Source organism: Schistocerca gregaria, chromosome 4 (genome assembly GCF_023897955.1).
Source record: "Schistocerca gregaria isolate iqSchGreg1 chromosome 4, iqSchGreg1.2, whole genome shotgun sequence".
NCBI classification, from domain to species: Eukaryota; Metazoa; Arthropoda; class Insecta; order Orthoptera; family Acrididae; genus Schistocerca; species Schistocerca gregaria.
Window position 1 is genome coordinate 615,510,904 of NC_064923.1, and position 144,179 is coordinate 615,655,082.

Genomic DNA, 144,179 nt, shown 5'->3' on the forward strand with positions numbered 1-144,179 from the left:
TATTATAGTATGCTGTTGATAGTAGGAAAATTTCTCCGTAATTCCTGCACTTTCGTGTATCTCCTTTCTTATGTATAGGGAGGGTGCTTTATTCCCCCCACTCATCTTTTTTTTCGATATAGACATTTTTTAGGATTAAGATGAAACAATTTCTCGTGAAATTTGTGACCACCACATGCCTGCAATTCCACTGATATTCCGACAGTCCAGCTGCTTGGTGGTTTTAGCAATTTTTTTTTCAAATTGCTGTTTTAGTTTCGTATGTTGGGTCATTTACTAGAGGGTCACCTATTGGAATGCAAATTTTCTCCACTTTGTTTTCCGTTTCAGGGTAGTTCAATAAGTAGTCAAAATATTCTTTCGAAGCATGTTAAATGATAATGTATCGTACTTCATGGGTAGCGGCTAGAAGGAAATCACGACTACAAATAAAATAAAACGCATTCTGATATCACGATTTCACACTGAGACAAGCCCCATAGCAAGGGATTTAAGGAATTTAATAGATTTATACGCTGCTGCACACCACTGAAACATACAAAATGGATCGAGTTCGTCTCACCATTTCAGTAAATCATTAATGCCTTGTCATATACTTCGACAGATTTTATACCAACTGATTTAATGTTAAAGAAACCTGAAATGAATGAGTGGGAAAAAACTTCTATCTAAAGTAACCAAGGAAGATACGTAACTTGAAAAAAAAAAAAAAAAACCGCCAGGCCTTGGTTAATCTAGAAGGAAGAGTAGAGCGGATAAAAAAATCTTATGACAAAAGATTAGGGTGCACTGTACAGTTCCATACAGGACAAGAAGTACTACTGCGAATGCACCCGAAGCCTACCAAACACGTAAAACTTAACCGCAAATGGCAACTCTTATACATTGGCCCATTTGTAATTACTCGAGTCCCTCATCCAGGATCTCATAGATAAGCTTATCCTGTAAATGAAAAGGACAAGAGTTTTTCTCCACACAATAATCTAAAGCAATATGTACACTAAATGGTTCTGACAAAAGGTTAAACCAACTCATGAAGTTATTGTGCTTAAAGATAGTGACAATATTTCACTATAAACTATGATAGACGTTCACTTAGTTTTAGGATAAGTTCTCTCTTGTGTAAACAGAAATAAGGTAAGTAATTAGTTATTTAAGGCTGTATTCACTGACTAAAGGATATTGTGAAACAAGTAATAAGCTGAATTTAATAGCCACGATGCCAATTCACTATTAAAATACACACACCCTTCAACCACAAATTGATAAATGTAGTGGGGAGAAATAAATGATGTAGCATAACAGTGATAGGCAATGCACAAGCAGAGCAGAAATTTGCATCACAGGACAGTGACCTCGGTGTATGCACAAAGACAAAATGAGTCCAACATATTGCTTGAGATGCTAGATGCATTAATATCTGTACACCAAGTTCAATATATCTGAAAGATTATGAATATAAATTGGTTACTAAAATAAATCCTGTGGTCTACACTACAAGAATAAAATTAATACAAGAAAAGAAAACTAAGATAAGAAAATATTTAAATGGAAAGAAAGAAAATGAACTAACTATGGGAAGATATCTACTCACTAGGTTACTATTTACAGTATACACACAATAATCTACATTATGGCAATATGCTAAATAAAGTAAGCACTGTAGTACAGGAAATCTGTACAGAACATGAAAGAATGAATAATTCTGGGGATACGATCGCACTCTGAATAAGGTATGAGAGAGGGTACTGACACTGTGCCTCGTGTAGGAGGATATGTATTAATTTTATGTGCACTCATTGTACGAATATGGGAAGGGGAGTGAAAGCAATGACATACTGTGGATGTGTGAGCGCTCACAAATGAGGATTGAATTCTGGGAATCAGAAAATAATGAACTAAAAACATTTGCGTACTGAATGAGAATATATATGCTATAAGTGCGAATGGTACATTGATTTGCCTCAGAGCAACTACATACTCAGTTTATAGGTTAATATTAAGTTTTTTCTTTTTTACAGGGAACAATGCAATGACACATCCCAGTAATGAGAAGAAAGAGAATTTAGGTACCTGGTACCAAAAGAAGTGGGCCACATCACAACACGAATAGTTATATATATGCATATCAACGTGGTAATTTCTATATTATGAGTGAATATGAAGATGTTATAGCATGTAAAATTATGTGAAATGAAGGCAAAGTCCAGTAATACCAAAGGATTATATATTTTTTCTGTTATTGTGTTATGTGTAAACGATGGATTGCAACAGAGGATGATAACTGCTTCATTCCATACCTTATCATAATTCCCTTGGGATTCATAGACCACCTCTTGGTAGAACTGAGAGAGGTGTGACTAAGTATAATTATGTTTGCTCGTGTTGAAAATCTGAGAGTGAAGTTTTTTATTCCTTTCATCAGCAATCTGGAATAACAAACGCTTCAGTTAAATGAGATGATGGTAGTAGTTCAAGCTTATTATTAGGTTGCGTATATGTATATTGTTTTTTCAGTCCTCACATGTAACATGTTTTGCAAATTATTCATCTAAACAAAGATTACATCATCAGTTTAAAAATTAAAGGGAGTGCTAGCTTATCATAAAAGTTGTAAACATAAATTATTTATTAATGATGAGAATCAATATGAAATAAGTTTCATGAAACTTTATTGACTTTGAACGTGAAAACGACTTCTTAAATGTTATTCAATTGTACTTAAATATTAATATGCATTATGTGACTAATTCATGTATAAACTTGTATATAAGTGAAATGTATTAGACCCCTTGTGTCGGGCAATATTAAAATGATATTTATGTGTAACTATAAGGAGCAAATTTACATCATGCTTTATTTCTTTATGTAAGTCATGTAAAATTTTACGCTCTTTTACAAAGACATGTAAGGAAAACTTATAAGAAAAGGATGTTTAACATATATGCAATGAAAAAAGACTTCAAGAAAATCTGTCCACAAATCGTATGTTTAGTGTTTGTTGAATGAGGAATGCACACTCGTGTGAAGCATTAATCAAACTTGCATGTGCCCACAACGATCAAAACGTTCTTTGTAGTGGCGCTGGACACCGAACTTTACTATGCAGGAGGGATTAAAGCAAGTAATTTATGGACATACCTGGAACATGATAAGCTCTCGACATGATGCCAATGATATGGGATGGATGACATAGTCGATGTAAACATGTTTGGAACTTTATGGCTTCACCATATTGGCACTGAACTCTTTAACCAAACACACATCAACTCGAATTTACACCTCTGGCCATTAAAATTGCAACACCACGAAGATGAAGTGCTACTGACGTGAAATTGAACCAACAGGCAGAAGATGCTGTGATATTCAAATGATTAGTTTTTCAGAGGTTTCACACATGGTTGGTGACGGTGGCGACACCTACAACGTGCTGATATGAGGAAAGTTTCCAACCCATTTCTCATACACAAACAGCAGTTGATGGACGTTGCCTGGTGAAACGTTGTTGTGATGCCTCGTGTAAGGAGGAGAAATGAGTACCAGTACGTTTCCGACTTTAATAAAGGTCGGATTGTAGCCTATCGCTATTGCGGTTTATCGTATCGTGACGTTGCTGCTCGCTTTAGTCGAAATCCAATGACTGTTAGTAGAATATGTAATCGGTGGGCTCAGGAGGGTAATAAGGATGCCGTGCTGGATCCCACTGGCCTCGTATCACTAGCAGTTGAGATGACAGGCATCTTACCCGCATGGCTGTAACGGATAGTGCAGCCACGTCTCAATCCCTGAGTCAACAGATTGGGACCTTTGCAAGACAACAACCATTTGCACGAAAAGTTCGACGACGTTTGCAGCAGCATAGACTATCAGCTCGGAGACCATGGCTGCGGTTACCCTTGACGCTGCATCACAGACAGGAGCGCCTGCGATGGTGTACTCAACAACAAACCTGGGTGCACGAATGGCAAAACGTCATTTTTTCGGATGAATCCAGGTTCTGTTTACAGCATCACCATGGTCACACCCGTGTTTGGCGACATCGCGGTGAACGCACATTGGAAGCGTGTATTCGTCATCGCCATACTGGCGTATCAACCTGCGTGATGGTATGGGGTGCCATTGGTTACACGTCTCGGTCACCTATTGTTCGCGATGACGGCACTTTGAACAGTGGACGTTACATTTCAGATGTGTTGCGACCTGTGGCTCTACCCTTCATTCAGTCCCTGCGAAACCCTACATTTCAGCAGGATAATGCACGACCGCAGGTCCTGTACAGGCCTTCCTGGATACAGAAAATGTTCGACTGCTGCCCTGGCCAGCACGTTCTACAGATCTCTCACCAACTGAAAACGTCTGGTCAATGGTGGCCGAGCAACTGGCTCGTCACAATAAGCCAGCCACTACTCTTGATGAACTGTGGTATCGTGTTGAAGCTGCATGGGCAGCTGTACCTGTACACGCCATCCAAGCTCTGTTTGACTCAATGCCCAGGCGTATCAAGGCCATTATTACGGCCAGAGGTGGTTGTTCTGGGTACTGATTTCCAATGGCGTAGCGTGAGGGGAGACTTTGAGACTTAGTCTCCCCTGTATTCCTGCTTAAAAAAGCTGCAATAGTAATTCATAACAAAAATATAAACAGCTTTCTACTAAGGGCACTAAATGTGCGAAGACATCTGTTTTGTATCCCGCGCCGCCGCACCCTGAGTATAGATGTATCTGCCTGCTTTCAGACTCGACTGCTCTCAGTCTCCGCCTCCCTTCCCTTACCTGGCTGTGTGCGCCTGAGCGTTCTCGGCTCCCCTCCACTTTCCCTCTTGCATGGAGGCCGGTGCGAAGCACTTGCTAGCAGGTATCGAGACTAGTCTCTGCCGCTTCCATGCTGGTTTTTAACACAGAAATGAACAGTCGCGCGGTTTGTTTTCGTAGTCATTCTTGTGTAATTTTTGTGCAAATTTTCGTTGTGTCATCAACGTGAGTGATCCATCAACTGGACACCTTATAGAATTTTTATTAAAAACGCCTTTTTCTACATTAACGTACGAAGAAAAGTACGAATTGAAGGACAAACGACCTACTACTACACTCAGTGTAGTTTTACGTGAAGCCAAACAAAAACACACTTTTCAGAGAGCCTGGTACGAAAAGTTGCTTTGCTGACCGCGAATGCAGATAATAACAGATTATATCGTTATATACGTTTTCTGTTCGGTGGTGAAAAGGAATGATGCAATGAGCGCATTTGTACAACAAAGAACTTTGACAGGAAAGCACAAGAAGCATCGGATATCAAAACGTCACCTCCAGAACAAAGAATCATTTCAGTTATAGGGCAAAAGTAGAATTGAGCACGCCCTTTCTGAAGCCACTCGTCTGACAGCAATAAAATACAACAAACAAGTTGCATCCAGCAGGTGGGTATTGGCTCGTCTTATTCAGGCAATTGCATTTATTTGTAAACAAGAACTAGCATTTCGCTGCCATCCAGAAGACGAATCCTCCAGCAACAAAGGTAACTATCTGGAATTGTTGGATTTACTAGCTCAAGGAGATCAGTTAATCCGAGACCATCTGTCATTATCTTCATACATTAAAGGAACTTCTCCAGATATACAGAATGATGTAATAGAAATGATAACTCTGGTAGTTAATGAGAAAATAAAATCTGAAATTCAGAAATGCAATTTCATTTCGATTCAGGCAGATGAGACATTAGACGTGTCGTGCAAGAGTCAAAAGAATATAATATTCAGGTACTGTACTGCAGACAAAACTAAGGAAAGATTAGTTGGATTTTACGATGTTTCTGGAGATACAACTCCTGAAAGTTTGTCAAACATTATTCATGCAGTGTTGAAAGAATGGAGTGCGGAAGGAAAAGTGGTTAACCAAACATATGATGGCGCTTCAGTAATGGCGGGCAGAGAAAGAGGACTCCAACAACTGGTGAAGCAGGTCTGTCCATATGCGCTGTTTACTCATTGTTACGCACACCAACTGAATTTGGTACTGTTACACGGATGTTTGTAAGTGATCTTACTGCCTTCCATTCGTTTTTCAGCAAATCATCAAAACGAACTGTATTGCTAACTGGGAAAGGATTTAAATTGTCACATGCAAGCAACACTAGCTGGAACTTTCGTTCCACGGCTGTTTCAAAAACATCTAGTCATTTCTCAGGGCTTTATAGTGTTTTTAATTATATATTTGATGATACAGACTCTCAGTGGGATCCAGAATCTTTGAGCTGTGCTGTGGGAATGAAACGACAGATGGATTATCCTACGTTTGTCTACTTGCTTTGCTTCTACCGAGGGTGCTTTGATCATCTCTTTAATGTTCTTCAGTTAAAATCTGTCAGTATAACTGCTTGCTGCGACGAAATAAGAACTGTTTTGAGAAACTTACGACAATTAAGAACGGAAACATTCGTTGATGAATGCATTAAATGCAGCTTGTGTTTGAATGGTAACTTATCATTCTGTGACAGTCAAAAGACATCTCTCAGCGCACTAACTTACGAGATATTGGATTTGCAAATTGTTCATATGGAAAGAAGGTTTCAAGACTTTCCCCAAATTCAGTTTGTTGAACTTTTGAACGAAAACTGTTTCCCGAACTATCAAAAAGAATTCCCCAAGTTTAAACTGCTTCAATTATCAGAACAGTACCCTTTTTTTCAAACAAGAACAACTTGAAAATGAACTGTGCAACATAAACGCAGATGAAAAAAAAACTTATCTCCAAGACTCCTCTTAAAGTACATTGTCAACAATGATTTGGACTCCGTTTATGAAGAAACAACGAAGTTTCTGCGTTTTGTTTTGACCCTATCCGCAAATACAGCAAGCAGTCAACGAAACATGAGTGCTCTTAAACGAGTGAAGAATTATTTAAGGAATTCAATGTCCAACATCCGGCTGTCGTGTTTGAGCACGTTAGCAATGGAAAAGACACTGCTTGGAGAGCTATCCAGTGATCAGACTTTTGAAGATCGAGTTACAGACTTATTCGTGGAAAGAAAAGACAGGTGCATTGCACTTGTGTACAAGAAAATATACTCTTCTCTTGCTGCCGGAATTCTACAAATTTGTCATCGTTTCTTGAACAAGTTAGTTATTATTATTATTATTATTATTATTATTATTATTATTATTATTATTTGGTAGTAGTAGCTGTTGTTGTTTTATTTGATGCATTTTGCTTCGTTTGTTTAAATTATTGTTTATTGTACTATTTTGTCTCCCTTTAATAACTGCAGAGTCTCCCCAACCTTTACAACCACGCTACGCCAGTGCTGATTTCTCAGCATGTATGCACCCAAATTGCATGAAAATGTAATCACATGTCAGTTCTAGTATAATATATTTGTCCAATGAATACCCGTTTATCATCTGCATTTCTTCTTGGTGTAGCAATTTTAATGGCCAGTAGTGTATATTATAGAACTACCCTCTGGACACTATAACAATGTGCAGTTTGTTGTCATCAACAAAATTATAGGCCTGGGGCTGTACTGTTCTCCATAGTTGTATCGATGGTACCACAAGGCATGTGTACAACAAACACCACCTAACGTGTGAAGATGTGGCTGCACAAACTATGGATGGCAGTTAAACCTCAATAACAGAGGAAAAGACTCTAATTAAAACATGCCCTGTGTCAAGTCATGGTCGCTCAGAAACTGAAATCTAAACATTTTGTAAATTTCATGTAAACTGATTGTAATAAATCTGACACTTGCAGAAGAAAAATAAGGTATAAATTTAGCCACAAATAAAGGGATTTGATCCCTAGCCAGGTCAAAAAGCAGTGTAAGTGGTACTTTCATTTGAAATTTGATCATTAATGTTATTTACATTTGTAAATGTGCACTACTGTATAATATAGTCTTGCAAACATGGACAGCGCCAGTATATAGTAGGGGGGCAGTTGTGATAGATCTTATTTTAGTTTATTCATAAATTACATGTCATTTAGTCAGTACTGGAACTCTTTGTGGGGCAAAGATGTATAATAACATGCCTGCACCAAAAAGAAATATGTACCAAAAGAAAGATGAACATGTATCTGTATTCTAATCTTTCCTTAAGCCAATATCAAATTTTTCACTCTTCAATTATCTGTCTCTTTCTGCACATGATTCTGCATGATCGCATTGCGTGTATGTCAGAAACATTTCTAAATTGCTCATCCCGAAAATGATATCTAGATACATCGTAACCTGCTGTCTCCGGATATAGGATAGAACGGTGACATTATTTATTATAATGCGTTCTTTATCACAGAGATAGACAGAGCATCCTTTTCTTCGAGAAAGAAGAGGTAAATATCACTCTGTTAAAAGGAGATTTAATATATCAATCAATTTAGACTATTAAAGTGGTAAACATAGCAAGAGACTGAGGTGCGAACGTAGACGCGAGAATTGTTGCTGGTGAAAGTATCCACCATATACACACCTCAAAATAATGCACATTATTCATACCTCCTTACGGCGCTAGTACTTAAACGTCAGTATACCCTTGACATTAAAAGAAAGGTGGGGGGGGGGGGGGGGGCGGTCTGCTACATTAAATAACGTACTAAATCAAAACTATGAGCAATCTACAACAGGAGTAGCTTCCCAAAGTAATTAAAAAATCTTTTCCAAGTTTAAAAACACATTACAGTGTTGAAAAAGGGGCACCAAACTGGCATAGAATAACTGGTCGTTTAGAATCTCACATTGAGGGAAACAGCAGTTACAATTACTTATGTTAGCGAATGGCTACCTTCACCGACCGCGCCTATATAATGAAGAAGACAAATTACAGGTAACAGTTAATAGATTAAAATTACGTAACTTGGTGAGCAGTGACCTCCTTGGCATTATTAAGAGATGGGGCCCCTCCACGCCCACACGACGTGGTGACGAAACCAAAAGCTCTACTGTCATCTCCGTAAACATGTTAGTTGTCTAGTAAGTGGATCACAGGATGGTGGGCTGTGATGTTGTCCGTGTGTCTGGGTACGACTACGCGTTAACACGGTCCTTCAGTTGATAGATAGTGGACGAAACCCGAGTGAGGGTAGCGATTTGAAGAGCAGAGGGAAAAAAGTGCCATGGCTCGTGCCGTGGGAAAAATACCTCTGCGAAAGTAGGATGGGTAGTAAGAGCAGTAGTGGCTTACTAGCTGCGATAGTTCATGCAAGGTTGGATTTGTTAGTATAGGTATCATGCATCATTACCGTGACAAGCGATGGCGGTGTGTCCCAGTTGCTGCTGCTGCTACATTCCTGGAGCAATCAAGATCGTTATACAGTAGTGGGAGATCGGCCATAGATCATCTCACTGTGTGGGGGATGTGTGGAGCTTGTCTGCATGCAGTGTACGGTACAGCGTCCCTGTGTGGTGCCAGTTATTTGGCAGTGCGTTTCAGCTGGATATCCAGTAATGGCGTCTAATTACTAGGGGCCTGCCTGTACCGTTATGTTAAGGTGGTGCAGGTCAGTGTCGCATGTATTGTAGAAGCACAGCTGTGAAGACTCTACAGTCCAAGAGTCCCATAAGGTGGCATAAAACACTGCCTGTGATGCTGGAACAGGCTAAAGGTGCGTCTAAGATGGAGCCACCACTGCAAGCTCAACATTGCCAGAAAGAAGAGGCAGCATCATGGTACACACTTGCTGTGGGTGTCACAAAACATAGTAGAATAGAAAAAAATAATCCCAGATGTAATGCCTTGCATAGACTAAAAACCTTAACATCCAGAAATCTGCAACTCAACTCAACTTGGCTCCTCTTCAATTGACAAAGGTACTAGTAACGAGACAAGGTTTGGGGGGGGGGGGGGGGGAGGGGGCATGAGACTCTTACATAGTTGAAACAATCACGCTCACTTGTAATAGTGCAATCTAACCCTTCAGACAAGAAGTGGGTTTTTCTCTAAGCCAGAATTCACATTTGGCAAATAAGCAACAAGGGGGCTTAATTCTGTGGCCATGAATCAGTTATCATGTGCAGCTAGATTACCATGCAGCAAATTAATCCAGTCTGGAAAATTTAGGTGAGCTCTTTACTGAGAAAGCCACTGTACACCAATAAACTTCCCAATGCCAAAAGTCAGTCTGCTTCACCACAAATTCGAGCCATGTTACCCTTTGACCCAGAGATAGGAGGACATCGCTGTGCAAGCACCACTGGTTCCAATTCACTACTCCACACGACAATGCCTCACTTCCCCGATCTTGACACAACCATCACACTCCATAGATAAACAGTGCACTCTATATTGCGGCTGCAAGCTCATGCGGATGAGCCAGGCAGTTTGCAAAAGGAAACGGAGCCAATGTAGCTCAGTTACCATCTGCCAAACCAGGTGGTACATAAAGTACCAGCATGTGCAAGATACAGTTTTACGTAAGTAAAGCAGGTCAGGACTGCCTTTGTGATGTACTTGAGCCGCAATGCTACAGTACCAAAGTTGTAGTAACAAACTGCTACAAACAAGGTAAGCTCAGGAGAGCTGATCGTTTGGAGTGGAATAATTATTAATGGAACATATTATAGTACACCTATCAGCTTATGTTATGAGGGAAACCAAATAGAACATTACGCAGCCACAGTTATACTTTCCAGAGGAGCCACTAACGATTCTTCCTGTGAGCAATCTGACCTATCTGAATGAAACACTGAATCCTAACCTAATCCTGTCCCTGAAACGAGTTGTAGAAACGCAAGAAGGACGTGTCTCAGTGGAGAAAATGCTTTCACATGTTCAGTAATATCGGGAGAAGCAGCAGCACATGATCCTTCCGCCACACACCGTCAGGTGGCTTGCGGAGTATGGATGTAGATGTAGATCAAGACCATAAACATCACACCTGGAAGCACCACCTTATTTTTTACTCTGTTTTATGCAACCTTCATCTTCTTTAGGCAGACGGCCACACGACATTGCGATCCCCCAGTATATCTGATACGTGTGGACTAGTTAATCACTTGTACACGATAATTAGTGGTGAGCACAAAAACTAGATACAGTAATAAGAGAGAGTTATTGCAAGCTGTAGTTAATTATGATAAGAAAGACAGGAATCCGTAAGGGCGCGATAAGAGAATATTTATGCAAATCGTTTCTTAATGGTTAAAGCGTAACTAAGGTGTAAACGGAGATTATTTGTAGTAGCATAAGGACCAAAGGAACCAGTGGGCTGAGAACTATAAGGGAAATTTGCCCTACTTTCGGAGTTTGTTGTTTGGCGTATGAGGAAGAACTGTAAATAATCTATGTCATAACTTCGTGGTGAAGTATTGTTTTGCAGACTGGTCACGGGTTTAGACCTGGAGCCCAGTTGTTCCCAATAAAGGGGGGAGGTATGTAATCTTCGCTCAATTTTGGGAGTTAGTAAACTGAAGCAGCGCCATGGCAGCCATGTGTGAGAGAAGAAGGCAAGCACAGAGGTGCCTGATACTTAATTGCTCAAGGGAGCCTGTTTGTACATTGCGAGGCGGCCAGGTGAAGTCGTGCAATCATGGTGACATTGCACATGGGCTCTGCAATGATGGACCAGCTTTTAGTACATTTCCACACTGTTTAGGACACCAAGGTTTTGATCTGTACATGCCTGGAAGCAGTGTAATGGCACAACAAGTGTGCTACAAATCGCTATAAACACCCTCTGATTCTAGCACAGTTATGTGCAGTTTGGCAGCCCTTTCACGACATCAGATTCCCGTCAGTTTCCCACATGATATGGGCCGGTCAGTAACTGAAGCTAGATCCACCAGACATGCTCGCAATTCTAAATCCACTACTGTTAGGTGACAATGGGGAGTCATTCCTCAGGGACCATGGCAACACCGAATTTGCGCCTTGGGGCGCAGCAGTTCACAGCCAAGGCGGTACCACTGCCATCCCTCCACACCACGACAGGTTCCTAACCCAGTAGTCATGGCTTCTTCCAGAGATTCAGAGGACATAAAAATCACTGGCACTGCTCATAGTGCTAACTTAGGCACATGCAACTGAGTGAGGTAAACAGTACACGAAAATCAATCCTCCATCACACCGCCATGGCTTTCTGACGTCATTGGCTTTCCCCGTGGACCATGAGCCAGCAGTAGACATTTCCAGGGGCGTCAAAACACTCAGCATTTTAATCCAATACGATTAAAGTGTGTTGTATTTCGCAGCGGACTTTTCCTACCCGCCCTCGACCAACAATTCCGCCTCCACAATCCGACACTCCTCCATCTCTGCACTGTAGTGGCGACATTCAACCGTGAGTCGATATAATAGTCTTTGCGCGATGGAAATTAGACATTCACATGGCATCTGTAGGTCTGTCTTCGAGCCAATCTTGGGTTTTTTGTATCTGTGTCAAGTTCCTTATAATCGTCCTTTACTGACTCAAAAATGATTGTGAATTCGTCATTCTTTCTCTCTGTTTTGGCTAGCAAGTCAGTATTGTCGTATCTGCACTATAAGTGGGGACATTTATCAGTATGCTGGAGTTTCTACATCTGCATCTACATCTACATAATTACTCTGCAATTCACATTTAAGTGCTTGGCAGGGGGTTCATCGAACCACAATATACTACCTCTCTATCATTCCACTCCCGAACAGCGCGAGGGGAAAACCAACATCTAAACCTTTCTGTTCGAGCTCTGATTTCTCTTATTTTATTTTGATGATCATTCCTACCTATGTAGATTGGGCTCAACTAAATATTTTCGCATTCGGAAGAGAAAGTTGGTGACTGAAATTTCGTAAATAGATCTCGCCACGACGGAAAACGTCTTTGGTTTAATGACTTCCATCCCAACTCGCGTATCATATCTGCCACACTCTCTCCCCTATTACGTGATAATACAAAACGAGCTGCCCTTTTTTGTACCCTTTCGATGTCCTCCGTCAGTCCCACCTGGTAAGGATCCCACACCGCGCAGCAATATTCTAACAGCGAACGAACGAGTGTAGTGTAAGCTGTCTCTTTAGTGGACTTGTTACATCTTCTAAGTGTCATGCCAATGAAACGCAACCTTTGGCTCGCCTTCCCCACAATATTATCTATGTTGTCTTTCCAACTGAAGTTGTTCGTAATTTTAACACACAGGTACTTAGTTGAATTGAGAGCCTTGAGAATTTTACTATTTATCGAGTAATTCCAACGGATTTCTTTTGGAACTCATGTGGATCACCTCACACTTTTTGTTATTCAGCTTCAACTGCCACCTGCCACACCATACAGCAATCTTTTCTAAATCGCTTTGCAACTGATACTGGTCTTCGGATGACCTTACTAGACGGTAAATTACAGCATCATCTGCGAACAACTAAGAGAACTGCTTAGATTGTCACCCAGGTCATTTATATAGATCAGGAACAGCAGAGGCCCCAGGACGCTTCCCTGGGGAACACCTGATATCACTTCAGTTTTACTCAATGATTTGCTGTCTATTACTACGAACTGCGACCTTCCTGACAGAAAATCACGAATCCAGTCGCACAACTGAGACGATACCCCATAGGCCCGCAGCTTGATTAGAAGTCGCTTGTGAGGAACGGTGTCAAAAGCTTTCCGGAAATCTAGAAATACGGAATTAACTTGAGATCCCCTGTCGATAGCGGCCATTACTTCATGCGAATAAAGAGCTAGCTGCGTTGCACAAGAACGATGTTTTCTGAAACCATGCTGTTTACGTATCAATAGATCGTTCCCTTCGAGATGATTCATAATGTTTGAATACAGTATAACCTCCAACACCCTACTGCAAACCGACGTCAGTGATATAGGCCTGTAGTTCGATGGATTACTCCTACTACCCTTCTTAAACACTGGTGCGACCTGCGCAATTTTCCAATCTGTAGGTACAGATCTATCGGTGAGCGAGCGGTTGTATATGATTGCCAAGTAGGGAGCTATTGTATCAGCGTAACCTGAAAGGACCTAATCGGTGTACAATCTGGGCCTGAAGATTTGCCCGTATCAAGCGATTTGAGTTGCTTCGCAACCCCTAAGGTATCTACTTCTAAGGATCTCATGCTAGCAGCTGTTCGCGTTTCAAATTCTGGAATATTCCGTTCGTCTTCCCAGGTGAAGGAATTTCGGAAAACTGCGTTCAATAACTCCGCTTTAGCGGCACAGTCGTCGGTAACAGTACCATCAGCACTGCGCACTGAAGGTATTGACTGCGTCTTGCCGCTTGTGTACTTTACATACGACCAGAATTTCTTCGGATTTTCTACCAAATCTCGATACAATGTTTCGTTGTGGAACCTATTAAAGGCATCTCGCATTGAAGTCCGTGCCAAATTTCGCGCGTCTGTAAATTTTAGCCAATCTTCGGGATTTCGCGTTCTTCTGAACTTCGCAAGCTTTTTTCGCTGCCTCTTCAACAGCGTTCGGACCTGTTTTGTGTACTATGGTGGATCAGTTCCATCTCTTACCAATTTATGAGGTATGAATCTCTCAATTGCTGTTGCTACTATATATTTGAATTTGAGCCACATCTCGTCTACATTTGCATAGTCAGTTCGGAAGGAATGGAGATTGTCTCTTAGGAAGGCTTCTAGTAACACTTTATCCGCTTTTTTAAATAAAATTATTTTGCGTTTGTTTCTGGTGGATTTGGAAGAAACGGTATTGAGCCTAGCTACAACGACCTTGTGTTCACTAATCCCTGTACCAGTCATGATGCTCTCTATTAGCTCTGGATTGTTTGTGGCTAAGAGGTCAAGTGTTGTTCACTATTAGTTCTAGACATGAGGATTTTATTGATATAGTTTATAGATAAATAATAAATGTAATTGATTTTTTTTTTTTGGTAGCTAGTTGAGTGGCATGTGATACAGAGTCTTCATTGTTTTCACTGTTATTTGATAGGCGACTGAGACTATCCTTCGTTACCAAGTCGCTTTCTTCTAATACCATGTCTGATGTTAAGGTATTGTTTTCCTACGTTGTACATTTTCTCTTAAGGGGCTAATAACTTCTTTTATTGTTCTGACAGTATTAAGAATTTCCTGGACACTGTTAAATTCACTGACAACTAAGTTTAGTCTATGTGATGCATAGTGGAAACGAACAGCTGAAAGACAACGTTCTCTTATTCTAGATTGCACCCCATTTGCATGGCCTGTCATTGGTCAGTATCCATCAAAGCCCAAGTCAATCAACATATTCATATCAAGGTCCAAATTTTCAACAAATTTGAAAATAAATAAAAAATTCCCTCGGTATACAATGTACTTAGCTGTTCTTCTGTTACTGTAAAGCCTAGTTTCCCCTCTACAAATTGTGCTCCCAATGACAGTTGTTCTTTCCTACTAATGTGAGCCGCTTCATCAGCCAGTAACGGAAAGGCTGTTGACCTGTTTATCTCATGAACAATCTTGTTGTAACACAGAACAACATATACTTATTAAGTTGTTTTGAAATCAGAGTGAGGTATTGTCACATGCACTTAGTCTAAACAAAAGTAAATCTTGAATATTTCCTTCACTCGAAAACTGTCCTCTAAATACAACATATTAAAGTAGCAAGAACTGATTACAGTTTTTTCTATTGGTATTTACAAGCACTGTGATACCATTGCCTAACCGTTCAATCACGTTTTACTTTCTCACTTCTTAGAACTCACAAAAACTTTTGGTCTTATTTGTAGGTTAAAGATACCAACTGCTCTTTTCATGGCCACAAGCATATTCATGAAAGTGTTCGTAGGCACAGTGAGGCTTTATCACAAAATCACCAATTATTCCTCTTTTTAAAACGGGTTGAGAAGTGTATAGAAATTACAGAGCACTCCCTTCGATCTGGACAAATATACCAACCATGGTTGCTTTTATAGCCAAGTTTTTTGAAAAGGCCTTTTTATAGTTTTCTCTCATCAGTGTCCTTTATGAAATCACGGAGCCAATTTTGAGCAAATACGTTTGTTAGTAACTGAATGGTTTATGCATTCGCCTATGTCAATGCTTTTGTTAACTGCTACTGAATGTAGTTCATCCAACTTGTTGAAGTTGATGGGTTGACGTCATTCCACTCAGCAGCATCAGGAGTAGTGATATCAGCAGACTCAGTACTAATGGTGGAAGGACATTATGGCAATAACACGTCTCATGACTGACAATGGTTCTGCTCAACAGATAACGTGAAATTACAAGCTTGTGTTGTGAATAAACTGGAAGTTGTGGGATGCAGTTTTGTAGGTTTTGGACCTGTAATTTTAATGAGTCACGCAAGTTCCTTTCTGTGTAGCAGGAAAGCCTTTTTGTCCAAAGAACCTCCTGGTATCCATTTCTGAAATAAATACAAAGAAACTTAACTTCAGAATATTTAAAAGACGTTCCCTTACGAATTGCCACTGTAAACTGGCTTAAGAATGTTGTTTCTTTTTTTAATTAGAAACAATAATATTCACTGTTTATAAAGGTGCATGCTCACCTAGAAAACAGTAAATATTATGATCCGATGCAACAAGAAAGGAAAACCAAGGAACATTATAGTTTGACAACTATGTTTTTTGATGTTTACAGTTTTCATCTATTTATTTGCACTTATTTCGAAGTTGTTTACACTGACTGACTACACTAAACAAAGTCCAGATCACATGTAGGAAACCATATACCTACATAGGCAATCTCTGTTTTGAGATGTTAATAGTGAAGAGGACTGCACGAAATTACAGGAAAATGTGAAATAGATAAAAGATAACACCTCCGAGCCTCTGAAAAAGCGCAGGACCCTACTTGTTATACAGAGTGTTTGTTTTAACTTGAGATAACGGAATATTTTGAAAACGACGTATCGTATGACACAAATGTCTTGGTGGAAAGTTGATATTAATAAAGGGGACATCTGTCTGTGACGCAACTGGCCAACGCCTAACCACCCCTCCTTCGTGGGTGGGGTTAGCTTTGTAGTTTCAAATGAGAACCTCAATTTCACGGCACATTCGGATGCTACAGCAAAAAATACGCAACGTTTACCAAATCACGGTTTTCCATTTGTGGTCGATAGCGCTATAATTCACAAATACAATTGTGCCTGTTTTTGCAATTAGGAACCAACACATTTGATTCCACATTTCGTTTATGGTGTATATGTATACTTTTGTGTTCTAACGGTTGATATTTATGTCCGAAATAAACTTAAGTATTGAAATTTGATTGAACAGGACAATATGGTTAGCTGTAGAAACTATGTATAACTTGCTCAAGGAACAACAAAGTGATTTAATAGTTTTCTGTTCCCACTGGGATGCCTGATTTTGGTGAGTCCCCTTACCTCTCACCGTTGGGGTGCTTCAGTTCGGCACATATCCACGGCAGGTGCGCCTGTCACTATCACTTCATGGACATTTACCTTATTACAATGGCTATGGTTTGAATTTAGCTGGTAACCATGTAGCATCCAGTGTGAGAGTTAGGGCGGATGGGTGGAAACATGCATCATAATCCGTCACCTTGATTGAAGCCTTCGAGGGAGGCCATTGAAATCAAGCGTTCTGATGGTTTGGGGTCTCACCATATCAACCCCATAGACAACAGAAAACTATGTTACCGCACAAGTAGCTTATTTACCAGAAATATGAGTGTCTAGCCATATAATTTGTGCTGTACAATCACATTTGAAACACTGGAATAACGTTTGAATATCAGTACCTGCCGATAGAACATATTTGTTTACATTTATATCCTAAACGAAATGTAAAATCAAATGCATTGGATCTTAATTGCAAAAACAGGTACACTTGATATTTGTCGATTACATCGCCAACTACCATGAATGGGAAAAAAACCATGCATATTTTTCGATGCAGAATATGCAATAAAAATTAGGGATTTCCCCTTTTGAAAATACGAAGTTGGCCTCACCCACGCTGGAGGGATTTTTAGGTGGTGGCCAGTTGTAGCACGGAAAGATGTCGCCTTTACTAATATTTACGTGGTAGGTTCTATAAGTTTCCAGCCTGACCCCGAATACGAGCACAAAGGTTAAAATTCCTTGGAGTTGAGCTAGCTACATCTGTCATTAGATGCATACACGAATTGCAGCCCGTTACTAGCATCAGTCGAATGGTAATACTCGTTTGAATAAGATATTACGTGCTGGAATGATTCAGTGGATAAAATCGAGTATCATGCAGTGATAAGGTTTCTGACAAAAGAGAGGATTGCACCAGCTGAAATCAACATCCACTCGGATGATGTTAATGTTGATGCTTTCCCTTCATACTTCACAGTGATTGAATGGTCTTACAGTTTCGTCTAGACAGGTATAACACACCTCATCCTCCACTTGTTGGTCGCCCTGTTGAGGTGGTAGCTGAGGAGACCATTGCTACTGTTGAAAGTTAAGTACTGAATGACAGGCGTTTGAAACACAAGGAAACTGGAGCAAGGTTTGGGTTATTTAAAGCAACAGTTTTCTAGATCATGGATGATCATTTGCTCACAGAAAAAGTCAGTGCAAGATGGGTGCCCAGACTTCTCTCTGGAGTGGAGAAGGGGGAGTGTGTGACTTTTTGCACCAAGTTTTTGGAGCTCTGGTGTGACAACGAGAAAAAATACTGGAATCCATTGTTCCAAGGGATGAAACTAAGGTTCATTATTATGATCCTCTGTCCAAAGAGAGCCTCTTGAATCCATAAACGAGGTGTAGCTCCACCAAGAAAAGCGGAGGACACTCAGGCCACAAAAAAGGGTCATGGCAACAATCTTCTGGGATTCCAGAGGAACTCCCATAACAGATTTCAAAGAAAGGAAAGCCACTGTGAATGCAGAGTACTATGCTTTACTTCTGCCAAATTACACGACTCCAACAAACTAAAGAGGCGAGGTAGGTTGTAACGTGGTGTTCGTCTTCTCCACAACAATGAGCCTGTGCAAACGACGCCAACTGAAGACCAGTGGCGGCGTTAGTCGTCGGCCACTGCTGACAGCCTCACGCCTATGAGGGCCTCACAAACAAGTTGTTGAAGCTGTTAAAATGTTAGCTACTTAGTTGTTTCCATACGAATGTAGTAACATCTATCTAGGGTCGTCTGGCAACATTATGGCAGTTAAGCCCCATTACAAGATGCATCTAAGGTGTACACTCGACAGCAAAAAAAGTGGGCCACGCCTGAATTCCAATGTGTAGGCTGCATCCGAATGTGTGCAACCAACATAGCATATCTGTGTTGCATATCGTCGCAACCCTTCACAGTACAGTCATTGTAAGATACACAATGGGTACCACTAGAGAGTACTAGAGAACACTGGTCTTAATGACAGTCAGTCCAGATGTAAATTAACACCAAGATAGTGCAGAAGAAATCAGACATTCCTTAACGTTTGTAAAATAAACTTAATTACAATAAGTGACATTTCAAACGTTATGGGACAACTAATTTTGTCACATAAATCGTTCAGTAATCCTTAGGCACAAATAAATATTTGAGACAGTATATGGATTTATAAAATTGTATGGCAATTGGAAACAGGTTCTTTGCTGTCTAAAAGGTTTACCCAACACATGCTGAACATCGTTCAACATTCAACGGGAGTGGTTTCACATCAACTTTATGTAATACTAAGCTGTACAAAGAAAACGTGATTAATGGCGGCAAGCACTCTACGGAAATCCCAACATTAACAGCCAATCACAAGTAATATCATTGTTCACATTACTCATCAACAGTTACTTGTACACAAAGTTGTACTTTAAATGACATTACCAGCGTTTCATTCTGGATCCAGATGCAAGCCCAGAACATAAAGCCATTGTTAACCAAGCAAAGCATTGTGGCTTATCGAGACTCGATCACTAGGCAGAAAGAGACGTCAAATATTGACGTTTGCACCAGTATCAGTTATCAGTTCTCAACTTGAACGTAATTACGATAATGTTTGTACGAAACCAGGAACCCTAACATGAAAATTACCTTCTTGCTAAATAACCTCGAAAGACGTTGCATATTGTTGCATTGTCAAGGAACAAAGAATGCGCATGTCTAAAATTGAAATGCCACCATGTAATGCTGGTGACAAGGATGCGAACCCAGCACCTAGTCGGATAGTTGAATAAGTACGTAAAATCAGAATGTAGATATCACAGCTTTTCACCAGTAGTGACGTTGGTGTTGTGGTTGGCAGGAGAGCCAACACCGAATTGCTAAAGGAGGCCGAAATGCACGCGTTTTAACTCACGCAGGCTGGCGTGAGGTCTGGAACATGACAAGGGAATTAGAATTGAGAAAAACGGACGTAGCTGCTGGAATACTTAACTTTAATCCATTAATGAAGAACGTCGCTCTTGACGGTACATGATTCACAATATCAATAGTAACTGAATATGGCGCCTTGCTGGGTCGTAGCAAATGACGTAGCTGAAGGCTATGCTAAAATATCGTCTCGGCAAAAGAGAACGTAAGTAGGCAGTGAACCATCGCTAGCAAAGTCGGCTGTACAACTGGGGCGAGTGCTAGGAAGTCTCTCTAGACCTGCCGTGTGGCGGCGCTCGGTCTGCAATCACTGATAGTGGCAACACGCGGGTCCGACTTATACTACCGGACCGCGGCCTATTTAAAGGCTACCACCTAGCAAGTGTGGTGTCTGGTGGTGACACCACATTCCTCCCCCGCAAATCGGCTTACGGTTATGGCATAAGGCTTCCGCCCGCCGTGGGGAGGACCCCATGTTGACGTATGCGACGAGGTGGGGAGCCTAACAACAGGCGAGGCTGTGCCACCCGCACCCTGCCATTCGGACCGCGGGGAGCTAGGAAACGCCTGAAAACCTGCTCCAGGGTGCACGCCAACATGCGGTGTATGCGCCCGTAGAGAGACAGGAGGGGCCGAAGGGTCGACCTCCATCGGGCCGGGGGACCCGACGAGCGAAGACGACATATGGTCCGGAGCGGGCAAGAGTTCCATGTCGGACAATTGGTCACGGGAAGCGATCGGTGGCGCGTGACCCAGGGAGGCGCCCGGCGGTTGCAGCGACGCGTCCACTGCGGGCATCGCCGGCGTGAGAACAGGCGGCGGCGGCGGCGGCGGCGGCGGCTCGTCGCCATGGGGCAAAATGAAAGGCAGCGTCAGTAACACGTGGGGCTGAGGTGAGCCAGTAGATGGGTCCCCGGGGCGCTGACCAGACTGAACCGTCGCTGAAAGCAGACGGCGAGCGGCAGAACCCGTGCGACGACAGAGGCGCAACTGATTGAGATGCTGACGCACCTCACCAGAGGTCTCCAAAACCAGACACATAGCGCATCCGAGGCAGCAAAGAATGCGCCCTTCGAGCCAATGCCATGAACCTCGGTAGTGGCGATAGTAGACAACGTCGTCTGGAGCAAAAGCAGGTGTCTGCCGCTGCACACGAACCTGATGCGGCGGATGTAGCAAAGACATCAAGGTTCGATGATGACGACCGTGGAGCAACTCAGCCGGCGAGCGACCATCTCGGGGCTGAGAGCGATACGAGAACAAAAGGGCAATAACGCGTCTTCTCGAGAATGCGACTCTTTCAACTTCAACATCTGTGACTTGAAAGTCCTGACCAATCGTTCAGCGGCAACGTTTGACTGTGGCGAAAACGGCGCGGACTTCAGATGTTGAATACCATTGGCCTTGCAGAATGACTGAAATTCTGCGGACATGAATTGTGAGCCATTGTCGGAAACAATAGTCTGTGGGAGACCTTCAATGCAAAAGATAGCGGACAACGCTTGGATGGTGGCAGATGTCGTGGATGACATCCGGACAACAAAAGGAAAATTACTCAATGAATCTACCACAACCAACCATCGAGCATTCCAGAATGGACCAGCAAAATCGATGTGTAAGCGTTGCCAAGGGAAAGTGGCTTTTGGCCATGCAAAGAATTTCCGCGGTGGTGCTGACTGTTGTCCGGCACACACCATGCAAGAAGAGCACATATTCGTAATCGCGGCATCGATTCCGAACCAAGTACAGTGCTGACGAGCAAGTTGTTTCGTTCTCGCTATACCCCAATGTCCTTGGTGGAGAAGCTGTAAGACAGAGGACTGTAACGAACGTGGTACCACGACCCTGGACTGATCATTATCAGAACGCAACAGCAAAACACCACGTCGTACAAAAAGTCTCTCCTTGTGAGCAAAAAATCGGCGAACCAACGGGTCCCCGATCCGTGACTTATACAAGGGCCATTACGTAGCAACAAAACGCAGAACGGGAGCAAGGACAGGGTCGGCAGCTGTGGCTGTAGCTACACGACGAAAATCAATCGGAAACGATTCGATCGCGTCATCGGTTTCCGCATCAACGAACATACAAGCAAGTTCGGAGGAATCGAATGCCCTATCCTCGGCAACAGGCAAGCGGGACAACACATCGGCGTTTCCGTGCTTAACAGTGGACCGATACAAGATATCGTAACGGTACTTATAGCATTTCAGCTCCTCAACACCAAATTAAAACGTTGCATTAGGAGGTGTCTGCTTCGTGCAAAAGGTCTTGAGTTCATATTGACGACTACAAGTAATTCTTCATTACAGACGTTTATTTACAAACAGAACTGACAGACTTCACAGACTCAACAATTGACTCTCCGAGCTAACCGCACTGCATATCCCAACTGGCAACTGACAACTCCTAGGTGTATTAATATCTTTCCAAACAATGAGAGTCTTTGACAATGTTTTGTTTACAATACGATAGCAATTCACGACTTAAAAATGAATTAGACATTACAGAATTTTAGTACAGATTAAAGTAAGTAAAAGGATCAGTACATATAAATTCTTACAAGCATAATTTCCAAATAGATTTTATAACATTTTTCTACCAGCTTCTGGATAACCTTCACCAGATTTGTACCGATGTTTTCAGAAATATCTTGACATTGGATTCTGGATATTTCTTGAGTGATTTAGAACAACTATTTATATGTAAAATGATTTAAATCGTGTTTCAAAACGTAAATAAATCTTTTTAGCAATACTTCTTGATACAAATCGTCTTTCGAAATTAGGTTATGAAACAGTTTTCACAAGTTTTCGTATTTTTGCGATCATAATATAGAATTTCTCCATAGAAAGTTCTAGAAGTGTGCATTAAACGTTAAACTTTCTCTTTAGCTGGTGAGTTTTTAAAAGTATCTTGTCCATATTATACGAAATAACTTAGCTCAAAACTGATAATTTATACAATTAATCAGAGCTACAGCAAACAGTGAGTCTTTCTTTTACAAAATGAAATATAATTACAAAATTGAATGAAAATAGGTTACTAACACTAATATATATTTACATTAATTCTATTTTTGTTCTTTCTGTGCAAAATGTCCTAATATTGACACAGTACAATATTTAAACATCATCAAAGTTTCCCTTTACATTTTGCATATCTGTATCGACATCCCCTACAGTCTACAGTATCGAATACTTCAATATGTCCCAATATGTCCTGTAATGTTACACAACAACCCCATCAGCACTTCCACATGAAACACGGAAGGGTTGATGTCCTTACATTGCAAAACAGAAAAGTTTTACACCTATCTTTGGTGTCTTCTTTCTTGAAGACCGGTGATCTTCTTTCTTGAAGGTCGGTGATCTTCTTCCTTAAAGGTCGGTATACCTCAATGCCACACACTGTATTTCAGTCTCATCTTCACAGTCCGTATGGTTTCCATATACACTGCAGGCTATCACAGGCTGCAATAGCACAGTCCGCTATGAATATACAGCATACAGTGGTCAAACCCAGTTAAACATTAGCAAAAGCATTTAATAGTCGGTGGACCGGTTTTTAAGGACACAGAAATTTGAATTCTCTAAAGTCTAATTACTCAAGAAAATTTACTCTAAATAATTTCTTAAAGCTAAGAGAGGATAGACTGACAGATGGAGAAAATTGATTATACAGGATCACAGAATAAGTGTAAGATGCATTGCCAGAATACGAAAATGAAATATGACAATTGCATAGGTAGAGGACCTAGTGCTCGCCAAACACTTAGCACACAAAGAATGTATGCTCCCCTGAGGAATCAGATAAATACAACATAACAAAGTATACAAAATTATCCTGGTAAGATTACATATAAAAGTCTATAAACATCTATTATCTAAAATACTTTTTTTATATTTTTTTAATACAATTTCAGTTCGGTCACGTTTCGTAGGCCAAACAGTCTGCCTGAATTTGGGTAGACTAGACGGTAAGCATTCGGATGAGGATTGTCCTGAATCTTAAAAGGTCCAATGTATATGTCAAAAATCTTTTTTAATTCACCACTGATGGCTTTAGACTTCTCTTGTGTTTTAACAAGGACCAAGTCTTCAATTTTAAATTGAGTAGGCTTCAGTCCTTTGTCATGTCTACATTTCCTCTTATCACCTTGAGATTTCATGGTCTTTCTCACTATTTCCTCTCTCTCTTGAGTACTTAATGGTTTGCAGACTGGAAAATCAATGAAATCACTAATTGGATGTGGTGGTTTGCTATTATACTGTATTTCATAAGGCGAAAACCCTGTTGAGGAATACTGTAGGCTGTTCACAACATCTTCGAATTTCTCAACATAGTCAATCCAACTAGCATGATCAGTATTGTAGTAGGTTCTAAAGAATCGCACAATTTCCCTCATGTATCTCTCCGAAGGGTTTCCTGATGGATGATAAGCTGAAATAAGAATGTGGCTTATATTTTCATCTTCAACAAAAGCTTTCCATACTTCAGAAGTAAATTGAGTCCCATTGTCTGATAAGATTTTCTGAGGTTTTCCAACCCTGCCAAAATAGTCTCCTCTGATTTTTGAAATAATGCTCTTACTGTTTGCCTTGAGAAGAGGGTATAACTTAATGAATTTTGAAAAAACATCAACCATAACAAAAATGTAGCAATAGCCTCCTCTGGTCTTCGGTAATGGTCCATATAAGTCGACAGCGACTAACTCGTGTTGTTCTTTTGGTAATATGTTTTGCATCAATCCTCGACAAGTTTGGTTGGATACTTTTACTCTTTGGGACCTGTCATAACCCGTCAAAATTTTTCTAACCCTCCTGGCTATGTTGTTAAAGTACACATTTTCTTGGATTTTCTGGATACACTTTTGAATCCCACAATGACCAAAACTTTCATGAATGTACTTGATGAGTACATTGATGTACCGTTCAGGCCAACATAATTTACATACATCGCTATCTACACTGTTTCTCTTGAATAGAATCCCCTTGTAGGTTTTGTAATAATCTCCCACTTTTTCATGTCCCTTTTTCCCTAAATAACTTTTGACCAGTTTACAGTTCTCATCGTGGTTCTGATTCCGTCGGATGTCATTACAAATGTCTCTGATTTCTTGTTCATTGTCCACCCCTCTTAAATACATAAATTTGAATTCTTTTTCACATTCTCCACTGTCATCTTCAAAGTCACCCCACAGGTAGTCTAGATAAAGCATCAGCAACTACATTATCGGGTCCTCTAACATATTTTATTGAGTAATTAAATTGTTGTAACAAGAGTGCCCACCTGGTAAACCTTCCATGATCCAACCTACATTCTTGAATATAAATTAATGCCTTATGGTCTGTGTAGACAACTACCTGATTTCCCAATAAATAATTTCTGAATTTAGAAAATGCCCAGTAAATGGCCAAAAGCTCTTTCTCGGTAACAGTGTATTGCCTCTCATGTTTTTCAAGATTCGACTAGCAAAAGCAATAGACCTGTGTTCTATTTTCCCATTTATATTTACTTCTCGAAAAAGGTGAGCACCTAGGCCATAATCACTACTATCTGCCATAATGCAAAAAGGTAAACTTAAATCAGGATGGTACAAAATTTGACTGTTACATAACTGTGCCTTTATTTCTTCAAAAGCAGCTTCACATTCCTGATCCCAAACCCACATTGCGTTTTTCTTCAGCAATCTGTTAAGACTTGGAGCATTTAGAGCTTGGGTACTAATGAACTTTCTGTAGTAACCGCACATCCCGAAAAATGACTTTAGTTGTTTCTTGGTTTTTGGAATTGGGAATTTTGGAACTGCCTTGAGTTTTTCAGGATTTGGCAAAACACCTTCCTCAGAAATACTGTGCCCCAGAAACTTCAATTTTTTCATACCAAACTTACATTTAGATAATTTAAGTGACATTCCCCCTTTCCTTAATCTATTGCAAACCTCCCTCAAAGTATTAACATGTTCTTCCCAAGTTTCTCCAGTGATCAAAATGTCATCTACATACACAGTTAATTTTGATAAAAGATCTTTTCCCAAAACAAAGTCAAGTGCCTAATGAATTCAGCTACTGAGACATTCAGCCCAAATGGTACCACACAATACTGGTAACATCTTCCCCCATACAAAAAGGCAGTATACTTTCTGGAATCATTTTCTAATTCTACTTAGTGAAATCCTGATGTGAGATCTAAACTGGTCATGTATTTCATTCTTTCAAATTTATGAAGTAATTCGTCTATATTCTCGGGATGATCGGTCTCTCTTTCCAGATACTTATTTAGGTGTCTTGAATCTAGTACAAGCCTGACACTGCCATCACGTTTTGCAACCACTACCAAAGGATTACTGTATTGGCTCTTACTTCTCTCAATGATGCCCCACTCTTCCATCTTTTGAAGTTCCTTTTCTACATCTTTTCTCTTTGCAATTGATACACTATAAGGTTTTATAAAGAATGGCTCATGTGGTTTTAATCTGAGTTTACATTGATAATTCTTTACTCTGCCAGGTCTATCATCAAAAACATCACAGTAATTCCACAATAATCTTTCTAACTCTACCTTCTGTTCTTGGTTCAAATTATCTGATTCCTGTAATTTTTCTTGAACTATATCCCCATATTCTCTATCATCATAATCCTCAGTAATTTCCTCTACACAAGAACCACTGTCTTTAGAAAATGTAACGTCCCTAATTTCAATTCCCTTATCAGCACAGTTTTGAACCGACATGTCAGTACTGGAACATACTCTCGTCTTATGATCAATAAAGGTAAACAAACTCTTTTCCCAATCAAATGCTGCATTAGCTTTTAATATCCAGTCCATACCCAACAGTACATTCTCATTTAGGTCACTTATTACAAGACATCCTTGAGTAAACTGTACATCATTTATACTGAAGGACAACAACACCTGTCTATTAACAATTATGCTCAGTTTGCCAGTAATGCCTCTAATTTTATTCCAACAACTGGTAATTCAACAAAGTCAGGATCATGCTTAATTATATCTCTTAATTTCCTTGAAATGGCACTAATTGGACTCCCTGTGTCAATCAAACAATACCCTTCCCAACCTGCAGCTTTAATTTTTATGTATGGACTACCAATAGTGGTGTTTTCCCTTTCTTCCTGTTCTTCATACAAAAGATCTTCTGCTATCTCATCATACCTCTGTTCCATATTTAGGTTTTCTTTATTAGGTAATACTTTCTTCAAACTTCTAGGTCTACTGGAATTTACTGGAATGTCTGGATTACTATTTACCTCACACACATCCTGACTAGTACCCCGTTTGATGATTTCATTAGGCTTAAAAGCAGAAACTGGCTCACAAATTTCCCTTAATTTGATCTTAACATCATTGTCATCACTGTAATCTTTAAATTTGTCCCAAACAGATTTCAAAATAATCTCAGACGCATCAGCACAATCAACCCCCCTGTCTCCTGATGTATTACTAAGCTGAACTGGCACAATCTGATTCTCATGTGGAATGTAGTTAGAGTTCCTGGCACAACTATTCTCAACACTATTGCTTATAACATCCTCCTTAACTTCAACATAAACTATTCCATCCAATTCACCATCAAAATCTTCTAGTACATAATCACCATTACCCTTAACATCAACATTATCATCATCATTGCCTGAGCTTACACTACAAACACTACTAGTATCACCAACATTACTCACAACACCATCTTCACCAACCACAACCACATGAATATCAGACTTTCCAGAAATTTCAGTACTAACATCATTATGACAACTTACATCTAAAACATCACCACACATAAGTTTGTACAATCCAAAATTATCAAAGTTATCCTTACCTTTCATTTCAGCATTAGGTGCTTCTTCTTGATTATATAAATTTGCAATTATATCATCTTCTAAGCCTACTTCATCAAAGGTAGCCTGGTTCCTTGTACAGTTGTTTCTAGTATTTTCTCTGATGACATACCAAAATTTCCTGTCAAATTTAATTTTTTCATTACCTCTATCTACAGATCGATCATAAGCATACTGTCTATACTGGTTAGGTCTCTGATTATAGTGCTGTCTGTTCTGGGTGAAATTAGCCTGATTTTGAAAATTCCTTGCCCCAAACTGACAGACTCCCAGTGGAGCATTTAGTCGTTTAAAGGCCTATGTCTGTCGTTTCCTTGCCTCGGGTTACCTTCTCTCATGTCATTACCCCAGGACCTGTTTCGATTTTCCCATTCTCTGTTTGAATTAAAGTGCTGATCATTCCTACCAAAATTTCTTCTGTCATTGCTATTATAATTATCCCTGTTGTTGTTAAAGTTTCTTCGTTCACTATTATTGTTATTATTTCCACGGTTCGGTTCCCACCCTCTGTGTGATGAACCTACAAAGTCGTTAAATCTGTTGTTTTGTTCAAAGGCTCTATCAAGTTTGTCCACATATTTCAAGAATTGTTCTATGGACTCATCTGGACCATATACTAAACCCCATTGTACTCTTTTCGGAAGTCTCTGTTTTAGTGCATCAATTTGAGTTAGCTCATCAAATGGCTTATCCAGATGCACTAATTTTTGCAACTGTTTCTCACAATAGGCTTTCATTGACCCATCAGATTCTCTGTAACTAAAACAATTCAAGAATTCACTTTTGATTCGAGCTTGCTCAGTTTCAGACCAAAATTTGGTTAGAAAACATTTTTCGAAATCTTCAAAGGACATTTCCGCGGAACAATTCTGATTGGCCCACGAAAGCGCCTCACCATCAAGTAATTTCTTTACAAATTTTATCTTAACACTATCTGTCATTATGGACGTGAATTGCTCCTTGCAGAATTGCATGAAGTCTTTTGGGTGTATATTCTTTACACCGGGATAAGTTTTAATGGGAAAATTTCCCCATACCCCATTACAACTATTACTAAAACCTTTTTGCAACATAGTTTCTTGTATTTCTACAAATTTTCTGTCTACAGTTTTTTCGACATTACCTACTCTACTACAAATTTCTGTGACCTTTTTGTCAGAATCAGATTTGAAAGATTCAATTTCGCTTTCAAAAAATCGTTTTGTCTGGTCAAATTCATTTCTCAATTGAGAATTTTCCTCATTTACACAATCAAAAACTTTTTTAAGTTTTGACTGGTTATTTGAAATTTCGTTACTTAAATCAGTTTCAAGGACAGAAATTTTGTTCTCAACCGTGTCCACACGACAACTAAATTCTTTTTGGTTTGACTCAAAAGTAATTAGCCATTCTACGAGAACCTGATTAGTGTGAGCAATCTGTTCTGTATTTGAATTTATTTCTGATTTTAAATCACACACAGCCTTCGAAATCGACCTGTCCATCTGTTGTTGTGTCTGTTCAATTTGTTGACGTAATTCGGCACGAGAATCGTCCATCTTCGAGTTTGTGTTATCCAACTTCGAGTTTAACTCTGAAAACATTTGTTTTAACATTTCCAACATTCCTACACTGTCAGAAGCACTTTCCCTAATAGGTGTACTCGCTACACCGCTGTCAATACTGAAATCTGCGTCTTTTTCCATTATTTTAGGAAGCAGGTACTTATCTTAATGTCCGTCGGCGGTCGTTGGTGTCAGTGTTTTGCGAAATTTCTTCAATTCCAAGATGGTTTCGCTCGGTTGATTCACTCCACTTCTTGTGACCCCAGAATCGACGTATTTACTTCTGAAGAATGACTGGTCCGTCGTATATCCTCTTCTTGTGGTCCCAAAACAGACGTATTTTCTTCTTGTGATCCCAGAAGAGACGTATTTTATTTTGAAGAATCACTGGGTGGTCGTCATATCCTCTGCTTCCTCCACCAAATTATAACATTTCAGCTCCTCAACACCAAATTAAAATGTTGCATTAGGAGGTGTCTGCTTCGTGCAAAAGGTCTTGAGTTCATATTGACGACAACAAGTAATTCTTCATTACAGACGTTTATTTACAAACAGAACTGACAGACTTCACAGACTCAACAATTGACTCTCCGAGCTAACCGCACTGCATATCCCAACTGGCAACTGACAACTCCTAGGTGTATTAATATCTTTCCAAACAATGAGAGTCTTTGACAATGTTTTGTTTACAATACGATAGCAATTCACGACTTAAAAATGAATTAGACATTACAGAATTTTAGTACAGATTAAAGTAAGTAAAAGGATCAGTACATATAAATTCTTACAAGCATAATTTCCAAATAGATTTTATAACATTTTTCTACCAGCTTCTGGATAACCTTCACCAGATTTGTACCGATGTTTTCAGAAATATCTTGACATTGGATTCTGGATATTTCTTGAGTGATTTAGAACAACTATTTATATGTAAAATGATTTAAATCGTGTTTCAAAACGTAAATAAATCTTTTTAGCAATATTTCTTGATACAAATCGTCTTTCGAAATTAGGTTATGAAACAGTTTTCACAAGTTTTCGTATTTTTGCGATCATAATATAGAATTTCTCCATAGAAAGTTCCAGAAGTGTGCATTAAAAGTTCATTTACAGATTTTCTCCTTAGCTGGTGAGTTTTTAAAAGTATCTTGTCCATATTATACGAAATAATTTAGCTCAAAACTGATAATTTATACAATTAATCAGAGCTACAGCAAACAGTGAGTCTTTCTTTTACAAAATGAAATATAATTACAAAATTGAATGAAAATAGGTTACTAACACTAATATATATTTACATTAATTCTATTTTTGTTCTTTCTGTGCAAAATGTCCTAATATTGACACAGTACAATATTTAAACATCACCAAAGTTTCCCTTTACATTTTGCATATCTGTATCGACATCCCCTAAAAGTCTACAGTATCGAATACTTCAATATGTCCCAATATGTCCTGTAATGTTACATACTGCTGGAGGAAAATAGACCAGCGAATGAATTTCTGCGCTGTACGTGGAGGTACAGGCTTGGTTGGATGAAAAAGCGATGTCAAAGGTTTGTGGTCTGTGATTATGGTAAAGTGACGACCATACAAGAAATCATGAAACTTTGTAACACCAAATACGAGAGCCAATGTTTCTTTCTCGATCTGTGAATAATTTCTTTGCGCAGACGAGAGCAATTTGGACGCAAAGGCAATAGGGCGATCGTGCGATCCATCTTTGTGCGCAAGCACAGCACCGATCCCGAAATCCGATGCATCCACCATCAACAAGAGGGGCTTCTGGGGATCGAATGGCGTAAGGCAAGTATTGGAAAGCAACGCCGATTTCAGCTGGCGAAAGGCGCGTTCGAACTCCGTCGTCCAGACGAACGGAACACCTTTACGGTGTAAGCGATGAAGCGGAGCTGAAATGGAACATGCGTGTGGTATATAACGGCGATAATAATTAATTTTTCTCAGCACACTCTGTAGCTGCTTCATATTCTGCGGCGAAGGCAAGTCTTGTATGGCACGAAGGAGCGTGGGACTGGGATGTATGCCTTGGGCATTGATTACATGTCCCAGGTATGGCAAATCACGAGCAAAAAACACACATTTGTCACTCCGCAAGAGAAGACCATTTTGTCGCAAGACCTGAAATAATGTTTTGAGATTGGCCAAATGTTCTTCTTCCGTCTTTCCGGAGATCACAATATCGTCCAGATAATTTGATGCAGTAGGGACCGACGCACAGTTTGTAGATATTGCTGAAACAACGCAGGGGCGGATGGACACCCGAATGGCAGTCGTTTGAATCGATACAAATCAAGATGCGTGTTAACCACCAAAATGCGCTGGGATTCTTTGTCCATCGGTATTTGCAAATACGCATCTGCTAGGTCCAACTTCGAAAAATATGTACCCGGGCACAGTTTGTCAAAAAGATCTTCCGGGCGGGGTAAAGGAAAAGTTGCAATCACTAGTTGCGGATTCACTGTTGCCTCGAAGTCTACACAAAGTCTCAATTTTCCCGAAGGTTTTGGCAAAATTACTAAGGGTGATGCCCAGAGAGAAGCCTGCACACGTCCAAACGTTCAATTACACCTTGTGATTCCAAATCGTGTAATGTTTTAGCGACCTCATCACGCAATGCGTGGGGAACATTGCACGCTCTGAAAAATTTCGGTTGCGCGTTGACTTTCAGTTCCAAATGTGCTTCATAGTTCTTAGCGCAACCGATGCCCGGTGCAAAAATGTCTGCAAATTCCTCACATAGACGAGAAACACTGTCTGAAGGCACCGTCTGGTTCACTGATAGGACCTGATTTACTATAGACAAGTTAAACCTGAAATAAATCGAAACCAAACAAGTTCACTGCAGAAGAAGAACGAAGGACGCAAAATGACACAAGTTTTGTTTGTCCTTTGTATGTTGGAAGAAGGCTGCGCTGTCCTAACACAGGGATCTTTTGTCCTGAAAAGCTAGTTAACTTAACATTTGCGGCACGCAACGGAGGTGTCCCCAGCAGTTTGTAAGTGTCTTGATTGATCAGTGAAACTGCAGCTCCGGTATCGAGCTGGAATGGTATCACTTTGCCGTTAATGTCCAAGTCTACAAAAAGTTTATTGTCCTGCTGACGACAAGAGAGACTGTCTCGTGCAACGTGAACTGACACTGGTACATAATCACTTGCGACTTGACGGGAGAATCGGCAATGTCGACGCGCACTATTTTTGGGACGAACACAGTCACTGTTAGAGAGAGAGGCACTGCGCGGAGTGGACTGAACTACATGAATTTCTATGGGCGAAGTGTCGCGAGCCTGAGTATCCTTGGTTCGATTCCGATTCCGGCGCGAAGCAAAGGGCCTGGAACGGTTTTGAGCTTCCGTTCTGAGATTTTTCTGGCAAACACTCTGAACATGTCCTTTTTTATTACAATAAAAGCAAATAGCCTGGCGTGACGGGCAGTTCTCACGCGAATGTTTAGTAGCACACCGCGGGCATGATCTGACCACTGCATTTGCTTGCCGGCGCGGCACACGTGGCTGAGAGCCTGGCGGCAGCGGCGCGGCCGGGCGCGAGGGCTGTTTACTGCTCCGTGCAGCTCGCCCGGCGGGCCGGTTAACCTGACACACTGCTGGAGAAGTTTCAAATGATTCCTGAGCAAAGTCAAGTGTGTCCTGCAGATCCAATATGTCCATCACTTGTTGAAGGGAAGGATTTACTAGTTTCAAAATCTGTTCCCTTATCTGTTCCCTTATCAGAAACGTTCTGTGCAATTGCATCACGTACCATAGTATCTGAATAAGGGAGTCCACATTGACACTGAAAAGCACAATCCCTAGTAAGGCCTTGCAAGGTTGCTACCCACTCCCGATTAGTCTGACCTGCCGTACGTTTTGTACGAAAAAAGGTATACCTTTTCGCAACTACATTGACTGATTCTTTGAAATACGTATCTAATGCAGACAAAATTTCTTCGTAGGACAGAGTTGCTACGTCGAGTCGGGGAAATAATTTGACTATCACACGGTACGTGGTCACGCCGACCGACGATAACAAAAAAGACTGCCGCTCGTTACCTTGAATTCTGTAGGCGGCGAGATGGAATCCAAATTGGCGTGACCACTCCGTCCACCTTTCCAGTGCAGCATCAAAAGGTCGAAAAGTTGGTGCAACAGCGTGTTGTGGCTGCGTTAGCGGTGAATCGGCTGCTGCCGCATCGTTTTGCATCGCACGTTGACCCTGGATGAACTGTCCAAGGGCATCCAGTAAGGCGTGCGTCTCCTGATTCTGTAAGCAATAAAATTCGGACAGTACATCTGGAGATTGTGGCGAAGCCATTACACAAGTAAATCAGGGCAATTTAGATAAGAACACTTTTACTCTCGTCGCCAATGTTGTGGATGGCAGGAGAGCCAACACCGAATTGCTAAAGGAGGCCGAAATGCACGCGTTTTAACTCACGCAGGCTGGCGTGAGATCTGGAACATGACAAGGGAATTAGAATTGAGAAAAACGGACGTAGCTGGTGGAATACTTAACTTTAATCCATTAATGAAGAACGTCGCTCTTGACGGTACATGATTCACAATATCAATAGTAACTGAATATGGCGCCTTGCTGGGTCGTAGCAAATGACGTAGCTGAAGGCTATGCTAAAATATCGTCTCGGCAAAAGAGAACGTAAGTAGGCAGTGAACCATCGCTAGCAAAGTCGGCTGTACAACTGGGGCGAGTGCTAGGAAGTCTCTCTAGACCTGCCGTGTGGCGGCGCTCGGTCTGCAATCACTGATAGTGGCAACACGCGGGTCCGACGTACACTACCGGACCGCGGCCTATTTAAAGGCTACCACCTAGCATGTGTGGTGTCTGGCGGTGACACCACAGTTGGACGACTGGAGTTGTATTGCCTGACCGGGACTCGAACCCGTCGTTGTCTAACCAGGAACAGACGAGAAATGTTCAATGTTGGTCCACAATTAGGCGCGTTTCACACTGGGACACTTGTGACGGTCACCGGTGACGGTCACCAGTGACTGTGTCGAACACTCCTGGGTCACTGGTGTCCCACACTGCAGCTGTTGCCAACTGATTAGCTGGTGAAATGGACTCGAGCGAGGAGGGACAGTTGTTAGTACTTGTAATGAGGAGGAGGAGAATGAAGACAAAAGTTCATTACACATACATCCACCGCTACGTGATCGGCTGGAGAAAGGATTGTATTACACCCTTTATGAAGATCTGAGAAGAAGTTTTTTCAGTATTTTCGAATGTCAAAAACTTCATTTGATGAACTACTAGAAAATGTGAAAGAAGCAATCACAGGAAAAGACACTATACTAAGGAAGGCTATCCCACCAGAGGAAAAACTTGCTCCTACATTAAGGTAGGTACTGTAGTATTATTTTATTTTATTGAAAGCACATTTTACAGATTTTAACTGGTATTAATATTCATTACAAAATATTGTAAAACTTTCACTGATAGTTTTAAGTTCATAGTTTCTCTGCCTGTGCTGTTGAAAAATATATGAAGGACTCGTCACTGTACTCGGAGGCCGCTGGCGAGCACACAGCTGGTAACTGATCGGACAGCCTCGACTGTCCTCCAGTGTAGCCTTGAACTGTTCCATGATATGCACGGTCGTGATGCGGATCCCCCGTAGCGTAATTTGGTACCGGCGCAAATCCTATTTGGGACGAAGAGGAAGCAGAAGCGCTGTAATATTGTTGGGCATTAATAATGACATTCATCAAATCTGATTTCACTTTCAATCTTACATGACTGGGTAATTTTTTTAATTCAGGTACTAAAGACTGCATAAACAAGCTATCTTCGTCGGCTTGCTGTGATGAATTGTCTTTCTGGCGTACTTTTCCTTCAAAATGTTATATAGGATATCTTCTTCTTCAAGACTCTTCTTTTCACGTGGCCTTTTTTGCCGTCGCTCAGCAGTTTTTTCACGTGCCTCCTGCTCTAAATTTTCTCCTTCATCAAACTCATTTCTGTCTTCATCATCATCATTGTCAATACTAGAAGTAGTGTTCTTACAGTCAGTTTTAGGAATCGCAGCTGATCGAAATAGATATACTTCTTCCTACCAGTTGCTGCAGAACCACTCTTTTCTGTTTTTTGCCTTAATAACTCTCTGGTATAACTGGCCCTTAAGCTCTTCCATTTCCTTTGAAGGATTGCCCCTGCAACAAACAAAAATCATGTAATATCTAATATATAAAAATGAATGTTTGTTTGGTTTTGTTCGTATTTTATGCGCAGCCGTACCGTTCATTGGATTGCAATGAAACTTTGTCACTTGCGCAAAAGTTATAGGCATAGTACAATTATTAACATTTATTAAAATTATAGTTGCCGGGTGTTTCAGCTGGTTATCTATAATGTCTACGTGTGCGTGCGTGTGTATGCTTGTGTGTAACCTGCATAATTTTGTAGTTTTGCTCCATATGCTTTATCTTTTTTTTTTACAAGTACTTGGGAGCCGTATCATCCATGATGGACGTACATTTTCAGTACAGAATTGGAGTATCAACTATCTCGTATATTATACGAGACGTTTGCTCTGCCATATGGCGCAAAATGAAGTCAAAATGTTTTCCCGACCTCTCGAAAGATCTATGGCTTGCCTCAGCCGAAGGATTCCATAAGAGGGCCAACTTTCTTCATTGTGTGGGTGCAGTGGACGGGAAGCACATCAGAATTGTAAAACCCACTTCCAGTGGTTCACTCTACTATAATTATAAGAACTATTTTTCCATTCTGTTGTTAGCTGTTTGTGATTCGACATGCAAATACTTATTTATAGACGTTGGAGCATATGGGAAATCGTCCGACTCAAGTGTGTTTCGTAATACAGTGTTAAATAATAAATTACAAGATGGTACGCTAGATTTACCTGCACCAAAACAACTGTCATTATCGTTTGAAAGGCCTATGCCATTCAAGTTAGTAGGAGATGAAGGTTTCGGATTGTCAACATTCATTTTGCGACTTTATGGTGGAAATTATTTAGACATAAAAAAACGTGTGTTCAACTATAGACTGTGCAGAGCTAGAAGGTACATCGAGTGTACTTTTGGAATTCTTGCAAACAAGTGGCGCATTTTCTATCGACCACTGGATGTTAAATTAGATTTTATTGTGAAGACATGTTGCCTCCTCCAAACTTTGTGCGTGATCGTGATGGAATACAGTTTGAGGATACGTTAAATATTCAGGGATTGCAGGACATGTCACCTTGCTTGGTCTGTGGAGGAAATATTGCGAACGGTATCAGAGAAGATTTCGGAAACTACTTCATCAGCCCTGAAGGCGAAGTGCCATGGCAGCTGTAAAACATCTAAGTGCTACAAATGTTATGTGAACATTAATGTCGTTAGGCCTAAATGTTCATTGGAATTGTATTTGAAAGGTGCAGTGTTCAATTATTACCATGTTAACTGTAACAAACCATACTGTTGCGTTCATTGAACTGATTAAAACTTGCAATTAAAATTATAATTACAATGCACTTTTTTGTATTATAGTTGTGTGTACCTAATTGAGCAGAACCCAAGCACGAGCACTGTTCTCATTCGGGTGTCAAAAACTTGTAAGTCAATAGTATTATGGTAAATAAATAAAATTCATTATTATAGTAACAACATATGCGTAAATTATTGTTGTTTTGAATAATATTTTAACTGTATTTTTCGGACCATACGGCTACGAAAAGATGTACCCTTAATTTTGTTATGAAAATGTTGAAATAAAACTATTTATTTTATTTTACATTCATTCGCCCTGTAGGGGTGAGTACATGGTTTCTGCGCTCATTCATTTGGTCCATTCTTCTCGCATTGAGACTGCATATCAGTACACTTGCTATTGGTAATGCAAAAGAAAAGGGGTGAGGGATAGCATTCTCCTTGTAGGTTATTAACCTCCTAGCCTCGTACAGGGGTAGAAAATATGTTTCGCTATTCTTGTGGTCCGAAAAATACGGTTTTAAGGTGAAAAAAGAATATAGAACGTACCAATTTTGTTTCTTTCATCTATGCTCTTTTCATAGAAATCAGCCACAAACTTCGTAATAATTTATTGCCACGCTTTCATTTTCATGACTTTGTTACTGTAGTCATCACTTTTCATATCCCAAATAACGGGACGACTTTCCACTTCACTTACAAAATCTTCTGTGTTGATGAACTCTAAACTTATGTAGAGAACCACTGGGCTCAGCAACGGCTGCCTGTCTGTTGGCAACTATGCATTGCTGTGTCTGTGATCGGTGTCCCAGTGTGAACACTCCAATACAAGCTAATGCATGTCCGGCGGTGACCGCAGCGAACACAGTGTCGGTGTCCGTCACATGTGGCGAGGGTGAGTCACTGCTGGGTCACCGTGACTCGGTGACTCAGTGCAGTGTCCCGGTGTGAATGCTCCAATTGAAAAAAATGTATCTCTATCAGTGACCGTCACCGGTGACCGTCACAAGTGTCCCAGTGTGAAACGAGCCTTAGTGGGCCAACAGCCCAGGACGAGCGAGCACTGCTGTGCGGCATGCCTCTGCCTCTGCCGCTCCGTTTGACGTAAATATGTTTACCTCCTCACCTGCCATCAGTATAAGAGCGGCAAGCAGAAATAAACATCAGGCTGTCTGCCGTAATTGCTCACTGGGAGGGGTATATTCGGGATAGAGTCGTCGCTCTCATTGAAGAAGGTTGATGTTCCAACAGAGAAGCTGGCAGACGGTATGGTGTACCATATACCACTGCAACGAGATGGTGGAGGATCTGCCATGAAAGAGGCACCACCAACAGGGCTCCTGGCTCAGGCAGGAAGAGAGTGACCTCACAGCAGGAAGACGGGGACCTAGTGTCTAGGAGCAGAGAAAATCCCTTTCTGAAAGCGAGGAAGTTGCGGCGGGAGATCAGCTTCCACGGCTCCAGTGACACGATTCGCCGAAGGCTGAGGGACGCTGGACTGCATGCACGACAATCAGTCGTGAAACAAGAGCTCAGCTAAGACAACGTTTTATACCGGCTAGATGTTGCCGAGATCTATCTGAGGGCGTCGTGGGACAACGTCATTTTCACTGATGAGAAGGTGTTTTCCACCAATAACGACGGTCCACGTATCGTTTACAGGCCGCAAAGGACTCGCCATCGACGCGACTATGTAACCACGACGAGATGAAGTGGCCGGCTATCTGTTACCTGCTGGGGTTGGATTTCTGCGAGAGGGGCGGGAATTCTTCATAGGATAGAAGGAACTCTAGACAGCGTGCAGTATGTCCACATATTGGAAAGTGCGATTGATGTACTCAGGAGGAGACGTCACATTGGAAGAGGACCATTCTCCCATTCAGAAGTCTGCATTTGTTCAGCAGCGGCTCTCCACGATTGCCGTGAACGTCACGGACTGGCCGCCATGGGCGGCTGATATGAACCCCATGGAAAACACGTGGGCGGAGGTCGCCAGAACATCAATGGAGAACTGGCCACGAAACCAACCAACTACTGCGGACGCTCTTTGGGACTGCGTCCTGGAAGCCTAGGAGGAAGCTGCTTCTTCAGACTTTTACGTCTGACGGCTCATACATTCTATGCCAAGACGCATGATAGAAGTACAAAGGAAAGGAAATTCTGGATAAAATATTAGAGTCATTAAAATGTTTTATTATGTCTTCTTTTTCGTCATTTTTCCTCGTTGGGAGCTAGTGGAAGATCGCGTGGCAACAGAAAAGATACAATATGGGTTATTTTTCCTTTGAGTTGCCTTTTTAATTCAATTGGGTTTCTTTTGCATACACAGTTTGTTAAATATTCTACTTTGATTTCATTTATACCCTGTCTAGATACTTATAAACTAATCAGCGTAGATGGACTCTGTCACAGTAGTTTTTGCTATATCAAATACATCTCTCTCCTCCCCTCCATCCATGAATACAGCCTCCGTCCTCCACTCAAAACACAAACGATTTCATATTATGTTTACTCGTTGTTAATATCTCCTCTATTCTGTCTCCACACTCTCTCTCTGACACTATCGCCGCAAGTGCCCTTCTATTTCATTCCCCCAAAACTTTATAAACAAGTCTAGCGGTTTCTATTGACGCTACATTTTCTCTTTTAATTGCTGCTGTCTTTACTCTCTATTATTTCTCTCAACACCTATGAAACCGTATTCTTTGATCTCCCCTTCCCTATAACCCATTCTTCGTTCTGAAAACAGTCCTTCCAAATCTCTCGGTCCTAAGATAAAACGAACTGTGGCACACATCTAATTAAGCAATACTTTGCAAGCATTTCACGCTCATATTTTGCACTTCTATCCATTCCCAGATCCCGCCCTCCTTCCTTTTACGCGTCCCTTGACATCTACATCTAAATGAATACTCTGCAATTCATAATTATGTGCTTGGCAGGGGTTCTGTGGTCTGGTGGAGTAATCCTGTATTCATGTGTAAAATGTGTAGGTTCACATCTCACATCAGGCGGAGATTTTTAACACACACAAGTAACTCTCCTTCACCCCTAGTAACGCCAAGTGCAGAACGCCAGTAAGCTCCATAGTTCAACATTCGCAGTAAAGATAACACCCTTCCCTGCCGACTGGGGCAGAGCGGCATTCGTTTGAGCTGTGACAGATGGGGAAACGCCGGAAGGCAGAGGCTCTGTCACCAACAAGCCGTCGTAAACTAGAAAACGTATTTCATTTAATGAACCAATGACCATGTACGTTCACAAGGCTCTTCCTTTATTTGAAACTGGGACGATGAAAATTGTGGTGCTGGACTGGGATTCGAATTCGATTTCACTGTGTTCCCCAAGATTGCAAACTCTTCTAGGCCTCTTCGAACGGCACCTATCTGGTTTGAAATCCTGACCAGCACAGAATAGTCATCATTTCATTTCGAGCCCTAGCATGTGCACTCCGGACTACTAGTGAAACATAGTTGCATTTTCAACTTCTCTTCGTGCGTTGTCAGCTGTAACGTGTTCGTTTCAACTCACAGCCACATGATGAGTTTTTTATCACAACGTTACAAGATCAAACGTTTAATTACATATTTTCAAGTTCTAACATTCCTCTCCATACTACTGCCGAAAACGGATTTGGTTGTGTTCGTTGTGATCACCAACGACGATATGTTGTGGATTCAACTTCTAGCCAGCAGAGTATTTTCCATCACATCACTGAAAGTACAAACATGCCAATTCTAGCTATTATTCGAAAAGAATTTGGTAGTTAAAGTGTCTTCATAACCAGGTGTGCAGGGTTTGAATTCCATTCAGCACAGAACTTTTCGTTGCCTGATGTCTAGTTAAACATGCACGCATCTCGCTACTGGTGAACCTACAATAGCTGTTTATCGTCTGTTCCTGGCTAGAAAACGACGGCGCTAGATGCTGGGTTCGAATCCCAGTCATTCAAAAACAGTTCTATTGTCATTTAAGGTTCCAACATCTCGCTATTGGTGAAAAATTTGACATTTAACTTCTGATTTTACGTACTTCGTTAACAATCATATGAGGTGCTGGGTTCACATCCCTGTCACAAGCTTTTCATGATGGCATTTCCATTTTCAACATGAGCATACCTCGTTCCTAGTCAATGACACCATATTACACGTCGTGAGGGTAGTTCCCAGGAAGGTAACTGTTATGACAGATTCCCAGTTCAGTACAAACATTTTCGTCATTTATTTTCAGGACATGAATTGACAACTAATACTGGTGCAAACGTCTATACTTCACGTCTCTCTATGTCTAGTGATCGGGTCTCAATAAGGCACAAACAAAGCTTAGCTTAGTTAGCAATGGCTGTAGGTGTTGGGTTTTAATCCAGGTCCAGAACGACGACGTTGGTCATGTCATTTAAAGTTCAATTTTGGTACCCGTAGCTGTTGATGTGTTACGAGAACAATGATGTTACTGGTGATTCGCTGTTAATATTGAGGTTTCCGTAGAGTGCTTGTTGCTATTAATCGCGTTTTTTAACTGGTTCGTCCAATATCCAGTTTCCAGATACACTCGCTATTGTGCGACGTTCAGCACGTGGATGGAAAACCTTTTCGAAAGCGAAAACCTTTTTTCCAATTGCCGTACATCTTTGTAACTCCATACACTGTCTCAAGTATTTAATTTTGACTAAGGATTACTGTACGATATATGTAAAATAATCCATTTTCTCACAGCTTTTTGTAGTTAAGGCTAGTGTATTAGTGTTATGGGGAGTTTCATCGCTAAGAACGTGTTTTTAATATGTTTTGTATGACGATATTGGTTGACACTTAGACTGACAGCTACAAAGACCTTTGGTCTCTAGTAGTCTCTTGCGGTACCCATTGTGTGTAGTTAAACGACTGTACCCCTCGGGGTTTTGGTGTTTAGAGGACCTGCAACACAGCTACGTTATGTTGGTTGTATTAGACAGTGACCCACTTTTTTGGTGTCAAGTGTACACCTAAGTGGCAGCGTGGCAAGCGTACAAGTTTGGGACTTCAGACTGGTTCTGGCACGCCTATTACATTACACAACCCACGTGGGATATAACTGTCGCAAATCAGTGCATGCACAGTAGATGGCAGTAATGCATGGAACTCGACGGAGACTGTTTTGTTGTAAAGTCGTTCATACAGACTAAAAAGTTATGTAAAATAAATAATTAAATTATATATTTAGAGAGGAAGCTGATAGCTATATTAAAGGACGATGCATGTTAAACGGAAAATACACTTACTTTTCTATATACCATATTCACAGCCCACTTGGTATGCACAACTTTTCCGAATTGACACTTCGATCCAACAACAAGCAAATGCAAAAATGCTCTGTGTAAGAGACAATACTGGCAGGGGCACTATCTTGGCCAGTAATGAGAGCTCTCTGAAGCCAGTCCTACCAAGTGACACTTCACACTTTTTCAAGTTATCGAATTGGTACAAGTGAACAAGACTCTTGTCTCTGAAGGCTGTACCAGTTTCAGCCACATATGCTAAAGCAACCACATCCTACGGTAAGTAAGTATACAAATACATTTCTTGGTGTATTTATTAGCCTGCTATCATACATCACAGAATAAAAAGAGAATGTTCTGCCAGTATGATAATCGAACAGCCTATTCGCTCTACATTATGACATTGAGTACTTTAAGTACCCTTATGTACTTATCGATGTACTTAGCACAAAATGTTTTTTAGGTCATCATGTCTGGAGGGCCCTCAAGAGACAGAGACATAGGGGAAAAATGGGAATCTTGTGCATCAAAAAGAAAAAGAAAAACTTATACCATTATATCAACCAAGCTATGAGTTCAAGTATGATAAAATTTGTTAAGAAAACTTTAGGTGTAACTATTCCAGAGGCCTCCAACGAAGCTTTCATCCAAGTGTCTTCAGTTTCTAAAACAGAACCAGCTTCACGGTCGAATGAATCTCTTACCCTTTCTGATACAGCATCAGAGTTGGGTGAATCTGCTGTGATCCGAGATTGTGAGCTGAATAAAGACTTCAAATGTTATAACAAAGAACAAGCCATTCATATAAGGCAGTCATTTATTGAATTAGATCCAAGAAAGTGGGTATTTCCAGTACCAGATTTGCAGTATGGTGATCTAATTCAAAACGGTCCATAACAAAACCCAGAGAAATCTGATGAAAAAATAAAAGACATTTTACTAAATTTCATTTTACTACATATGAAGACACAGATAGCAAAAGAAGGATACTGTGACTGAAAAGATCTGAGCAGGATATTGCAAAGGCATGAACAAAGTCAAGGATACATGGAGTGTATGATTAGATACATAGAATTCTCTAAAGAAATCAAATACAGAAAAACAATAGATAAGGAAAACGAGAGACTGATTAGGGAATCACAAAAGTATTGGTATAACTTGTTTCAAAGATTGATCGATATTACAAAATACTTAGCTTCGCCTGATCTGGCATCTAACCTGAACGACAGCGGAAATAATGGAAGTTTTTTAGACCTATTTAAATCGTTATCCTAATATGATCTAACACTAAAAGAGCACTTGCAACATATTAACGAAAAACAGCTTTGTCATCATTCTGTAAGCCACGACATACAAAATGAATTAATTATATTAATGTCCAAATCTGTAATCAATGAACTAATAAACAGTGTCAAACAAGCAAAGTATTATGCCTTCATGCTCGATTGTACCAGGGATTCTAGCTGTGTGGAACAATTCTCAAGAATATTAAGATTTTCTAATTCCTCAACTGTAGAAATAGAGGAACATTTCTTTGGGTTTGTACGTTGCAGGAACAATGGGAGAGTATTTAACAAATGCCATTTTAAAGGAACTAGAAAAAATGTAGTAGACATCCAAAACTGTTGAGGACACGGACATGATAATGGTACCAATAGGGTTGGCATAAATAAAGGTTTTAGAACAAGAACACACAATATTAACCCACGAGCTTTGCTCGCACCGTTTGGATGCCATTGTTTGAATTTGCTTTTGATAGATGCCACTAACACATCTACAATAGCTTAAACGTTTTTTGGGTTCATCAATAAATGTTATGTGCTTTTTACAAAGCCAAGCAAGAGTAGGGATCTTATAAAAACTAAACTGAAATGGACATTGAAATCTCTGTTTGAAACAGAATAGGAGGTGTAAAAGCAATATTTTTGCAATTTAATGATGTCATTGAAAGTGTGATTGAGCTGAAAAATAGAACTGATGACTCCAAAACTCTAAGCGACTGTGAAGCAGTCTTGAAGGAAATGTTATCTTTCGAGTTTATTGTTGCAATATACGTGTGGTATGAGATTTTACTATGTGTCGACAATATAAGTGAATTATCAGTTCAAGTGAACTTGTAAGTCGCTATTGATACTTTACGTTCATTTCTTGACTGCATTCGAGAATTACTTAACACGGGATTTGAAACAAGCGTTACAGAGGCTCCATTATTTGTAGAAAAAGTAATTACGAAACTGGGTCTCAGTTTTAAAAAATAGCACAAAGAAAACGAATGTTCGGTTATGAACAAATTGAAGAACCTATACAATCTGCTGAAAAGCATTACAGAGTTAGCATTTTTAACATAATAATAGACGTTATATAGTCAACACTGATTGTCGATTCAAAGTGCTCAACGAATATTTCAAACGGTTTGGTTTTACTAGCGATATGAATTATTTGAAATCGTTGTCCAAGGACGACCTTCACAAATATTGTAATGACTTAGGGTACAACACTACGAGAAGGCGAAAATAGCGATGCACAGCCTTTTGAACTTTATGAGGAACTCCAACTTTTAAAACCCAACCTACAAGACTCAACCAAAGAAGCAAAACAACTTTTCAGTATATATTAGAAAATAATTTGCAAGAATAATGCTCGGAGTTCTCGCCAGTTCAGCTTCTGCCAAGAGAAGTTTCTCAAAGTTTAATTAAGAAAAATGATGTTCCAAGGAAGACTATCTGCGTTGTTGGTACTATAAACTGAAGTGGACATAGGGGTTGGTGCTAACTATGATGTAATCTTAAAAAAATTCAGTGAGGCAAAAAGCCGGGAAGTTCGTTTATTTTGGTTTGTGTTTGTTTAATGTAATTTTTGTCATTGTAATGATCCTTGTATATTATAATAATAAAATTTGTGTATAATTATTGTTAGTGTAGAATTTATCTTATTTACTCTAACATTTTCTTTCTGACTGGGAAGTGAAAGTGGCCTCGAAAAGCTGATTCGTAGCTGACATTCAATTTTCGCCTACCGCTGTCACTGGAGAAGGCTGCAGTAAAGGAAAGTAGCTTCCAGGAGATTGACCACCCAACCTATAGTCCAGACTAGCACCATGTGAGCATTATCTCTTCTCCAAACTGAAGAAAGATCTTCGAGAAGGAAATTCGGTTATAACAGTGAAGTGAAAGCTGTTGTAAACGGACATTTGGCAGATAAAAAATCAGATTACATTTTGAAAGGCATAGAGCTGTTATTTCACAGATGTGAAAAGTATATTGAAATAAAGAGTGATTTACGTTGGAAATTAGCATCATTGTTTTATTTTTACGACTTTAAAAACGTTGTCAGGCCAGAAAGTTTTCGAACCTACCTTGTTCTTTTCATGTAGAACATTTTTTTCGTGTGATGCGTCATTTTCGAGATATTCAGTTGCTTCAGCAAACGACAGACATTAATAATGAAGACCTTTTAGATAAGATTTATGTATTGAATCTAACAACACACGTCAAAAAAAGTGAATTCAGTGGTGAGGCTAAGCTATGATTTAAAATGGTCCATAAATACAAGCCCTCAGTACATTGGTATTAGAGATATTTCTCAGTGTCTGGAGCATATTCCTGGACGGGGCTAACCTCTGTGTTAGGTCATGGCACTGAATGTCATACAGTGCCCAAATGCTTTAACTGTTACAGTCTACGAGACCCTACTAAATTATGTATAAGTAACAAGGTTTGTGTTCACTGTGGCAGAGCAGGACACCTAAACAACGACTGTCCCAAGAAATGCGAGAAACTTATGTGTATTCCATGCTCATACAGGATCAAGCCTTGTTGTGGAGTAGGTACAGTATGTATAATGCATATGCTTTTATTTCAACGAGAAATTTGGAGGACCGACTATGGCCATGGCTAATAAAACTATTCCTTTCTCGTTTATGACATCGTGTCATGCATGATTTTCATATACAAGCATCAGCATGTTGCAAGAAAGACAAGGCACAAATCCACATGTACTGTAGCTAGGAACTGGTGCTGTGCCATAAAGTGGCACAGACAGTTAGGGTCACGTGGACCAATGGACCATTCTTTGATAGCCTTCAGCAGAAGAAACACTTTCAGCCTAAGAACAGATATAGTTAAACTCATATATATATATAGTATTGGTGAGTTGTTCTTCCAAGCCAGAAATGAATTCGAAGTCGCATTATCTCTGAAACAAACACTGTTCAGTTAAAAGGTGCATTAGGATAAATGGATTAGAATTAGAGGCTCTCCAGGAGGAGACTGTATATGAGTAGGATCAATATGTGATACTAGATGCACAAGTGATAGAAAGAACACAACAGCATTTTCCTTTCAGCCTACAAATGTATCATTGGGTAACACTAATAGTGAGTGTGCTGTACATATGGTAATTTCATATATCGGGAAATGGTGTGTTCTGTATCTAATACTGTAACTGGGGGCGCAACGTTCCCACTACAGGCTACAAGTGCACTAACACCTAGTATTAAGGAGGCAATATGTGGTAATGAGCTTAACATATACAGGTTTATCCATTAACACAAACATTGGGCTGCATGTGGTCCTTCCGACATAAACATAGTAAATGCAAAAATGTAAAATATGGCGATATTATTACTAAATGCATCCAAACAGACCGAGCCTGTTGTTATTCTATTCTTAGCTGCCGAAAAACAAACACTGGTAGCCATCCACTGGAGAATGAAAAATGTGTAAATAGCAGCATGTCTGTTGAAAACCACCAATACACATCTAAGCAAATGCTCTGTAAGCCACCGTGCGTTGGCTAGCGGAGGGTATCCTGTACTACTACTGGTTTTTTCCTTTCCTGTTCCATTCACAAATGGAGCGAGGGAAAACGACTATCTACATGCCTCTGTATCAGTCCTAATTTCTCCTATATTATCTTTCTGCTTCATACAAGAAATATATGTTGGTGGCGTAAAATCGTTTTGCAGTCAGATTCAAATGCTGGTTCTATACATTTCCTCAATAGTGTTCTTCAAGAGTTCCCATTTAGTTCCCGAAACATGTGGAACGGTGTGTTGACGTCCATGCTGGTTGCAGTTCGACGTGCACTCCTCCATTCAGCAAAAGTCATAACACAGCAGTTATAAGTGGAAGACACTCGAAGACTCACCCTCTAATCATAATCTCGTCTCATGCGATTGTCGCCCCTTTTATGGATTAAAAAAGGCGTAGAAGGGTCGACGATTGCTGTTGGACAAGGCTGTGCAGCAGGTAATTAACGACTACTTCATGCAGCAGGACAGGGTGCTTTACAAAGTAGTGAATCTGTGGGATGATTGCCTCAATGTTCACAGCGGTTTTACCTGATTGACATAGCAATTCTGAACTTTATGGCTTTCATATGAAAGATTTTGATTGCTCCTTATAAATAAGAAACATACCCTACACCAGAAGCTACAGAACTAATAATACTTCATGTGCACAATCTACTGACCAAAATAAAAAAGTTGAGCAATCTGCTTCTACAGGTTTTTGACAAGGGAGGGGAACCATGGATTTACACAGAATATATATGTGAATTTTGTGAATGAGTGTACTTTCATCCATCCCTAGAGGCATCGAAGTGTTATGTATATGCTAGATACGTTTGGTACTGGGTGTTTCAAAATTAATGTAGAGGGTTTTAAGGCTTTGTAGCATTTACTGCACTCAACTTACAATTATAACTAATATATCAAATGAAAGAGCAACTCACACAGTTTTTGCTACAAGTGTTCAGTGTGAGCAGCATTTGTCACATGCTGCACATTGACTCAATTGGCAAGTTCTTCCCAAACCTTGATCAGTGTGTCTGCAGTAATTGCTGCAACAACTGCTTCAACTCTGTTTCTTAAATTGTGTGACTCAGCTGGTAGTGGGAGAACCAAAAGTCTTTTTAAAAAAACCAAAAGTAAATATAGCATGGTGTCAGATCATGTGAACGTGGAGATCATGTAAAACAAACTGCCATCTGGCCCCTTATGGCCAGCCCAGCAGACGGGTACAGTGTCGTTTAAGTTGTGCCAGTGAGATGGCTCATCATCATGCACCAAAATAAAGTTCTGTGGTTAAACTTCTTTCAATTGAGAAAAGAGCCATATTCTAGCGCATCAAGATAATAAACACCTGTTACAGTTGCTTCTTTGAAAAAGAAAGGTCCATAAACTTTCCATCTGGATATGGAACAAAAAACGTTCCATTTAGGGGATCTCGTTGCAACAGTACCACCTAGTACACAAGCGGCAAGACAAAGTCAATACCTTCGCTGCGCAGTGCCGATGGTACTATTACCGACGATTGTGCAGCTAAAGCGGAGTTATTGAACGCAGTTTTCCGAAATTCCTTCACCAGGGAAGACGAATGGAATATTCCAGAATTTGAAACATGAACAGCTGCTTGCATGAGTTTCTTAGAAGTAGATACCTTAGGGGTTGCGAAGCAACTCAAATCGCTTGATACGGGCAAGTCTTCAGGTCCAGATTGTATACCGATTAGGTTCCTTTCAGATTACGCTGATACAATAGGTCCCTATTTAGCAATCATATACAACCGCTTGCTCACCGATAGATCAGTACCTACAGATTGGAAAATTGCGCAGGTCCAACCAGTGTTTAAGATGGGTAGTAGGAGTAATCCATTGAACTACAGACCTATGTCATTGACGTCGGTTTGCAGTAGGGTTTTGGAGCATATACTGTATTCAAACATTATGAATCACCTCGAAGGTAACGATCTGTTGATACATAATCAGCATGGTTTCAGAAAAACATGGCTCTTGTGCAACGCAGCTATCTCTTTATTCGTATGAAGTAATGGCCACTATCGACAGGGGGTCTCAAGTTGATTCCGTATTTCTAGATTTCCGGAAAGCTTTTGACACCGTTCCTCACAAGCGACTTCTAATCAAGCTGCGGGCCTATGGGGTATCGTCTCAGTTGTGCGACTGGATTCGTGATTTCCTGTTAGGAAGGTCGCATTTCGTAGTAATAGATGGCAAATCATCGAGTAAAACTGAAGGGATATCAGGTGTTCCCCAGGGAGGCGTCCTGGGACCTCTGCTGTTCCTGATCTATATAAATGACCTGGGTGACAATCTGAGCAGTTCTCTTAGGTTGTTAGCAGATGATGCTGTAATTTACCATCAAGTAAGGTCATCCGAAGACCAGTATCAGTTGCAAAGCGATTTAGAAAAGATTGCTGTATGGTGTGGCAGGTGGCAGTTGACGCTGAATAACGAAAAGTATGAGATGATCCACATGAGCTCCAAAAGAAATCCAATGGAATTCGAGCACTTAATAAATAGTACAATTCTCAACGCTGTGAATTTAACCAAGTACCTGGGTGTAAAAATTACGAACAACTTCAGTTGGAAAGACCACATAGATAATATTGCGGGGAAGGCGAGCCAAAGGTTGCGTTTCATTGGCACGACACTTAGAAGATGCAACAAGTCCACTTAAGAGACGGCTTACACTACACTCGTTCGTCCTCTGTTAGAATATTGCTGCGCGGTGTGGGATCCTTACCAGGTGGGACTGACGGAGTACATCGAAAGGGTGCAAAAAAGGGCAGCTCGTTTTGCATTATCACGTAATAGGGGAGAGAGTGTGGCAGATATGATACTCGAGTTGGGATGGAAGTCATTAAACAAAGACGTTTTTCGTCGCGGCGAGATCTATTTACGAAATTTCAGTCACCAACTTTCTCTTCCGAATGCGAAAATATTTAGTTGAGCCCAACCTACATAGGTAGGAATGACCATCAACATAAAATAAGAGAAATCAGAGCTCGAACAGAAAGGTTTAGATGTTGGTTTTCCCCTCGTGCTGTTCGGGAATGGAATGATAGAGAGGTAGTATATTGTGGTTCGATGAACCCCCTGCCAAGCACTTAAATGTGAATTGCAGAGTAATCATTTAGATGTAGATTTGATGTAGTGTGGATTTGATGACCCTGAGAAGCGCACATTAAGTGTGTTCATTTTCCACTTAGGTGAAATGTCGATTCATCACTGAAGTCGACACAATACAGAAAATCTTCATCATGCAGCAATATTTTGTTTGCAAAGTTGGCACATAAACGTTTTAGCCTATGGTCTCTAGAACTTGTGACTGCTGCAAACCGTAAGGATGTAGCTGTTCATATCTTCTTATAAGTCTCCAGCCTATGGTCTCTAGAACTTGTGACTGCTGCAAACCGTAAGGATGTAGCTGTTCATATCTTCTTATAAGTCTCCACACAGATGTCACTGGAATTGCTAATTCACGAATAGCCTTCCAAACTGATTTCTTGTTGCTATGGGTGAAAGAATCTCCCTCTCATTCAACATTCTTGGTTGTCGTGTACTCTTCCCTTTGCTCACAGGCACAAAAACAAAACTGCTTGCGTTGCTCTTTGGTGTATTATTTATACTTATAATTTGAATATAGTAAATGTTACAAACCCAATACTCATTTTGAAACACTTGGTGCGTTAAGTCTACTACATTAGAATGTTCAAAGGAGCTCACTGCTAATAAATAAAATGGACAACATCTTTGAAGAAATGGGAGTGTGAGTAGAATGCTTTCAGGAGTCCTATTCTGTAAATTGAAGAATACCTGCTTCCCTAAAAAGACCATGGTCATAGCAGGTGATAATAGGCCAATGTCAGCTATGTTTTACTTAATATTTACTGCATTGTATCCATGAAAGCTTAACTGTGCGATAAACACATGGTCACTCTTGAACAAAAATTCAGTATCTACTTACCAGGTTGATTCTCTCAAGTAATTATATGCCATATTCACATAGTATTAAACGAGACATTAATTAAACAAAGTCAGTTGTACATTACAGACGAAATGAATTTCTCATTGTACAGTTGATGCAAATGCAAAGCTGAGTCTGTGTGCACAGTAGTGTATCTGAAGAGACAGGAATACCGCTGTGAAAGGCAATACACTAGACAAACCAAATAGCGCTGAACGAAGCGCGACAGTCCCCTACATGCATGCAAAGGGTGAGCAGTAGTGACCACTAACATAGATATAACAATTGCTAGCAGTTCAGCAGCAGCAACAGTTACAGGGTGCAAGGTGCTTCAATACTTATCTTCGAGCGACCGCAATACGCTTGAATGCAAGTACAATGTGCTAACAATGTTATGGAATCGAATACAGAGCAACTGACAAGGCCTGATCTTCATTAATCAGACTAGGAAGGGCTTTGTGTCGATGTTGCTGCCTTTCTCAGATCGATACCTTTTCACGTTGATTTGGGTGCACAACTGCTTACACAGCACATTCAAAAGATTCAAGAAGTCTACATCCCCAGGAAACGACTGGATATACCAGCTAAAACTCCGTGGAGCACAGGGCTGATGCACTTAAAATCAGAGGTTCGGGCCAGAAGAAAAATTTACCAACTTTCAATAGGACACATGGAAAGAAGTAGAAGATTTCACACGTACAGAAGAACTAAAGAAGACTATAAAGCAGCGCTGTATGAAACAAAACGAATATAATGGAAAAATATGAGGGGCAAAATACAATTTGTTGCAAGGGCATCCATCTCTATGGGCAAAGAGGTGGGCGCCCCCAACCCCTATTTCTTTGGGAAAGAAAAATATGGTGTACTCAGGTGTTTTTGTTTCAAGAAATTGATTTAAAAGAAGTTATTATGCAGTATTTTAACAGAGTCAGAATTGGAACTTTTTGTGTCTACTTGTAAGTCGCCGTTCGTCTTCCAAAATATTTCATGGTCCCAGGTTTGCTCTCTCTCTCCCCCCCCCCCCCCCCCCCCTCCGCTCTACAGACTACCAAGTAGTCACCCTTGATTTGATGTATGGGGGCAACCATATAGGTTCATTATAGAGAAAGTTTGTGGTCCAACGGTTATGTCCACAATCAGAAGAGCAGTTGTTAATGTGACACATGGATGGGAGGACACAGCATAGTACCTGGTTGTCTCGTTTTTACCTTATATGTCGCTAACATCGATAATGACGAACGTTCAGGGAAGTCTTTGAGCTGGATTACAACGACCACACTGTGGTAATGCCTTTTGAACAGGGGGCTGTAGCAATTGCGATAATGAACTTAAAGAATAATTAGGTTCCAGATCCAGATGGAATATACCCTGAAGTCATAAGGAAGATATGATAACTTAGAGTGCCGCACTTAACATCTCTCTTTAATGAAGCTTTAGTACAGAGAAGGAGTCCCTCACACTGGAAAGCGTCAGAAGCTTAATACTCAACAGGGGTACAGATAAGGATTCAACTACTTAAAAGAGCTACAAACTGACATATCTGATGAAAAGTCTGGCTGAGGTCCAGGAGCACCTGTTGTGTGATCCATTGTAGGCCAATGGGGAGCACCTGTGGCTGGGCCAGTGCCAATATAGTTTCCAGAAAGGCAGATCCATTGCTGACACTATCAACAGAGCCCTTGAAACTCTCGATTGCTCCAGGAGTAAATACACATAGCAATCATGATTGACCTTGCAAATCACATTCAACAGTCACTGGTGGCCTGCATAGTTTAACTATCTCAGGGATCTTTGGGTCTCAAGGGGTCTGTACAACAGTTAGTGTTGAGGGGTGCATAGGAAAACAATAAGTTATTAAAAAGAAACTGAAGATTGTCCACAAGACTCCATAAGTGGTCCTGTCTTTTGGGACTTCACTACTGAACCTCTTATTTTCTCCTCACCAAGGATAAAACTGTCAGTGGGATAGTGGGGTACACAGTGTCCTGGTGATGTTATCTGCAGACTCTCAGGTGAAGCTCGAGGAAAAGGAATGTGGAGCACTCGAACAGATGCAGAGATGATGTTCAGATAGTAAACTAGCCCTAGAAATTCACAACAGAACGTATACATTGCTCCATGACCAATTACCTAAGACTAGAAATCGTACAATTTAGATTAACGACCCCTCTATATCACACAGCGAGATCCTTAGATATTTGGGATGGCAATTGGGTGAAGAAGGAATTTTATGACAAATATTAAGCAATCCACCGAAAACACACTGGAAATTAATCACAAGTTTGTGCAAGCTGGAGCCATGAGCTATAAGCTGCTGTTGCATTCCATAGGTGTGTACTACAAAACCATCTTCAAAGCTACAGTTGGCTTTGCAGCCTGTGATTCAAGAACTGTAGATTCATCTTTAGGCAAGCACAGAGGAGTGTACTCCTCAGGCTTGTTGCAGCTTTTGGGATAACATCTACTGAGTATATTCCAGTGATACTGGGGATGTGGCCCATCAGTATTCAGGTACAAAACAGAGTAGCATACTACTTGTTAAGTTGAGACATACTTGACTTAGCGCAAATGATTACAGGGGAGCATATCAATAACAAATTACAGCTCCCAGTTGGGGGAGCAGATGATAGGAATGACCACCGGTATGTATGCATACAAATGTTAAAGTCAGAAATTTTTACGAAGTCTCAGACGGTGTTCAGGAAAGATACATTAAGCAGAATTGGTGGTGGAGTGTTTGTGTCCGTCAGTAGTGGTTTATCTTGTAGTGAAGTCGAAGTAGATACACCGTGCGAATTGGTGTGGGTGGAGGTTATACTTAACAGCCGAATTAAGTTAATAATTGGCTCCTTCTACCGACCCCCAGACTCCGATGATACAGTTGCGGAACAGTTCAGAGAAATTTTGAGTCTCGTACCAAATAAATACCCCACTCATACGATTATAGTTGGTGGTGTGGCGATACCTGTAAGACACCGCTAGCCCACGCCTCTCGCGGTGTGCGTTTAACCCCATTTAAATGACGCGCCAAGCGCGCGCCCAGCGGCTGTACGATTAATTAAATAATCGGCGTGCTAATCACAGTTGAAATCTCTGGTCCCGAGGGACGTGAAGAGGCTGTGGTCCAGAGAGAGAGTAGAGTCAGTCGAGTCTTGTTCAGTCTTAAGAGTCAGTCGAGCTAGAAAGTGTCTTGTGAAACGATCGTTCTGTGGATAATATTAGTGTGATGATTTCTTTTATATGTGTTGTGTTGTCTTCTTCGATGAGTAAAAAAAAATTATAGGTAAAATAAATTTTTGTGATGTCCATCAATAAGTTCATTCCAGTAAAAATAGAACCACTTCCCTTCACCTTTATTCACCATTTTTTCTTTCTTTCCTTTCAACAAAACAAAAAACAAAAAAATACAATCTTTTTTTTTTTTTTTTTTTTTTTTTTTTTTAAATTCCGGACATCACACTGGCGACCGTTTACAGGACGCCAATCTTCGGATTTTACTGGAATGAACTTAACAAGGGCAAATTAAAGTAAAATCATACGTGTAGTAATATTTATTGTCTTGTACATTGGCTAAAAAACTGTAATTTTCTCTTTCATGCCCAATATGAAAACGAGAGCTAACGTTGTTTCAAGATTAACAAGATTTCTGCAAGCTTCAACGCAGCGCGGTGAGTAGTGCAAAAGCATTTGTTCTGCTATGCCATTGTCCAGCGTGCGCCTCCCGCCTATGCTAACTTTTATTCCCATTTCCCATGCCTTTCCCTAAACAAGAATCATACCCTTTGTCAATGGAATTTCTATTATTGTAACATTGAAATTCAACAGTAAGATATGCAGAAGTCATTGTTATGAGTCAATCCTGTTTGTTACGTCATGTCACCACTTTCAGATTAGCTAAGCGAATACGGTTACAACCACAATAATAATTCAGACATTTTTGGAAATTCTATCAAGTAATAGTTATTACCGTCTAACTATTTAAATTTTATTTATCTTTTGTACTTTGCAAGCCATCGCCATTCTGGGTGTACTATTTGTATATTTCACGTTTGTTAATTATTGGCAAAAATGGAACAACAGCAACAGCAAACTGATAACGGTGATGCTACTGTATCATCAGCATCCCCTTTCTTAGGCTTTTCCAGCCCAGAATCTATGGAATTTACTGCAGGTGTATCACATCAAATAATACTAAGTAACGAAAGTAATTCATCAGGTGACACACCCAATAATCCTGACCCTATGGAAAACGATAGTAGACGTGTCCAACTAGGGATTTCCCACTCCGATCCTAATTTGCACAACTCTAGTGAAAGGAATAATGATCCAAACATTGATCCGAATCAGTACGGAATTTTAATACAACTTCTTACGCGAAGTATGGATAGCATCCTTAATGAAAGGTTTGATAAACTAGACACTAGATTTGATAAACAGGAGCAGAGTACAAAAGAATTAAACAGCAAAATCGATCAATTGTCTTCTGAGGTAACATCTACTCTGGAAAAACAGGCTAACCAAATCTCAGAACTTAATTCAAAAACGACACAATTGACCGAAAGTTTCAACGAATTGTCATGTCGTGTAAACACTCACGAAAATTCCTTTGTTAAATATCAAACAGTGACAAATTCCGAAATGCAGTCATGTAAAACCAAGTTGGATCAGGTCACGAACGCTCAGGCTCAGGTCAATGATCTAGTTCAGAATTTCGTGCAAAATCAAACCACCTCACAAAATAAAATTTCGATGGATATCGAAGGTATTACTCAACAAGTTAGCGTAGTATGCTTACAACAATTAGAAATGAAAGAAAAAATTTCCTATTTGGAGGAAAAAACAGAATCGCTTTCTTTAGAGTGTAACGCAAACATTACAGAAAAAATAGTGCACGAATGTGGTATTTGCAACAAGCTCATTGAGCAAAGGGTAGAAACCGCTACAAAAGAGATTTTACACCAGGCCATGTCGCAGGTGCAAACCGAGACCAACACTTTAAAAAACCAAATTTCTCAGTTATTAACTCCCGATTCTAACGTAGTTACTGTTCCGGCTACAACCCCACTCACAACGAGTTCACCGCCTAATTTCACTGTGCAGTTTGTTCCACAGTCTAACAGCGAATCACTTGCGAGCGAAAAACATCAAACAGAGCCGCTCTCAGTGATCGCACAAAACAGTAATTCTCAACCACCCTTGTGCCATGAAGTTTCACCAGGGAACAATAGTTCAGGCCCTATAGTGCCTGCCGGTATTGTTGACGGTAACATGATTAAACATGCCTATTTTCCCACGTTCAGTTACGATGATACCCAAGCGGTGCACCCGATTGTTTTTATTAGGTCTTTTGACGGAATGTTTCCGCACAACTGGTCAGATGCGGAAAAGATTTTTTTTGTAAGTAATCTGTTGAGGGGGCGAGCATCCAGATGGGGAGCTGAAATAAAAAGGCAAAATTTAACTTTCAAGCAATTTGAAGAGGCTTTTCTGCAGGAATTCTGGTCAGAACATGAGCAAAAACAACTTCGACGTGAAGTTCACAATCCCGAACCATACAACCCTCGTAAAGAAACTTTGCGTCAATATTTTGAAAGATACCTGGACAAAACACTTTATTGGTCAAAACCGGCCGATCTTGCCGATGTGATTAACACCTTAAAAAGTCATTTACCCCTGCACTACCGGACACAATTAATTGGTGTTCCGGATACTAACATCAAGAAATTTCTAGATTATTTGAATGAAGTAGACCTTGTGTTTAGAGGAGATTCAGGGAACACTCCACATATTTATAATGCTAATTCCAACTCTCGCCAAAACAATTGCTATAATTTCAATCAAAATAACAACAGCGGTAACATGTGGAATGCAAACCCGCTTCCTCAAAATCAGGGGCAAAAATCACAACAGCCCAACTTCACACAATATTCGCAGCAATCTTGCGATCCCCGATTCCAAAATTCCAACAATTACAACGGTTTTGGTAATGGTCAATTTTACCGAAAAAGTAATAGTAATGGCAACAGACGCAATGGTAGTTTCAACAACAATCAGTACTCCAGAGGCAACAACAACCGTAACCGAAACAACAACAATCAAAACAGACGTCAGGATGGAAGATACAACCCTGGATATTTTGAGAGAAATTCGCCATATCAGCAGAATAATTCAAATTGTCAAAATTCTAGAGTCAGTTATCCACCCCGGCAGTGGGGAAACCCGAACTATACACCACACAACTACAATTATATGTTTCCGAATGCACGACACTTTGTACCAACAAACAATGCTAATAATCAGGACTGCGGTAATCAAACTCCACCGAATACCAAACATGTCCATGAACAAAGGATAAATATTATTGAGGTAAGTGATGACCAAAATGCGTCGCCTAATAACGCGGCGGAAAACATGAGCAGACCGGCGTAAGCGCCCAACCCCCGGTCGAGAACGTGAGCACGGGCGCAAATAATCTTGCAAATTGTTTTTTGAGATTCCAAGACGGACACACTATGGAACATGACCTTCTTGCCGAGAATAATAAGTCTAGTAATAACGACAAAGTAAAGGTAACGGTTCAGGCAACTGCTGTTTTATCGTTAGAGAAATCCATTGTAGAAGTGTTATTCGACACTGGAGCGTCAGCAAGCGTGATTTCTAGTTCCCTGTACTTGGATCTAGATAAAGGTTCTAAACTTCCGACGTTTCCAGTGCAGAACTGCCGAATCATCGGTGCCACTGGAAACAAATCAAAAAATGTCAAATTACAAGCTCTTCTAACTTTAGTTGTTTCCAACGTGCATGTTCGTTATCATTTCCTTGTTGTTGATAATTTAACAGTTCCATGTCTTTTCGGCATCGATTTCTTAAATCAGTATCGAGCAGTGATTGACTTAGGGAATGGTATCTGTCAATTGACGGTTGAAAAGCAAAGAATTTTGATACCTTTATCTAAAACAATTAATAACAACAATTTTTATCGGGAAGTACGTCACTTGAAAGTACAATCTGTGCCCATCACTAATTTTTCTATGACAAACAATTGCAATTCTTCTTACAATGCTGATAGTAAAACTCTGTGGGAAAAGTGTGCCGAAGCCTACCATCTAACTGATTTGCAAAAACAGAATCTGTTTCACCTTCTTCAACAATTTTCAGTAGTCTTTCAAGATAAACCTGGTATCATACGTGGGTATGTGTACAAGATGGATGTCAAACCCCACCTAACATTTTGTCGTACACACTACAATATACCGTGGTCTAAAAAACCAGCGGTTATGCAGGAATGCTACGTTGGAAAATCATAGAAAATTCGCACTCGCCGTATTGCAACCCTTTGTTGTCAGTTTCGAAACCCGATGGAAGCGTGCGTCTTGTTCTCGATGCACGCGAAATCAACAAAATTATTATACCGGTAAATACTCGCCCTGTAAATCTGGACGAACAACTCCTGAAATTTCACAACGCCAAATTTCTGACTAATATCGACCTACGATCGTCCTACTACCAGGTTCTTCTACATCCTGAATCACGTAAATATACCGCATTTTTGTGCGAAGGACGATCATACCAATTCCGTGTTTTGCCATTCGGGTTACGAATAAGTGCAGGAATCTTTATCGAGGCGCTTGACGACGTCCTCGAGCCAGATTTACTTTCACAAATCACTCCCTATGTGGATGATTTAGTTGTGGCGAGTGCCACCTGGGAAGAACATGTCGATCTTCTAAGACAAATTTTGATTAAATTCGCCGATGCAGGCGTGACAATCAATTTGGAAAAATCAAGGTTCGCCCGACAACAGATTAAGTTCCTTGGCCACATCATCACGCCGGAAGGCATCAGGCCGGACTCTAAAAAGACTGAAGCAATTCGCAACTTTCCTGCACCCCGAACCAAAAAACAACTTAAAGCATTTTTGGGTCTTTCGTCATTTTTCAGAAAGTTCGTGACACAGCAAGCTCTTAACAGCCCACATCTTCTAAATCTTCTAAAGAAAAATTCCCTTTGGCGATGGACTACAGAATGTCAAGCCGATTTTGAAAAAATTAAACAATCATTAATCCACGCACCACTCCTCTGTCATCCGGACATGTCAAAAGACTTCTGCCTATCGACCGATGCGTCATCTTATGGACTTGGGGCCTTTTTGTTTCAACTGTCTGTTGAACATGATCGAACAATAGTAAAACCTATCAGTTTTGCCAGTCGCACCTTAACTGAATGCGAGAGATCGTATTCAGTTACGGAACGCGAGACCCTTGCAATTATTTGGTCTATGCGAAAATTTCAATATTTTCTCTGGGGAAAACATACATGCATCTATACAGACCACCAAGCTTTATCATTTTTACTGTCTTGCAAATTACTTCATTCCCGGCTCACTCGTTGGTGTTTGTCGTTACAAGAATACGATTTCGAAATTATTTACATCTCCCGCGAAACCAATATTGTTGCGGACGCTCTTTCTCGTCTTCCGCACGTTGCGAAAAATCTTACAGATTTTCATGAGCAAACTTCCGACTTTCAGGTCATGTTAATGTATGACGAATCCTACAACCGCTACTAACACCGAATCTGCAGGGATTTTGCACAGTTACAAGATGTCTACAGTAAAAACAAAATTTTGTCAGAATTCAAATTCTAATCTTCAAAATTACTACAAGATCAACAATGGTGTACTGTTTCATCGTTCCCATCTCGTGTCAGAGCGTTGGTTGGAATGTTTACCGGAAGCTTATGTTGACGACTTCATTTTGTTCACCCACAAAACCTGGGGACATTATGGCATTAATAAATGTGCCGCCAAGATCCTACGCTTCTGCTATTTTCCTAACATGCGACGTAGAGTCCTGCAGGTCATTCGCAAATGTATCTTTTGCCAGAAGGCAAAATATTTGAACAAACATGCATCAATTGAATTGCATCCCATTCTTCCAAAGCAACCGCTTGATTTGATTTCCGTAGACATTGGCGGACCCTATCCACAATCCCGCGGTGGTGCTAAATACATTTTGGCTATATTGGACGTTTTTACTAAGTATGTGAAATTGTACGCCTTGCGCACAGCCACTGTTGCGGCTATCATTCGACGCTTTTCGGCCGACTACCTAGCCCGCGTCGGAAAACCTGTCGCTGTCGTAACGGACAGTGCATCGTACTTTACGAGTGCAAAGTGGAAATCATTTCTGCAAGATTCCGATATTAAACATGTTCCTACTTCCCGATTTCACCCACAGGGTAACCCCGTTGAGCGAATTTTTAAAGAATTTAATCAATTTATGCGCATCCATTCTTCTACAAAACATTCCAAATGGATAGAATACCTCGCTCCGTTCGAGTACATTGTGAACAATTTGCCACATAGTTCAACCGGATTCTCACCTGCCGAGTTATTATCAGACGAACCAGAAAAAAACTCATGGTCAAGTCCCCTGCCTAAGTTGTCTTCGAACGATATTTCTTTGCAGGAAAAGGTAAGGCAAGCTGCCATTACCCTGACACACACTGCGGAGCTCCGGAAGAAAAAATTTGATAAACGGGTCAGACCGACACGTGTGTTCGAAATTGATGATTTGGTATTGCTCACAACCCATCCCAAATCTACGAGGCTAAAACGTTTGCTTAAGAAATGGCAATTAGTTTACTCAGGTCCATACCGGATCGTCGATATTCCTCACCCTGGATGTTATTTATTAGCATACCCTACAACACAGAAAATTAAAGGACTTTACGCCCACCACCACTTAAAGCAGTATGTAAAGTAAGAGAAAGAGAAAGGATGTGCTAGTTACAGCTAAAATGTTAGTGTTAATTGTTAGTCAATGCAAAGAATCATAACGCATTAAACTATAGCAAATCTACGTTAAACATTATATGCAATCCAAGAACTATTTAATCTACGTTATATTTACTATGCTACGAATAATTTGACTACTAGCCAAGGACAACGAAGTTAGCGACCAAACTTACTCCTTAAACAGGCATTTTCTAGAACAGGAAACTATGTACAAGAAAAAAGATTTTATTATGTTAATAACTGTGATGAATCTGAGAGCCACCAGAATGCTATACTATACGCCAGCATGAGTGAATGATTGTGCTGAAATGAGTGCGAAAGAATGAATGTGAATTTTAGTTTATAAGGTAGTTTTATGATGATGATGAGGAATTCGTTGTGTGTGAGCCAATGATGCCACCACGTAGTATTATTTGATGATTTGCGATTTATATTGAAACTGTTCTATGAGAAGAAAGGTGAATATTAATTATATGAAGCTGTATGAATGAAAACGATACGTGTGTATGAATAATGATAGATGTTAATGAGAAATGATTTGCCGTGTAGGCAATAAAAAAGGAGAAAGAAAAACTTATTTGGTATGTGCCCTATTTAAAAAAACCATTATCTCACGCTTGGCATAAAGAGTTTATGTGTTCTCCATCGTAACAAACGTAAATTTTGTACATAGGTCATTGTGGAGGAAAAATGTTTATCAGCCACAGCGAAATAAATAATCTGCTTACGTAGCGAATAAAAATTGCTGTCGTTATAGAATCTCATTCTTTACACAGGCTAATTGTGTAGTACCATGCATGCAGGCTGCCTTCGTAAGATTCGTATTCTACATTTACGAAGGTCGTGTTTAATGGTTACGAACTTATGAACTCACTAACATTAACACTATTTTAAAAAAATGTTTTTATCCTGTGAAGTAATGTAGGTGAAATCTAGCACTCATTACTTGATACTGTGAGGACATGGACATATGTATTTGTGTAAGTGGGATAGTATATAAGTTATGCAATTTTATATCGTTCTGTCTGGACCAGAGTTAAGAAAATGCGACTCTCATAAAACAATTGCTAGGATACGAAGTCTCCCGCTCTCTGCTCATGTTCTCGACCAGGAAACAAAAACTACACGACTACCGGTACGACGTACAATTCACGATTACAAGAAAACATACTTTAGTGTATGAGATTTTTCTTTCTCTTTCAGCAAAGTGGATAAGTTTTTGAAGATTTGTGTGTGAAGCAGTACGACGCAGCTGTCTTCGTGGACACAGCGATTTTCTTGTCTTTATGGAAACTAAAGCGCATTCATTTTCCTTTACCTACAGGAAATTCATATATTTATTTTACTACGTGATACTCACTAAAGTACACCTCTTATGGAAGGATCCTATAGTCATTTATTAGTACGTTTACTGACCGAATTTTTTTCAGGAATATAAACTACCGTGTCATTAAGCGCCTATTTACCTAAACATGACTGATTCAACGAGTGAATTAAACCATATACGGTACTCACATTGATTCTTGCAAAAATCTTTGACTAATTTACAGGAAGTGATTGACAATGATCATTGAATTTCTTTTTGCTTAAACAGCAATTCGGATCAACTTTAAAGGATGAAACTGAATACAACATGAATTGGCTTAAAGTCAGTGACACTTGCGCAATGGCAAAGTTTATGATGCATACGTTACGCAAACAGATACACTATTCGTCGCACACATGTGTGAAAACACTACTGTATTGATGAAGATTTTGTAAATATGAATATAACCCAATCCTTCTATCTTGAACCTACTCCCACCTCCTTGCCCACTGCTGGACGATGGATAGTGGGGTAGTGAGGTTTTTGCACTATTCTTTTGTATATTTTGTCCATTCATAATTTGCAGCACTTAGGGTCTCTCGTCGAGTTTTGCAGAATTCTTGATGGCAGATGCCATAGATTTCAATATTCTGTAAAGAAGGAGATAGTACTCCGTTAGTGCACATGCACAGCAAGAAATAGATGGCATAACCTGAATTTCGTGTACATAAATATGTCATGTCATGTCTAATTGTAAAATTTTGTAAATGTAAACAACTAGCAATCTCAATATAAATCTGAATTTTGTAAAGTTTCACAGGACACGACTAGCAAAACATGTCTAATTGTAAGTTTTTGAAGATGTAAACAACTAGTATTCTCTATATAAATATGAATTTTGGGAGAGTTTCACAGGTCACGACTAGCAAAGTATTTCAATGGCTATGTAGCAACTTAGCTACGAAGAAGTTCATTTATATTATGTATATTGAATTTCATGTCTATAGTAGGTAATCATTTTATGTATATGTACATGTCCATTTTTTCTATGTAATTTTGAACTTGCCTATTCAAAACTTAAATGTCCTCTTGTGAAGGCTACACACAAAACAGTCTTACTATGTGCACCTAATATAAAAGGAGAAAAGATGCAAAGTGTAATTTTGCTCAAAAGTGAAGTGTCTGTGAAAATGTGTTCTCAGAAGGAACAGGACGTCGGACCTCCCTTCTGAACAGTGTAAAAAAAATCAAATAGTGTTGATAAAGAGAAATCAACCAGTCAAGAGTAAAAATATGATAGAAAAGTGTTTTTCGTACAAAGTGATAAGTTTAGTCTCAAATTCTACGATAAAGTGCAATGATGCGTATCACAGTGATCCCTACCTTGGAAAGTGCTTGGAAGTCTGCGTTGTACGGTCTTCGGATGCGGCTACCAGTACTGTCGCGTCCGTCGTAAGGGGTGGCGCCGCCAGACGTGTCACCGCCTATTATACCTCAACAGCGGACCCGAGCGCGAGGCTGTACGCAGTGCCGCGGTGCGTGGTGGATGGACCACTTTATCAAAATTACTGCACTCGTGCACGCACAGCCACTCTTAAACACCAACAATACTGACATGAACTTTGTTGTCATCGACAACTTAAAACCAAATTGTATGACCTTTTGTGTTCTTTTGTCGTAAGCAGATTCATTATCTATTGTCCTGGTGTGCAAACTGTAAAGTAAACAAAGTTGTGGTGCTGTGACTTTTACTGTGCTTCGCACGACGCACCACACTGAACTGAGGCAAAGCATAGTGCTCACTGGTCGACACAATAAGAACTGTAAATACAGGGTAGCAGCTATTGTTTTAACAACAGGACTGCCAACGGTGCAGGCATCTCTCTAAAAAAAATTAATCATCCATTGATCAATTTCAAAGTGGCTATTTTGTAATGTGCAACAATTTATGTATATTTACTTAAACTTTGTACTTTAGGCTATAATTCTTTATATATGTATGTACTTGTCATATGTTTGAAAATGTTGTATAATGCTGGTGCAAACACTACACAACCTTGTTCGTCAACTCAAATCTGGTACTGCCGCGAAGTTTGAAAAACTTACGCACCAGTAGAGGGGGCCGTGTGGCGATACCTGTAAGACACCGCTAGGCCACGCCTCTCGCGGTGTGCGTTTAACCCCATTTAAATGACGCGCCAAGCGCGCGCCCAGCGGCTGTACGATTAATTAAATAATCGGCGTGCTAATCACAGTTGAAATCTCTGGTCCCGAGGGACGTGAAGAGGCTGTGGTCCAGAGAGAGAGTAGAGTCAGTCGAGTCTTGTTCAGTCTTAAGAGTCAGTCGAGCTAGAAAGTGTCTTGTGAAACGATCATTCTGTGGATAATATTAGTGTGATGATTTCTTTTATATGTGTTGTGTTGTCTTCTTCGATGAGTAAAAAAAAATTATAGGTAAAATAAATTTTTGTGATGTCCATCAATAAGTTCATTCCAGTAAAAATAGAACCACTTCCCTTCACCTTTATTCACCATTTTTTCTTTCTTTCCTTTCAACAAAACAAAAAACAAAAAAAATTACAATTATTTTTTTTTTTTAATTCCGGACATCACAGTGGGGACTTCAACCTACCCTCGGTATGTTGGCAAAAATACTTGTTCAGAACCGGTGTTAGGCAGAAAACGTCTTCCGAGATTGTCCTAAATGCTTTCTCCGAAAATTATTTCGAGCAGTTAGTCCACGAACCCACGCGAATTGTAAATGGTTGCGAAAACACACTTGACCTCTTAGCCACAAACAATCCAGAGCTGATAGAAAGCATCATGACTGATACAGGGATTAGTGATCACAAGGTCATTGTAGCTAGGCTCAATACCATTTCTTCCAAATCCATCAGAAACAAACGCAAAATAATTTTATTTAAAAAAGCGGATAAAGTGCCACTAGAAGCCTTCCTAAAAGACAATTTCCATTCCTTCCGAACTGACTATGCGAATGTAGACGAGATGTGGCTCAAATTCAAAGATATAGTAGCAACAGCAATTGAGATATTCATACCTCATAAATTGGTAAGAGATGGAACGGATCCCCCGTGGTACACAAAAAAGGTCCGAACGCTGTTGCAGAGGCAACGGAAAAAGCATGCGAAGCTCAGAAGAACGCGAAATCCCGAAGATGGGCTAAAATTTACAGACGCGCGAAATTTGGCACGTACTTCGATGCGAGATGCCTTTAATAGGTTCCACAACGAAACATTGTCTCGAAATTTGGTAGAAAATCCGAAGAAATTCTGGTCGTATGTAAAGTACACAAGCGGCAAGACACAGTCAATACCTTCGCTGCGCAGTGCCGATGGTACTGTTATCGACGACTGTGCCGCTAAAGCGGAGTTATTGAACGCAGTTTTCCGAAATTCCTTCACCAGGGAAGACGAATGGAATATTCCAGAATTTGAAACACGAACATCTGCTAGCATGAGTCTCTTAGAAGTAGATACCTTAGGGGTTGCGAAGCAACTCAACTCACTTGATACGGGCAAGTCTTAAGGTCCAGATTGTATACCGATTAGGTTCCTTTCAGATTATGCTGATACTATAGCTCCCTACTTAGCACTCATATACAACCGCTCGCTCACCGATAGATCTGTACCTACAGATTGGAAATTTGCGCAGGCCGCACCAGTGTTCAAGAAGGGTAGTAGGAGTAATCCATTTAACTAGAGACCTATATCATTGACGTCGGTTTGCATTAGGGTTTTGGAGCATATACTGTATTCAAACATTATGAATCACCTCGAAGGGAACGATCTATTGACACGTAATCAGCATGGCTTTAGAAAACATCGCTCTTGTGCAACGCAGCTAGCTCTTTATTCGCACGAAGTAATGGCCGCTATCGACAGGGGATCTCAAGTTGATTCCGTATTTCTAGATTTCCGGAAAGCTTTTGACACCGTTCCTCACAAGCGACTTCTAATCAAACTGCGGAGCTATGGGGTATCGTCTCAGTTGTGCGACTGGATTCGTGATTTCCTGTTAGGAAGGTCGCAGTTCGTAGTAATAGACAGCAAATCATTGAGTAAAACTGAAGTGATATAAGGTGTTCCCCAGGGAAGCGTCCTGGGACCTCTGCTGTTCCTGATCTATATAAATGACCTGGGTGACAATCTGAGCAGTTCTCTTAGGTTGTTAGCAGATGATGCTGTAATTTACCATCAAGTAAGGTCATCCGAAGACCAGTATCAGTTGCAAAGCGATTTAGAAAAGATTGCTGTATGGTGTGGCAGGTGGCAGTTGACGCTGAATAACGAAAAGTATGAGATGATCCACATGAGTTCCAAAAGAAATCCAATGGAATTCGAGCACTTAATAAATAGTACAATTCTCAACCAAGTACCTGGGTGTAAAAATTACGAACAACTTCAGTTGGAAAGACCACATAGATAATATTGTGGGGAAGGCGAGCCAAAGGTTGCGTTTCATTGGCACGACACTTAGAAGATGCAACAAGTCCACTGAAGAGACGGCTTACACTACACTCGTTCTTCCTCTATTAGAATATTTCTGTGCGGTGTGGGATCCTTACCAGGTGGGATTGACGGAGGACATCGAAAGGGTGCAAAAAAGGGCAGCTCGTTTTGTATTATCACGTTATAGGGGAGAGAGTGTGGCAGATATGATACACGAGTTGGGATGGAAGTCATTACAGCATAGACGTTTTTCGTCGCGGCGAGACCTTTTTACGAAATTTCAGTCACCAACTTTCTCTTCCGAATGCGAAAATATTTTGTTGAGCCCAACCTACATAGGTAGGAATGATCATCAAAATAAAATAAGAGAAATCAGAGCTCGAACAGAAAGGTTTAGGTGTTCGTTTTTCCCGCTCGCTGTTCGGGAGTGGAATAGTAGAGAGATAGTATGATTGTGGTTCGATGAACCCTCTGCCAAGCACTTAAATGTGAATTGCAGAGTAGTCATGTAGATGTAGATGAACCAACTAAGGGAATGGTGCACAGAAACACTGGTCGGGGTCCTTATCCTAGCTACATACACAAAATAGGGACAAGGGCAATGGATGTTGGTGACCATGGAGAAATAGGGATGTCTGAACATGTAGTGCTTCACTGTAGTTTACACTAACTAGAAAGAAGGAGCAGATTGGATAATTTGAACTTGGGCAGGGTAGGCCAAAATACCGAAGGATGGAACTTACTGCAGTATGAATTTTACAATGGGGAGCATAGGGATATTAATGATGAAGAATGGGCTAATATACCTGGTAACCAAGAGGGTAAATGTAAATGAAGTTTGAAGTATAACGGTACAAGAAGAACAACTGCAACAGGACAACCTCAAGAAGGAGCTCAACAGTGGAACAGTGCTGAGGAAAGCTCTTCAAACTTTCTAAGTTCGGAAGGAGACGATGATGAGTGGGAATGGAATGATGACATGTATGAATTGGAATGGGATGATGACATGTACATTAATGATACTATGTGTTCATTTATAGGATTTTATAAATTGCATAAAGATTAACAGTGTAATGGGTTCATTTCCAGTGCACAGTTGAGAGAAAATAAAGGAAAAACAGGAAATTAATTATAGGGACCCAAAGGTAATGCAATGGCTCGAGTGCAGTGGCATCACATAAGACCATTTGGTAGTAGTTTAATACATGCATGAACTTAGATGTAGTGTAATTGTGTAGCCTGCCCTCTTGAGCAATTCTAAGGTTTCTGGTCACTGTTGTAACTAATTAGGGATAGAGGCTCATGTGGTTTTGAGTTTTTTTTTCCTTTTTATTTCATTTTCTCTTCACTTCTCCTGCTTTCTTTATTTTCTACATTTTTATCTTGAAACAGTTGAAGATGTTAGTTGTAGACATTAATACTACTTATTTAACGTTAATCTGAAATTTACAGAATATAAGGCCCACTTTAGACTCACAAGATAGTGGAGTCAGATGTACAGCGATAAATAAATATATAAATAAACTTATTTGCTACTGAAAATATGTACATAGAAACACATCGATCAATATTTGTGAGGGACCACATAGGTCCTCTTTACCTGAGCCACTGCGGTTTTTTTGTTCTGTCTAGGATATAACATCAGAAACAACTGTAGTTTTCTTTAATAGGGCTGACCTTTTCAGTCAGGAAAAGTTATTTGATAAAAATTGCTTTTGTAATTTATGTTCTTTTCTATATATTGAGTAGCGATCAGCATTTTTAGTTGGTATAAGACATAAATAGTTCTTTGCTTTCTGATGTCTGGCCCCTCTTATAGTAGCAAACCCAGTGTAAAAAATGTCCATGTCGCCAAGGAAAAATTGCATGGTGTTGCAAAAACAAAGCAAAATAATAAAAATAAATACTAAGAGCCGCCAAAGCAGTAAATTCATTACTATAACCCATAACATGACTGAGAGTGGCGAAACTATGTTAATCTCCTATGTTAGTAGATGCCAACACCGTGCTTCCCCACCAACATTGAGCTGGGTTCACACACACACACACAACAAAAGTGTCGCCACAGATAGTGGCATACTGAAGTTACATTGGAGTTGCATGTGTGAACTCCCAGTTTTTAGTGGCACGACATGAGAGACGCAACTTTAGCCACGCCACAAAAAGTTAGGCTTCGTTCCACTTTCTTGTGACACTTTCCTAGGACCACTGCTCCCTGGTGGCAATATTCCGAAACACGAGCATTCTGTCGTATTTATCGTGCAGTAACTGCTGCTTTACTTCATCTTCCATTCAATTTCGGCTTCTAAAACTACAAGAACAGCAACCTACCTTTGATTTTCCGCAGCAGTGTGTGTGTGTGTGTGTGTGTGTGTGTGTGTGTGTGTGTGTGTAAAGCCGGGTTCACACAGGCAACGAAAGTATCGCCACTGCTAATGGCGGACTGCAGTTGCTTTGTAGTTGCATGTGTGAACTCCTAGTTTTCGGTGGAGCCATTTAAGAAGCGCAACTTTTGTCATGCCACAAAAAGTTGAACTTGGTTCTCCTTTGTTGCACCATTTTGCCTTCTCCACAATCGAATAGCGTCATTCGATTGCTACCTCGCTGCTGGATTCAAACCTTTTTAGTGTATATTCGTTCGCAGATAGTGCTTTTGCTATTAATATCTGAAAAAGTGGTCAACAGCGACAATTATGAGATTCTTGGAGGTGTATCAAGTACGAGAATGCCTTTGGAACCACAAAAGCGAATCATACAAAGACAGAAATTTGAGAGATGCTTCATTAATTGAAATAGTAAACAGTATGTGTGAATATGTATCTGGAATTGATGTAGCTACAACAAAATTAAAAATTCGAAGCATTCGAAATGCTTACATGAATGAACATAAAAAAGTACTGAAATCATTTGGTGTGTCTACAGACGGTATTTATAAACCCAGCCTTGCTTGGTTTGAAGCTGCAGACCCGTTCTTAAAAGATGTAGTCGAGACAAGAGAGACGAGAAACACTTTGGTAAGTAATATTTTACATTTATTATGTTTCCAAAACATCTTATTTAGTAATATGTGCAGCCGTTTAATCAGCTGAGACGGGTGACGCCATTTTTTCAAACTGCGCAATGACGAAGAATTTGTGGCGTCCTGTGTGAACGGTTGCTCATAGCGCCACTCCAGAATGATTTGACTTGTGGCAATACTTTCGTCGCGGGTGTGAACCAGCCTTAAACCTTTTACATATCTCACTAAGGAATAAATAAACAAACTTCATATATGTAACCAAAAAAGGGAGTCGTATCAACTTCGTAATTTGTCACCCCAAGCATTGTATAAATTGTGGATTATATGCAGGAAATATCTCCAGAGTGTGATGTAGCAGCTGTTAAACTAAAACTTAATCATTCAAAGTGCCTGTATCAATGAATACAGTAAGATTCTTGGAACAATGGCGTGTCTGCAGATGATATTTACATGGCAGCTGTTGGTTATTTTGCCACTGCAGACAACATTTTCTTGTCTGAGTGTTATTACTTTTATAAATGTATTTATTTCCCTTGTCTTATCCCTGTGTGATATTTATTTTCGTATCGGACATTTGGGTTTGTATTCCTTGTATTTAAGCCCATAACCTGCACCATAACATTCATACCCACCCATATAATTTTAGTTGATGTCATACTGAAAGCTGTGCAACTACACAGAATCTATGGCGCCCTGTGTGAACAGTAGCTCACTATGGCACTACAGCAGGCCACAGACTATGGCGCCACATTAGATGCGTGTCTGAACCCGGTTTTACATTTAAACTTTTCTTCCGGAGAAATTTTATCATTGACGTCCCTCCCCTCCCCACTTCCTATGAGGGTCTGTGTGAAAGACACGATTTGAAATGCATTGTGGAATGTTTTGACAGTCTATTCTGTACCATTTTGTTTCTCTGACACCGTGTTTACATGGGGCTCCCAAAATCGGATTTCGTAAACCCATTCCCCAATGCCTCTTCTCGGTGGTCAGGTAAACATTTCAAAGTCGATTTTGGAAATCCGCTTCTGGTTTCCGGTTTTCCAGTCCCGCGACCGGTTTTCGCGCCTATGTAAACGCGACTGGTTTTGAAACTTGATTGGACTGACTGGTTTAACAAATTTTCTTCTTATATGGACGGAAGGCCTTTTCGCACACTGAAGGATAAGGAGAAATATTAGACTGGAGCTGTTTACTCCTCGTCTAATTAAATATAAATAGCGATTGCGATGACTAAATCACAAACAGTGACTGCTGTTTTTCGGGCTCCATATTTAGCTGGAATAGGAAATCCGCTTCAGGCCTTCACATGTATTAAACGCAACAGCGAAAAACGGGTTCCGAAATTCTGTTTTCGTCTTTCGGAAGAAGTGTCACATGTAAACGTAGTGACTGACATCGGACTTTTGCCACTGTAACACAACAAACCGTATCAAAAATGAGATGTTTACAATGAGGAGTATCGCTGGACTTCATATTTTTGTACTGCGCAGGTATAAACACCTAAACTATCTAAAATCACATTGCTCGTTAGAAGATTCTGAGAAAAATTGTAGCTATATTTGAGCCACAGAAACATTAAGGTAGTTTTCGACTTAAGCCTACACGACGGGGAGTGTTAATGTCAAATGTTGGTACACCGTGCAGCGATGCAAGCAAAAGGCACTGATTGAGTTGTAAACAAAAACAAACCGAATGACAGTTGTTGCGTGATGTAGGAAATTGCGGCAATGAATCTCAATTGCTTTCATTGCGTGCTGATTTCTGAGAATATCCCAGCCTCTGTTTAATAACTTGGCGCTTGTTGGATACTTCATCATTAGCATTATTGAACACAGAGGCCTTATTTGATGATACAGTGAAGAACACACCATTGATAGCCTTTTTATTTTGCCATGGCATTGTCAAACCTCACATTACTTAGTCAGATTGCTGGCTACGTAATCGCTTTAATACTGTCAGTGTGTATGACTGTGCCGCTGAGCATGCACCAGGATGAATTTCGGTACGTATTGCATTTGTCTTTTCCCGTTGGAATACCCATGTAAAAGGAAATATACTATTTTTTTTATTTTTCATTTGTTTAGAGGGCATTGCCTGTTGTTTTCCACTGGGATTTGGCAAGAGGACGACGGACAGTTCAGTGTAGATTGGGCCTCGCAGGCATATTGTAATTACGGCATTTTCGTTGGTGTGACGCTGTTTGTGACTTCAGCTATTCAGATTTATCGGCTGTCGATGTTCATGTACAAGGGAATCGACAGGTAAGCTGTACGAAATTTAACGTTTATTATACTGCCAATATACACGTGAAACTCACACTTGTACCACTTGAGTGAGAGGTAAAGAACACTAAGAACTTGATCATCACAGTTGATCAAATAATGAGGAAGTAGCTCGACACAAAATGAAGAAATAGGGAAAATATTTCATTAATTTTCATAGATGCCTATGTCATTGTTCAGAAACTGCTCATTTTAGTTGCGGAAGGGAAATTACAATTGCCCGTTGTAGGGCACCCTAGATTAGATTATATTCGATTCAATTTTCCTTCCATAGACTCAAAAATGATATAATTCTTGTGGGAGTGGAACAAGTCAGAAAGTATAACATAAACAACATAAAACATTTGAATATAACAACACTACCCTGATCACTTGCCAGGAGATTGTCAAAATAGGTGAATACACTACAGTGATCTGAAGCTGCTAATATTTACAGAATTAATACAATGCCGGAATGAAACATAGTTATGCTCTTTTAATAAATTTGTCATTCATAAAATAATTATTGTTGTAACGAAGTGCTGTCAGAACTGAAGTCTAAGACATTTTTATTAATCTGGTTTAAAGGTCCATCTTAAGACATTCATCAGTAGAGTAGGGGGAGCTGGCTATCAAATAGTTGGTAAAACTACGAAAAGCCCCTAGGGAAATCTTAAGATGGTGAACCAGTTAAATTGTGAATCAATGTTTCCTGTGATTTTTTAAAATTAAAACATGGGGCTGGGGAGGTGGATGAGTGAAGATAATTACCTGTTTTATTGTCAAAAGTAATTTGCTGTTAATCATACATGCATATGTGTTGCCAACATCTGCACCTGAGTGGCCCATTGTAAACTTTCAAACTTTGTTTAAACTGTGCATTATCTAAAACAAAGTTTTTAATGATTGCTGCCAATTTATTGAAAATGTGTGTTTCTCAATATTGGTCCCCTCTTTGGGCTAAGGTAAGTGGCTTTAGGTCCTCATGTAGATTGTTCTTATTCCTAGTATCAATAATATATATTGAGCTATTGGTTGGAAATGAGATATATAACTTGCAACAAATTTCGTTGAAGAATAAATTTACTGCGGAGCAGTGGTGAGAATACCAAGTTCCTTGAACAGGTTTCTAAATGGTATTTGTGAATTTACACAACAAGCTGTTGCACACTAAAAGCGTTTGCTCTGTTTGATGGGTTATGCCGTAGTATGATCCCACATGACATAATAGAATGAAAGTAAGCAAAGTATGCATTATTTATTTATTTTTATCCAATACATTCAACATCATTTTCACTGAAAATACAGACTTGTCTATGCACTTCAGCGGTTCTGTGACATGCCCTTTCCAAATGAGTTTATTAGCATGTTGCAATCCCGGAAATTTATTACTGTCAACTTCTTCAATCTGCATATAGTGGATCTTTACAAAGTTTAATGATAGTGAATTAGATTCAAACCATTCCTTAACAACAGTGAAAATTTGATGAGCAACCATTTCTAAATCCGTACTTGACTTGTTACTTATTGCAATGTTTGTATCATCTGTGAACAAATTAAACTTAGCATGTGGAAATGTAACAGACTAGAGGTCACCAATGCACAGAAGGAAAAGCAATAGACTCAAGGTGGAACCTTGAGGAACACCACATGTAATTAATTCACAATCAGAAGTGTGACTGCTTACTGTTAGGTAAGACTCAAACCATTTTGCAGCACTGCCAGTGACACCATAACATTCTAATTTACTTAAGAGAATGCTGTGATTCACACAGTCAGAGGCTTTTGACAGGTCACAGAAAATGCTAGCAACCTCTAATTTGTTATCTAGTTTTCTCTATATTGGAACCCTTAGGGAAACCAAATTGTGACTTGGACAATATATTATATACAGTCACATGCTTAAGGAGTCACTTGAACACAACCTTTTCAAATATTTTTGAAAAAGCCAGCAAAAGTGAAATTGGTCGATAGGTTGATGGTATCTCGTTATCCCCCATCCTGTAAAAATGCTAGACTTCAGCGTATTTTATACAGGCTGGAAATGTTCTGCTGATAAAAGAGATTGATTACACAAATAACTTAAGATAGAACTCAAATCACATAAGCATTCTTTGATTAATTTTATTGACATGTTATCATAACCACTAGAATACTTATTAGATTTTAAGGATTTTATGATGGATTCTGCTTCTCTGGGAGACTTGAGTGTCACTTCCATTTTATTAACGTTATTTGTAAAGACTGGTCTCTACTCCATAGCCCTGTTTACTGAACTTGATATCCCCAATCTGTCAGTAACAGAAACAAAGTACTTGTGTAAGAGGTTTGCAACACTACATGCACTTGTTATCAGTGCCTCATTTATTTTTAGAGCTATATATTGCTCTTTGCTTTTGGCCACACCAGTCTCTCTCTTCACTAAATTCAATATAATTTTTATTTTGTTGCCTGATGTAATTATAATTTTCTCATAATAAAGTTGCTTAGTTTTCTGGATTACTCGCTTCTGTATTTTCTGAAACCGTTTCAGAAAATCAAGAATAATCTTCTTCTGAAAGAGTCTGATGTGAAAATAGCCTTAAATAACTACACAATTTGATCAGCAAAGAATAGGCTCATAGAGATGTTTTCAAAGCACCTGTCAAATGTACATTATTTAGATGGGGCATTAATGAAACTATAAAACATATATAAATGAAATTGTGGTGCTCTTGGTCATGTAAATTACATTTGTACATATGCCAGCAAAGTAATCTTGCTTCCAGGTTTGGTTATATGTATGATAGCCAACACAGTATATAGAGAAGTATGTATAAAACATTATTTTCCAGCACAAATTCATAGTAAGTTCTGATAATTACTATAGAATTTAAAAATGTGATGATATATGAAGATCAGTAGAGTCTACAGATACCAGACTGAAGGCTTTGACCTGTGAGATGATGGTATTATGGCACATGAATGATATTACGTCATGAAATGTCGTTTGCACAATAAAAGAGAGAACAGTACATTGGCAGCCTTTGTTTTGCATCTAAATTACTTTTTGGTGTACAGGTTGTGGTGACAGTGTGATTTGTAGGGCATCCTGAGGTCTATTTCAGACTGAAATGTGACATTTTGAGAGCAGTATCAGAGGATTCAGTTAACCTAAATTTTATCTGTCATTGCTGTGATACAGATTCAGACCACTACATACCAACAAATACCACCATCCCTAGTTTCTTAAGCAAGACTATGTGATAAATTATTCAAATGCCTTGGATAAATTGAGGAAAACTTCAGATACTGTGTTTTTTTATCCAGAGGCTGCTCAATCAATCCAGTTAAACCTTCAATTGTTGTCTTTTGAGTTCCCTTTTTGGTGTCCATGTTGTGGTGGAGTTATAACATTGTTTTCTAAGACCCAATTAGCCTGTTGAAGATGATCATTTCTAATAGGGTCATTCCATGTCAGTTCAACCAGGGGCTCCAGCTCATAGTCTCAGATTTGACTGAAATTCAGTACACTAATTCTACCATATGTTGAACACTCATGTGCAAAATTGTAAGTTCCTCTGTCAATTAGTTCCAGAATTATGGCTTGTGAAAAAAGTGGCGTGACCTGGAAATTGCAACCCACATCTGGCAATCTATCTTCAGACCCAACTTCAGGTCTTAATAACTTTGGAACTATTCCACACAGTCCAGTGAAATTTTTACAACCCAGTAACATCCATTTAGAGAACACACTCTATGAATCAAAACATCAACAACCTATTTCTGAGGAAAAATAAAAAATTCCAAAACGTGATTAAAAAAATGTAATACTTTAAAAGGTACATATTGTAGGTGCCCTCTTTTCCAAATTTAATTCACTCAAGAAGGGTATAAATTTTTTTGTGGTAAAAAAAGAGTATAAATTTTTTTGTGGTAAGCTTAATGTGGCCTAAACACACACAAAACATCATGCTCATATCAGGCACAAAAACTGAGTTACATGCACACGAAAATACAAAAATTTGAAAAATTACCTGGAAAACATGGATTTTCGAAGTGTGGTAGCATAAAAGGGACAAGTGGTGTCCAAGCCAAATTTCACACACTGCATAAGTAGACCATAATGATACATATCACAAAATTTCAGCATGTTATTGCGAGACATTTGTGTACAATGGAAGTTGACAGATGTATTTGGTGATGTGGCCATTGTTCCACAACAGTTTTGTAAAACCATATCATAAACTGTTCTGCCTCTTCTTATTCTCTCCCACAAATGTTTAATCACTAAGTACCAATATATAGACAAATTAACACAACCTATCATTAATGTTTACTGCATCTTAACTGCTAAAAACCAGTTGATTGTGCTTCGAACAGAAGTTCTCCCACACTTTAGCTACTGTACTCTGTATATTGAGTGGCAAATTGTACTGTCATCCTGAGACTGTGGTAGGAACTGGAACTGTCATAAGAATATGCTCAAAAGGCATCCAACTCCTGTCTGCCAAACGTGGCCAATGAAATGATCTTGCTGGTCCTGCGGGTGCCATGAAGTTCACAAATACATCACCTTCTGCTTCACAGCACTCTGCAACACATCTTAAGTACCATTTGTCGTCATAATCAGCAATAACATAGCAACCTGGTTCTATGTTGCTACTTTTGCTTCTGAATCCTGAGTCAGACACACTGTGAAGACACATGTTGTGCATGAACCTATAGTTATAACCGGACAGTCTGCTCATCTGCTCATTGTCGGAGTCCGCTGGAGAGAAGGGATGATGGCTCATTGCGCCTGCAATAGTTTTAATGTGGTGTAGTCTGCGTTTTATCAACTCTTCAACTGATTTCACCTCATCTTTCGAAACATAGAATGATTATATGCCAGCGATATTTTTGTGTAATCTGGTAAATAATTGAAAAGGTGTTAGAATGTGACCTTCTGTAGGGTGCTGCAAACTAGCTTGTGATGCCATACGCTTAATGGTAACACCAATACCATCACATACATTTTTACCATGACTCGTTGCGAAAAAATTCCAATCTGCGTGAATGTGAAAATCTTGGTAATGCATGCATAAGTTTTTGATATTTTTACAGTTTTTGTACTGACTAGCTGTCCCCATCACTGAAATATTTTGCAAAATGTACGTGAGGCAGCTTGTTTTTTACATATGCCATGACGGTGCGAATGTAGACATGAACTGCAACGGCATCATGAATTAAACAGTCTCTAAAAAATGCAGAGGTTCATGACAGACACATCACTCGATTCACCTCTATAGTAAATTGCAAATGGCTGCAGAGTTGCTTGACTGTTGTCCCATTGATACCCTTGGATGGCATCTTGAACTATAAATGCATCATTTTCAGAAAAGCCTAATATTACTATAATTTAATCTTGTTTCAAATTATCCTTACAAAACTGGAGATAAGCCGACTGTGCTGTTGCTGTGAAGCTGTGTGTGGTCAGTTTGTCCGTTTTTGACAACAGATTTCAACAAAATCTTCCACTGTACTTTGCTTTGTTTCAAGACTTGTGCGATCCATGTGTGTCCATTGATTATAAGAAAAAAGTTCATCGTCATCCATAAGGAGTTCACCATACAGTTTGTTATCCATGTGTTCTGTAAGATTTGCCCTACCAGGACACTTTTCACACCTGTTTATCATGAAATGGTAGGAACTGATGTCACACACAAGCAGCTTCATTGCATCTTTGTAATCCAGACCAGAATCAAAATATCCACAGATGAACTGCCAGTCTACAGTGTCCAATGGGCCCGTTGGACACTGTAGACCGGCAGTTCCCCTGGGGATATTTTGATTATCAAATACGCTGGGACAAACTCAAGAATCACATCAGACCAGAATTCTTTATAGCATTTTGATGGGTCTCACATACACAAACATTGTGTGTGCCCCTTTCACTTACAGCACAACCCATTTTGGCCGAAGACTGAAAAAAGGTGATAATCCTACTTTGGTATTGGAATACTTTTCCTTTAATTCTACATATAGTTCTGATATGTTGAATAGCAACAGTCTTTTTTGCATCTGTACATGTACATTCCCCATTTTCACCATTACATGGTCTCTCTCTCTCTTTTTTTTTCTTTTTTTTTTCCAGGCATTATTCGGCTGTAGTCATTATCTTCTTAAAACTGCAACACTAGCACCTTTATTTCTGAACTCAATTGCTCACTCTGAACCTGCTGAAGTTGTGGAAGCACTCCTTGGGTTGCTTTTATTTTCCTAGCTTGCTTTACCATATATGTAGAAACATTGAATTCCTTTGCAGTAGTCAATAGACCAGCTGGAAGGTGCAAGGGTAAGAATAGCTACTTTTTTCTGGCCTGTGGATATGGCACATTTTTCTTTCAAATCATGCACAATTTTGTCCAAATCAGAGCATTTTTGTCATGATCTTTTCCTTTGGAGCAGATAGTTCTTCCTCTTCCACCATTAGTGTGGCAGCTACTTTGTGTTTTAATTCCATTTGAGCTTCTTGTAGTTTTCCTCTACCATAGCTGGGCCTGTCTCTTTTCCCAACTTCGTGTGTCTTCATGGGAGGCAAACCAAGAGCAGTCACTGAAGTATTTAATTTCTTGTCCACTGTGGTTGTAGGTGGCTGATACTCTTCATCACTGTCATGTAAATTATCAGAATATTCTTCATTTTTTAGCAGTGTAACACACCTGTAACATAGCTTTTGCCCTGGTTTCATGTTAAGTCCCATGCACTGATTCACTTTCAATACTGATTTTATATCAAGTTCTTGGAGGCTGCACTTCACTGTCTTCTTATGAATGCAAAATGGATCAAAATAACTTCTGTGTAGGAAAGAAGACTTATCCAGAAACACTTTCATATGATGTTAACAAACACTGAAGTTTCTTGGTACTGTAATTCTTGTGCCCATAGGGTGCATCCAGGATCTCCATAGCAACAAATCTTGGTCCGATTCATCCAGATCATACAGTACAAAGCGAATGCCACATTTTGTTCCATATTTTGTTTTATGACATTCAGATGCTTGTGCTCTACCAATACTGCAAGTTGTTTGAACAAAAGCACCACTAGTACACTCTTCTGCCTCCATACTGACTTTCCACAACAGTACTGACCAGTCTGAACTAGACTCTTAAAAAATGAGTAACCTGTAATTGTTGCTTGTTTCCTTTGTTGTTCTTGCCTAACAATGACTCATTCTGTTCCTGAAAACTGCCATTATTTAACTTTCTGTTGCGTAATGGCTCCCAACAATTGCTGCAGCTTTATCTGAACCAAACTGTCTGCATCATCACTATCACTTGCTAAATCGTGTTAAAAGAAACGTAACCAAATACATCTCTGTCAACTTTTATTGCACACAAATACCTTGCAATAACAAGTTGAAATTTTGCCACATATTATATTATGGTCTACTTATGCAGTGTTTGAAATCTGGCTTGGATATCACTTCTCCCTTTTGTGCTACCACACTCAGAAAATCTGTGTTTTTCAGGTAATTTTTCAAATTTTTGTATTTTCGTGTGCATGTAACTCTGTTTGTGTGACTGATATGGGCAAGATGAGTTCTGTGTGTGTTTAGGCCACATTAAGCTTACCACAAAAAATTTATACCCTTTTTGAGTGAATTATATTTGCCATAGGGGGCACCTACAATATGTACCTTTTAACGTATTACATTTTTTTAATCACATTTCAGATTTTTTTATTTTTCCTCAGATATAAGTTGTTGGTGTTTTGATTCATAGAGTGTGTTCTCTAAAAGTATGTTACTGGGTTGTAAAAATTTCACTGGATTGTGTGGAATAGTTCCAAAGTTATTAAGACCTGAAGTTGGGTCTGAAGATAGATTGCCAGATGTGGGTTGCAATTTCCAGGTCACACCACCTTTTTTCACAAGCCATAATCTGGAACTAATTGACAGGGGAACTTAAAATTTTGTAAATGAGTGTTCCACACTTGGTATTATTGGTGTGCCAAATTTCAGCCAAATCTGAGACTATCAGCTGGAACATTTTCTCAAATTGGTTGAATTGACATGGAATGACACAATATTTTCCAAAAACCTGATAGTAGATATTGGTCTATAATTATTAGAGTAGTTATTATTCTTTTTTGCACACAGACATTACATTGATTAATTGAAGCTGATACGGAAAAACAGTCTCTCAGAATAACATTGTCCAATAACGTCACCTGTTTGATTAGACAGTTTGTCATTACATCATGGCCAGCAGACTTACTTCCTCTTAGCTCTTTTACAACCTATATATGCTCCTCTTCTGTTACTTGTTTCGATGGGATTCATAGTCTTGGGTTTTCTGTTACTCTGATGTAGTGACAGGTTATTTTTGTCATGTTTTAGTTTTCTACTGGAAGTTATTTTTCAGGATGTTGGGAACATTTATCTGTGATCTATTACTTGTTTTTATATATTAGATTGTATTAACTGTACCTGCACTTTATATTAAAGCATGCCTCTTCTCAATAAAATGCCAAGTGACATGGCACAGTGGTTAGCACACTGGACTTGCATTCAGTTTCATGAGGGTCAAACCACGCCCGACCATTTAGATATAGATTTTCTGTGATTTCCCTAAATCTTTAAAGGCAACTGTCGGGATGGTTCTTTTGAAAAGGCATGGCCGATTTCCTTCCCCAGTCCAAGCTTGCGCTCTGTCTGTAATGACCTCATTGCGAAATTGGACGTTGACCAGGAATCTTCCTTTTTTTTCAGTTAAAAACAAAATGCCAAAGACCTTAACTTAAAAAATTCTGTCCATAATTATGGAACAAGGAATAGAAATATAATAGAGACTTCAGAATATATACTAGATTCAGTCAGTTCCATGATATTTTCAAATATACTAGCAGACAGCTTTGTAGTAAACTACTCCTGGCAGTGAGAGACCAACCATACAATTCCTTTGAAAGGTATGTAGAGAACCTACTAATCGACCACTGTGTTCATGATGTAGAATAACTCTATAATAGTATGATATCCTAAACCAAACATTTAATTTTAATGTAAAATATAAAGTAACATGTTGTTATCACCAATGGTTGTTGAATAAATATGAACAAATATTTGCTCTCGGTGCTACTTAGATCTCGGGCTGTTTCCATGTTATTCATTGACTTTGATACCCATCACACATTAGCTTAATACAAATACAAGCAAACTTGCACAGTTTTGTAAAGAAAAGTAGTAGTTCCAAAAAACAAAAAAACAAAAAACAAAAAAAATTGAACAAAGTTAGTAGAGAAAAGGATAGCTATAATATGTGCATTACTACAGAGATTAAGCAGTGAAAGTGAAGTGAATTTTGAAGGGAGCCAAGTAAAAAAGTATAATTATTCTGACCAAGAACAAGAAAAGTGGGAAAAGCAGTATGTACAGGGTGACAGTTATTGAACTATATGAAATAAAATAAATCATAACTTCTGAATGGTTTGCATTGGGATGTTCAAACTGTGCGGTTGACTGCAGGGCATGATGGGAATTAGTATGGACTGTTTGGTTTAGTGACAGAGCCCACCTTCATTTGGGTGTGTCGACCGGTGAGCAAAATTGGCACATTTGGGGGCTGAGAATCAGAATTTTGCAATCGAGAAGTCTCTTTTCTCTCAACGGGTGACAGTGTGGTGTGCAATGCCCAGTCATGGAATAATTTGTGAGATATTCGTTGATGGCACGGTGAATACCAAAAGGTACATGAAGGTTTTGCAAGATGATTTCATCCCCATTATCCAAAGTGACCCTGATTTCGAGAAGATGTGGTTCATGCAAGAAGGAGCTCAACCCCGTCAAAGCAGCAGAGTGTTTGATGTCCTGGAGGAGCACTTTGGGGACCGCATTCTGGCTCTGGGGTACCCAGGGCCACTGGCATGGGCGTTGATTGGCTGCCATATTCTCCAATCTGAACATATGCAACTCCTTTTTGTGAGGCTATATTGAAGACAAGGTGTACAGCAATAAAACTAAAAACATTGCCTAGCTGAAAATAGCCATTCAGGAAATCCTCAACAGCATTGATGTTCCAACACTTCAGCAGGTCACACATAATTTCACTGTTCGTCTGCACCACATCACCACCTATGATGGCAGGCATATCAAATGTGTTGTAACCTAAATCCAAATATGTAACAATGTTTACATGTTGAATAAAGTGTGTGCATGCCATAGTTTGTGATTAATTTAAGTTTTTTTTCATATAGTTTAATAATCGTCACCCTGTACAGTTATTAAGATATAAAGGAAGAGTATGATATGGGAGAAAATAGTGCAAGGAATTGCCATTTTTAAATCTTAAGTTGAGTCAGGTATCTGTTTGACAGCTAGTTCTCTTTGGTATGATTCAGGAGACCTGATAAATGAGAATAAAAGTTGACATATTTGGCACCTTTAATAAGAAGGCGGTGCAAGTGCTGTGTTGTTTCCCTAATTGTGAAATGATGATGTGGCCACTTCTTGGTAATGGCCTGTAAGGGTGAAACAGACTAATTGTGCCATTATTGAAATAAATTTTATTTATTTGACAACTCTTACAGCCCCAGTGGAACCATAACTTTAATTTCCAACAAGTTTATAGTGGTTGGGCTATTGAAATCACTACAGTTGAAACTTCTTCGAATTTGCATCTATAGAAACCACATTTTTTTTACAAACCACAAAAAAATACTTTATCATTTATTGGGTCTAATTGTTTGCTTCAAAAGTGAAACTGATTACAACGAAGTCATTTTTATCACTCTGTGTACTATTTACATTTATGAACTTTATGGAACAGAAGACAGTTTATTTAACTTTTTTTTGTTCTCATTATCACTTATGATATTTGTATCACTAACTTACCTCAGCTTAATGAAATTACAATGAAATCCAGACCTTTAGCTGCTTATGGGCGTTGATAAATGTCAATGAGGACAGTTGAAAATGTGTGCTTCAACTGGGACTCGAACTCAGGATCTCCTGCTTGCATGGCAGACACTCTTATCAGACCAAGGACACAGAAGATAGTGTGACTGTAGGGACTTATCTCTACCATGCTTCCCGTGAGACCTACACTTCCAACTTATTGTCCACACACTACATTTGTAGTGCCCCTGCCCACTAATTCATTCTTCGCGGCAGTCAATCTACCAATTCCCATTGGAGTTGAGCCAATGTGAGTGCATTTGTACTGAAGATCATTGGCTGCTAAGCTTTATCTGTAGGAAGATGCTATCTATTCTTTCGGATGTGTCCGAATGAATATAGTAGGCAGGCACTACAAATGTAGTGTGTGTACAGTAAGTTAGAAATGTTGGTCTCACGGGGAGCATGCCAGAGATAAGTTCCTGCAGTCAGACAATCCTCTGTGTCTGTAAGCAGGAGATCCTGGGTTCTAGTCCTGGTTGGGGCACACATTTTCAACTGTCCCCGTTGATATTTATTAATGCCTTTAAGTAGCTAAAGGTGTGGATTTCATTGTAATTTCATTCTTCAAGAGCTGCAAGATCACCAATGGTCTCTGTTCTTTCAGACATGTCGGAACAAACAGGTGCCATCTTCATATACCTCATCTTATGTTGTGGAAACTGTGCCATTTTTACACGTGGACAGTAGTTTTAACAGTTGTGTGTCCCACACTCTATTTCTACAAGGACAAAACCTGTGACTTCCTGTTTATTGTGTGTGTGTGTGTGTGTGTGTGTGTGTGTGTGTGTGTGTGTGTGTGTGTAACTGTTAGTTTTAAAAATTAATGTTGTGTTTGTCTGTCTCTTTACAGCTCATTTGTATCAGCATTTGTCGATGTTGTTACAAGTACAATCTTGTGTATTATGACAATCATAGCTGCACTGATGATAACTCTGGGCTTTCTAGTATGGTGTGATGAAATGACAAAAAGATTTCCATCGTAAGTAGTAACCAAGTTGACTGATTTACAGACCTTTTTCTCTTTTTATTTCTGAAAAAATTAAATTTTGTTTGTATTTTGTGATACTATTTTACTTAGTACCTTGCTTCTCCAGCTCTTACCACAGGAAACCTCCCAAAAATGTTATTTCACTATGACATGTCACTTTGGCCAAGGTAGACCGTCTGGTAGTCCCCACTCTATTGTACCTGTCTGATCACCAGAACTAGTCAGGAAGGAATTATTGTAGTGTCTGCAATAAATAATTTTTGTGGTTATAGATAAAATTACAGTATTGTTTGTACCTGGTAGAAGAAAATACCGTTTCAGTTGTTTTTAAATAAACATGCACAGTAATTGTGAAATCTAGAGATAAAGAAATTCATGAGTCTTATTTTATTTTTTACCAGATCACTTTGTCATGATTTATTGAGTGTAACACTTGATCAACCGATGTTTCCTGGTAGTGAAGTCTGTTTATATTGTTTTGGTAGTTGTATTTTATATCAGTATTGGTAGTCAGTGACCCTTTGGTTGAAAAATACTGTCACATTACCCTTCATTTCACTCCATAAAGGCCGGTTCATTCCCCTGAGTTTTCATTGTGTGTCCAGAAAAGAAAGTATAGCTTCTGCGTTTTGTCTCTTAGATTTCACAGTACATATTATTGTCTTTATGTCATTACCTTTTATGAGATGACTCAACTGTCAATATTGAGTAGCTACCGGTAATTTAACTTGTACAGTGTACCAGATAGGGGAAGTAGAGAAAATATTCATCAAGAGAGGATTATTAAAAGTAGTATGAAATCAACAGTACTCATTCTGGCACAAGACTATATTTTTCCAATGTGATCAGTTTCATATACTAGAAATACTCAAAACTGTCAACATCTAATTTTAACCATAACCCTGCAGGTAATCCTGCAATGGCCAACAACTCAACAACAGCAGCTGTCTTAAAATTTCCTTTGTGCACTACCCACCAAAGAGATTGTCCACTTGCTAAGTCATTGCTAACTACTACCAAAAATAATGCATTCAGGAAACAAGAGTAACATTCACTTGCTTCCCAGAGGACATTCTATGTGCCTTTTGTATTGTCACAGTTAACTCTTCCAGGAACCAAATTACACAGGTTGACAGCTACCTTCTACACTATTACCCCAAGGAAGTGAGATAGGACAGTTACTGCATACAGTGTATGTAAATGATCCAGTAGAAAGCATAAGAAGCTCCTTAAGACTTTTCACAGATGATGCAGTTGTCTATAAGAAAGTAGCGATGCCAGCAGATAGTATCAATGTGCAGAATGATGTGCAGAGGGTTGATGAATGATGCAGGCTCTGGCAGTTGACCCTAAACGTAAACAAATGTAACATGTTGTACATACATAGGAAAGAAATCCACTATTACACAAATACACTATTTAGGACATATTGCTGGAAACAGTATCTACCATAAAGTATCTAGGAGTAACTATCCAAAGTGATCTTAAGTGGAATGACCACATAAATGTATGACTTACTATGTAGCTATATGATGTATGTAAAATGATATCAGTTGCATGGAAAATGCTTGAAGATGGCTCAACAAATCAAATCAAATGAAAAGCAGATAGTGGGAAAAGCGGGTAGCAGACTGAAGTGCATGGGAAGAATATTAAGGAAATGTAACTCATCCATGAAGGAATTGGTACACAAAATGCTTGTTCAACCAATTATTGAGTGTAGTATATCTGTCTGGGATCCTTACTAAGTAGGACTGACAAGATGCACAGAAAATACAATGTTTTGTCGCAGGATCATTAGTCGGTGCGAGAGCGTTACAGAGATACTTGACAAACTCCAGTGGCAGATGCTATAAGAAAGGGGTTGTGCATCATGGACAGGTTTCCTATTGAAATTTTGAGAGAGCACTTTTCAGGAAGAGCTGACAGTTTATGACTTCCTCACACACACATCTCACAAAAGACCATGATGAGAAACTTCAGGAAATTAGAGCTAATAAAGAGGCTTACCGACAGTCATTCTTCTCACATGCCATTTGCGAGTGGAACGGGGAAGGAGGGATCAGTTAGTGTTACCACACACACCGTTAGGTGGCCTGTGGAGTATTATGTAGATTTTACCCGTTACACCCTGTTCTGTAAATGAATCTGAAATTTATATAAAATATCCTATTTTTAAAGATATTAACAAATTTATACACTGTATGGATTAGATTTGGTTCAAGTAACATGTGGAGCAGATAGAGCAGGAATAATGGAGCATTTTGTTTTTGAGTCTGCATTTACTCTCATTAAATTGAAATATTGACAAGACAGACACTCATCCCATTGTCAGAGGAAAACATGAATGGCTGTTCAATAATTTTGACTTTGGCAAAGAACTGGAAAATTAAGAGTATGAAGTCTCTTAATAATGTAGGATTATTCAACTCTTCCTTGCATGAGGGTAGTTTAGAAAGTCACTTATATTTGTTCATTAAGATACTGATACATGTACTGACTTTTTATTGTTTCATATTAGAGTTACTTCAATAAGACTGAGTGAAATACTGAGTTTATAGAGACATTACTCACATCTGAAGGGAGTGGGGTTCAAACTCCCATCCAGTCGTCCTGATTCAATTTCTCCATGGTTTCCCTAAATTGAGTAAGCCAAATGTCAGAATAGCTTCTTCAAAAAAGATACATAGCCAGTATCCTATCCCATCCTTGCTCTATTTGAGCTTATGCAGCATCTGTGATGGGCTTATCCTCAAGAGGACATTAAATATTAGTCTTTCTTTCTCATATGCTATGAGGTGTAATTTCTCAATGCATTAATGCACTTATTGTTGCAGTGGATGAGCTTCTGAATACTCTCTTCATAGAATTCACCATCAAAAAGCTTAAAAATAATAAGACGGTGTGTAAAAGTCAGATGTCTTTAAGGAAAACTATGACAATAGCTTTTCTTTCATTTTATGTATGTTGGACTCGATGGTTGAGTGCCAGACTAAGAACCAAAAGCTTTGGGTTCAATCTCTCGTCAGTCCAAAAAAAAAAATTGTCATCTGTCGGTAGCGTTCTTATCTCTTCTGATGATTAGCACTATGGTTCAGGGTACACATGAAACTGTAGATCTCTTTATAACAGGCTTAGCTGATCAGTTCAAACACTGATGGAGGCCACAGACATACCACCTGTAATGGGACCATGACTAGAAAAGCACTAAATTGTTCAAACTAACCTTTTGATTGAGAAAATATTAATTACTTTTTGGAGATAGTAATCACTGGGAACCAAATCAGGGTTGTATATAAGATCATCAAACATTTCACCTATTGGTAAATATGCTGTTCCTCCTGTTAGTGGAATGCAGAGCAAGAGAGTAGTAGTTCATTAATCATTGGGAATTCAGACATATTGTGCATAATGGTACCCCACTGCAGCAAGGGATTGAAAAGAACACTAGATGCATTAAGTGTGTATGCCTGAGGGCCTCATTCCACATATTGAAGAGGGTATTCAGACAGCCATTGAAGGAACGGGGTGGAGCCAACCACAGTTTGTGGTGCATGTTGGCAGAAACAATGCCTGTCTCTGGGCTCCTAGGTAATGCTAATATCATTCCACTGATGTCTGGCAGGAAAGGTTGGGAAGATTAGCCTCGCTTTTAGAATTTCAGTGAAGTATAACACTCTAAATTTGATCGAAGTGAGATTTTGGGGAAAATTTAAGTGTACATATACCAAAAGACAGACAGTGAGAAATTGAGGTGGTATGTTCCTAGCAATAGAAGAGAAACTCAAATTCACCAAGATGGAAACTGAAACAACATGAAAATTGTGACTTTCCAGGCTTTATCGACGGATCTGTTGCAAATACTATTCTCGGGTTTGTTGCTGGATCTTATTGCGTAATATTTCGTCACAGCAACTGCATGACATGTTCAGGTGGTGGTAGTTGCTGCTGTCATTACTGCAAGACCTGACTGATGATAATAAAGCAGTGGCATTGAAATTTATTAGACCAGGAGCAGACAATATGCATGTGTGGGAAGATGCTTGCAGTAGGAGAACAGTGGTGCTTCTAGCGCCCCATGTTGGGAGCCACAGAAAGGCCATCCACACGTGCACTGTAGGCAGTGACTGTGCTGCCAGACATTCATGTGCTTAAAAGCTGAATTAAATTTAAGCGGTATGTTGCATTGAATCATGAATAAGGATTTCATGTTTTCTCTGTTTTGATTTAGTGGCAGCCAGTTCTGAATTCCAGGCACCACTTAATTGAAAACTTGCATCCCTGTTGATGAGATAGTCTGCCACACAGATATATGTGGCCTCCTTAACAACACAGTCCCAGAAAGATGATGCTGAAGATAAAATTTCAGTCTTTACTTAAAACATGCAATGCCCCTTTTCCAGACAGTGCTCTACCACCACTGATTTATCAGGTTGCCCCAGGCTTTTGTGGTGATGGCATTCGACACGATGTTCTTGCATGATTCAACGTGTCTGCCTTAAATAAGATTTTCCACATTGTCATGGGATCTTGTACATGTCACACTTCCTAAGGCCAAGGTCATCTTTGACCGAGCACAATAAATTCCCTAATTTTGGTGGTGGCTGAAAAACACATTTGATCTTATGCCTTCTGAACATTCTTTCTATTCTTGAAGACATGCCACCAAAACAGGACAAGAATGCCAATGCAGTGGGTACCTCTGCATCTTCATTTACATTCGTGCTTTGAATTTGCATAGAACGTAATGTGTGGTGTATCTATCTATTGGAATAGCCATTCTGTTTGAATTCTGTTCTTAGGTGTTGTAGTTCACCAGGTAGAACTTTGGGATCTGAGACCACATGTGCTTTATGCACCAAGGAGCATAAGACAATAATGCATTGTGCAGGGTGATGACAACTTGTGACCTGGAAATATACCTCCATGTGAGCTGATTTGTGATGTGCTATGTCCCAGTGTACCATTGGCTTTTCTTATCATCATGACATCCAGAAATGGTAAAATGTCATCATTTTCCACTTCCATTGTGAACTTTATATTTGGATGGAGCAAGTTCAGATGACAGAGAAATGCAGGTGATGTATCTATTCAAAGGTGCTACACCACAAATGTGTCATCTCGATACCACCAGAAGCAGGAAAGTTTGAGACTTGCCTACTGTAGTGCTTTTTCCTCAAAGTCTTCCATAAAATAGTTGGCCACCACGGGAGATAGAGAACTTCCCATGGTGACACTGTCCACTTGTTCAAAATACTAGTCTTCTAATAAGAAATAAGTTACCATAAGCACATATTTCAACACTGCCGCAATGTCTTTTTCAAACTGGCTGCTGATAAGCTCTAATGAGTCCTGCAGGGGTACTTTTGTAAATAAAGATACAAAGTCAAAGCTAACAAAAAGATCTGACAGTTGTAGCTTTAGTGTCCTCAGGCATCCTATGAAGTCCTCGGAACTGCAGATATGGCGGTCTCACTTACCTCTGAGAAATCCCGAGAGTGTAGTAAGGTATTTGGCCAGAAAATAGGTAGAAGCTCAAATGCTGCTTACTATTGGACAAAGAGGAGACCCATCCTTATGTATCTGTGGTAGACCCTAGAGTCTTGGGGGAGCTTCAGCCTTTTGGTGTAGGTTCTTCGTGATTTCAGAAGCAATAGAACTCTTCTTAAGAAGGTCTAATGTTCTTCCCTGTATCTTGCCAGTTGGATCCTCTCTTAGCTTGTGATAAGAAGGATCATTGAGAAGCAGCACCTCCATCTTGCTGTTGTATTCAGCTCGTGAGAAGACGACGGTGGTATTCCCCTTGTAAGCAGGTACCATGACGAGGTCTTCGTCTGCTGTCAAGTCTCACAGAGCTTTCCTTTCTGTTGAGCTGATGTTAAACTTTCTTGTTGGAGCTTATGTTAAAATTCAGCAGGCGTCCCTCCTAGTCTCTTCTGCAACATCACATGGAAGCTTCAAAATTGCCTGTTCTATGCCAGCTATTACATCTAGGATTGGGATAGTGGTGATCACAAGATCCCATGTCTTTGTGGAAACTTGTGTATTGGGCAGACATGCTGAACTTGCAAGGATGTTGTGTTGAACACCAGCACCATACAGGCCTGGGGCAACATGATAAATCAGCGGTAGCAGAGCTTTGTCTAGACATGGGACTTCGCATGTTCTACTCAATGACCAAAATGTTGTCCCTGGCGTCATGTTTCTGGGACTGTTGTTATGGAGGCCATACATACCCACACGGTAGATAACCTTATCAACAGGGATGCAGGTTTTCAACTAAGCACTGCCTGGAATCCAGCCCTGGCTTCCATTAAATCAAAACTGAGAAAAGAACTTCTGATTCATGACTCGGCACAATGCACTGCTGAGCTTTTATTCTGCTTTTAACAACACGAGTATCCGACAGCACAGTTATTGTCCACAGTGTACACGCGAAACATGTTTCTGTGGCTCCCAGCAGGGTGCATTAGGAGTGCTGCTTTTCTCCAACTGCAAGCGTCTTCCTATGCAAGCATATTGCCTGCTCCTGGCATCATAAATTTTGATGCCGCCACGTGATTATCGTCAGTCACGTCTTGCTGCAGTGACAGCAGCAACTGCCGCCACCTGTTGATGTCGAGCAGCTTCATCAATGAAATATTGTGGCATTCACACAATACTATCTGGTGGAAAATCCAAGAAGTATATTTGCAGTGTGCAAAATAGTTTGGGCAAGGTTCAGCATCAAGAGTGGTCATAAACTTATAACTGATTCTTTCTTTCAACCACCAAAATCATCCCCAGGCATAACTAAAAGCTTTAAAGGAAATCTCAGTTTGCTAGTACGTATGTTCACTAATTGTGCTATCATCATTACAGCTGACTTTAATCATCACACAGTCAACTGGAACAGTTAGCTTTGTAAATGATGTAACAATACATCCTACAAAAAAATACTAAATGCCTTCTCTAAAAACTGCTCTCCCTTTCTCTCTTCCCCCCCCCCCCTTCCCTCCCCCCCCCACCCCCACCCCCACCCCCTCTCAGTGATCACAGGCCCAGTAGACCATGCACTGCATCAAAGATCTGCTTCCACCACCTTCTATCTCTCGCAGTCTCTCTCCACCCTGTGGAAATTCATAATGCTGAGATGTCCTTCTCTGTGTCATCTTTCCACCTTGTACAAGGTCTGCTCAATGGCCTTGTTGCCTGGAGAGTTCCTTCAAATGCTTTCTTGGTGTTTCTGTTGTTTTCCTTTCTAGCCGCATGTCCAGCCCATTAGTCTCCTACTTTTCAATTTCTGGATGATAGTGGGTTGCTTCATTAACTGGTGAATTTCATTGTTCTTCTGAATTCTCCATATGCCATTCTGTAACATGGATCCCCAGATTTTTCTCATTGCTTTTCTTTCGAAAACATTGAGTTTTGCTTTTTCATTCTGTGTAAGCATCCAGCTTTCTGAACTGTACACTACTATGGGGCAGATGATAGTGTTGTATATCTTCATCTTTTTGATGATTGACACAGTTTTACTATTCAGTAGGTTGCTTAGTGAATACAGACATCTTGACCCGGAGGCTGTTCTTTCGTTTGTATCCATTGTTATGATATTTTTGCTGTTGAAACGTGTTCCAAGGTATTTAAACTGAAAAACTTTTCTGGATTTAGAATGTTAGTCAATTTCAAAGTAATGATTTGGGTTTATGACTTGACCTATTTCTGTATATTCTGTTTTCTCGTGGTTAATCAAAAGCCCCATTTTGCTCGCACTGTGCCTGAGAAATCTGCTCATGTCTTTCAGTTCCACTCAGCATCACTATATCATCTGCATAAGCCAGGAGTTTTACTTCACTGTGTTCGAACTGGAGACCATTTTATACGTGTACATTACTCTCCTGGACCACTTTCTCAAATGCAAGGTTAAAGAGGACACATGAAATAGCATCTCCTTGTTGTAAGCCTGTTTTAATTGGAAAGGTGGGGGATATAGATCCCCTGAACATCACTATTGCCTGGGAGCCATCCATGCACAGATGTACCATCCTAATGATTTTTACTGGATATACTAAACTTTCGTAACATGTTGTAGAGGCTACTTCTGTGGGTGCAGTCAGAGGCTCACTGGAAGTCAATGAAGAGACAGTGGATGTTTTTGTTAAATTCCCAGTATTTCTCAAAGATCTGTCGTATAGTAAACAAATTATCAGTTGTGGAATAGTTTATTCTAAATCCAGTCTGATAATCTTGAATAATGTTTTCTGCGTAATGTTTAAATTTTTCCAGAATAATCACTGACAGGATTTTGTAGGTTATGTTCAGCTAACTGATTCCTCCATAATTTCCACATTCCACTCTGTTTTCTTTCTTGTGCATGGGGCAGATTATTGCAATTTTCCAATCTTCAGGCAATGTTTCACTTTTCCAGATCATTGTGACAAGGTTACAAATTTCTTTGTATAGTCTGCTTCTGCCCTCGGTTAACATCTCTGCTGCTATCTGGTCCTTGCCTGCTACCTTGTTGTTTTTCAGCTTTTGAATGGTGTGGATCACTTCCTGTTCTGTGGTTCCACATTCGTCATTATTAATGCTGTCACTCTCAGACATTGCATAACTGAAGGTTATGTGCAGATCAGTGCAGTTTAACACTTATGAGAAAACCCAGGAAAGCCCACTTATAATGGATATGTAGTATAACCCCACTTTTACATTCAGAAGTTAATGTTTTTCTGCCATTTCCAACTAATATAACCCCACTTTTACATTCAGAAGTTAATGTTTTTCTGCCCTTTCCAACTATTTCACTACTGTCAAATTTTGCTATGTCCCCAACATTAATTCACACCTGCTTGTATGTTAACATATTTATAATTTTTGTATGATTTGCGCTTTATGATACAACATTCATAGAGAAAAAATTAATGTACTTCACATAAAATGATGCTGACATCAGCCTACAAGTATTGTTTACAAATTTTACATGCTTAATTTTCTTTAACCCTGGATGTTCTGATCTGTAGATCTGAAACAATAAAAATTGGAACAATTTATGGCACTTGGGTAAAATATTCTGGAGGTAAAATAGTCCCCCATTAGGATCTCCAGGTGGGGACTACTGAAGAGGATGTCGTTATCAGGAGAAAGAAAACTGGCATTCTACGGATCGGAGCGTGGAATGTCAGATCCCTTGATCAGGCAGGTAGGTTAGAAAATTTAAAAAGGTATAAATAGTTTGGTCAAGAAGAAAATAGAAGCTTTCGAAATGTGGTGCTACAGAAGAATGCTGAAGATTAGGTGGGTAGATCGCATAACTAATGAGAAAGTATTGAATAGAATTGGGGAGAAGAGAAGTTTGTGGCACAACTTGACTAGAAGAAGGGATCGGTTGGTAGGACATGTTCTAAGGCATCAAGGGATCACCAATTTAGTATTGAAGGGCAGTGTGGAGGGTAAAAATCGTAGAGGGATACCAAGAGATGAATACACTAAACAAATTCAGAAGGATGTAGGTTGCAGTAGGTACTGGGAAATGAAGCAGCTTGCACAGGATAGAGTAGCATGGAGAGCTGCATCAAACCAGTCTCCGGACGACTGAAGACAGCAACAACAGTACTTTTTCTCTTGCCACTGCTAAGCTCCACTCAGCTTGGTGACTGATGACAGTAACTGTTTCGGTAGAAGTTACAAGAAAGTGTGACTTAAGATGAACATTCACTTCTCTCTTGTCACTACCAACTCTAACTTTCAGTACTAGAGGAGGAGATTAGTGTTTAATGTCCCGTTGACAACGAGGTCATTGGAGATGGAGCACAAGCTTTGATTAGGAAAGGATGGGGAAGGAAATCAGCCATTCCCTTTCAAAGGAACCATCCCAGCATTTGTGCCTGAAATGATTTATGGAAATCACGGAAAACCTGAATCAGGATGGTTGGAGATGGATTTGAACTTTCATTCTCCCGAATGAGAGTCCAGTGTGTTAACCACTGCACCACGTCACTCAGTAACTTTCAGTCCTGTATGCTACATAAACAGTAGTATGGTGACATTATTGTAGCCATGTCATTTCAGTATTAACTTTGCACTGTGACTATGATCATGTTTAGAGGACATCTACCTTCCAGTATTTGTAAGCAATATTATAATTTTGTTTATGGTTCGCATATGCACTGAACAGTGTCACCTGGTAGCCATAGTTAACTATGTTGGCTGTGCTGACAAATTTGTTGTTACAGACCGTGATGAGTCAATTTCAATTGACACAGTTACTCCCATCAACCACAGTGCCAAGAGTTAATTATGTGTAACATGTAGCTTTGTTCAGTGTGTTGCGTAAGTAATCAACATTGCAGCTGTTTCTTTCAAGTGGAAGTTTAGTGTTTACTGTTGCAGTTTTAAGGTGAAAAATATTACAAAAGAGGTAGAAAAAACCCTTTTTATGGAAGAGAAAGTAAAAATTCTTGAAAGAGTTTAAGTTTGTTATGGAACACGCATTGCATTAACACAGAGTTTTTGGGTACCTGTGTCTACGCTGAACACCATTGTTTAAAACAAAGGCTTTATTTTGGAAAGTGCAAATAACAGGGGGCTAAAATCAAAATAGATTAAATATGCTAGTTACACTAAATATGCAGAGCTGGAAGAAATTAGGAAGAGCTGGTTTCAGATAGCATGTGCTTTATATGTCCCCCTGAACAATATGATATGGGATGAAAAGGTGCTGAAGGTAGCCAGTATTCTTGGAATTGAAGACTCTTCACATCTAATCGGTGGATCGATGGGTATAATAAGTGATATATGTAGAGTGGTGTTTAAAACTGTATGTGGCGAAGGAAACATTGAAAACATAAAAACAGTTACTGAGTGGCTGCGGCAGATTACAAGAACTTATAAAGTATATAAACTAAAGTCTGTCTTCAGTATATATAAAACTGGTATTTCTTTCAGTACCATTCCAAACAAAACACTCACAACGAAAGGCAAAAATTGCTGTGGTGGGAAACCTAGTGAAGTTTGTCTTACAGTAATTCTAGGTACAAATACTGTTGGCCCTGAAAAATGAAACTATATGTGATAGGCAAATAAAAAACATATTGTTTTAAAAATGTAAAAAACATTGCAAATAAGTGACATTGCCAATAACAAAACATGGTTGGCATCATAATTACTTAGACGTAATTGCAAAGCACTGATGCAAGAATGGGAACCTGTAATAGGAAAATTCCCCTTTTTGTAGAAGTTGCCCTGTACATCAAAACATATAAATTTACGCAATGTCCTGCCACCAAACTGCAGAAAAAGATTGCAGTTCCTGGATTTGCTAATTGTCCATGCCTTCAAAACCTCTTATAAGAAAGACATTGAAATCGTTGTTAAGAATGTGGTAAATTTGACGGAAGCTGGAAAAGATCTAGCCTCCTTCAGTGTGTCATTGTTAGATGTATTGGATTATATAGCCAAGACATAGAGAGAGGTTGAAGAGTCTACTGTTTCCAACTGCTTTTATAAAATGGGATTCATTCAAGCACATGAAGGAAATTCAACTTGTTTCATTGTGGGAAAAGCTGCAATTGTAGCATCCAGTACAAGATTTTCTATACAATAATGAAAATGTTGTCACTGCTGGCAGGGTATATTTTAAATAAATGATTGACTTGCATATACAGACAAATGACTACAGCACAGGACACACTGAGCGAGGTTGCACTGTGGTTAGCTCACTGGACTCGCATTTGGGAGGACAGTGGTTCAAACTCACATCCAGCCATCCTGATTTAGGTTTTCCATGATTTCCCTAAATAGCTTCAGGCAAATGCCAGGATGGTTCCTTTGAAAGAGCACAGCCACCTTCCTTCCCCATCCTTCCCTAATAGAAGGGGACAGACAACCTCGCTGTTTGGTCCCCTCCCATCCATCCATCCAACCAACCAACCAACCAACCAAACAAGCACTGGACATGATAGTAATGACGATAGTGAGGTTCCTTCTGCTGCAGATGTAAATGCAACAGTGAAGACAATAATAATGAAACAATATTTCTGCTGGAGATGTTAAAGCTTTCCATTGTGTTTATGAACTGGAAAACCACATTGAAAAAATGTATGAAGATGTAAATTATCCAATTTAAAAATTAGATCCTATCATACGCGTTTGTTCATTGTCACATTTATGTAAGACCAATTTGAAGTTCATATAATAAATGGAATTGCTTGTTAATGTTTTATTAAGTGCTTGCCTCTTAAGGGCTAGCGTGTGATCCCCTGAGACCAGAATGGAATTTTCACCCAGCAGTAGAATGTGCATTTGTACAATACTTCCTGACAGATTAAAACTTTGTGCCAGGCTTAGACTCAAACTTCTGGAAGGTAGGAGGTGGAAGTAAAGTTGGGAGGACAGCTCATGAATCATGCTTTGGTAATTCATGTGGTTGGAGCACTTACCTGTGAAAAGCAAAGGTCCCAGATTTGAGTCGCAGTACAGCACACTGTATTCATCTGCCAGTAAGTTTCACCCCCTGAAGTTCCACCTATGATGACAGATTGATCTGTAGTGTAGCCTGAGATCTAAATGAGGTTTGTAGAGTAGATGTATGTGAGGATGCTCCTTAAATAATGGAGATCACAATATATCAGAGAAGGTGCATAAACTACAGTAGCTTCAAACAGATTCACTGTAAGATTGTGCAGCAAGGCCATAGTGCTGGCCAAAGAATTTCCTCATGCTGCAACATGCAACCCCTGCTGAGTTACCACAGAGCCTCTTCCTGGGAGTGCAGAGCACACAGGGGGTGGACGGTTCTCATTTTTGTGCAGGTATGTGTCATCGGGCTTGCCATGGCTGTTTATTAATCTATTAATGTAGTGGTGTGGTTGGACCATTTCTCACTGTGTTGAGTGGGTGGTGTTTGCATGGTTGATACCAGTCAAAAAAGATGGTATTGTACAAGGTGAGGTCGTCCAAAACAGTAGTGGAGGTCAGGGTTAGCGAGTGGTGGAGGCTGAAGTGAAGGAGGGGACAGTGCCGAAGCAACAAAAGTAGCAGCTGTGACTGTGAGAATCCCATCTCATGGAAATGTGGAAGTGATCTAATCTGGATGGCAGGACATCAGTCCATTCCCCTCCATGACACAAGAGATGTTCTAAGTGTGTGCTGCCAGTGCTCTAACAGTCCATTACTTTATGGATGGTAAGCTGTTGTTCAAAGTGCTGAACATTGCATAAGTGACATACCCCAGTAAAAAGTGCTGACTTGAACTGTCTGCCTGGATCTGTCATTATTGCAGCAGGACAGTCAAAATGGAAAATCTGTAGAATGACAAATGTCTTTGCAATGGTCTTGACACTGATGTCCAGAATTGGTGTAGTTTCAACCCAACGTGTTACTGTGCCAGTTGATGAAAGAATACATTGATAACCCAGTGAATTGGGGAGGGGTCCAACAGTATCTAAGATGACATGCTGAAAAGTCTGTTAGAAGTAGGCTAACAGTCGTGTTGTTGTGCACACCATCCTGTTTTGGAGTGTTGACATGCAGTATATGCTTGCATTTACGATATACAACCTTCCTTGATATTTGGCCATACAAAGCAGTCTGTGACAAACTTTGTTGTAGGTCAGATCCCCGGGTGTGATAGCCCTGTTATCAAAAATGGCTCACCTCATAGTCAGTGATACTAGTAAACAAAGGTGGTTTCGTGAGATATCACATAGTACTAGCATTGAAGAGCCAGGAACATTGTGGCATTCAGATGTGATGTTATTGTGCAATAGTCTGTGTTATTGTGTCTCTTGAAGCTGCACTGTTGCAAGTTTGTCAAAATCAGTACCGTATTTTATGGTGTATAAGACAGTGTTTTCTTTGAAAAATTACTTCCAAATTTCAAGTGCACCTTATACTGAAATTAATGTAAAAATGTCCAGCGCTCAATTTAAACTTCTCGCCAGTCTTAAAAATCATGATATATTTGACACTGCGGGAAACCTATCTGTATATGGCAACACTGGATTCAACTGACAGCAACAGTGCACCAATGCAACAAACATCAGTTATGGGAGTTCAAAATCTTGCTAACAATGCCTCCCTCCCACTCTGCCAACAAAAACCTAGAACACTGTCTAGTCTAGGATGCGTCATTGCGGTCTATGGTGCCAGTGAACTTGGATTGACAGAGATTTGTGTTATCAGTGACTGTATAATATTTTTGTTAGTAGCTAGTTTCGTAATGGAAAAAGAAAAGGTATTCACATGATGTGGGCTATAAATTGAAAGTAATAGTATGTGCAGAACAACATGGAAGCAGAGCAGCTGAGCAGCATTTCGGTCCTCCACTAACATAAAAAGCTATTTGTGATTGGTGGGCTAGTAAAGAAGAACTGAAAAAAAAAAGAGGAAGACTAAATGCACAAATAGAGCACTGAATGCGAAACTGCCAAAACTAGATGATAACAAATTCAAATGGATTCAAAGACTTCACCCAAATGGTATTGAAATTAATACAAAAATAATTTAAATACATGCTTGTAAGTAAGTGCTACAGTGGAATCTGATGGGATTTAAGGGTAGGATTGGTTGGTGCTACTGGTCTATGAAGCGTCATGGACTTAGCAGACAATCCAAGACCAAAATATCTCAGAAAATGCCACAAGAATATGAAGAGAGAATATTATCTTTCCATCGCTTTATTATTTAGCATCAAAATACAACTAGTGTGGAACTAAGCCATATAGTGAATATGGATGAAACTCCTCTGACATTAGTGTGTGGAGTACAACAGCAGTTGCCATGAAAAGTGCTAAAATTGTAACTATAAAAATACGTGGACATGAAAAAATACACTATAGAGTTGCCCTTTCATGTTGTACTGGTGGTGATAAACTCAATTCAATGACAATTTTCAAGTGCAAAACAATGCCAAAACCTTTTAAAATACTGCCAAGTGTTGTTGGTCATGTACATTATAAGGGCTGGATGGATGAGGCTGATATGGAATTATGGATTAACAGAGTTGAGCAGTTGTTTATATTTCACGGCATACAGTTGCACCTGCAGGAGTTCTAAAGCTAAGTCCTGACAAAGTTGTTTGTGCACTGTTATTCAGTTATTAAATTTAATATTTTTTTAATTGTGTCTCGTGCTGTTTCTGGTGAAATAATGGATTAATAAACTTTCAGAAACTTTCACCTACTGTGTTTTTTAGAGTTGTTTGTTGTTTATTAAATTTAGTGTGGTAGTTTTCAGCTGACGTTTCTTATTGTTTGTAGTGGAATATTTCAGTAACACATTTGTTCACTGTGTTTCATTTCATTGAGTGTTACAGTGGTCACTTCAATTTTTGGTTTTAGATAAGAAATTGCTTGAAGTTTTTGTGGTATTGGTATTAGTTGTGGTTTAGTAATATTAAAAGAAGTAGTTGCTTTCTTGTTAGAGAGTGAAATACAAGATCACTATTGTTAGTTCTTTAAATAGTTCTACTGTTGTAATTGAACTTAGGTAATGTAGACATTTAGTTTTTTCAGTATCTGTTAAAATTTTATCATGAGTGAGAAGTGTGGCCTTTGTCATAGGTTTGTGGGATGCGGGTTCCGGTGTGAGATTTGTTCAAAGTATTTTTATTGGGGGGAATGCAGTGGTGAAGTCAGTGGGCATTCTAGTGAGATCCTCACCAGGAAATACAGAATTTGTAGCAGAAATAAGTTGATAGAGGAGCAGGAGCATAAGATCTGTGCCCTTCATGTGCATTTACAAGACACAAAGGATGAGAAGGGTGAGGGTGCTGGGGAATGAGAAATGGCAGTTGGTAAGAGAACAGCTAGGAGGAGGATACATTCAGACAGTTGTACTTTGTGTATAACCAATAGATTTAACCAACTGTCAGAGTTGAGTGGAGAGGAGCATCTTGTAGCTGTAGACATAAGAAATGTGCAGCAGTCCTCAGCAGTTAGGGAGCCTAAGTCAGCTGCAATTTCTAACAGAAAGAAGAAGGCTCTGCTGCTAGATAGTTTTCATGGTAGAGGTGTGGGCCAGCAGTTGCAGGAAGTGTTTGCGGAGTGAGTACCAGGTCACCAGCATTGTGAAGCCTAGGCAGGATTGGCTCAGGTGACTGTTAACGTAAGGAAGTTACATAGGACCTTCATGAAAGTGGATCACGTAAGGATTGTGGGTGGAGTTGGGAATAGTCTTCATAGGGAGAGGAGGTATGATGTAGGTGGTGACCTGGTAAAGATAGCTACTGAAACTGGTGGCACTAATGTGCACTCTGTGCAACTGTTCCAGCGTCATGATCAACCTCATTTTAATGCTGCTGTTAGGTGTGTTAACTTGTGGCTGGAGAAGGCACTGATGGTGGAGGGCATGGCTCACATTGCAGTGCTGCCAATTGAGTCTGTCAATAGATCATGTTTCATTTGGCATGGCCAGCACCTCAATAGGAATGGGAAGGGGAGGCTTGCAAAGCTTATAGGTGACACTCTAGTGGGCGGTGGTGGGATCATTCATGGGAAAAATTCCTGTAGTAGTTGGTGTTAGAGCTGCATCTTTTTTAGACTGAAGTCAGCTGACGGGTATCCCTGCTTAAAGAAGTCCCTCTAACAGAGGAATCACCTTCAAAGGAGGCCAGGTATCCAAGTAGTAAAGGAATTAGCATATTTCATCAAAATATAAGACGTATTAGAGATAGTTAGTGAGCTGCTTATAGATGTTGACTCTGACATTATTGGTATATCAGAACACCACTTAAATAATTTGACAATTCAGAGGCTTCGTTTAGCAGGATACAGACTAGGTGGCTATTTTTCAAGGAGTTTCTTGAGGAGTGGGGGAGCGGCCATGTAAAAAAAAAAAAAAACAGTATTCCATTTGAGACTATAGACTATCTCAGCACTGCACTGAACAGGTGTTGTGCAGGGGCAGTTAAATTTAGTGAAACTAAGCTTCTAATTGTTGTTGTTTGTAGGTCTCCTAACTCTGACTTCAGAGCATTTCTGCTCAAGCTAGAGAGGGTTCTTGATTCACTTTATTGAAAGTACGAGAAATTAGTTAAATGCGGCAATTTCAGTATAAATTTTGTATATGATGATGCAAGAAAAAGAATGTTGGAAGATCTCCTAAATTCATATGAGCTGATGCAGATTGTTTTTTTCCAACCAATTTGCAAGGGAACAGTAGCACAGCCACAGACAGAATTTTTATTCGTTCTTCATTACTAGATGGGCATTCTGTTAGTAAAATGGTGAATGGCCTATCAGACAATGATTTACAAATTTTAACACGAAAAGGTTTTTGTACTCACACAAATGTTATATATAATTAATCTTGTTAAGGAACAAGAGTGGCAGGATGTTTATAGTCTGATAACATAGATGACAAATATAATGCTTTCCTTAACACATATCTTATGCTCTTTGAAAGCTGTTTTCCATTAGAACATTCTAAACAGGACACTAAAAGCAAAAGGCAGCCTGGCTGACTAGAGGGATAATGATATCATGTAGAACAAAGTGGGAATTATTTCAAAATGTTAGAAGTTGTCACAATCAAGCTACAGAAGCCCATAACAAAACATATTGTAAGGTACTTAAAAATGTTATTAGGAAGGCAAAGAGTACATGGTACACAAGTAGAACAGCTAATTTTACAGGATAAAATTAAAACCATATGGTCAGTCGTGAGGGAAGTTTCTGGTCAGCAGTACAAAGTTCATAGAAAACACATTTCTGATACTGATAAGTCAAATATATGTACAGTATTTAACTATTAATTTCTGAGCATTGCTGCCAAATTAAATAAAAACTTAGTTTCTACAGGGAATCATATAACTCTCTTGGAAAATGCCTTCCTGAGATTGATTTCCAAAATAATCCTTTGTGATACTGACAGTGGGGAGGAATCAGTTTTTACAGTTTCTAACACACAATTCAGTAAAACCTGACGTTTTAATTTCACAGAATGGATATGTGATTAATGAAAGTGAACAGTTCATATTTCTAGGTGTTCAGATTGATAGTGAACTGTCGTAGAAAGCCCAAGTTCAGGAACTTGCTCAAAGACTTAATGCTGCCATTTTTATTATTGGAATAGTATCTAAAGTAAATGATAGTTCAACTTGAAAAGTAATCTGCTTTGTATATTTTCATTCGGTTATGGAGTATGGTTTTATATTTTGGCGTAACTCTTCCCATTCTCAAAGGATATTTTTGGTTCAGAAACAGGTGGTTTGGGCAATAAGTGGTGTAAGTTCGTGAACCTCTTGTCGACCCCTGTTCATTAGTCTGGGTATTCTGACATTGGGCTCTCAAAAAATATATACGTTCTTTACTGTCATTTCTTGTTAACAAAATCAGCTTATTCCCAAGAATTAACAGCTTTCACTTGGGTGGAAATCCAATCTGCATTTGGATCACACTTCCTTGACTCCTGTGCTGTGTAATGCTGCATGCATTTTCAGTAATTTACCACAAGAATTCAAAAATCTTACTAGTAATTCACTTGCTTTCAAATCGAAATTGAAGAGTTTCTTCATAGGTCACTCCTCTTCTGTCGAGGAGTTCCTTGAAACATTAAGCTGATTCCTGTGTTACAGTGTTGATTGGTTTTACATAATCTTAAAGCTTGCCTTTTTGGGTGCATAAACATTTTATTTTATCTGTTGTTACTTTTATGTTGTAATTTCACAGACTGACATGTTCCATGACCTTGGATATTTCCTCCTCAATTTGGTTCAGTGGAACTAGAAGTGTAAAATAAAATAAATAAATAGTATGGGAGAGAAGGAAAGATGCTTTATTGAAGGAGAAATCTCTTCTTATGCTAGATCAGTTTAATAGTCACTTGAAAAATTCTGTGAAAGAGAAATAGAGGGATGGAAATACAGAGCTTGCTGTCATTCTGCGAAGACTTATTTCATAATTGCAACCTCATGATGTCACAATAAATAAACCATTTAAGGTGTATCTGAGAGAGGAATGGAAACATAGATGATGGATGAAATCCAGCATGAATTCACACCAAGGGCAACTATCAAATGACCTACAATCAACAAGTGTGTCAGTAGACAAAACAGTCATATCGTTAAATCTTTCAAGAAGTGCGGCATAAGTAATGTTCTCAGTGGCAGTGAAAGCCATCTTGTGTATGAAGAGGACAATGATGATGCGAAGAGGAGGAAGAAAAAAGTTCAGGGGATGATTTGTATGGATTTTCAAGGTCATTTTGTGAACTAAGATTTTTTTATTTTGGCTTTGCAATCTAATAATAAAAATGATAAAAAATTTATTCCTTAAAAAATTGCTTAAAAACTAAGGTGCATCTTGTACTCCATAAAATACAGTGACTACTGAGAGAGTATTGATTTGTGAAAGCAAATCAGCCACGACATTGCCCCTGCCAGGAAAGTGTTGGAAGTCTGTTGTAACTTTTACGATGTAGTCAAATGGTGGAAGTATCATGGGCAGCAGACTTTTTGCTGAATTGCTGATAGAATCTGCTTGGGAACTATGACCCATAGATTGTTAGAGATTAGATTAGATTAGATTAATACTTGTTCCATAGATCATGAATACGACACTTCGTAATGATGTGGAACGTGTTAAAGATCTGCCCTCGCTGTATTGCTTTGTACACTGCAAATAGTTTCCTGTCATGGGATGACCACTTTCAGTGGGAATACTTCAACTCTTTGGAAAATAAGCACAGTTGCTGTTGGATGCTTACTACTGACTGTAGGGGAGAATCATCTGCATTAGAGATGATCATCAGATGGGCAGTGGGGAGTGGGTCTGCCAGAGTTGCAGCCTGAGAAAGGCAGTCTCTATTTTTTTTCAAATGCTTGTTCCATCTGTGGGGTCCAGTTAATATTTTTTTCCTGCGGTGTGCTTACCATCTAATGCATCTGCAAGAGGTGCCTCAATAGCAGCTACATTAGGCAGGTGCCTACAATAAAAATTTATCATTCCAAGAAAATTGTGTAATTCATGAAAGGTCTGTGGCTGTGATTGCAGTAGGTGACAAATGAGTGTGATACATCATTGTGTACGCCGTATGCTGTCACTGCAAACCAAATAGCCAAAGAATCTAACTTGAGGCTGTTTCGTTAGACAGTTATCATTGTTGATGCTAATGCCAAGTTTGTGTAAATTATTGAAAACTAGTTTGAGATGCTCATCATGTTCCTCTTGGGATGTAGAGAAGACCAAATTATCATTCAAGTAAGCATAGCAGAAGTGAAATTTGAAAAGGACATTGTCTATGAATCTTTGCTAAGTCTTTTCTGTATTTTTAAGTCCACACAGCATGTAAAGGAATTCATAAATTCTGAAAGTGGTGGTGATAGACTTCTTCGGAATGTCATGTGGGCTCATAAGTATCTACTGATATGCTTTCTTGCAACACCATACACTGAACACTGAGGTGCCTGCCAAATAATTCACAAAGTCTTGGATATTTGGGATGGGATAACTATCTGGTATTGTGCAAGACTTAAGAGTCCAGTAGTCGCCACAGTCTTAGGTTCTGTCCTCCTTTGGTATGACCCTGATGAGTGAGCCCCAAGGACTATTGGACTGTCTGACAATATCAGCTTGCAGTAACTCCTATATAACATGCTTAGACACACTAAATTTATCCGGAGTTAACGTTGGTGCCTTGAGTCAGGCTGGCAAGCCTGGCATGGTATTTATTTTATAAACTGTTTAGTTACTAATAACACACTGTCTGAAGTGCACACATGAATCTGGCAGGCTGGTGGAAATGTGTACAAGAAGTGCACAGGTACCAGAAGAAGAAAGCACTGGACTGACCTTTGTTGATGCTTGTTAAGCTGTTGAAGTCTGTACTCATGGTGTATGGGACACTGCTGCTCACTGCTCAATGCTACCTCATTTGTGATGGTATAGCCAGAAAGACGATGCTGCTCCTGACTGAGTTGTTTCACCTATGTATGTGTGGTGGTGAGCTTGGCTGTAGATGCGTAAATTTTGTTAGTATAGTGTGGCTTTCTTCATGTAGGCGAAGCGTGTCCTTCTGTATGTCAAAGTATCACTGAGTAATGTATTGCAAGTACCTGTTGATAATGTTTGTGTGTCCGCAAGCTGGTGTCCACAGCATTGGTTGCATGAGGGATTGTGGGTTGCTGCCGATTCCAGTCACAGAATGTTCTGGCTTTGCTGTGGAAGATTTCTATGTGCCATATCAGGAGAGAGATGAAAATGTCTTTTAAAAGTCAGCCCCCAATACTGGTTCATTGATGCCAACATAAAAAATTGCTTGGACAATGTATCTGCTAACCTGAAGTCTAAGATTTTAGAGATGTTCCATATACTGCAGTGTATGAATTGTTTGCTGCACAGATCTTAAATGCCAATAGTTTTTTTTCCATTAATGGTAGTTCATATGGAATTACACTCACCTCAGACTCATTGTCAACAAGAAAATACTGGTTGCAGGTTTGATCCAGGATGTAGAGTCAACTGCAGGTGGACAGTGTGCAATGAGATTGACTCACATGTTGAGGCAGTAGGTGACTTGAATTGGTGCAATGATCTGGAGTGTTTATACCATGTTGGTGCTCCCGAGGTTCTCTATAGTTGTGTGCTTTATTGCTGAAATGGTCATGAAACCAACAGAGTCATTATCACATCGTCTTGTCGGCGAGTGGTGTGTTGGTGTTAGCCAGCCGTGTATTTCCTCTGGCTGGTTGGAAGTCACTGCCCAGGCAGGTGCATGTGACATCATCCTCAACACTGCTTGTGCGCACTGGAATCTTTTGGCTTTCTGCTGTTGTGCATTGTGACGTGGTTCCTGACTGAGGCAGGGCTTGTATTGTTGTTCAGTGAATTAACGCACTGTCACTGTTGTAACACAAATAAGATTCTGTCTGCTAAAATTAATTTCTCTGATGGCTCATTCTCACATGAAATAATTGCTAACTGTAACTGGGAAGGTAGCTGTATAATCCAGTGTCCATATGGTGTGTGAACTGGCTTGATTATTGCATCAGTCAGTGTTCAGGTGTTCAGAGACATCTCCAGAATTTTGAAGGCACCTTGGTCTCCAAATGTTGATTGTAAATAACCTGATGCAACTGTTGTTCCAGAATTTGTGTTAGACACTGGATGAGCTCTGTTGTCACGATTCGTATTTGTAGGTAGCCGGGGGTGACAAAATAACACGACTAATGAGGCTGGTTTGTTCACCAAGGTGACACAGTATTGTGAGGAACATGGAGCTGTCATCAGAAATGCTGTGATTGTGGAGAATGCACTCGAAAATAGCTAACCACATAGCTGGTTGTTTCAGCCAGAAAAGTGGCAGAAAAGTTTGGTAGTCAAAATTCTGATATGCTTGTAGTGCCACAGCTGGACAGAGAGCAACAGCGGATGAGCTTTCATGTGAAAACCGGGATGCAGAGGGAAATCCTGCAAAAGTGTTTGTGTGTGGCCCAAATGAGTGGACTGCACTTTGCACTGTGAAAGAATTTGGCAGAACTGTACACATTGTGGTAGGCGTGACACCATTGAGAGATGTTGTTCCGGGTCTGTCGGAGGCAGTTTGTTGAAATGCATCTTGCTGGTATGTGAATGAGTTGTATTCATCACCAGAGACAGTCAGAAGATCAGTAGTTGATGCACATCATTTGGATTCATGTGGGTACTTATTGACACCAACTACACTACTGAACAAAATGTCGTTTTCAGCTTTAACCAAAGGCACGAGTTGTCGCTGCTGATGCAAAGCACTGAACACACTACCATATGACTCACTGTCCTGTATTAACTTGTCTCTTGACACTAAGGTTGTAAGATGTCTCCATTGTTGTTACAAGAAGATGAGTCGAACATAGAATAATTCATAGCTGATAATGTTGTTTGATGTGGGGTCACCAATGTAGAATAGACATAAGTGCCGGTTAAGGGGTGTCGGAACGCCCTATCCCAACGATGTTAAATTTAGTGACTTGGCTTCCCTGTATTTCAGGAACCACTGTAACCACTGACATGAAACTTTTACAGGACATTAAACTGTATGTTCTGAGTCTACTGAACTACACTAACTGCATTTCAGCCGCTGCTTTCTGAAATACATTTCTTTAATTACACGGTTAAATTTTGTGTACTTTTTTATGTTATCTTAAATAATTTTAATTGTTCTTTTAGTTCAGTAGACTCAGGACCTGTATGTTATTACTCCCTGAAAATTGGAATACTCTCCTCAAAGAGGTTTCTGAGGTTTAGGCAAAAATGCAACAGAAGATGTAAATTTTCAGGAACGGTCTCTTAAAGTTTCAGAAGACTGTAACTCACTTAATATATGCTTAATTTCTTATTTTTAGTCACTCAGAAGCACCCTGAACCATTCTCTATATCATCCTCTTGATCTTTTTCCAAGTCTTTCCTTCTTTCTGGACTCCTTAGTGGCCAATTTTGCTGCATACTCCACTTTATCAATTCGAACCTTGTCCATCTGTTAAAGTTCTGATGCAGTTTGCTTCAGGATTAGTTCCCATATGCTGTAGCACTTTCACCCTACCAATGTTGCCATCATTGAAAGCAATAACAGCATCATTGACCCCCCACTTTAGTGTCTTCATTTCAACAAAAACATTGGTAAGCGAGTCCATATAAGATTATTGAACACTTAATTGGGATTCTGAGTCTGGCCATGCAGACACGTCTTCAGTAGTTCAGTGTTTGCCAGGTCTCTGTAAATAGGTTTTATGATAACCATGATTGCTGCTGGGATGGAATGTTTATTACCTGTATGAACTGTTTCAGTACTGGGCATTGCGGTAATTTCACGATGAAACAGGTCCAGCAGGGCAAAGGTGGTGTACTGGTGTTTCATCACTTGACAGTCTATGGAAGAAGGTAGCCCATACTGCCTGCTTCATTTTCAACAAAGCCTCGGTATAGCCATCTCATAATTCTGCTGTAGTTCATCAGTCATTTTGTCTGTCAGCCTGCTTCTTATGGTTTTACCATCAGAAAGTTTTTGTCTCTCAAACTTTGTTTCAGCTTCCTCAACCTGATGCCCATCCTCTTCTGGACATGACCACCACATTCCAGTTTTGTGGTGATCTTCTCACCATAAGGCTGAGCAGCTACTACACTGTTATATGCTCGATCACCTAAGACCTTAGTGTAACACACTCCTTTTTCGTTTAGAGATCGACTAAAAATTTCAATAGCTGCAGAGGCCTCCATACCACCACTTGTTCCTCCATAATTTCTGTCACAGGTATGCCCTTCTTCATTCCCTGATTTACACTTACAATGATGTTTGTTTAAAATATGGAAATGTATTACCTTTCAGTATCCACACTGGTCACTGTAGCAACAGAATTCTTAGAACTGTAGCCATGCTTCTGCCAAGTGCCATCAGAAGCTACTGGTATGTTGGTCATACCATCATTTATTTCAGCAGCTTCATTTGCAGCATCCTTCATTGACTCACAGGCAACAGATTCCACAGCAGCTCCAATAAATCCTGCATATTTGTCGATTTTACAAGGTGGGCATGGCATATTCATCACGGCACACACAGTTTATGTTGCAGTGTGTTCTTTGCCAATAGCTCTCAATCCATAAAACCACATAACATTTACTTCAAAATAATTATCTTTACACTATGAAACTTCCTGGCAGATTAAAACTGTGTGCCCGACCGAGACTCGAACTCGGGACCTTTGCCTTTCGTGGGCAAGTGCTCTACCAACTGAGCTACCGAAGCACGACTCACGCCCGGTACTCACAGCTTTACTTCTGCCAGTTCCTCGCCTCCTACCTTCCAAACTTTTACAGAAGCTCTCCTGCGAACCTTGCAGAACTAGCACTCCTGAAAGAAAGGATATTGCGGAGACATGGCTTAGCCACAGCCTGGGGGATGTTTCCAGAATGAGATTTTTCACTGTGCTGTGGAGTGTGTGCTGATTTTATTTTAATCTTTGATGCACTAATGGGTGTTTCTCTTGATACTGACGAGTTTGCCTGTATTTAATGTCTGTAACTTCACACACCACATGTTGAACACAGTGTTTCCTTTTATTTGAAAATCTATTGCCATGAAACCCCAAGTTTCTTAAAAAACACTTTGTTTTGGCATCATACTTTACTTTTTGAGAGATTTACCGATCTATTTGTCACTTTTCCTCAGAAAAATGTTAGCACTTTGACATACAATGTGTGTTTATACTATGAAATAATACAATACTGTTTTGGACAGTGCTACCAATACAAACATGTAATTTAACCTTTATAACACAGCAATCCAAGCCTTCTATATAAAAAATTACCTATTTTATTAGATCTTGAAGTGCTGCACATAAAAATTTTAACATTTTCAACCGGTGTGGATTGTATTTGAAAAATAAAATACTTCCCATGTGAGTTTATGAGTGATATATGTATCATTTTATTCAGAAAATTACAAATTTTATAATGAGATAAAAATCTGAAAATGAGGAAAAAAAACATTCCCGTTCTAACTCCCTTAAATAATGGAGGTCACAAAACCATGAATTTGGACTTGATTACTAGGCATAAATAAATCGGAGAACATACTTACATCATACGTACATCACAATAGCTCAAACACGCTTAGTGAATGTCTTGTAGTGTAGCAGTAGCACTGGCCAAAGAGCTGCAGCATGTGATTTTGCTAGGCTGCCACAGGTTTGAAGATGGCAATTTGGTTGCGAGTGAGTGAACCCAACAAATGTGAATGTGAAATAAAAGTTGTCATGGCAAATTGAGCTTGCTTTCCAATATAAATTATAAAAAGGCTATATAAATTTTGGATACTGTGTTCAGCCATTGATGTCACTTTTCCCAACACTTTAGCAGGATGAATTGCACTAAAATGATGCATATTGGAGAGATTCTTAACACGGTGTAACACTTTTTAAAACCATGCAGGTATGAATATGAAATGCCAAATACAGCACCTTAGCTTTTAAGACGCTTACATGAATGTGGCAGCTACTATTTTTCTCCCTCTGCAGAATGCATCATTTTTAGTGCAGTTTGTTATGTTAAAGTGTCGGGAAATGTCATATTGGCAGCTAAACATGGTACCAAATTAATGAAAACTTCATTACTTAATGAAAAGTAATTTCCCACCTTTTACATTTTCCCCTTAAAAATTATACCACTTCTCATAAGTCCCTTAAAAGTTTAAATGAAGTTTCATTGTCTATTGATTCTAATGGCAACATTTAGACCTAAACTCTTTGAGCATGTCCTCACTAAAACTGATATCAGTGACCATGAAGCAATTACTACAATGAATACCACAGTACCAATGACATTTAAAACAGGTAGGAAGATTTATATGTTCAGCAAATGGGATAAAAATGTTGTCGTGTCTTATCTCAAGGAGGATTTGGGAACATTAACTCTGGACAGGTGCAGGTAGAAGAACTGTGGTTCAAGTTTAAAAGAATAATTGACTGTGCACTAGATAGATAAGCACCTAGTAGAATAGTTCATAATGGGCGTAAAACAAAACATGAGTATGTAGACAGACAACTGCAGAATTAAATGCACTTCACTGTTACCAGGGCAGCCTCTAATGCCTTCAGTGACTACTGTAGCAGAATCTTATCAAAAGAAAGATCTCTTACAAACTCCAAAGAAATTTTGTTCATATATAAAGGCTGTTAGTGGCCTCATAGTTAGGAGCCCAGACAATCACTGAAATTGAGGGTAACAAAGCAAAAGCAAAAATAATTAACTTCATTTTCAGATGTACAAGGGAAAATGTAGTAGCTTTGCCCAGTTTCTCACACCTGTATTAAAACAAGTGCTATAGATGTCAGTGTCAGTGTTGTTAAGAAGCAGCTGCCCAATGTAATCCCTATCAGATTCTTAATAGATCCACTGTAGAATCTTTTGAAATGGCTCTGAGCACCATGGGACTTAACATTTATGGTCATCAGTCCCCTAGAACTTAGAACTACTTAAATCTAACTAACCGAAGGACATCACACAACAACAAGCCATCACGAGGCAGGGAAAATCCCTGACCCCACCGGGAATCGAACCCGGGAACCCGGGCGTGGGAAGCGAGAATGCTACCGCACGACCATGAGATGCGGGCAATCTTTTTAAAACAGTGATCTCCCCCATGTCATACAACGTAGATTCCGAAAACAGTTGTTGTGGAAACACAGCTCATGCTTTTCTCACATCTTTCTTGAAAATCATGGATGTGGTACATACATATAAAGCAAACACAATGATAAGCATACACTATTTGGTGTATGAAACCATCATTAATTTGTCATTCCAAACACACTTCATGTGATGAATCTAAAAAATGATTAAAAAAACTTGTGGCAAATCAGTTCTTCGGTTAATGTGTACAATGTTCAATAAGTAAACAGTCACTGAAACTGCTACTCCATGTTTAACATGCAGGACATTATCTCTGAGTGATTTATATGAAACTAGTAGCATGAACGAAGTATGTCAGAAGTTGGCATGGCAGTCAAAGCTAGTTATAACAATATAAAAATTGCAAGATTGTGATTAATCAATAAAGTCAATATGTATTAGTTGACATTTACCGTTGACATATGTGAGGGCTGTTTGGTCCAGTCAGACACAAAATTAAAACCACAGTGAAAATCCAATGGAGTTTTGCGCAGATGTGTTGCACAGTATCTCGTGTGCCCATTGATTGCGTCATGTCACACATACCAGTTTTGAGAGAACATTGAGCATTTAAATATGTCTAAAAGAATAATGTCTCCCACCAAGTGTGAAGTGCATGCTGCCATTCAATTTCTTCATGTTGAGGGCTGCAGAGTAGCTGACAATAATAGACAAATGAGTCACGTGCATGGTGAAACTTCCATTAGTGACAGCAAAGTGTGGCAATGGTGCAGGAACTTTGAAGCAAAACATGCAGATATTCATGATGCAGACAGTCAGAGAAGGAAGCAAATATCAGCTGATAATTTTGTTCGGTGAATGGGTTGGGTTATTTGAGAAAAATCATAGGTTCACAGTGTCTGTGTTCAGCAATTCATTTCCTGAAATTTCAATGTCAGCTCTTTATAACATTGTGAGTGAGAGACTTCAGTCCTGCAAACTCCATGTGAGATGGTTTCCCAATATGCCATCTGACCATCACAAAACAAAGCAAGTGGATGGCACCTTATTGTTTGTCCAGCACTATCATGATGAAGAGAAGATATTTTGAACAAATATGTCATAGGAGCAAGACATGGGTCCGTTTCAAAAATGAAGAAAAATAAGAGCAATCCAAACAGTAGATGTCTTCTCACTGCCCAAGCAAACCAAAGAAGTGCAAGCAAAGCTCCATGAGAAAGTGAATGATTACCATGTTCTGGGACCAAAAAGGAGTTTTGTTGGTGGAATTCATGGAATGTGGCATGACCATCACTCAGCTTCATACAGCATGACTCTTCAACACCTATGAAGGATAATATGCAACAAGCAAAGAGTAACATTATCATCAAGCATAGTCCTCCCTCACGACAATGCTTGAGTGCACACTGCAGCTGCAACAAAGGCACTCAGCAGTGTTTTTGAAGGGAGGTGTTGGGTTGGCAAGATAGACATCATTTTGACACTGATAATGAGTTACAGACCAACATAGAGAATTGGCAAAAAGTGCATGCACCTGCTGTCTAGGGCAAGGGAATTGGAAAGTTTGTACTATGCTATGACAAATGTCTAACTTGAAGCAGCGACTATGTAGAGAAGTAGCCAAGAGGTATATTTAAATGTTGCAGATAAAACATTTTTCATTTTCACTGTGGTTTCCATTTTGTTGCCAGTTGGGCTTCGAAGAAAACAAGAAGAAAAAATAGCCCTTTCAGAAACAAAATGACTAGTGTATCTCAGTTAAAATAGCACTAGTAATCTTCATTTTAGAGAATCAACTGTAACAAAATACTGATGTGCCTGAATGAAAGTAAAAAAAGGTGTAAGCTAGCGGGTAAAGTACTGCTGGCATAGCATCTAGCTGTGAATTTTTCTTGCAGATGTGCTCGTTGTTCAAAATACTGATGGCCTGTATCTTGATAAATAAATTTTCAAGGAATGAATTGAAACTGACAAAATGTGCTAATGCTGTGGTTTTAAATGTAAAAAATTCATTTGAAAATTTATAGGAGGAGAAAGACTGGCCTGTACACTTTTCAGTGATTGCAGACTCATATCACTTGAAAGTGTTAAGGTTACACTAAATTACATGTGTGTGTTTCATCTTAATCATTTAGTGGCCATTGTGATTACATTTGTGTGAATCTTTTAGAGAGGCTACAAAAATAAGACTGTAGATTTATTTTAATACTGAGATGTAAGTCACAATATGATACAGTTAAGGAATTTTGAAATTTGTATGCTTAAGGATACAGGGTACTTATAAAAGGTGGAAAAATTGAAAGTTTTTTATGACTTTATTAAATTCTATAGCCTTTCTTCATTACATTGATATATAGATTATAAGGCTTCAAATGAAAAATGACCTATATATACCAAATTTTAAAGTTACGGTCACATATGCCGCCATGCCCCCTTCATTTCTGTTACAGAAAGCAGTATTATTTTGAAAAGAAATGTGAACTTTCTGTTTCCAGCGATTACACATATGATACATTTTATATGTAAGGTGTGATATTTTTTTAATCCTTGTAATATACGTAAGAAGTGGAATTAATTAGGTCTAGTATCTCAGCCGGCATGTCATGCAAATCTGGTAAAAATTTGGTCTCCTTCAAATGTATAACATTGGATTAAATGGTACCTCAGTTTCATGCACCAATCTGAATTGGCGATTTTTGACAGATGTGCTACTCCATACACATTCTTCATTCTCCAACAGATGTCTATCAGTGTTTCTCCTTTGTCTGCCAAGAAAAGAATAACAGCACATTGGTCCTGTTTGGATGCATTTGGTAATAAAGTCACCATAATTTACATTTCCACATTTACCACATGCACATTGGAAAGATGCGAGTGTCACACTAATCCCTTGCCTAGATGCCCGTGTTTGTATACCAGCATTGGAATCACATTATGTGGCATATACGCTGCAGCAGTACCCTCAAATGAAAAATTTCCATAGCCTCTTATATCACAAATGAGAGTAAATGACTGACATTTTCTGCAGACAAACATGTGTCTTGGCATCTCAGGGAATAAGTAGTAACAAATACCCCCTTAAATACAAGTCACAGACTCGTTATGACTATGAATAGTAAAATAATTAGTGATGGCTGCAGATTTTGTTATTGGTGGTAACGTTGCTTTATTTATGGAAAGTATGATTAAACGAAATATAAAATTTGCTTATAAATGTCATATTGTCTTTCTAAAAATTGTATGTGTGGATTAGTAGTAAAATAAGCAAAAGTGGCCAGAAAAATTGCAGTCTACATGTGCTGTTGGTAACCTCACCAAGAGGAAAATTTTCTGTGTGATGTTTACTGCTTTCATATCTTACTATCTTTTTTTCAGAAACATATATTTCTGTTTGCAGGTGTGAGGTTGCTGCTGGAAAAGCAATTGACAAAAAAGACCACATTGATACAACAGGTTTTCACATTGAGATGGGGACAGCACAGTTTGGAGCATGGGCGTCATGGGCATGCTGGGTGGGGCTCGCTGTTTTAGCACTTCTAAAAATGTGTCGTTACCACCAGATTGAAAATATGAGAGTTAGTATGTTCCGTGAACGTCAAAGACTGGTGAATGAAAATGCTGCTACTCTTGATCGGACAGATGACAATGGATCAAAGCCTTCCACATTGTCTAGGGCATAATATTTGTGATGTAAAGCAGTTTTAAAATGTGTTTATTAAGAATACTTTACTGCAACAAATTTGTTAAAAGATGTTCATAAGTAATGTTTAACACAAAAATTGACACAAGTAGGCAGAGTAAAATCAAAGACCTCGAGTATTTAACAACTTGCACAGCAATGTCAGTTATAAACTCGTGTGAACTAGTTAGCCCCAAAATTTGGACATAACCCCTAGTATGTTTAAAGAGTATAAAAAATAAGAAGAATGAACATATCATTGAGTAAAAGTGCAGTTGGAACAGTTTCAATTTAGAATTAGGAAAACTCCAGACATAATTATAAAAATGACACAGTTATAAAACTATCACTGGTTATTTGTTACATAATTCATGTCATGCTATCCATGCTGAACTGAATTGTTTGTTGGAGTACAGAAAAGAATAAAGTTTGCTTTAATGAGGCAAAAGTAACTGTGTGTGACATAGATAATTTTCAGTGTTAAGCTATTTTAATAGGCTAACTAATTTGATATCCTACAAAGTGTTTGTTCATATTTCAGTTTTTGTAATAAACGTCTGAAAATCTGTTATCATTTTTTACCTGCATTTGTAAGATTTCAGTTTGCACATTGCACTGTATTTAAAATTATTGGTGTGTTTACTGAAACTGATAGGCACATAGTTTTTGAACAGGAAATGATGCGTTAAAACATTCATGCTTATCTTTACATATTAAACCTTTCAGACCTGGTTTTATTTATTTATTTGGGGGGGGGGGGGGGGGGGAGAAAGACTTTTCTTTTAATACTCTAATGCTCTTAGGTGCTTAACACGCGATCTAGTGTTTTACAAGCAATGTTTACAAAAATATATTCACTTATTTTCTAAATATACTCTGTTTCCCAATTGTGTACACTAGGTCTCAGTCAACAAATATCTTACTTTTATTTACGTAACCTTGCAGCATTGTTTTGCACACCAGCAGCCGTTTGCAATACAGCTTTTCACATCCCAGGCTGATGTATAGGCTTGGGAATGGTCTACAGGCTGTGCGGACATCTTGTGCAGGAAGCACACGCTGTGTGGAATGGGAACTTTGTCATTATAGGTCCAATGACCAGTCGTGTTACAGAATTCCTCACAAAATCGTCCAGGACTTTTGAGTTCTGCCAGTTCCTAAAGGGTTAAAAGTGTCCATGACTGTTGAATGAGCTATTATATTATTCTCATTCACTGCAAAAGTCCATGGTTAATAACTTCCTGAATTGCACTGGATTTGTGTGTAAACCTTTTACTTTTTGTAATAATAGTCCAACACACATGATTCCCCCCCCCCGTATTTAAGCATAAAACTCTATGCCAAACAAATACCTCCGTCATTAAGCCAAGACAGAGCATAAAGCTGACCAAATATTGTTCTTAACTAAGCATATGGTTGTAGCCATGATCACTTGTATAACTTTTTAACAATGAGAGGATGTTTACTCCTTTCTTAAGATATAACTACAGTTTTATAACCCAAATGATTTCTCATGGTTACACTGCAGTTTTGCTTGACAACACTAAAGCATTTACAATCATGACTTTTATCAACATTTTCCTTCCTAGATGAAATTACCAAAGATTCCTCATTTAGCTTAATTTTACATTTTTTTCTTTGGATTTGACATTTGCCCACAAGAACTAGAATAATAATTAGTATAATCATATTTCCAATAAATACAACTCTTCAAAATTTTATATCTTTGTGGAAATTATGTGAATCATATGATATCAACAGTACAATGTTCTACATATTCCTGTTGTGATGCAGCCTCTCATGGTGAACCTTCCTGAAGACAAAGTCCTAAGGTAATTACAATGTTTTCCCAACTGTGTTTGTAAGAATACCTGTCTCCTACACTCATACTCTGGTTAGCACTTGCTAGCCAGCGAATCTGACATTCTAGAATATATCAATTTCTTGAGGGACAGAAGCATTGTCAAGCTGCACCAGCACTGTTCCAGTACATAAAGAGCAGGCTTGTTAGTAATTAGGTGTTGGGAGGTAGAAATGTTGATTTTATCATAAAGATTGGGATTGGTTGCGATGAAGACTGTGTTGAGAGAGAGAACTGTATTAAAGAAGTTAAGTAGTTATTAGACAGAAGCAGCGAGTGGTAGCCTTTCCAGTGTGAATAGAGCTGAAGTTACTGATTAGAATTTTCTGAATTAATGTGCTATAGGAGACTATAGTAAAGGTTGAAACTGGTGTCGATGAAAATATTAAGATTAATTAAATGGTAATTTCTGTGGAATGAAAAATTATCAGTGTAGATTAAAAAAGTGTGTGTGCGGAAGGCGTAGGTAGAACATTAACTGTTAGGAAGCAATAAACCAACGAGGGAACTGCCCAATCCAACATATCAAAACCTGTCCTGAATTTTTAATACAGGAAAAAACACAATGTCAAAATTTTAGCTGCTAAGACACACTGCAAGTAATTTTAAAAAATGTTTAAATTTGCCAAATTCCTAATTCTCCAGGGGCCAGGGAAAGGTACATCTCTGCTGTAGCTATAGCATATAGAGCATCTGGAACACAGCAAGTACACATCTGTGATTGATGGCACATCAGTAAGCAGATAATATGGCACAACCCAATTGTAATTTGTAAAGAGAATTTCATTTTTCGTTGGTAGTTTCCCTGACACAGTTATTCACAGTTATTTGTTCAAATTTGCAACTCATTTAAAATCCATTATAATTAGCAGTTGCCTTTGTCATATCTGTAAGTGTTGACAATGGAGATAAAATTGAATTAATTTTCCTTGTAATTTCTTGGCATATGTTTGCTAGTAGCATCTGTCTTTGTGTTGGTTCCCGAGTTTCACAGTGAAGTGGTTTACAATTAATGTTTTCAACCTTCTTCTTCTTCTTCTTCTTCTTCTTCAATAGTGCTACAGCCCTTGGTGAGCCTTGGCTTCTTCAACAATCTTCTTCCACACTTCTCAGTTATTTTCTGCTCTTCTCCACCCCTGGACTCCCATACTGGTGAGGTCCACTATTATGTCATCAGTCCATCTTTTTCTAGGTCTCCCTTTTTGCCTAACTGAATGGATCACACCTTTCATCATTTTATTTGGAATTATATCCCCTGTCATTCTCTCCACGTGTCCTAGCCATTGTATTCACTGTGATTTCACAAATTTTACTATGTCCATACCTTGTATTAACTCTTTTAATTTGGCAATGTAGTATATTTCCCAGCCTTCTTCCTCCCTTATTGGCCCATGGATTTTGTGTATTATATACTGCTCAAAGGTTCTTAGTGCATTTTTATCATGTTCTGCCAACGTTCATAGCCGTGTGTGATAACTGGCCAGATTAGGGAGTTATGTATTAGCAGTTTTGTTTTTCTTGTAACAAGGCTATTTGTGAAAAGTTGCATATTTTCAAAGTAAGCTCTGTTTCCTGCTTGTGTTCTTTCCCTTATAGACTTTCCAATAGTGTTATCACTTGTTATTAGGGCTCCCAAGTAGTTAAAGAGGGATACTCCTTTGAAGTATTTCCCATTGCTGTTTAGGTCTTTAGTAGTTCTTCTGGCCTCAGATTGTTATATCATCATACATTTTGTTTTGTTTTCATTTACTACAAGGCCAATTTTTAAGGCTTCTGTTTCCATTGTCTGGTATGTTTCTTGGAGTGTGTTGATATTTCTTCCTATTATAGCAAATGCCATCAGTGTATGCACATATCTGGCTAGTTTTCATAAATATGGTGCCTCTTTTGTTGATTTTATTTAATTATCTATGCAGGGTTATATTGAATTGGACAGTGGAGAGACTACCACCTTCCTTCACAAGTTTATTAAAGTCAAAGCTTTCACTTGTTCTGCTAAAGACCTTTACTTTCGCTCTTCTCTCTGTCATTGTCATTCTGATTAGCACATATACCAACTTCTTCCAGTACTCTGCATAGTTCTTGCTGGTTTATGCTGTCAAAGGCTAGTTTGAAATCGATGAATAGGAAATGCAGATCTAGCTCATATTCATAGAACTTTCCCATCATTTGTCTTATCACAAATATTTGATCAGTTGTTCCTCTGTCTGGTCGAAAGTAACACTGATATTACCCTAATATGCCTTCTGCGGACTTCTGTGTACTTCTGTAGCCTTTTGTTTAATATGCTTGTGAAGATGTTATAAGTTGTGCTTAGGAGTGTCACACCTCTATAGTTTTCACATGCTGTTCTGTCCCGTTTCTTATGAATGGGGATTATTATTCCAGTTTTCCAATCATCTGGCATAGTTTCTGTTTTCGATATATCTGATATTAATGGGTGCAGTTCATTTGTGATAGCCTTACTACCAGTTTTTATTAATTCTGGTGTTATGCTATCTTCCCTAGGGGTTTAATTCTTTTCTGACTTGCGGACAGCCTGGGAGACCTGTTGTAGTGTTGGCTTTCTTGCCTCATTGGCATCATTGTCTACTTCCAGCTCCAATCTTCCCTCCTATGGAGCTGTCTCTTCATCTTCTAGGCTGGTGCTTACTGTATCTTTGAAATATTCTGCCCATCTTTCCACTATCTGTTCTTCCTCCCTTATCATTTTTCCATCTTTACTGAAACAGGCCATTAGTTTTGTCTGGAATCTATTCTTCATTTTGTGTGCAGCATGACAGAACTTTCTTATTGCATTCTGTTCCTTTAACTTTTCTAATTCTTGAAATTTCTTCTTAGTCCACTCTCTTTTCTTTCTTTTCCACAGTCTGTTAGCTCTTCTCCTTAAATCTCTGTATTGTTCCACATTATTTCTGGTTTCTCTCTGTAGCACTTTTGTTCTTGCCCTCTTCTTTTCCTCTATTGCTGACCCGCAGTCTTCACCAAACCAGTCCTGGGTTCCTCTGTTCCTTCATATGCCTACTATTTCTTCTGCAGCATCTTTAACGACTTTTTCAGTATTGTTCCACCTTTTGTCTACTCCTACTGTGGTCTCTTCACTGCTCAACTTTCTGCTTAGTGTTACTTGGTATTTTTTTACTTCATTAAGGATTTTCAGTTTGTCAGTATTCCATTTCATCCTCTTCCCTATTCTGTTACCATTTGTTAGTGACAGTTTCTATCTCATGACTGATTTTATGACAAAGTAGTTTGAGGCACAGTTTGGTCCTCTGCAGCTCTGTACACCCATAATTGATGTGGAGTGGCGTACAATCACTAAAATATGGTCAATCTGATTGATTACTCCATTGAGTGTAGTTGTCAAAGTACCCATATGGATCTTTTTATGTGAGAAGCAGATACTTATAACAATCATATTATTTCATGCTGTGAATTGGCCTAGTAAGTCTCCATTCTCGTTGTTTTCTTCATGTCATAAATATTTTCCAGAAACTCTATGTGGATGTTCATCCTCCTCATTTTTGCACTAAAATCTCCTATTACTAGCATCGGGTCATATTTAGGTACTGCACAGCATTCTTTTTCCAAGTCTTCGTAGAACTGTTCTTTAATTAATCCTCATTTTCGTTTGTTGATGCATGTGCATTCACTACTGATAAGTTTCAACCTTCCAAAGCTAAAATATAAACATGGTATGCAATTGAAATCGCCCACTTTTACTCTAGACCTATATATGTGTTATTTATTAGTAAATTTCTTAGACATTCATTCTTACGATTTTGACACTTCGTTGGAAATTGTGGTAACATTAAAGAAATAGGAAATAACTTGGGCAGTTCTGTGAATTGTGGTTAGAATGATGATTGTTGTGCTAATTAAAGCCCTTAAAAAACCTTCCAAAACAAAAGAAAATGTTTGTAGTAATAGCTTTCAGTGACAAAGGATGCAGAGTTTTTGTTAAATGAAGGAGGGAGAGAACACTTAAATTTAAGCTGTGTGCAAAGCCAGTTTCATTTAGTAAAATCTGGATAAAAATTGAATAAAGGGAAGAAAGATTTACGCGAAGTACTAAATATGCATCAAAATGAAACTCACGAAAGTGAGAAAGAGAAACTACTCAAAAGATTTAGGACTGCTCATGAGTCAGTGCACAGTTACCAAGGAAGATCTATGAGATGGGCACTCTGAATTGCAAGTGATGTGAACATTACTGATTTCAGGCTTGTTTGATCTTGTTAAACAGACTTGGTAAAGTGTATGGAAGAGGAAGTCGCAAAATTATGAAGTATACCTCAGGTAAATGCGTAGAGATGTCATTAATAGGTAATATCTTAGAGAAATTCATAGCTGATGTGAAGATGGAGCTCCTTATTATTCCCTAAAAGCTGCATATATAGCCAGTCAGTCAGGTTTCGTACAAACTGCACTTTGTCATTTTGAGCAAAGACTAGACAGTCACTTGAGCAGTCAATGAAACACATACACAACAAAGCCAGTGATAAGTATCAGTAAATTACTGTTTCTGCAGCTCTCTCTCTGTCCTCCAGAACATCAATGCAAATTAGGACCAAGAATGTTTAAAAACCACTGTTTACTCACAAGAGACTTGTAATCAATGTAGCAAAATCTGGAAAAATGGGAGAGAATCATTTTCAGTGTTACATCCTAAATGTCTTCTCACCATTCATAGAGAATAATTCACTGCTTCTGTTGGACTCTTGACCTGGACATAATTCTTCCATCTTTAGGATGATGCCAATGAAACTGTTAATATAATTCCTATTACATCTGGAACTAATAGTGTGATTTAGCCTCTGTTCAACAAAATTTTTCAACAGTGTAAAGATTTTTTCAGGAAATTGTCAGACAATATAATTTCCAGTATCTCTTTGTCATTTCAGGCTTATCAGTGGAACAGAATTATTAAACTGAAGTCATTTCTGCATTGTCGGTTTGCATCACCGCGTCTCACAAATTTGATCATATATGCTTGGTACACAGCACAATTTACAGATCAACATCCATGACCATTTCTTACTCCATGAAATAGAACTAATAGTTACTGCAAAGTGCTGAAATGTATTGATTTTTTTTCTTTTATCACATGTGTGTGGTGTAAGGAAAATGTTTGTTTTTTGTCATCCAATAGACACTTCACATTTGTGTGACAACTACAGGAAATAAACATGGAACTGTTCCTTTTTAGTGAAATATACATTATTCAAAATTTATCATAAGAACTATGCTATAGGAATTGTTATAAAATATTTAATGTCAATAAATTAATGTTCCAATTGATGGAAGTTGTCTGTAATGTAAAATCATACTCTACCTTGATTTTCTTTTCTCTGCTGGTCACTTATGTAACAATTACTTCTGCAACATTTTAGCTGTTGGTATGAATTGTAATTTATTCAAAAAATTAATGAAATGAGACTTTCTTTAAACGGTTTAAGTGCTTAAGAGTCTGTACTTTGGACGTTGTGCATCCTCTTGTCATGGCTGCAACTACTTATTTGCTGATTTGAGTGCCAGGCAGGAAGGACTTTACAGACTGTGATTCTTTGAGCATCAAAAATGAGTAACTTTAACATTTTTTTTAAAAAATTACTGCAGTGTGCCTTAACAGTTAAAATTTTGCCATTGCATTTCTTTCAGTGTATTGTACCTACATGAAACTTTTTGGAATATGTTTCAACGTGCTGAATTGGGCCATTCCTGTGTAAATGTATATACATTGTGTTGTCTTTTATAACAGAGCCTGACCAAGTATAATTATCAAGTTCATGGCCATTGATTACAGACACTTTACAAACAATAGTTAGGGTTTATCTCTGTGTCTGAAGTGATGTGCTGTAAATCATCTCCCTTAATAGTCTAAACACCAAACAACTAAATAAACAGCAATACACCCAAATTTCAAATGGGAGAGCTTACAGTTTCAAATAATTGTCATACTTACTTTTGTTCGTAACACTGAGAAGTTAAAGATTATGTACCATTTCATATTCTGCTGCTGCTCTGTCACACCACACAATTATTTTATATGTGGAACTTCTAAAAATCAATCTTTGCAATCTTAGTAGTGACTTAATTACCCCTAAGCTATCCCTGACAATGCGGAAACTGATTTAATTGGTTTAGTAATACATATACTACAATATTATTTGCCTGTCCAGAGAACTGAAAAATTGTTTAATGAGTCACATATTTAATGGATTATGATTGCAGCCTCTCACTGTGATTTGGAATGAGGCAGTCTGCAGTTACAATACATTTTCTCAGTAGTGTATAAGGCAACATGGTGATCATTTATATTACTCTAAAGTTACCTTTTTTTATTTTACATATGATGACGCATAGAAAGGAAACAAACTTGGAAGACAATGTTATGGTAAGTGAGAAGGAAGTAGATTTATTTATTTATTTATTGGTCCTGTGAATCTAGGACTGAACAGTGTACAAAAGATATTGGATCATTCATTAATTACAATACACATTCCTTGATTTCTTTTCTTTTTTTCAGATGTCATTTTGACAAAAGATAGAATTATGTAATATTTTCTTACTCTACACATTTCATAAAAACAGTCTTAATTGGTGAGGCAGTTTTCTTTTTCTAGATGGTCCGTTACTGTATAGGAGCAGTGGTGGACCAAGTAAAATGAAGATCAGATGTGTTGTAGGATACTGTAAGAAAAATTTGACAGAGCACTGGAAGACTCAAATGAAATGAAGCATCTGGATTGAGATCTTAGAGGGAATGTACCATTACAAAACAATATGCAAAATACAAGACAGGAGAAATACCATCAGACTTCAAGTCTAACATAATAATTACAGCTGCAAGTTGCTGCAAGGTGTGAATATTATAGAATCATTGATTTAATAAGTTATGGTTGCTAAACGCTACCACAAATTATGTACAGAAGAGTGGAAAGATTGCTAGAAACCAGATTCAGGCAAGATCTATTTGAGCTCCAAGTAAATATAACAACTTGCAATACAGTACTGCCCCTATGCTTTAGCTTAGATGGTAAGTTAAAGAAAGGAAAATCTGTATCTATAGCATTTGCAGATTTAGAGAACACTTTTGACAATCTTGACTGAAATACACCTGACAAGGAGAGGATGCCTGCTCGCCATCGCTGAATTTGTCCAAATTCGTGGTACATGTAGGGCGTAGTGAGACATGAGAGTGCCCCAAGTGCGAATTTCAGATGACCAAGTGTTTAGGAAATAAAAGGAATTTTGATACAGATCTATCACCATGTGCACCTTATCAGTTGTCCCTGTGACAAGATGTTTAGGAAGCGGTGTTTGGGTCAGCAGTAAGAGAATGGATTTGTATTGAAAGGGTCACGGGCTCAACTCCACCCCGGCAAATATTTTTGTGCTCCTTGGCAAATTTATGATGAACTGTTCCAAGATGAAGTCGGATTGCCATTGTGCAGTATCAAAGTAATTCCCCGCCCCCCAAATGTATGCCACTAGTGCATGCCTGGGAAGTATATTTTATTGTCAGGTAAAAAACCCAATAAAAATTTCAAAACTACACTTCATTGAAAAATAAGAAGAAGAAATACGAAATCACTTCCCGACATTCTTGCATCAAACTACATTCCATTATACATCACCAGCTATCTACGCACTTATTCAGTAACATGGTGCATTACTTGTGGTTTGCTACTGGACTGTGTGAAGAAAGAAGCTGTTTTCAGAATGTCAATTAAGTTTGTTTTTCTATGGGGACAATAAAAAAACCATGTCACTGCAAAAAGGCAGCATTTGAATGTTTGTAGGCAAAGGATAAAATGCAGGACTGCACTTTTTGTGCCTATATAAATTAATAAAATAACCTATATGATGATGTGGTTAATAGTGATGACATTAGTGTGCGCATTGCCAAGGAGGACAAAAATATTTGCCACCGGGCAGCATTGAAGCTGTGACCCTTTCAATGCGAATGCGAATCCGATCTCTTACTGCTGAGCCCAACTCTGCCTCCAAAACACAGTCACAGGGACAATTGATAAGGTGCATATTGCGATAGATCCGTATCAAAATTCCTTTTATTTCCTAAACGCTTGGCCATCTGGAGTTTCCACTTGGGGCACTTTCATGGCTCACCACACCCTACATGTACCATAAATTTGGAAAAATTTGGTGATGACGAGTACGCATCCTCTCTGTATGAAACATATAAAATACACGCAGCTGGAAGATTATCTGCAATGTGTGCATAAAACAGACTGCAGTTATAAGAGTGAGAGGAGATGAAAAGGTAGTTGTAGTTGATAAGGAGAGATACAGGGATATAATCTTTCCACAATTATATTCAATCTGCACACTGAGAAGCAGTGAAGGAAGCTGAAGAGAAATTTGGAAGTGGAATTTAGGGTTATGGAGGAAAAATGAAAACTTTGAGATATGCTGAACATTATAATTCTGGCAGAGCTGGCAAAGAACCTATAAGAATTTTTGTGGGTGTCTTGAAAAAGAGAAATTAAGATGAACATCAACCAAAGTAAAACCATGTTAATGGAATGTAGTCAAATAAAATCTGCCGATGCTGAGGTAGTTCGATAAGGAAATGAGAACTAAAAGTACTAAATTAATTTTGATATTTGGGCAGCAAAGTAACTGACAATGGCAAAAGTAGGAATAATACATGGTGTCCCAGAAGTCTTTCCCTGATTACAAACACACACACACACACACACACACACACACACACACACACACACAACGTTTATCTCGAAGTGCATGTATTGTGTTAAAGTTTTGTGTACATTTTGTTTGAGGTGAGCTCCTTTCATTGCCCAAAGAACATCCAGGCAATATTGCAATTCCACCCATCTGTTGGTCAACATTTCGTGAGACATAGATATTACACCACCAGTAATACTGCGACACTGTTCACTGCTGTTTGGTAAACCTGGTCCCTGACATAATGCTGAAGGAAGAAATCCAATGATGATATATCAGTGATTGGAGAGGCCAGTTGCTGAGAACCATGATGTCCAATCCGTCTTCCCGAAAATTTTGTATCCAAATAGGCACAAACATCTAACTTCCAATGGGGTGGTGCACAATCTTGTTAAAAAATTAAGTCCAGAACATCCTGAATCTGTAACACAACAAATAACTGCAACATTTCAACATAGGTATTGGCTGTGATGTTTCACTGAAGAAGAAAGGTCCTATGATTTTGCTGTACATAAGACCTCACTGCACATTCAGCTTAGGGCTGTTTCTGATGGTCTCAAAAACAGTGTGTGAATCTTTGGATCCCCAGATCGTAGGACTGTGTTGGTTGACAGTGCTGCTCAAATGAAATGTAGCCTCACCTGAGAAAAGGACACAATTCACATAGTCATCATCTACCTCAATCTCAGCCAGCATGGCAACAGCTAAGTCATAATGAGCCTGTAATCCATTTTTTGGATGGACTGCACAATCTGGACTTGGTGTGCATGGAAAAGTTGTTGTTTATGTAGGATGTGGCACACTAATGTCTTCAGAATCTGCAGCTCACGTGAATCTCTATGGACTGACTTTCCAGAAATTCTCACAAAGGCAACTGTCACTATGTGATCTGCCTGTGCTCTAGATCCAGGCTTGTCTGTTTTAGGTTTCCACCACTAGCATTTCTGAAGATGGGAGTTGTCCTTACAATACATTCTCCACTCCTATAATTATCCTGGCCTCAGCCTGCTGTAACATACTGTCCCCACACCCTCCAACCAATAGTTTCAATCATCTCACAATCTGTTTGCTGCCCTGTGCCAGTGCACCCATCCGCTTTTCCACACTTCTCTCCCCCACAACCTGCTGGCATTCTAGTCCCTGCACCCTCCACTAGACAGCATTCCACTGTTGCCCCACCCAAATACTATTAGCTCTTCCCCACCCGCTCCAGGTCACTCCTTCCATCCGTTGCGATAGTTGCGTTTTGGCCGAACCATCAGAGTTGGCGGTCATATGTGCTTGAAGTGTACTTGCTTGTGTGTACAAATGGTGTTTGTTTCTCTTTTGCTGATTAAGCTTGTGGCCAAAAGTTTTGTGTAAGTGTCTTTTAATTGTGCCTGTCTGCAATTTAACATGCCGTCTTTACGGTAAGTAGCAGTCTATCGTTTCCTACCTGGAATTTCCATTGTTTAGTATTTTCATTGTGCCTATGTGCAACTCAGCATATCATCATTAGAGTGAATAGCAGTCTATCCTTTTCCTTATATCGTTATTACTTCAGCCTATATTTTACATTGGTTGAGTGATTCCAAAGATTGTTATGGCTGAGTACCTTACTCTGTTCTGTACCACATAAAGACAGAGTGATGGATAACGCAGGTTATTTCTCTAAGTGTTATAGTGATGTATGTTACTATTTTCCTCTAATTGTATTCATTGTTAACAAACTTCATAAGAAGTAAATGTATTGAGGCCGTTGTCAGCAAGCACAACTGTTTGTTGAGCTGTCTGGAAAAGGTACAAAACTAGCCATTACATATCGCCTTTATTACAATCTTCTGGAGGATACACATGTTCTTCTTCAATGAAGAGTTGCCTCAAAATGCTATCATAAGGTAGTAATGAATGAAAGTAGGAAATGTGAACTACTTTACATTTTCATCACCAAAGTATACTAGTACTCATAATGCAAAAGTTACAGAGCTTAAGCGTTTAAGATTATATATAAAATCTGATTTCTAATTCAAATACTTAGCAGTATAAACACATAAAAATTTAGAATATTTTGTTTCATTTACTGATTAGTACTATTACATTATTTCTACTAATGTGACCAGATGGTGTGCTGTATAGAACTACATGTAGTGTTTTTGGTCCAAATTTCAGTGACAACCCAGAGAAACTATTACCAATTTTCTAGAAATTTTTATTTACATTTTCAAGTGCTGAGATTTGTCCATTAGGCTGGATCAGGTGCAGTTTGAGGTTTACCTAATGGGGGTGTTCTAAACTGTTTACACATTATATCTCCTTTCTTTTTCATAAACAACTACTAGATAACAACAAAAGCTAACCCCAAATAAAATCTAAACAGACCATCCTGAAAGAGAGACATTTTACAGATATTTTTAATGCAGCTTATGTTAGCTTTGCTGCATGTGCAATATTTTTAGTATTTTCGATTTTGAACTTGAGATTTTTAATATTTTTCAGTGGTGTATACAAGTTTGGACAACAAAACAGTTATATTCTGTGACATCATGGGTCATGTCCTGTGATTGTCTGACAGGAGCAAATCGAGCAGCCTCCATGGTGATTAAGTACTTCTGATGCTAGCATGCAATATTTGTCGATCTTCATACAGATACTTGCATACATGCAATTTAAATGATGCACCACATTGACAATCTCTCCAACAAACATTTTTGCTAAAGTGTTGGGAAATGTGACAGTGGTTAAACATGGTATGATGCTCTGCCCCATTGAAAATTTGTATACCCTATCCTGGATTTGCACTGTTTTAATTCTTGATAAATGTATGGATCAGGTTTGATGCCAAATTCCTTCACTTTCACCCGAAGCTCACATTCCAAATTTTTACCTAATATGTTGCACACTGAATTCACTTGTTTTGCTTTCAGACTCTTGGTAGTATGCTACGTACCCAGACCACTGAAATTTTGCACGTGATGGGTGCATTTCAAGTTCGGAGCATAACTTTTAACAAATGAAGATTGAGAGATGCAAGGCATTAAGTGGATCGCAGATGATCAATAATATTGCACGATATTTCCTGAAGCATAGTAATATTGAATGCGTAGGTGTGAGATTGAGAAACTCTGCAATAATATTGAGAATATCAAAAACTTTTGAAATATTTTGCACTGTCCGGAAATAGTGAGCCATCTGTGGGCTGTATTGGGCAATCTGTCTCATTTGCTCTAGTCTTTGGTGTGCAAATTTATATATACATATACATATATAATAGAGGGAAACATTCTATGTGGGAAAAAAAATATCTAAAAACAAAGATTTTGTAACTTACCAAACAAAAGTGTTGGTACGTTGGTAGAGACAATAACAAATACAAATACAAACACACACACAAATTTCAAGCTTTCACAACCCACAGTTGCTTCATCAGGAAAGAGGGAAGGAGACGGAAAGACGAAAGGATGTGAGTCTTTCCACTCCTGGGATTGGAATGACTCCTTGCCCTCTCCCTTAAAACCCACATCCTTTCGTCTTTCCCTCACCTTCCCTCTTTCCTGATGAAGCAACCATTGGTTGTGAAAGCTTGAATTTTGTGTGTGTGTGCGCGCGTGCGCGCGCGCGCTCTTGTTATTGTCTCTATCAATGTACCAATGCTTTGGTTTGGTAACTTACAGAATCTTCGTAAAAATAGCAATAACAATAATAAGGGGTACATATATGCGCAAATTTTGGATTTTTATAATTTCTTTCCTTTGAGTCCGTTTTAACGTGAACTTACTTCTGATGTCCTTGGTTATATGCATCTTCTTCCGCCATGAATATATATCTGTTAACCGTGTCTATAACAGTTATTAATTGGGCTGCTTCTTCCAAATGCAGGCCGCTTGTGGACCTGACATTGAGATGATGCGCGGAAGAAGAGAAAACTTTCGTGGTTTTGCACAAATAATAATTATTCAAACACACATCTTACAAAAATAAGTCTTCCCCACTTGAGAACTAAAGACAGAGTCTCTCTAAAGATTGACAAAAAATTGAAAGGAGTTTCTTTTATCATTTGTTATTTGCCTTCGAGGGTAGCAAAATATATATTGACGCTTATAGTGGCTGGGCTACTAATTATTATCATTGGTTTTAAATTTTTGTCATAGCTTGTTGGGGCTTTTCCTTATGTATCTATACAATTGCCTCCGCACTGTGTGGTGACATGCAATGCAGGCACAGTGTTTTGTATATACTTGTACAGCTTAAATTTAAGTTTCTGCCAATGGGGGTACAATGACCTTTATTTGTCAGCGTATTTCTCTTTTTATTTTTGGGTTGGATATGTCAGCTTGTTTTGATTATACCTTATCTTAAAGGAAAACACATGACTTAGATATGGAATAATAATTTACCAAATACTTACATGAGGGTGCTCCAAGAGCGGTTACTTGTGTCTTTGGCAATATTGCCACTGTCTGTGCGCATGTGCGCTAAATATGTTTGTGGACTGCGCAACAACCGTTAAATGTTCCATATATTATTGAGTACGGTCATCTGCACTTCCATTTGCACATTTAGTGTAATTTTCTCTCTGAGTACCATACTATCCGTCAAATAATTTGCTGTGGCGTGGTCTTCCGTTGTGAGTGTGGTGCAATTGCATTTATTCTCCAAGAACTGATGCTGCAGCAGATAATTCACCTTTGAAGTCAACACCCGACGTCAAGGTAAGTGATACTTGCACAATTGTAGTTTGCTGATTAATATATCAGATGTTGCATAGCATGACATTACCATAATTGCTTCATTGCACTATTGCACAAGCATTTGGGTCCCACTATATACTTCGTCGTTCAGTTTGTTGTGAGAATTGCTTTTAGTTCTTGAGGTTTTTTTCATTTTAGATAGTTCTGCAAGTTCATCATTTACATATGGCTTGATATACACACAAAATTCACATAAACATTTTGACATAACAATACATATTGCAATAGCTTAAATCTAAGGCATAAAAATTTCATTTGTTAATAACTTATTCAAATGTTGATCAAATCAGAAAATAATTGGTATTCATAATTGTCATTTCATAATAGACGATATGTCATAGTCATTATTTGAAAAATAGTATTTTCATTTTTTGGTCCTTAGAGCGTACGCGGTGTAAAGACGTACTAGTACACCGCGCGTACGCTTCAGGCGCTCAGAGTCTAAGTCGAAAAACAGTTGGAGTGGGGTCGTAACCCCCCCCCCCAAACCCCCCCACATTAATAGATGTTATGCAGAATATTCAAATGATCAATATTTTCGAACTTAGCAAATAAGTTGATGTTTAATTAAGAAGGTCAACCAACGAATGAAGCCCATAGATATATCATTATATGTAGTTCTTCATAACCATCAATTTTGCGTAGTTCAAAAGGTAGGAAAACAGTGCACCAAAACACTATGGCAGTTATAGGAAAACATTCAGTTCTTCATGGACATAAGTTGTTCTTCATTGAACAGATATAGAACAAATGAGTGCAGCAAAACACTATATCATAATATTCAGCTCTTCATAAACATTGATCATTTGAACACTTTGCACAACATATATTAATGTGGGGGGGTTTGGGGGGGGTTACGACCCCATCCCAACTGTTGTTCGACTTAGACTCTGAGCGCCTGAAGCGTACGCGCGGTGTACTAGTACCTGTTGCCGCGCTATCGGAGGCGGCGCGCGTACGCGGCCTTCTAGTACGTCTTTAGGCCGCGTACGCTGAGAGCGACTGCCGCGCAGAGACTAAGTCCCGTCAAAAGTTAAAGTCCCGTTCAAGGTCATGCATTCGCGATGCTGCTGCTGCACAGGCAACTGCATTGAACGCCGCCTCCCTTGTTATACATGTTTATGAAGAGCTGAATATTATGATATAGTGTTTTGCTGCACGTACTAGTACGTCTTTACACCGCGTACGCTAAAAGGACCAAAAAATGAAAATACTATTTTTCAAATAATGACTATGACATATCGTCTATTATGAAATGACAATTATGAATACCAATTATTTTCTGATTTGATCAACATTTGAATAAGTTATTAACAAATGAAATTTTTATGCACTAAGTCCCATACGGCTTACAATGTATAAGAACTTTAACTCTGATCGCTTAATCTCATCCGAGAACCGCTAGCGTAGCCCGACTGAGGTTAGGTTGGGAGTTGCATCAAACATAGAGAACTCTTAAATACTACAACATTACAAAATTCCTTTTTCAATTACAGTTGCTTGTTAGAATAGTTTGTAGCTCATAGGCTACTCATATACTCGGTCATCACATTTGCTGGCAGATGTTTTTTCATAATTCATTCTTATTTGTTCATATATATATTCACTTGCATGTTTATTCCTGTTATTCCTTTACCCTGCAAAGAAAGTTACTTTGACATCTCCTACAGTATCTTATCCTTTTGTTAGCTGCATGTTTCATTTCTTTTAATTCTAGTTACAATGTATATATTTTAGTATTGACACAACTTCACATTTTGATATAAATGTAATATTGTATTCCTTCATTCCTGATAGTAAATGTAGTTGTTATGTGTGAACATTTATTTTGAAATTGAGTTTGACACTTGTGTAGCTTCGTGTTCCTAGCTGATTGCACTGCGAGTTAGCCTGTTGCACTTGCGCAAGGTCAGTGTTTCTTCCCTAGTACTGACATGAACATGCATTGTTGAGCACACACAGCTGATTCATATACAGCTCCAGTTTGCATTTCGCTTTACATGAAGCTCTGGTTTTACACTTTCCTCTTGTTGAATGTCTCTTTTTGCTTATAAAACAGGAAAATTGCTTGAGTCTATACATGTTTCATTCAAAATATACATATTAAAATTTATTACTTATAAAACTATGACATTACTTATAAATGTTTAATGGAAAATCTGATATAAAGATGTGAAACAAATACTAACAAAGAGATAGAGGGGCTGGCCAATACTTACCTCAGCTCAGTACAGCCGATAGATACACAAAACAGAACAAAAAATTTACGTTCCTAGCTTTCGGAACTTTGTTCCTTCGTCAGGGAGGAGAGAGGGGAAAAAAAGGGAAGAAGGGAAAGTGGATTCAATTACTCACAACCCAGGTTATGAAGCAACAGGGAGGGTAGCAAGGATGGAGGCATGGTTGTCAGAGGGAAGCCAAATATATTCTACTGTAAGTACTGTGCCAGCTTCAAACCAAAGAGGATGCATACAGAATTAAAGAGGTATACAGCATAAGGATAAACACAACTATGTAGGATGGAAAGATATTCATACAAGTGGTTCTCTTTTCTCCAAAGGTCTCTTTAATTTTCCTGTAGACAGTATCTATCTTACCTCTAGTGAGATAAGCCTCTATGTCCTTACATTTGTCCTCTAGCCATCCCTGCTTAGCCATTTTGCACTTCCTGTCGATCTCATTTTTGAGACATTTGTATGCCCTTTTGCCTGCTTCATTTACTGTGTTTTTATATTTTCTCCTTTCATCAATTAAATTCAATATTACTTCTGTTACCCAAGGATTTCTAATAGGCCTCCTCTTTTTACGTACTTGATCCTCTGCTGCCTTCACTACTTCATCCCTCTGAGCTACCCATTCTTCTTCTACTGTACTTCTTTCCCACATTCCTGTCAATTGTTCCTTTATGCTCTCCCTGAAACTCTGTACAACCTCTGGTTTAGTCAGTTTATCCAGGTCCCATCTCCTCAAATTCCCACCTTTTTGCAGTTTTTTCAGTTTTAATCTACCAATAGATTGTGGTCAGAGTCCACATCTGCCACTGGAAATGTCTTAGAATTTAAAACCTGGTTCCTAAATCTCTGTCCTACCATTATATAATGTATCTGATACCTTCTAGTATCTCCAGGATTCTTCCGTGTATACAACCTCCTTTCATGATTCTTGAACCAAGTGTTAGCTATGCTCTGTACAAAACTGTACCAGGCGGCTTCCTCTTTCATTTCTTACCACCAATCCATATTCACCCACTGTGTTTCCTTGTCTCCCTTTTCCTACTCTCGAGTTCCAGTCACCGATGACTCTTAAATTTTCGTCTCTCTTCACTACCTGAATAATTTCTTTTATCACATCATACATTTCATCAATTTCTTTATCATCTACAGAGCTAGTTGGCATATAAACTTGTACTACTGTAGTAGGTGTGGGCTTCATGTCTATCTTGGCCACAATAATGCGTTCACTATGATGTTTGTAGTAGCTTACCCACACTCCTATTTTTATTTGTTATTGAACCTACTCCTGCATTACCCCTATTTGAATTTGTATTTATAACCCAGTATTCACCTGACCAAAAGTCTTGTTCCTCCTGCCATCGAACTTCACTAATTGCACTTTATCTAACTTTAACCTATCCATTTCCCTTTTTAAATTTTCTAACCTACCTGTCCGATTAAGGGATCTGACATCCACGCTCCGATCCGTAGAACACCAGTTTTCTTTCTCCTGATAACAACGTCCTCTTGAGTAGTCCCCGCCCGGAGATCCGAATGGGGGACTATTTTACCCCTGGAATATTTTATCCAAGAGGACGCCATCATCATTTAACTGTACAGTAAAGCTGCATGCCTTTGGGAAAAATTATGGCTGTAGTTTCCCCTTGCTTTCAGCCTTTCACAGTACCAGCACAGTAAGGCCATTTTGGTTAGTGGCCAGATCAATCAATTATCCAGACTGTTGCCCTGCAACTACTGAAAAGGCTGCTGCCCCTCTTCAGGAACCACACATTTGTCTGGCCTCTCAACCGATACCCCTCCATTGTGGTTGCACCTACGGTACGGCCATCTGTATCACTGAGGCACGCAAGCCTCCACACCAACGGCAAGGTCCATGGTTCATTGGGGGGGGGGGGGGGGGGGGGGGGGGGGGGGGGGGGGGTGCTGATATTAATGCATTTTTAATTTTGGTAAAGTCCTCCTGGCACCTCTCATCCCATAACCAAGGCTTATTATTTCTCAACAGGTTAAGTAGGGCATCGCTATTCATAAGCTGCTGTGATATAAATTTTTGGAAAAAGGAAGTTAGTCCTAGATATGCTTTCAATTGTTTTCTGTTCCTTTGGGGTGGGCAATTACGTATGGCAATTACTTTCTGTGGGTCTGATAATATACCCTGTTCTGATACAATATGTCCTAAAAATTTTACTTGTTCTTTGCCAAAGTTAGATTTCTTTAGATTTGCTGTTACTCTGTACTTTGTAAATCTCTGAAATACCTTTTCTATTATACTGATGTGTTCTGCCCAAGTTGATGTGGCTATTAACATATCATCAACATGAATGGTAAATTTACTGAGCAATTCAGGTCCTAAGACCTTGTCCAAAACTGATATAAATATGCCTGCGCTAGTGTTTAAGCCAAAGGGTAGAACTTGAAATTCATAGCTCCTGCCATTGCAGACAAATGCTGGGTATTTTCTACTTTGCTCATGTATCTTTCTTTGCCAGTAAGATTTTTTAACGTCAAGGGTGCTGAAATATTCAGTGTTATGAAATTTTAGCCGTTGTTCATCTAAGTTATCTGGTTTTGTTCTTACTGGTACAAGGATTTTGTTTATGCCTCTAGCATCTAAAACTAGTCGTACTGATCCATCAGGTTTGCTAACTGGTAAAATTGGGCTGCATTATGGAGAAAATGATGCCTGTATGATTCCCCATTCGCACATTATATTGATTTCCTGCTTAACTGCTTCACGCTTTGCCCACGGTATAGGGTAACACATAACACAAAATGTTTTGTGAAGACAGACATTAAGTTTATGTTCATAGTCTTTGATTACTCCTTGATTCTTATTAAAAACACTTGCATATTTAAAAAGGAAGTCAGAATGCTCCTGTTGTTGTGTAGCATCTAGAGTTTTTGATTCGTTCAATTTTTGTTCTACTAGTTCCTGGTTAACTTCATTGTCGGTCTTGTGTTCGTTATCACGTTTGTTCACAAAATACACGGTGGGATATGAATACTGTACAGTGACATGGGGTTCTGTGTTTACTTTGTCATACCTCTCCAGTGTTGTAATGAGGCTGATAGAAAATCTTTGGTCCTTCATTACCTATGTCTATTTGAGATTTGTAGGTTCTAAATGTGTTCATACCTATCGAGCAGTTGACTATAAGTTTGTCTACTATTAAAAAATTACACTGCACAGAGAATTGTTCAGTGTTCATGGTGATATGAGCTTGGTGTTTTACTAATTTGGTTTTGCCCCCTTTAGCGGTTTGTATTTTGCAGTTTTGCACTGGCAGAACAGGAAATTTATTTTCTCTCTTTAATTCAGTGAAAAATGCTTCAGACATTAAACTAGTCGTGGATCCTGCATCAAGTGTCTATACCAAGAATTTTCACTCTTATTACTGCTTGCACTTGTGCTTCCAGTGCATTTTTCGCCGATTTTAGTTCATGTTGGTATACACCGCCCTTTATGTCACCTTGCTCATCGAATCGTACGAAACATGTTTGCAAATCTGGTTTGCCCCCATCGCTTATAAGGCTATAGTATGGGGCTCAACTACGTCCAATTCGCATTTTCCCGCTGTGTAGTCTTATCTACTTTGGTACACGGGACAACACCTGTCAGTTGTACTATGTGATTGTTTCTCCGGTGTGTGTCATTTCCAGTTCGCAACACGCTTTCTTGTGTGTTCATATGGCTGTTGTGAAATGTTGCCATATTGTTATTTTGGTGCGCAAAGGTTGGCTGCTGTACAGCGTGTTGAATGTTATTGTTGTTGCCGCACGCCGGCCACCGATGCAGCTTGACTGTTTTCATTTACACGCGCTGCGTGATTTTGAAAGGAGGGATTGACATTTGCTTGTGCATGGCAATCGTTCCTGTTATATGGAAAGTTTTGTTTAAATCTCTTATTCCTACCATTTCCATTTCCATTCCCATTCCCGTATCCATTATCATTGTTAATGTATCCTTGCAGTTGTAAGCACCAGCTTTGCTATGTGTTCATGTCTGGCTTCTTGTATTGACCATTCAAGTTACGTTGTTGTGGTGTTTGGCTGTCTGACGCCTTATTTGTTACTACTTTCTTCTAATATATTAGGTCGCTGAATCTAAAATGGATAGAAAATATTCTGTGTTGTGCTCATGTATAGTAATTAATTTTTCACGAATGTGTGATAGCAAATGACTTTTTAAAATACCCACATGAGAAATAGGATTCATCCAATAACGTGTTTTATTGAGATACTTCTCAAAATACCCTCACAACCAACCATATTTGCTATTAAAAGGGGCAGGGTTAAAAACCTCTCGCTTAGGTCTCTCCTGTACAGCTTCTGACGAGTATTTGTCAAGAAATTCCCGTTCAAATTGTAAATATGTGGTTCAATGCTCAGCTACCTTGGTCGCCCACAAAAGTACATTGCCTTGCGTGTACTCAACAACAAACCTGATCTTTTGCTCTTCTGCCCAATTTCTAGAAAACACATGTAAAAAATCACTAGTAAACAAAACAGGATTCATCTTCTTACTTTCACTCGTAAATGTTTGAAATTGACGGTGTCTTAGTAGGCCTTCGTCAGCAAATATAGTGACAAGCTTTTGCACTTTGTGCTGTGTTTACACAGCTGTCATAATTGTTTACACTTTTCGTAGTTACTGGTTCTGGTGTCATGCCATGTAAACTTACACTTTGTGGTTTTTCATTATTATTTGCATTGTTTGTTGGGTTTGCAATGATCTGTGTGCATACATTACTTTGGTTTGCTGTGGCTGGCACTTTGTTTATGTGTACAACTTGTGTCTCTGTATCAGTTTCACTTAAGTAGTTGCGTATCCTGTGCTCTGTAGCCTGCAAATTGGTGTTCACTTTGTTGATAATGTCATTTTCCTTTTGTTGAATAACTTTTTCAACTACATCACAGATTTTTTTACATTCCTTCACTACCTTTTCCGCTGCGGTACTGCTTCAGCTTGTGAAACGACGTCAGATAACTTTTCATTAATATTGTCTCTTTCCTTTTTGACACAGAGTGATTCGATTTCAACTGATGCTACTTTCAAAGTGCGTTCATCTATTGCTGCTGGTATATTTTCGTAATCCTTGTCCAGTTTGTTTACTACCATAGAGATGTTCTTTACTGCGGAAGTTAACTGTGTTTGTGTAGCTTCCAAGTTTGTGTGTGTGTGTGTCTTTAATCGCTTTTATTTGTTTCTCTACTGTTGCTCTTAAAGAGGTATCGAATATATTGCTCCCCCCTACTTATACCTCCAGAGGAGGTCACTAATGTAAAATTAGAGAGATTTGAGTGCGCACGAAGGCTTTCCGGCAGTCGTTCTTCCCACGAACCATGCACGACTGGAACAGGAAAGGGAGATAGCGACAGTGGCACATAAAGTGATCTCCGCCACACACCATTTGGTGGCTTGCGGAGTATAAATGTAGATGTAGATGTAGAAGAGTGTCTAATTTCTGTTTTATATCCATAATTCCATTGTTTACTTCGGAAAGTATGTCTTGTTTTAGCTGTTTTTTCCATGTCTTTAAATTTTACATTCACCTCCTCAGGAAAATTCTTTGTCAAATCACTGATCGGCTGTGTGACTGTATCCTGAAAATCTCTTAAAATTTGTTTCAGTTCTTGGTTTATGTGGTTTATGCAGGACTGGCGCAAGCCCAAGCGCCACTCCATGCGAGGTGCTAAATTGCCCCCACCCCCTGGATTTTTTTTTTTTTCCCAAAGTGGTTCATGGTGTGGGTTCCTGTAGTCATGTCCTAGTTCATGAACCACGGGCAACGTATGAGTGGCCAAGTAATTGGTCCCGACAGTCGGGATACCAGTTACTTCGGAATAAGGCTGGGCATCTCGGACATATTCTGAGCCGTGGTCACCTTTGTGCTCATACGGCAAAGACTACCAAATCCACCAGTTAGTCCCTCAACCATTAGGAGTAAAAATCAATGGGACTCGGGGCAAGTAAGGCTAGCAACCTCCTTCCCCGATACTTTAAATATGATGCTGGCAACAATCAGAGCAAAATGCCTCGGACCTTTGGAGGTGACGGAATCCCACCTCTAACTGACAAACCAGGGACTCCTAAGATATGACTTGGCAAACAAATGGTAATGAGATGGGGAGCTATTAATATCAATGGGGGCTACTCTGGGAAGAAGGTAGAGCTGGCAGAGGCTGCAAGTAAGATGGGGCTGGACGTTTTAGCTGTTAGTGACATTCGAGTAAGGGGTGAGAAAGAAGAGGAAGTGGGAGAATACAAGGTCTACCTGTCAGGAGTCAAAGCAGGAATAGCACAATGGGGCGTAGGGCTTTACATCAGGAAAGAAATGGAACCCAACGTAGTTGCAGTAAGATATGTAAACGAACGACAGATGTGGATAGATTTGACAATGTCTAGCAAGAAAATTAGGATTGTATAAGTATATTCGCATTGTGAAGTGACAGATCAAGATAAGATGGATAGTTTTTATGAGGCACTCAGTGATGTAGTTGTTAGAGTAAAGGACAAGGGCAGTGTTCTGCTCATGGGTGATTTTAATGCCAGGATTGGAAATCGAACAGAAGAGTATGAAAAGGTTATGGATAAATTTGGAGAGGATATGGAGGCCAATAGGAACGGGAAACAACTTTTGGATTTCTGTGCCAGTATGGGCTTAGTAATCACATACTCCTTTTTTAAACATAAGAACATTCAACGTATACTTGGGAAGGCAGGGGAACCAGATCTGTCATTGACTATATAATAACAGATCAGGATTTCAGGAAGGCTGTGAGGGACACATGTGTATTCAGGGGAATCTTTGATGACACTGATCATTATTTAATCTGCAGTGAAATTGGGATTGTGAGGCCGAAAGTGCAGGAGGTCAGGTCCATACGTAGGAGGATAAGGGTGAAGAAACTTCAGGATAAGGAAATCAGGCACAAGTCTTCGAAAGGGAGGTAAGAAGGAAATGACAAGTATTTTGGACAGGTCAGGAAAACTGCTGGTGAATCCTGTGAATGCCTTGGGCAGATGGAGGGAATATTTTGAAGAGTTGCTTAATGTGTGTGAAAATACAATCAGTAATGTTTCAGATTTCGGGGTAGAATGGGATAAGTTGGAACTCGTCAAATGCAGTGGAATGTCAGGTCGTAAATGGCTACACAGGATAATTGAAATGGCCTGGGAGACGGGACAGGTTCCATCAGACTGGACAGAAGCAGTAATCACACCAACCTTTAAACATGGAAACAGAAAAGATTGTAACAACTACAGAGATATCTCCTTAATCAGTGTTGTGGGTAAAATCTTCTCAGGTATTGTTGAAAGGAAAGTGCGAGTATTAGTTGAGGACCAATTGGATGAAAATCAGTGTGTGTTTAGGCCTCTTAGAGGTTGTCAGGACCAGATCTTTACCTTACGGCAAATAATGGAGAAGTGTTATGAGTGGAACAGGGAACTGTATCTATGCTTTATAGATCTAGAAAAGGCATACGACCGGGTTCCTAGGAAGAAGTTATTGTCTACGAGATTATGGAATAGGAGGCAAACTGTTGCAAGCAATTAAAGGTCTTTACATGGATAGTCAGGCAGCAGTTAGAGTTGACGGTAAATTGAGTTCATGGTTCAGAGTAGTTTCAGGGGTAAGACAAGGCTGCAACCTGTCTCCACTGTTGTTCATATTATTTATGGATCATATGTTGAAAACAATAGACTGGCTGGGTGAAATTAAGATATGTGAACACAAAATAAGCAGTCTCGCATATGCAGATGACTTAGTTGTGATGGCAGATACGATTGAAAGTTTGCAAAGTAATATTTCAGAGCTAGATCAGAAATTTAAGGACTATGCTATGAAGATTAGCATCTCCAAAACGAAAGTAATGTCAGTGGGAAAGAAATATAAACGGATTGAGTGCCAAATAGAAGGAACAAAGTTAGAACAGGTGGACGGTTTCAAGTACTTTGGATGCATATTCTCACAGGATGGCAACAGAGTGAAAGAACTGGAAGCGAGGTGTAGCAAAGCTAATGCAGTGAGCGCTCAGCTACGATCTACTCTCTTCTGCAAGAAGGAAGTCAGTACCAAGACTAAGTTATCTGTGCACCGCTCAATCTTTCGACCAACTTTGTTGTATGGGAGCGAAAGCTGGGTGGATTCAGGTTACCTTATCAACAAGGTTGAGGTTATGGATATGAAAGTAGCTAGGATGATTGCGGGTACTAGTAGATGGGAACAATGGCAGGAGGGTGTCCACAATGAGGAAATCGAAGAAAAACTGGGAATGAACTCTATAGATGTAGCAGTCAGGGCGAACAGGCTTAGATGGTGGGGTCATGATACACGCATGGGTTCAGCAGTACAGGGTAGGATAAGTGGGGCAGACCAAGGAGAAGGTACCTGGATTCAGTTAAGAATGATTTTGAAGTAACAGGGTTAACATCAGAAGAGGCACCAATGTTAGCACTGAATAGGGGATCATGGAGGAATTTGATAAGAGGGCTATGCTCCAAACTGAACGCTGAAAGGCATAATCAGTCTTAAATGATGATGATGATTTTCCAAAGCATTTGTGGAAATTTACTAATACAAATCTGTAGGAAATGTCAGCAATCAATTGCAATTTTTGTTTTTACTTTTCAGATCTACCTAGGTTTCGGCCACTGAGTGGCCAGTCTCAAAGCTTTTAATCTAAACCGTCATGTTCACAGTTACGTTCTGCATGAAGTTACAGATGTAAACATAACTCAAAGCATTGAGAATAGTCACACTGCGCCTGAAATCTATGTAGATCTGTAAAATAAAAACAAAAATTATGACTGATTGGTGACATTCTCTACAGATTTGTACAAAACAGTCGCTGGGCACTAGCTCAAAAATGCAGTCAAACCTAACTGAATAAATCTAGCTAATTTTAATAAGCCTTGTGAATTTACAAAAATGTTCAAATGTGTGTGAAATCATATAAGATTTAACTGCTAAGGTCATCAGTCCCTGAGCTTACACACTACTTAACCTAAATTATCCTAAGGACACACACACACCCACGCCTGAGGGAGGACTTCAACCTCCGCCAGGACCAGCCGCACGGTCCATGACTGCAGCGCGTAAGACTGCTCAGCTAATCCCTTGTGGCGTGAACTTACAATTTACGTAAATAAACATTTTTTATTTATTGTGAACAGATAATGTATTCAATGGAAAACAAAATATATTTACAACTTAACGATAATTTGTTTTGAACAATAATATTTACAATAACTATTTAATGTTGAACAAAATAAGAAACAACACAGTAAATAACCAAGACACTGATCATAATATAAAAAATTAAAAAAATACTAGACAAATCGAACCTTCTTGGCTTTTGCTTGTGCAAACTCTTTCACACGATCTGTGTAATTTAAGTCCTCTGCAAGCTCATGCTCAATCGATATTGCTGCAAGATTATTCAAACGAGTTTGGCTCATCGTTGATCGGAGGTATGTCCTTATCAATTTCAGTCTTGAGAAACTCCTCTCTCCACTCGCAACTGTCACTGGCAGTGTTAGGAGAATTATTGGAGCAGTGTTAACATTAGGGCAAAAATTATGTCTTCCTATAAATTTCAGAGTCTCTTTTGGACCTATTTAAGGTTTCAACAATGTTGAAAGCACTTTTAGTTCCTCCCACAACTCCAGTGCATCAATGTCGCTTGACTCATGATCTTGCAAAATTGCTGCGAGGTTTCTACACTTTGTGTCCAGGCTGTCAGGAGTCGATTCTTCAGCTTGCCGATGTCGTAGAGAAAATCAAAATAATCACAATGAGATTTCAGTTGATTGAATCCCTCATCCAAAGATGTCGTTACTATATCTAAAAGATAATAGTAGAATTCAATCTTGTAACGTTGGGTCATCTATTGTCTCATCCCTTCCTTCATAGGTAAAGTGTATTGGCTTCTTACTTCATCACTGGGAAACACTTACGCATGGGAACATTAGACCTTCCAGCTATAATTCTGTAGCCAATTCTTTGGAATCCATCAAGAAAGACACAAACTTTTCTTCTGTTTCCCAGGTCTCAAAATATGCTTTCGTTTTTCGAGCATTTCCACGGCCTCAGAAACTTTTATGTCAATGGTCTGGAGGGTCTTACTGACTACACTGATGTGTAGCAGAACGACCATACCAGATTACCAGAGAAGTGAGAAAGATGTAATTTTTTATTTGATTCGCAATAGACGTTGCTTCATGAGTGGTCATGCCATCAAATTCTTCTGGTATCTGAACCAGTGCGCCATAAACTCCTCCAATTTGAAACCTCAGGGGAGTAATGCATCGATGCGACTTCCCACCTAGTATCGCTCAGTGCCTTCAGCGACAGGTTAGGCAGATACTTCCTCAAGACATCCCAACGTTGAACGGAGGACGAGAAGAAGTCGTACAAGCTTTTCACTGTCGACCGTTTCCTGATATTCACCTATTACATCCAAAGTTGCAAGAAATTTGCACCCTCGGCCAAATACCAAAACTAATTTTTGTAGTTTTCGTTGCAGAGAATACAACAATACCTATTGTCTGTAAAGGCGAAGTGGTGACGTGGTAATGCCAGGAACTAGGTCACGTGACGAGGTACAGCGAGGCTACTGTTAAACTATCTCCCAAGAAGAAGGAGCAAGAAGCTCACACTATGTGACCGATGATATGGATAAATGTACTGGGTGATCAAAAAGTCAGTATAAATTTGAAAACTGAATAAATCACTGAATAATCTAGATAGAGAGGTACAAATTGACACGCATGCTTGAAATGACGTGGGGTTTTATTAGAACCAAAAAAAAAATACAAAAGCTCAAAAAATGTCTGACAGATGGCGCTTCATCTGATCAGAACACCAATAATTAGCATAACAAAGTAAGACAAAGCAAAGATGATGTTCTTTACAGGAAATGCTCAATAGTTCCACCATCATTCCTCAACAATAGCTGTAGTTGAGGAATATTGTTGTGAACAGCACTGTAAAGCATATCCGGAGTTATGGTGAGGCATTGGCGTCAGATGTTGTCTTTCAGCATCCCTAGAGATGTCGGTCGATCACGATACACATGCGACTTCAGGTAACCCCAAAGCCAATAATCGCACGGACTGAGGTCTGGGGCCTGGTAGGCCAAGCATGACGAAAGTGGTGGCTGAGCACATGATCATCACCAAACGACGCGCGCAAGAGATCTTTCACACGCCATCTGTCAGACATTTTGTGAACTTTGTTTTTTTTTTTTTGTTGTTGTTTTTTTGTTCTAATAAAGCCCCATGTCATTCCAAGCATGTGTGTCAATTTTTACATCTCTATCTACATTATTCTGTGGTTTATTAAGTTTTCAAATTTATACTGAATTTTTGGTCACACTGTATTATCAGGCAGCAATTTCTATGGCATTACGAACAACAGAAAGAAATACGAACTTTGCGAAAACCACACAACTTTTGTCAAACAGAAATGGGCTTTAAAGCTAGCAAGGAAACCCTTAGAAGCAATGTTGTGTCTATGGTTTTTCGTTTTGTGCGGACGAGAGGGCATTGTTGCTAAAAGACCACACTTTCTCAGGTTTTCATCAGAATCAAAGTGACCAGTAGTTTACTAAGATGAAACATGGATTCATGTGCATTATACAGTAAATAAATGTTGGCAAAGTGATAGTGTGTGAGTAGTATTGTCAAAAAAAAAGTGCTGGTCAGAGTTTAATTGTTGTTCATGCAGACGGAGGCAGGTGTTTCATGGCTCAAAAATCAAAACGTCCGACTATCACTAAGGAATGGATAGCAAAAATTTTCAAAAATACGTTGAAACTGTATTTATGCCAGGCTCATTAGCAACGTCTTTATCCCTTGTAATTACTCGCAGCGTATTTACCCATTTGGAATACTTTTAGCCGTAGTAGGTGTTGGACATGTTTGATGTAGTAATGTTCAACCATTTTTTTCCATAATGTGGGAAGAATAAAACACTTGGAAACTGCCATTGAAGGGCTTAGCAAAATTGCTTGAGGC

General features: G+C 39.2%; 1 protein-coding gene across 1 annotated transcript; it reads left to right on the forward strand.

Annotated features, from left to right (window-relative positions):
- Positions 1 to 71,324: 71,324 nt before the first annotated feature.
- LOC126267137 (transmembrane protein 179) lies at positions 71,325 to 115,194 on the forward strand. The gene is made up of 4 exons (XM_049972061.1): positions 71,325 to 71,699; positions 71,782 to 71,958; positions 83,727 to 83,855; positions 114,342 to 115,194. The coding sequence occupies exons 1-4, from the start codon at positions 71,590 to 71,592 to the stop codon at positions 114,622 to 114,624; spliced, it is 699 nt and encodes a 232-aa protein (XP_049828018.1). The 5' UTR covers positions 71,325 to 71,589; the 3' UTR covers positions 114,625 to 115,194.
- Positions 115,195 to 144,179: the final 28,985 nt, after the last annotated feature.

Bases quoted from the DNA above. Each gene is read 5' to 3' on its own strand.
- LOC126267137 (XM_049972061.1), top strand. From the start codon at position 71,590: ATGGCATTGTCAAACCTCACATTACTTAGTCAGATTGCTGGCTACGTA. The intron at 71,700-71,781 runs GTACGTATTGCA...TCATTTGTTTAG, and splicing joins ATGCACCAGGATGAATTTCG to AGGGCATTGCCTGTTGTTTT. The intron at 71,959-83,726 runs GTAAGCTGTACG...GTCTCTTTACAG, and splicing joins ATGTACAAGGGAATCGACAG to CTCATTTGTATCAGCATTTG.